We start from the raw sequence: 144,179 nt of genomic DNA on the forward strand, positions 1-144,179 counted from the left end.
CCATATGCCGGTATGGGGCTGAAAACGCCTGTTTTGAGATTCTGCACAGAAAGTGTCTGCAGACTGCTGAATCCACACACGGTTTTAACTCTGGCGGTGAGTGCACACATTGACAACCGTTCTGTTAGGTAGCTGCGTTTTGGATTTAGAAGCAGATATTTCCCTGTGCTTAGTGCTGTTTCTTCCATATGCCGGTATTGGGCTGAAAACGCCTGTATTGAGACTCTGCACAGAAAGTGTATGCAGACTGCTGAATCCAAACACGGGTTTAACTCTGGAAGTTGAGTGCACACATTGACAACCGTTCTGTTAGGTAGCTGCGTTTTGGATTTAGAAGCAGATATTTCCCTGTGCTTACTGCTGTTTCTTCCCTATGCCGGTATGGGGCTGAAGACGCCTGTGTTGAGACTCTGCACAGAAAGTGTCTGCAGACTGCTGAATCCACACACGGTTTTAACTGTGGAGGTGAGTGCACCCATTGACAACCGTTCTGTTAGGTAGCTGCGTTTTGGATTTAGAAGCAGATATTTCCCTGTGCTTACTGCTGTTTCTTCCGTATGCCGGCATTGGGCTGAAAACGCCTGTTTTCAGACTCTGCACAGAAAGTGTCTGCAGACTGCTGAATCCACACACGGGTTTAACTCTGGAAGTTGAGTGCACACATTGACAACCGTTCTGTTAGGTAGCTGCGTTTTGGATTTAGAAGCAGATATTCACCTGTGCTTACTGCTGTTTATTCCATATGCCGGTATTGGGCTGAAAACGCCTGTTTTGCGACTCTGCACAGAAAGTGTCTGCAGACTGCTGAATGCACACACGGGTTTAACTCTGGAAGTTGAGTGCACACATTGAAAACCGTTCCGTTAGGTAGCTGCGTTTTGGATTTAGAAGCAGATATTTCCCTGTGCTTACGGCTGTTTCTTCCATATGCCGGTATGGGGCTGAAAACGCCTGTTTTGAGACTCTGCAGAGAAAGTGTCTGCAGACTGCTGAATGCACACACGGGTTTAACTCTGGAAGTTGAGTGCACACATTGACAACCGTTCCGTTAGGCAGCTGCGTTTTGGATTTAGAAGCAGATATTTCCCTGTGCTTACGGCTGTTTCTTCTATATGCCGGTATTGGGCCAAAAACCCCTGTTTTGAGACTCTGCACAGAAAGTGTCTGCAGACTGCTGAATCCACACACGGGTTTAACTCTGGAAGTTGAGTGCACACATTGACCACCGTTCTGTTAGGTAGCTGCGTTTTGGATTTAGAAGCAGATATTTCCCTGTGCTTACTGCTGTTTCTTCCTTATGCCGGTATGGGGCTGAAAACGCCTGTGTTGAGGCTCTGCACAGAAAGTGTCTGCAGACTGCTGAATCCACACACGGTTTTAACTCTGAAGTTGAGTGCACACATTGACAACCGTTCTGTTAGGTAGCTGCGTTTTGTATTTAGAAGCAGATATTTACCTGTGCTTACTGCTGTTTCTTCCATATGCCAGTATTGGTCTGAAAACGACTGTTTTGAGACTCTGCACAGAAAGTGTCTGCAGACTGCTGAATACACACACGGGTTTAAGTCTGGAAGTTCAGTGCACACATTGACTACCGTTCTGTTAGGTAGCTGCGTTTTGGATTTAGAAGCAGATATTTCCCTGTGCTTACTGCTGTTTCTTCCATATGCCGGTTTGGGGCTGAAGACGCCTTCGTTGAGACTCTGCACAGAAAGTGTCTGCAGACTGCTGAATCCACACATGGTTTTAACTGTGGAGGTGAGTGCACACATTGACACCCGTTCTGTTTGGTATCTGCGTTTTGGATTTAGAAGCAGATATTTCCCTGTGCTTACTGCTCTTTCTACCATATGCCGGTATTAGGCTGAAAACACCTGTTTTGAGACTGTGCACAAAAAGTGTCTGCAGACTGCTGAATCCACACACGGGTTTAACTCTGAAGTTGAGTGCACACATTGACAACCGTTCTGTTAGGTAGCTGCGTTTTGGATTTAGAAGCAGATATTTACCTGTGCTTACTGCTGTTTCTTCCATATGACGGTATTGGGCTGAAAACACCTGTGTTGAGACTCTGCACAGAAAGTGTCTGCAGACTGCTGAATACAAACACGGGTTTAACTCTGGAAGTTGAGTGCACACATTGACTACCGTTCTGTTAGGTAGCTGCGTTTTGGATTTAGAAGCAGATATTTCCCTGTGCTTACTGCTGTTTCTTCCATATGCCGGCATTGGGCTGAAAACGCCTGTTTTCAGACTCTGCACATAAAGTGTCTGCAGACTGCTGAATCCACACAAGGGTTTAACTCTGGAAGTTGAGTGCACACATTGACAACCGTTCTGTTAGGTAGCTGCGTTTTGGATTTAGAAGCAGATATTTCCCTGTGCTTACTGCTGTTTCTTCCATATGCCGGCATTGGGCTGAAAACGCCTGTTTTCAGACTCTGCACAGAAAGTGTCTGCAGACTGCTGAATCCACACACGGGTTTAACTCTGGAAGTTGAGTGCACACATTGACAACCGTTCTGTTAGGTAGCTGCGTTTTGGATTTAGAAGCAGATATTCACCTGTGCTTACTGCTGTTTCTTCCATATGCCGGTATTGGGCTGAAAACGCCTGTTTTGAGACTCTGCACAGAAAGTGCCTGAAGACTGCTGAATACACAAACGGGTTTAACTCCGGAAGTTGAGTGCTCACATTGAAAACAGTTCCGTTAGGTAGCTGCGTTTTGGATTTAGAAGCAGATATTTCCCTGTGCTTACTGCTGTTTCTTCCATATGCCGGTATGGGCCTGAAAACGCCTGTTTTGAGACTCTGCACAGAAAGTGTCTGCAGACTGCTGAATGCACACACGGGTTTAACTCTGGAAGTTGAGTGCACACATTCACAACCGTTCTGTTAGGTAGCTGCGTTTTGGATTTAGAAGCAGATATTTACCTGTGCTTACTGCTGTTTCTTCCATATGCCGGTATTGGCCTGAAAACGCCTGCTCTGAGATTCTGCACAGAAAGTATTTGCAGACTGCTGAATCCACACTCGAGTTCAACTCTGGAGGTGAGTGCACACATTGACAACCGTACTGTTAGGTAGCTGGGTTTTGGATTTAGAAGCAGATATTTCCCTGTGCTTACGGCTGTTTTTCCATATGCCGGTATTGGGCTGAAAACGCCTGTTTTGAGACTCTGCACAGAAAGTGTCTGCAGAGTGCTGAATACACACACGGGTTTAAGTCTGGAAGTTGAGTGCACACATTGACTACCGTTCTGTTAGGTAGCTGCGTTTTGGATTTAGAAGCAGATATTTCCCCGTGCTTACTGCTGTTTCTTCCATATGCCGGTATGGGGCTGAAGACGCCTGTGTTGAGACTCTGCACAGAAAGTGTCTGCAGACTGCTGAATCCACACACGGGTTTAACTGTGGAGGTGAGTGCACACATTGACACCCGTTCTGTTTGGTATCTGCGTTTTGGATTTAGAAGCAGATATTTCCCTGTGCTTACTGCTGTTTCTTCCGTATGCCGGTATTGGGCTGAAAACGCCTGTTTTGAGACTCTGCACAGAATGTGTCTGCAGACAGCTGAATCCACACACAGGTTTAACTCTGGAAGTTGAGTGCACACATTGACTACCGTTCTGTTAGGTAGCTGCGTTTTGGATTTAGAAGCAGATATTTCCCTGTGCTTACTGCTCTTTCTACCATATGCCGGTATTAGGCTGAAAACACCTGTTTTGAGACTCTGCACAAAAAGTGTCTGCAGACTGCTGAATCCACACACGGGTTTAACTCTGAAGTTGAGTGCACACATTGACAACCGTTCTGTTAGGTAGCTGTGTTTTGGATTTAGAAGCAGATATTTACCTGTGCTTACTGCTGTTTCTTCCATATGACGGTATTGGGCTGAAAACACCTGTGTTGAGACTCTGCACAGAAAGTGTCTGCAGACTGCTGAATCCAAACACGGGTTTAACTCTGGAAGTTGAGTGCACACATTGACTACCGTTCTGTTAGGTAGCTGCGTTTTGGATTTAGAAGCAGATATTTCCCTGTGCTTACTGCTGTTTCTTCCATATGCCGGCATTGGGCTGAAAACGCCTGTTTTCAGACTCTGCACAGAAAGTGTCTGCAGACTGCTGAATCCACACAAGGGTTTATCTCTGGAAGTTGAGTGTACACATTGACAACCGTTCTGTTAGGTAGCTGTGTTTTGGATTTAGAAGCAGATATTTCCCTGTGCTTACTGCTGTTTCTTCCATATGCCGGCATTGGGCTGAAAACGCCTGTTTTCAGACTCTGCACAGAAAGTGTCTGCAGATTGCTGAATCCACACACGGGTTTAACTCTGGAAGTTGAGTGCACACATTGACAACCGTTCTGTTAGGTAGCTGCGTTTTGGATTTAGAAGCAGATATTTCTCTGTGCTTACTGCTGTTTCTTCCATATACCGGTATTGGGCTGAAAACACCTGTTTTGAGACTCTGCACAGAAAGGGTTTTCTGACTGCTGAATCCACACAAGAGTTTGTCTCTTCAAGCTTAGTGCACACATTGACAACCGTTATGTTAGAGTGCTGCGTTTTGGATTTAGAAGCAGATATTTCTCTGTGCTTACTGCTGTTTCTTGGCCAAGGCCAGTGGAAAACTTGTAGTCAGGAGTCTGAGACCAATCTGGCCAACATAGCAAAACCCTATCTCTGCTTAAAAAAAAAAATTAGCCAGGCATGTTGATGCATTCCTGTAATCCCAACTACTTGGGAGGCTGAGGCACAAGAATCACTTGAACACAGGAGCAGAGGTTGCAGTGAGCTGAGATTCCACCACTGCACTGCAACCTCTGTGACAGAGCAAAACTCTGTCTCAAAAAAATAAATAAATAAATAAAAATAAATAAAACTGAATAATTTTAAAAATAATTACTCTGGGTGGAGAAAAATATCCATGTCATACTCTGTTGAATTATAAATTAATATAAACTTTCGTAAGAACATCTTAAAAATATTCATCAAAATCTTTTTTAAAAGCTCCTATACTCTAACCAGATTGCTCTATTTTGACACATTTTTCCAAAGTAAATAAGTAGAAATGTAGAAAATTATGGATATGTAGGATGTTCCTTACAGCATTAATACAATAAATTAAGACCCCCAATTTCAATTTATTAAATAATGAGATTTCCATAGAGTAGAAATCCCTATAATCATTTAAACAATGGTTTAAAGGAATATGCAGTTAATTATTAGAGAAATATTCACAATTAAGAGCTTGTGATATTATATCCATGAATTTCACATGCCACGATTTTAAGAAGTTTTTTTCTCTATTAAACCCTAGAAGGTAAGTCAACTATTACAAAAATTATCCTACATATCTTTAGTATAAACAGTTCAAATATTTCTTTAAAACTAGAATGTTTTACCTTAAATTATGGAGCTCTTCTTTCCATTCAAGTTTCTGATGCTCTAACTGTGATTTGGTTTTGTCTGTTTCAGATAGTTCCTTTTGTAGTGTACTAATCTTATTTTTCATTTTTTGAAATTTCACTGTAAGTTGTTCACAGTAATATATTTTATGTTCTACTAATCTTTCATGTGCAGATGCTGCATTCTTGATTTTCAATAGGCTAACAAAATCTGTAACCAAGGGAAAACAAAATAGAGATAAAATACATGAGTAGGGTTTTAGATATAAAGGACTGTGGATATCAACATGACAATCATTCTTACACTGTATATATTAACTGCCTGCAATGTGGAAATTATAGAAAGAGCTTCAGATAAAACAGACAACACGTCCGACCTTGTTTAGCTCAAAGCATAGTGAAGAACAAAGACAAAGGTGACAAATCTAAATTCAGATAGCTGCTTTAAGAATACATAGTTTTATAATCACATAAGAGAATTTGACCTATAATTGCCCAAGGGAAGATTTCCCTGAGGAAGAGAAGGTTACACTGAGAAATGAAAAATGAGAAGGAAGCACTTGAGCAAAGGAGGAAGCAGAGCACTCTGGCTAGTCTGATGCATGTTCTGGAACTCGGCTGCAATCTGCTTCCAGTCAAGAGGGAGCAACGGGTGCTGATTTTCTTTCTTACCTGAAGCCAAAAACAACCAGGCAAAATAATGAAACAATGCCTTTCAACACAGTGGACTTCGGTAATGAGGATGGTAATCACTGAAAGACAAGAAACAAATGTAGGCCTTACAAAAGTCCCAGCTTTTTGTGTGGACAGAGCTCCCAGGCCATGACAAAGGGAGAAAATCTGACACAAGATTCCCTGAGCTGTGGTGGTGATGCTAAGAGTCTGGTAAAATGAAAGCAGAGAGAAATCACAGGACAGAACACTTGAGAGGAGAAAGCAGCAGAGGAAACAAACCCTGGACATCTGCAGAAGTCCACTCTAAAGTATTTAATAGAATAATGAAAAAAATCCACATTTGCTAGGAAACTTCCTAAGATCAAGGCGGCAGGGAAAACAATAGAACAAGATTGGAAGAAACAATGTCTGCTGTTCTCGAAGTGCCCAGAAGAGGGTCCATTCCCAGGAGCCGGGCCCAAAAACTCATACTTCACAGGACAAGAAATAATCAGGAAACTCTTGCCTCTGGAGTGGCAAATTACCCAAAATCTAAAAGCAAGAAAAAAAAAAAAAAGAATTCTGTTTATAAGTAAATGACTGTACCCCCAAAAAACTTGCGACAATAAGTGGAGGCATGTAAGATATTTCTTTAAAAATCAAACCATACTTGCAGAAATGCCAATTGCACTGTCAGAGGTAAAAACGACAGAGGATGAAAATAAACACAGATTAAACATCACAATCATAAATTTGACATGATGAACTATGAGAAACCTTCAAGCAACTAATATATGTCCCCAAATAGGAAGAAAGACAGAAAAGAAAACTGAAAAAAAAATGGCCAAAAACATTCTAAACTTGGCAAAATCCATAATCCCACAGATTCAGGAAGGAACTGTCTGGGAAAAAAAGTAAAAGGGTACCATTGTCATTTTCTTATGCCATCTATGATGTGGTATAACATCACTTGAAGGCAGACTGTGATAGGTTAAAATTATATACCATAAATCTGAAATAAGCCACTAAGATAGCAAACAAAGAGTTACATATAATCAACCAAAAAAGAAATGTGAAATTAAACCACAGAAAATAGCTGACTAATCTAAAGGAACGCAGAAAAAGAAGAAAAGAGGAACAAATAACAGCGAGACTAACAGCAATCGAACAGCATAATGACAAAAAAAGTAACTATATTGATAATCACAATATAAATGAAACTGGTTTATACGCCTCAATTAAAAAGCAGACTGACAGACTCAATAAGGAAGCAATACCTAACTACATGCTGTCTATACGAAGTGCACTTTAATTGTAAAGACATAAATTGGCTACAAGAATAGGAAAAAAATACATGCTAACACTTATCAGAAGACTACTGAGAAGAAATGGTTGTATTAATATTAAAGTCGATTTCACAGCAAAAACATTTCCAGCAATAAATAAGGTCATGTCATAATGATAAAAGTTTCATTTAATCAAGAACACATAATAATCCAAAATGTTTATGCCCCTAATGTCATAAGAAATTCAAAATGCAGGAGGCCAAAGTGGATAGAACTACAAAAAGAAATAGTCAATTTCTAAGTAATCTGAGGTTTCAATACCTTTTACTCAAGAAGTGATAGAACAAGGAGACAGAAAATTAGGAAGAACAGAGCAGACTTATCACCATGCTTTTCAAGTACCTATGGAACACTTATTAAAACAGACAATATTTTAGGCCATATAATAAATCTCATTAAAAAGATTTCAGTAGAAGAAGGCCAAATAGGAACAGCTCTGGATTGCAGTTCCCAGTGAAAATGCAGAGGGTGAGTGATCACTGCATTTCCAAATGAATTTTGAATGCCCACAGACCTGGAGATTCCTGGGCCAAAAAGCACCATGAGTGTCTAGCGCAGTTGTTTCAGCTGGTGCAGTGGGTTGCTGCACAGAAACTCAAAGAAATTCGGGTGCTATTTCAACTGGTGACTGGAATGCCTGAGACACAGTCACCCGTTCAACTGAAAAAAAAGGGGGCTGAAACAGAGAGCCAGTTGATCTGGCTCAGCTGGTCCCATGCCCATGAAGACCAACAATCTGAAATGCTCTGGACTCAGTGTTTCACAGCAAGCACAGCTGGACTGGGGATGGTCCAGCTCTGCGGGGGGAAGGGCGTCCGCCATTACCGAGAAAATCCTACATTACCAAGAATTAAATCCACTAAATCCGCCATTACAGAGACAGTCTGCCATTACTGAGGCAGATCACCATTACCGAGGCAGTTCTAACTATACCCCAATAAAAAAAACTGCAAGAAAGTTCACACAGCAGCTGGGCAGGGCCATGGCAGCTCAGCAACGCTGATGCCGGCAGAGTGTGACTAGGCTACCTCCTCGCTGGGCAGGGCATCTCTGAAAAAAGGCAGCAGAATGTCAGGAACTTATAAATAAAGCCCCACCTTCCTGGGACAGAGCACCTGGGAAAAAAGGTGGTTATGAGTTCTGCTGCAGCAGACTTAAATGTACCTACCTAGCAACTCTAAACAGAACAACAGAGCTCACAGCTCAGCACTTGAGCTCCTATAAGGGATAGACTGTCTCCTCAAGCAGCTCCCCGATCCCTGTATAACCAAAGAGACACCTCATAAAGGAGAGCTCAGGCTGATATCTGGCAGGTATCCTTCTGGGACAAAGATAAAAGAAGAATAAACTAGCAGCAACCCTCACTGTTCTGAAGCCACTGCAGGTGGTCCCCAAGCAAGTAGGGTCTGGAGTGGACCTCCAATAGTCCTACAGCAGGGGAGCCTGACTGTTAGAAGGAAAACTAAGAAACAGAAAGAAACAACTTCATCAGCAACAAAAATGACATCCACTCAGAGACCCCATCTGAAAGTCAACAACCACAAAGACCACAGGTAGATAAACACACAAAGATGGGAAGAAACCAGTGCAAAAAGGATGAAAATACCCCAAACAAGAATGCCACTCCTCCTCCAAGAGATCAAAACTTCTCACCATCAAGGGAACAAGTCTGGATGGAGAATGAGTCTGATGAATTGACAGAAAGAGGCTTCAGAAGGTGGGTAATAACAAACATATCTGAGCTAAAAAGTCATGTTCTAACCCAAAGCAAAGAAACTAAGAAAGTTGAAAAAAGGTTTGAAGAAATGCTAATGAGAATAAACAGCTTAGAGAAGAATATAAACAACTTAATGGAGCTGAAAAACACAGCATGAGAACTTCACGAAGCATACACAAGTTTCAATAGTCGAATCGACCAAGCAGAAGAAAGGATATCAGAGATTGAAGATCAACTCAATGAAATAAAACAAGGAAAGATTAGAGAAAAAAAGAGTAAAAAGAAATGAACAAAGCCTCCAAGAAATATGGAATTATGTGAAAAGACCTAATCTATGTTTGACAGGTGTACCTGAATGTTATGGGGAGAATGAATCCAAACTGGAAAACACTTCAGGATATTATCCAGGAGAACTTCCCCAACCTAGCAAGGCAGGCCAACATTCAAGTCCAGGAAATACAGAGAACACCACAAAGATATTCCTCAAGAAGAGCAACCCCAAGGCACATAATCATCAGATTCACCAGGGCTGAAATGAAGGAAAAAGTGCTAAGGGCAGCCAGAGATAAAGGATGGGTTACACACAAAGGGAAGCCCATTAGACTCACAGTAGATGTCTCCATAGAAACCCTACAAGCCAGAAGAGAGTGGGGGCCAATATTCAACATCCTTAAAGAAAAGAACATTCAACTTAGAATTTCACATCAGCCAAACTAAGCTTCATAAGTAAAGGAGAAAGAAAATCCTTTATGAACAAGCAATTACTCAGAGATTTCATCAGCACCAGGCCTGCTTTACAAGAGCTCCTGAAAGAAGCACTAAACTTAGAAAGGAACAACCAGTACCAGCCACTCCAAAAACATACCAAATGGAAGGAGCATTGACACAATGAAGAAACTGCATCAACTAATGGACAAAACAACCAGCTAGCATCAAAATGGCAGGATCAAATTCAAACATAACAATGTTAACCTTAAATGTAAATGGTTAAATGCCCGAATCAAAAGACACAGACTGGCAAATTGGACAAAACGTCAAAACCTATCAGTGTGCTGTATCCAGGAAACCCATCTCACATGCAAGGATACACATAGGCTCAAAATAAAGGGATGGAGGAAGATCTACTGAGAAAATGGAGAGCAAAAAAAAGCAGGAGTTCCAATCCTAGTCTCTAATAAAATAGACTTTAAACCAGCAAAGATCAAAAGAGACAAAGAAGGGCATTACATAATGGTAAAAGGATCAATAAAACAAGAATAGCTAACGATCCTAAATATATAAGCGCCCAATACAGGAGCACCCAGATACATAAAGCAAGTTCTTAATGACCTACAAAGACACTTAGACTCCCACACAATAATAGTAGGAGACTTAAACACTCCACTGTCAATATTAAACAGATCGACGAGACAGAAAATTAACAAGGATATCCAGGACTTGAACTCAGACCTGGACCAAGCAAACCTAATAGACATTTACAGAACTCTCCACCCCAAATTCAAAGAATATACATTCTTCTCAGCACCACATCACACATAAAACTGACCACATAATTGGAAGTAAATCACTCCTCAGCAAATGCAAAAGAATGGAAATCATAACAAACAGTCTCTCAGACCACAGCACAATCAAATTAGAAGTCAGAATTCAGATACTAACTCAGAACCGCACAACTTCATGGAAACTGAACAACTGGCTCTTGAATGCTGACTGGATAAATAATGAAATGAAGGCAGAAATAAAGATGTTTTTTGAAACCAAATGAGAATGAAGACACAATGTACCAGAATCTCTGGGGCACATTTAAAGCAGTGTCTAGAGGAAAGTTTGTACCAATAAATGTCCACAAGGAAAGCAAGGAAAGATATAAAATCGACACCCTATCATCAAAACTGAAAGACCTCAAGGAGCAGTATCAAAAAAACTCAAAAGCTAGTGGAAGACAAGAAATAACTAAGATCAGAGCAAAACTGAAGGACACAGAGACACAAAAAACCCTTCAAAAAATCAATAAATCCAGAGGCTGTTTTTTTGAAAAGATCAACAAAATAGACAGACCACTAGTCAGATTAATAAAAAAGAAGAGAGAATAATCAAATAGATGCAATAAAAATGATAAAGGGGATATCACCAAAGATTAAACAGAAATACAAACCACCATCAGAGATTACTATAAACAACTCTATGCACATAAACCAGTAACCTGGAAGAAATGGATAAATTCCTGGACACTTACACCCTTTGAAGCCTAAACCAGGAAGAAGTTGAAACCCTGAATAGACCAATAACAAGGCCTGAAGTTGAGGCAGCAATTAATAGCCTACCAACCAAAAAAAGCCCAAGTACAGATGGGTTCACAGCCAAATTCTACCAGACATGAAAAGAGGAACTGGTACCACTCCTTCTGAAGCTAATCTAAAAAATCCAAAAAATCCAAAACAGGGAATCCTCCCCAAATCTTTTTACGTCACCAATATCCTGATACCAAAATCTGGCAGAGACTCGACAGGAAAAGAAAACTTCAGGCCACTATCCATGATGAACATAGATGCAAAAATCTTCAATAAAATACTGGCAAACTGATTGCAACAGCATATCCAAAACCTTATCCATCACGATCGAGTAGGCTTCATTCTGGGGATGCAAGCCTGGTTCAACATATACAAGTCTATAAACATAATTCACTACATAAACAGAACCAAAGACAAAAACCACATGATTATTGTAATAGATGCAGAGAAGGCTTTCGACAAAATTCAACAGCCCTTTATGCTAAAAACTCTCAATAAACTAGGTATGGACGGAACGTACCTCAAAATAATAGAAGCTGATTATGACAAACCCACAGCCAATATCATACTGAATGGGCAAAACTAGAAGCATTCCCTTTGAAATCTGGCACTAGACAAGGATGCCTTCTCTCTCCACTCCTATGCAATATAATATTGGAAGTTCTAGCCAGAATGAACAGGCAAGAAAAAGAAAGTGTATTCAATTAGGAAAGGAGGAAATCAAACTGACTCTATTTGCAGATGATATGATTGTATATTTAGAAGACCCTATCATCTCAGCCCAAAATCTCCTGAAACTGATAAGCAACTTCAGTAAAGTCTCAGGATACAAAATCAATGTGCAAAAATCACAAGCATTCCTATACACCAATAACAGACTTAAAGAGAGTCAAATCAAGAGCAAACTGCCATTCACAATTGCTACAATCTCCTTGAAGGACCTCTTCAAGGAGAAATACAAACCACTGCTCAACGAAATAAGAGAGGACACAGATGGAGAAACATTCCATGCTCATGGTTAGGAAAAATCAATATCATGAAAATGGCCATACTGCCCAAAGTAATTTATAGATTCAATACTATCTCCATCAAGCTACCAATGACCTTCTTTACAGAACTGAAAAAAACCACCTTAACCTTCATATGGAACCAAAAGAGAGCCCGCATAGCCAAGTCAATTCTAAGCAAAAAGAACAAAGCCAGAGGCATCACGCTACCTGACTTGAAACTATACTAAAAGGCTACAGTAATCAAAACAGCATGGTACTGGTATCAAAACAGAGATATAGACCAATGGAAGAGAACAGAGGCCTCAGTGGCAACGCCACACATCTACAACCATCCAATCTTTCACAGACCTGAGAAAAACAAGCAATGGAGAAAGGATTCCCTGTTTAATAAATGGTATTGGGAAAACTGGGTAGCTACATGCAGAAGGCAGAAACTGGACCCCTTCCTGACACCTTATACTAAAATTAACTCCAGATGGATTAAAGACTTAAACATAAGACCTAACACCATAAAAACGCTAGAAGAAAACCTAGGCAAAACCATTCAGGACATAGACATAGGCAAGGACGACATGACTAAAACACCAAACGCATTGGCAACAAAAGCCAAAAATAGACAAATGGATCTAATTAAACTCCAGAGCTTCTGCACAGTAAAAGAAACAATCATTAGAGTGAACTGGCAACCAACGGAATGGGAAAAAATTTTTGCAATCTACCCATCTGACAAAGGACTTATATCCAAAATCTACAAAGAACTAAAACAGATTTACAAGAAAACAAACAAGCCTATTCAATAATGGGAAAAGGATATGAACAGACACTGTTCAAAAGAAGACATATATGAGGCCAACAATCATATGAAAACATGCTCATCATCACTGGTCATTAGAGAAATGCAAATCAAAACTACATTGAGATACCATCTCACGCCAGTTAGAATGGCAATCATTTAAAAATCTGGAGACAGATGCTGGAGAGGATGTGGAGAAAAAGGAACACTTTTACACTGTTGGTGGAAGTGTAAATTAGTTCAACCATTGTGGAAGACAATGTGGCAATTCCTCAAGGACCTAGAAATAGAAATTCCATTTTACCCAGCAATCCCATTACTGAGTATATATCCAAACAATTATAAATCATTCTATTATAAGGACACATGCACACAAATGTTCATTGCAGCACTGTTTACAATAGCAAAGACTTGGAACCAACCCAAATGCCCATCGATGATAGACTGGACAGGGAAAATGTCCAGGACCATGGAATACTATGGAATACACGATGGAATACTATGCAGCCATAAAAAATGATGAGTTCATGTCCTTTGACGGGACATGGATGAATCTGATTTTTTAAATAGGAAAAACTCTCAGGAAAGTAAGAATCAAGGGACCTTCATCAGCACGATAAAGAGCATCTATCATGAACCCACAGCTAACATGCGTCATGGTGAAAAACTGAATATGTTCCCCAGAAGATGAAGAACACAACAATGTTTGCTTTCACTGCTTTTATGTCGTATTGTTCTGAAGATTCTGGCTAGTTTAGTTAGGCAAGAAAAAGAAAAGTCATCCCAGTTGAAAAAATAAATAAATCTGTCTTTATACACAACCATGATCACACAATAGGTTTGGGTAAATTCTAACCTATGGGCCAGCTTCTTGTCTTTGTCAATGATCACAGCTGTGTTCACGAATGTACAGGTTGTCTATGGCTGCTCTCATACTACAATGGCAGAGTCAAACAACTAAAACAGAGACCCCTTTTTCCACAAGTCTTTAATAAGAAACTACTTTAAGAAAAAGTTTGACAGTCTATGGTCTATATAGAAAATCTGATCAAATCTTCCAAGAATGTACCAGAACCAATAAGTGAGTTCAGTAAGATTGGACTATGTAAAATCAACATAGAAAAGCCAATTGTATTTCTATATATTAGTGAAAAACAATCAGAGTAAAAATTTTTAAATATCATTTATGACTATATCAAAATGTGAAATACATAAACATCTGATAAAACACAAGAAGAACTATATACTAAAAACTACAAAATATTACTGAGAAAATTAACTATGACCTATATAAATGCAGACATACACTTCTTCAGGAGTAGAAAGATTCATTATTGTTAAGATGTTCATTTTCCATAAATTAATCTATAAATACAACACAATCCCAACCTAATGTCCAACAATCCAGGAGGCTTTTTTTAAGTTGACAAGTCAGTTCTAAAGTTCTTGTGGAAATGCAAAGGTTCTAGTACAGCCAAAACAGAACAAATAACAAAATTGGAAAACTGATTTTGAGAATTATTATAAATCAATAGTAATCAAAACAATGTGCCACTGGTACAGGATGAACATCCCTTATTGAAAATGCTTGGGACCAGAAGTATTGCAGATTTTGGATTTTGGAATATTTGCAAATATATAAAATGATACCTCTAGGAGATAGGACCCAGGTCTAAACATAAAATACACTTATTTTTCATACACACCTTATACACAAAGCCTGAAGGTAATTTTATTTTATTTTATTTTTTGAGATAGTCTTGCTCTGTCACCCAAGCTGGAGTGCAGTGGTGAGATCACAGCTCATTGCAACTTTCACTTCCCAAGTTCAAGCGATTTCTTGCCTCAGCTACCTGAGTAGCTGGGATCATAGGTGTGCATCAACACGCTTAACTAATTTTTGTATTTTTAGTAGAGATGCGGTTTTGCCATGTTGGCCAGAATGATCTCAAGCTCCAGACACAAAGTAATCCTCCCGCCTCGGCCTCCCAAAGTTCTGGGATTATATGCATGAGCCACCGTGCCTAGCCTCTGAAGGTAATTTTAAATATTTTATAATTTTTTGCATGAAACAAAGTTTGTGTACATGAGCTGCTCAGATATGGGACTTTCCACTTGTGAGATCAGGTTGACAATAAAAACACTGGATTTTACAGCATTTCAGATTTGGGATTTTTGAATTAGGGATGCTCAACCTATATAAAGAAAGTCAAATACAGACAGCTTCAAACTTAAGGTGGTTTAACTTAGTAACTTTACAATGGGTTTACGGAAGTACCACTTAGCTTTTGACTGAAATCAGAAGTAACCCTACCATAATTTGAGGAGCATCTGTAAATTAATAGAATTCAATAGAGTCCACAGGCAAATAGATGACATACAGGCAACCAGTTTGTTTCTGACAAAGGCAGGACGGCAATGTAGTAGAGAAAGGATAGCCATTTCCATACATGGTGCTCAAACAACTGGCTGTTCATATCCAAAAAGTTAACTTGAATCCATATACCTCATTCTATATATAAAAATGAACTCAAAATGAAGCGTACATTTAAATGTAAGACCTAGAACTATAAAACTTCTAGAATGAAGCATAGAATAAAATTTTTGTAAAAATTTTGAGAAAATTACTTGTGCTAGGCAAAGATTTCTTAGATATGACATAAAATGCAAACTCTGTAACTAAACAGAGTTCATCAAAAGTAAAAACTTCTGCTCTTTAGAAAAGACACTATTAAGAAAATGAAGTGAAGCCACAAACTGGAAAAAATGTTCTTGTAAAGTAATAGTGTCCAGAACTCTTAAAATTCAACAAGCATGAAAACATCCACCTAATATTGTAAATGGAAAAAGATAGGAAAACACAGTTCACCAAAGAGGATGTACAGATGGCAAATAAAACATGGAAAGATGTTCAACATGTTTAGTCATTAGGATCATGCACAAAATCCATACCCATGAGAATGCTACAAATAAATACTGCAATACTTAGTGTGACAACACAGCAACTGAAACTGTCCTATTCTGTTGATGGCAAGGGAAAATCGTACACGTTTCGGAAAACAATTTAGCAGTTTTTCTAAAGAGGGAACATAAAGCAGCACAGGACACTTTCACGGGTGATGGATAAGATAACTATGTTCATTATGGTGACAGTTTCACAGGTGTATACACCTATCAAAAAACTTATTAAGTTGTACATCTTACATATGTGCACTTTAACATATATCAACTATACCCCACTAAAGCTAAGGATTGTACGAGCAAACACCTGGGGCACTGGCTGTGACATGGAGAGAAAAAAGGACATGAAATGATGCAGTACAAAGCTAGAGTGCTGACATGTCTACCTTATAGCAATGACAAGTGGCAGTTGGGTGTTAAGCAAGCAGGTAACATGATCAGATGTAAATTTTTAAAATGTATATAATTATGGTTGCAGAATAGACCATGGTTTTGGAAGGTGGAACAGTAGGGAAAAGAATTGAAAAAGAGTTATCACATTATTCAACATACGAGATAATGACCTGCCCCTGGGTAAAGGCACAGGAGAGAAACAGAGTCAGCAAAAAGATTCGAAGTGTCATTCACACTGAGAAAAGTACAGTGGAACGATCACAGCTCTTTGGTTAAGAGCATACAAGATAGAGCAGTTCTCATTCCATATTCACAAAAAACATGTTTCTGAGATGAACATCCCTATAACACATCAGTGATCTATGGTACAGTGCCAAGCAATGTGTGCAAACATTACTGTAGGCTAGGGAAAAAGCCTTATATTTATGCATTGGTCCTACCTTTACACTCTATTCTATGTTGTTCAATGAGTAACATAAAATTTTTATCATCAGAGTAAGGCAACTCATCATCCTCTGAGGTTGTTTCAGATGGCTGAATTATGTCATCGAGGTCATCCTTGAAATATAGATGTCTTTTAACCTATAAAATAAATAACACTGTTTCAAAATGTCCCCCAAATATTTATAGCATATATTAAATGTACACCAGTGGGAATTATTCATCTTTTTTTATGAGCAAAACCAAAGTACTTATTAAAATAGTTAATAGACTGTGGTTAAAAGGGTAGCTTTATGAATGGTTACTGCTGCCTTTTCAAAGCCAATATCTTTACTACAAAAGATTTTCTGTTTTTTTAAGTGACCTTTAATAAGGGATTTTCAACAACATTCTTGACAATTTACTTTTACAATACCTTGTTCTTTTTAGTAGATGTTTTCTTTGCAAGCCTAAAAGAAAAAATTACAATCAGACAAATAGTAAATATGTAAAATACAAAGACTATAACTATTTTATATATAAAAGCTCTATATTTATCATTTCTCTCTCCTATTCATAAAGTTTACAGGAAATATTTCACAGGTGATGTAAAATACAATCATTTTCTACAAGGGGATAAAGTAAATGGAAAGGGTAGCATTAGTTTTCTGACAGCCAAAAAAAAAGAAAAAACATATTACTTGCATTATTTGATAGGAAAAATATATATATATATATACACACACACACTAGGTTTTTCTCTTGTTGCCCCTATTTACTTATTTATTTATTTATTATTTATTTTTTGAGAGAGTCTTGCTCTGTTGCGTGGGCAGAGTGCAATGGCATGATATCGGTTCACTGCAACTTCTACTTCTAGGGTCCTGGTGATTCTCCTACCTCAGCCTCCTGAGTAGCTGGGATTACAAGTGCCTGCCACCACACCTACTTATTTTTCATTTTTTATTTTTTTGTATTTTTAGTAGAGATGGGGTTTCACCATGTTGGCCAGGCTGGTCTTGAACTCCTGAACTGAGGTGATCCACCTGCCTTGGCCTCCCAAAGTGTTAGAATTATAGGTGTGAGCCACCGCACCTGACCTTATTGTCGTTTTCTATACAAACAAGATTTAATTTGTGCTAAGACTTATTTGATAAATATTACTTATGTAACAGAAATGCTTTATAAATTATGACATTAGTGAGCTTTTCAGGACATACTGTGCAGATACTATGTACTATTCTAAACACTATACAAGTGTTTAAGTCACTTGAATCCTCCCAATAATTCTGTGAGGTAGATAACATACTAGGCATTTTATAAAGTAAGAAAGTAGGCATGGAAAGGCCATATAACTTGCCCAACCTCATAAAACTTGTTAGTAGCAGATTAAGCATTCAAACCCATGAACTCTGGCTCCAAAATATGTGTTCCAGAATACTCTATAATACACTATAAAAGTAATATTTATTTTCAAGTGTTTACAAGTAATATAATAGCAGATGAATTCATATTATCTTTCCATTTCTTTCTATGATAACAAATAATAATCTCTGAATCTTGAAATTTTTAAAAAATTAGATTTTATACCTATGCAGCTTTGGAAACCTGCTTTTAATAAACTGAAAATTTGGTTTCTCTAAAGAAATTCACAAAAAAATTCATTCATCCATTCAACTATTTATTCATGCATTCAACCAAAACTTGCTGAGTGTACAAGACATGTCAAAGACACTGTTGGTGCACAGAAACATTTAATTTTTACATTTGAACTATACAGTCCAAAAGTAACAGTCTGCAATTATTTTTTCAGTAGTTTGCTTTTCTATTATTAATTAGAAAGCGGAGATCGATCCAAGATGGCTGCTTAGGAAGAAGTCGGGATTGCAGCTCCGAGAGAAGGTGCAGAGGGTGAGTGGACGCCGCATTTCCAGACGGACTTTTACTGCCCACAGACCAGGAGATTCACAGGAGGAAATGCCCCACGGGTCGCCAGCACTGCTGGTTTGAGCGGAGTGGCCGCTCAGCCTACACCCTGGAGTGGGGGGCAGTGGCTTCTTATGCCGAGCGAGAGAGACAGAGTTCCCTCTGAGCCAGAAAGGGGAGCTGAAGCAGGGAGCCAAGCCAGGAGACCCCCGGGCAAGGGAGCACCAGGAATCTCAGAGCCGCTGCTTCGGCTGACGCAGCGGCACACAGGGCAGCGGATTTTAACTGCCCACAGACCAGGAGATTCACAGGCGGTGAAGCTCCCCGGGTTCCCAGCGCCGCTGGTTGGACCGGAGCAGCCGCTCGGCCTGCACGGGGGGCGGGGAGCAGCGGCTCCTTGAACAAAGTGAACGAGACTGTGTCCCCTCTGGGCCAGCAAGGGGAGCTGTGGCAAGGAGGCAAGCCAAGAGATTACCGGACAAAGAGGGCCCCTCTGGAAACACGGCTGAACCCGGGATGGTCCAGCTCTGTGGGGGAGGGGCGTCCTCCATTGGGAAACACCCTGCAGTTCCGGAGCAATTTTCTGTAAGCAAGACAACTTGCCACTACAGAGACTCCGTCACTACAGGGCGGGCCAGCATAGCGGAAGCAGTTCTAACTACACCCACAGGACAGCAGGGAAGCTCACACGGAAGCTGGGCGGAGCCCACAGCAGCTCAGCGAAGCCTCTGCAGGCTGAGTGTGACTAGACTGCCACCTTGTGGGCAGGGAAAATGGTAGCAACACAGCTGAAAAACATAAAGTGCTAAACCCCTGGGCCAGAACACCTGGGGAGAAGAAAAGGGGGTTTATGAGTTCAGCTGCTGCAGACTTAAAACTACCAAAATCAGAAAGACAGCAACTACAAAGTCAATAGGCGGATAAATCCACAAAGATGGGAAGAAACCAGCGCAAAAAGGATGAAAACACCCAAAACCAGAACACCTCTCCCCCTACAAGGCAGCATAACTCCTCACCAGCATGGGAACAAGACTGGACGGAGAATGAGTGTGATGAAATGACAGAATCAGCTTTCAGAAAATGGATAATAAGAAACTTCTGTGAGCTAAAAGAACATGTTCTAACCCAATGCAAAGAAACTAAGAACCTTGAAAAAAGACTTGATGAAATGCTAACGAGAATGGACAACTTAGAGAAGAATATGAGTGAATTGATGGAGCTGAAAAACACAACACGAGAACTTCGCGAAGCATGTACAAGTTTCAACAGCAAAATTGACCAAGCAGAAGAAAGGATATCAGAAGTTGAAGATCAACTCAATGAAATAAAACGAGAAGGGAAGATTAGAGAAAACAAGGTAAAAAGGAATGAACAGAGTCAACAAGAAATATGGGACTACATGAAAAGACCTAATCTACGTTTGATAGGTGTACCTGAATGTGATGAAGAGAATGCATCCAAGCTGGAAAATACTCTTCAGGATATTATCCAGGAAAACTTCCCCAACCTAGCAAGGCAGGCCAATATTCAAGTACAGGAAATACAGAGAACACCACAAAGATATTCCTCTAGAAGAGCAACCCTGAGGCACATAATCATCAGATTCACCAGGGTTGAAATGAAGGAGAAAATACTAAGGGCAGCCAGAGAGAAAGGTCGGGTTACCCACAAAGGGAAACCCATCAGACTCACAGCAGATCTCTCAGCAGAAACCCTACAGGCCAGAAGAGAGTGGGGGCCGATATTCAACATCCTTAAAGAAAAGAACTTTCAACCCAGAATTTCATATCCAGCCAAACTAAGCTTCATAAGTGAAGGAAAAATAAAATCCTTTGTGAACAAGCAAGTACTCACAGATTTCATCACCACCAGACCAGCTTTACAAGAGCTCCTGAAGGAGACACTACACATAGAAAAAAACAACCAGCAGCAGCCACTCCAAAAACGCACGAAATGTTAAACAGCAGCAACACAATGAAGAATCTGCATCAACCAATGGGCAAAACAGCCAGCTAGCATCAAAATGACAGGACTAAACTCACACATAACAATATTAACCCTAAATGTAAATGGACTAAATGCCCCAATCAAAAGACACAGAATGGCAAATTGGATAAAAAGCCAAAACCCATCAGTGTGCTGTATCCAGGAAACCCACCTCACAAGCAAGGATACACAAAGGCTCAAAATAAAGGGATGGAGGAAGATTTACCAAGCAAATGGAGAGGAAAAAAAAGCAGGAGTTGCAATCCTCATCTCTGATAAAATAGACTTTAAAGAAACAAAGATCAAAAGAGACAAAGAAGGACATTACATAATGGTAAAAGGATCAATACAACAAGAAGAGCTAACGATCCTAAATATATATGCACCTAATACAGGAGCACCCAGATACATAAGGCAAGTTCTTAAAGACTTACAAAGAGACATAGACTCCCACACATTAATACTGGGAGACTTCAACACACCATTGTCAATATTAGACAGATCAACGAGACAGAAAATTAATAAGGATATCCAGGACTTGAACTCAGACCTGGAACAAGCAAACCTAATAGACATTTACAGAACTCTCCAGCCCAAATCCACGGAATATACATTCTTCTCAGCACCACATCACACCTACTCTAAAATTGACCACATAATTGGAAGTAAATCACTCCTCAGCAAATGCAAAAGAACAGAAACCATAACAAACAATCTCTCAGACCACAGTGCAATCAAGTTAGAACTCAGAATTCAGAAGCCAACCCAGAACCGCACATCCTCATGGAAATTGAACAACTTTCTCCTGAATGTTGACTGGATAAACACTGAAATGAAGGCAGAAATAAAGATGTTCTTCGAAACCAACGAGAACGAAGACACCACATACCAGAATCTCTGGGACACATTTAAAGCAGTCTCTAGAGGAAAATATATAGCAATAAGGGCCCACATGAGAAGAAAGGAGAGAACTAAAATTGACACCCTATCATCAAAATTGAAAGAGCTAGAGGAGCAAGATCAAAAAAACTCAAAACCTAGCAGAAGACAAGAAATAACTAAGATCAAAGCAGAAATGAAGGAGATAGAGACACGAAAAACCCTACAAAAAAATCAATAAATCCAGGAGCTGGTTTTTTGAAAAGATCAACAAAATAGACAGACCACTAGCCAGATTAATAAAAAAGAAAAGAGAGAATAAGCAAATAGATGCAATAAAAAATGATAAAGGGGATATCACCACAGATGCCACAGAAATTCAAACCATCATCAGAGATTATTACAAACAACTCTATGCACATAAATTAGAAAACCTGGAAGATATGGATAAATTCCTGGACAGTAGCCTCCTCCCAAGCCTAAACCAGGAAGAAGTCGAAACCCTGAATAGACCAATAACAAGGTCTGAAGTCGAGGCAGCAATTAAGAGCCTACCACCCAAAAAAAGCCCAGGTCCAGATGGGTTCACAGCAGAATTCTACCAGACATACAAAGAGGAACTGGTACCATTCCTACTGAAACTATTCCAAATAATCCAAAAAGAGGGAATCCTTCCCAAATCATTTTATGAGACCAACATCATCCTAATACCAAAACCTGGCAGAGAGTCAACAAGAAAAGAAAACTACAGGCCAATATCCATGATGAACATAGATGCAAAAATCTTCAATAAAATACTGGCAAGCCGATTACAACAGCACATCAAAAAGCTTATCCACCATGATCAAGTAGGATTCATCCCGGGGATGCAAGGCTGGTTCAATATACGCAAGTCTATATATGTAATTCACCACATAAACAGAACCAAAAACAAAAACCACATGATTATCTCAATTGATGCAGAGAAGGCCTTCGACAAAATTCAACAGCCCTTTATGCTAAAAACCCTCAATAAACTAGGTATCGATGGAACGTATCTCAAAATAATAAAAGCTATTTATGACAAACCGACAGCCAATATCATACTGAATGGGCAAAAACTGGAAGCATTCCCTTTGAAATCTGGCACTAGACAAGGATGCCCTCTCTCACCACTCCTATTCAATATAGTACTGGAGGTTCTGGCCAGAGTAATCAGGCAAGAAAAAGAAATAAAGGGTATTCGATTAGGAAAGGAGGAAGTCAAATTGTCTCTATTTGCAGATGACATGATTGTATATCTAGAAGACCCTATCGCCTCAGCCCAAAATCTCCTGAAACTGATAAGCAACTTCAGCAAAGTCTCAGGATACAAAATCAATGTGCAAAAATCACAAGCATTCCTATACACCAATAACAGACTTAAAGAGAGCCAAATCAAGAACGAACTGCCATTCACAATTGCTACAAAGAGAATAAAATACCTAGGAATACAACTAACAAGGAACGTAAAGGACCTCTTCAAGGAGAACTACAAACCACTACTCAACGAAATAAGAGAGGACACAAACAGATGGAGAAACATTCCATGTTCATGGTTAGAAAGAATTAATATCGTGAAAATGGCCATACTGCCCAAAGTAATATACAGATTCAACGCTATCCCCATCAAGCTACCAATGACCTTCCTCACAGAACTGGAAAAAACCACCTTAAACTTCATATGGAACCAAAAGAGAGCCCGCATAGCCAAGTCAATTCTAAGCAAAAAGAACAAAGTGGGAGGCATCACACTACCGGACATCAAACTCTACTACAAGGCTACAGTAATCAAAACAGCATGGTACTGGTACCAAAACAGAGATATAGACCAATGGAACAGAACAGAGGCCTTGGAGGCAACACAACATATCTACAGCCATCTGATCTTTGACAAACCTGAAAAAAATAAGCAATGGGGAAAGGATTGCCTGTTCAATAAGTGGTGGTGTGAAAACTGGCTAGCCATATGCAGAAAGCAGAAACTGGACCCCTTCCTGACACCTTACACTAAAATTGACTCCAGATGGATTAAAGACTTAAACATAAGACGTAACACAATAAAAACACTAGAAGGAAACCTAGGCAAAACCATTCAGGACATAGGCGTAGGCAAGGACTTTATGACCAAAACACCAAAAGCATTGGCAACAAAAGCCAAAATAGACAAATGGGACCTAATCAAACTCCACAGCTTTTGCACGGCAAAAGAAAGTCAATAGAGTGAATCGGCAACCAACAGAATGGGAAAAAATTTTTGCAGCCTACCCGTCTGACAAAGGGCTGATATCCAGAATTTACAAGGAACTAAAAAAGATTTACAAGAAAAAAACAAACAAGCCCATTCAAAAATGGGCGAAGGATATGAACAGACACTTTACAAAAGAAGACATACATGAGGCCAACAAACATATGAAAAAATGCTCATCATCACTGGTCATTAGAGAAATGCAAATCAAAACTACATTGAGATACCATCTCACGCCAGTTAGAATGGCGATCATTAAAAAATCTGGAGAAAACAGATGCTGGAGAGGATGTGGAGAAATAGGAACACTTTTACACTGTTGGTGGGAGTGTAAATTAGTTCAACCACTGTGGAAAACAGTGTGGCGATTCCTCAAGGACCTAGAAATAGAAATTCCATTTGACCCAGCAATTCCATTACTGGGCATATATCCAAAGGATTATAAATCGTTCTACTATAAGGACACATGCACACAAATGTTCATTGCAGCACAGTTTACAATAGCAAAGACCTGGAACCAGCTCAAATGCCCATCGATGATAGACTGGACAGGAAAAATGTGGCACATATACACCATGGAATATTATGCAGCCATTAAAAAGGAGGAGTTCACATCCTTCGTAGGGACATGGATGAACCTGGAAAACATCATTCTCAGCAAACTGACACAAGAACACAAAATCAAACACCACATGTTCTCACTCATAGGCGGGTGTTGAGCAAGGAGAACACATGGACACAGAGAGGGGAGCACTATACACGGGGGTCTGTTGGCAGGGAGGGGGGATAGTGGGGGGCTGGGGAGTTGGGGAGGGATAGCATGGGGAGAAATGCCAGATATAGGTGAAGGGGAGGGAGGCAGCAAATCATACTGCCACGTGTGCACCTGTGCAACAACCTTGCATGTTATTCACATGTACCCCAAAACCTAAAATGCAATAAAAAAAAAAAGAAAAAAGAAATAAATCTAACCTTTTCTAAAAAAAAAAAAAAAGAAAGAAAGCTTCCCCTTCCCAGCATCAGAACAAACGTAAAGGAAACATACCTGTTATTTTAGACTACCTTGGCACAGCGATTTGTGATGCTACTTTCAAAGGTACTGTGATACATACATCATCAAGGCAAATTTAAATTCTATCCAATATGACCTAGTGTTTGTATGTTTATTATTATAGAATTTCTAAAAATATATGCATGTGAGTTTAAGTCATGATTTTCATGTACCATTACATTAAAATATTCCATTCCTGAACCAATTCTGAAAAAAGACCACTTCCGATAAAACTAAACATGAATAGAAATTGTATGAATAATTGATTTACTATAGATATTTAAAAGATAGCTTTCCAATCTTCAGACATGCAAACAAAACCAAATTCCAAAAACACATTTCTTCTCTACCGGCTCATTCTGAACAGCAAACAAGAATACTCTAACAGCTTCCATTTTAAAATTGAAAAAGAAACAAGAGTCACTTGAATCTCGTATTCTTCTTTTACTTGTTACCCATTTCTCTACTCCCTTTTGCAGTCAAAGTTCTCTCAAGATTTGTCTGTGCTTAGCCACTACAGTAAGGGTTCCATGGCAACCAGTTGAAACACATCATTTTAATCAGTCTTCCAGCAGCATTGACACAGTCGAGTAGTCTCTAGATTAGTATGTCTACACTATTTTCTTTCTGGAGAAAGTAATCACTGCTAATATTCCTTACAAGGAGGTAAGAAAATTAGAGATTTTATCCTCCTTCATCCTTAACCATTTCACTAAAACTGATATCATTATTTTTCTGGAAGACTACCAGAAAAAATTATATATGAACATGAGAAAGACATTATGGAAGAGGCAAAAGACAAGAGGAGCTCACCAGGCCAAAACAAAAACAAAAACAGTAGGAGAAATCCATTTTATATACAGAACAGAATGTGAGCACAGGGATTAGGCACATGGCATCCAGTTGTTTCCTGGGAAGTTGAAAGGTAAAAAAAGTACATGAAAGCAAACACTGAAAAAAGAATGCTACACTAAACTTGAATGCTATGCTAAAAGGCTGGAGCTCGCTGCCTGCAAGGCAATGACTCTTAGACATGGGGTCATAGTTGGATTTGTGCCATAGTTATTGTTTTAACATGTTTCATTTAAATTAAGTTTTCAGAATACTATGAGGCACATATAGCCTGAAAGAAACTGTAAAATTACCTTAAAGGGAAAAAACACTTGCTTTTAAAATACCTATGTGTCTTTATATGTAGTTCAAAAATAGCACTATTCTGATTTGTTCGAATTTTGTTTGAAATGATTTAGAAACTTTTGTATACTTACGGTGTGGTATCTATTCCTAATATGAAAAGCTGGATTTATCAGCAGAAAATTGTAAATGTGAATAAGAATATCACTATCATGTACCTACATAAATTTACAAAAAGGCTGAAATTTCCCATTGGAGATTATTATGTAGGAGTTCAGCCTGAGCCCCTAAAAACACAAAAAACAAAAATAAATCCAGCAATTTTACCAAAAATATATGTAGATGAGTCTTCTGTTTAAGACTAAGCTTCTAAAAACTATCTTTCTCAGATAACAAACAATTTCTCTTGACTCAAACTTAAAAAATAAGTATATAATTCTGGAATATAAAATAGTGTTCATTTGAGCATAGTTGATAGAAGGCAACTTTCAAACAGAAAACATATGATTAACATTGCCACAAACTAAGGAAAACTGACCTGTAGCCATGGTAACAGGTAGCCACCCAGAACCAATTTTTAATCTAGTCAATCAATGACCACTGGCCTCACTAACACCAACCAACGAATGTCAGCCACTTGCCTCTGAAGACATCCAGAGACAAACTCATTCCAATCAGCATGCCTGGAAGTGCCAAGTAATCCACAACAGTCTTACACAGATAACCACATTACTCCAGATGATGTCAACCCAGTTATGCCTATGAGAGTCAGCCAAGCCTTCAACTTCACTATTCCACAAACCTTTTATAAGGCTTAGTAGCTGCTCCATTACAAGAGACTGTGCCTATATACACCATGGAATATTATGCAGCCATCAAAAATGATGAGTTCCCGTGCTTTGTAGGGACATGGATGAATCTGGAAACCATCATTCTCAGCAAACTGACACAAGAACACAAAATCAAACACCGCATGTTCTCACTCATAGGCGGGTGTTGAACAATGAGAACACATGGACACAGGGAGGGGAGCACTACACACTGGGGTCTGTTGGGGGGAAACAGGGGAGGGACAGTGGGGGGTGGGGAGATGGGGAGAGATAGCATGGGGAGAAATGCCAGACATAGGTGAAGGGGAGGAAGCCAGCAAATCACACTGCCATGTGTGTACCTATGCAAGAATCTTGCATGTTCTTCACATGTACCCCAAAACCTAAAATGCAATAAAAAATAAAAAAAATTTTAAAAATTAAAAAAAAAGAGACTGTGCCTGACCAGCACAGACTTACTAGAGAAAGCAATAAATCAAACTTTTTTTTTTTTGAGACAGGGTCTCGCTCTGCTGCCCAGACTGGAGTGTGGTGGCAAGATCTCGTCTCACTGCAAACTCTGCCTTCCAGGCTCAAGCAATTCTTCTGCCTCAGCCTCCCAAGAAGCTGGGATTACAGGCGCACCACTACTGACAGCTAATTTTTGTATTTTTGGTATAGATGAGATTTCACCATGTTGGCCAGACTGGTCTTGAACTTCTGACCTCAAATGATCCACCTGCCCTGGCCTCCCAAAATGCTAGGATTACAGGAGTGAGCCACCGCACCTGGCCAAATCCAACTTTTATCTGTTTATTTCAGAAGCTAAAGGCTCATAATCCTTTGAAAAGAATTTTTACATCCATTGCATTCACCACACAAATATTTTATTATTCCTGATAAAATACCAGCGAAGTTTGCAACTCCTATGATTCCTTGTACCATGATTGAAATGATCATAATTACCAGTAATAGAATGGTGAATGACCACAATATTAGGCTTTTCTCCCTAATTAGAAAACTATTAATATAGAGAGTATAGCTCATTAAAAAGAGCCAAAAGAGTCCATAAAGAGCATAAAGAGCATATAATTGCCAGGTAAAATTGCCAGAGTGAACCCATATCAAACTGTACTTTAAGTGAGTATTAAAGTTTAAAACTGTACACCAGGATAAACCAGACTAGAAAGGCAAAAGCTTAAATCAGGAAAATAAGAGGTCAGATCCTGTGCTGGCTTTTGAGTATTAGGAGAAAATTCGGCATGTATTTTGAGTGAAATGAGAAGCAATTAGAAGTTTTTAACCAAAAGAGTGACATAATCTGACATGTTTTAATAGGTTCACTGGTTAAGAATTGATGAAAACAGGATTAAACATGGAGAAACAGAAGACCAATTAGCAGTCTATTATGCTAATCTAGATGGTCGATCAGATGATAGTGGAGTTGCTTAGACATGAAAGATGTGACTGGTTTTTGGATATATTGTGAAGTTAGACCTGATGAGATCTGCTAACATCTTAGCTGTGGAGTGTCAGAGGTGGGGGTTGGGGGAGGGAGACAGAGAAAGCATGTGTGAGTCAAGGATGACAGCAGGGTTTTGGGCAGAGCATTTACAAGAGTTATGATTAATGGAACAACAAAAGACTACATGAGGGGCAGGCAGGAGGAAGATCATCGGTAGATAGATTTTGGACCTGATAAATTTGCTGTACCCAATAGTTAATCAAGGAGAGATGTCAAGTAGACAGGTTGATAAATAGGCCTGAAATGGGCTGGAGGTATAAATTTAAAAATCATTAGCATATACAAGCTAGTAAAAGTCACAAGAAAAAACCTCAAGAACTGAGCCCTGGGTCACTTCAATCTGTAAAAGGTAGAAGATGAGGAGACGTAAGCAAAACAGGCTAAGATGGATGGACTAGAAAGTCAGGAGGAAAATCTAGGTGAGTGAGTGAGATTCTGAGGGCCAGTGAAGAAAGTGTTAGAGAGGAGAGAGTTTTCCATTGGGTCAAGTATTGCTGATAAGTTACATAAAGCGAGATCTAAAAAAATTATGTCTAGATGTATTACAGTGAAAAATCAGTGACAACCTTGAGAATAACAATTTTGGAGGAGTGGTGAGAGTGAAAATTATGGCAGTGAGTTAAAGAGTGAATGGAAAGGAAATTTGAGTCCATGAGTACAGACAGGTTAATTTTAAGGATATTTTCAATCATTTCATAATGATTAATAATGATTAATGATTAGTTACATAGTATGTTTTAATATCTTAAAAGCTTTTAAAAATTACACACACACACACATGCACACACATACACACACGTATATATATGTCAAGCCAGACATATATGGCAAGTCAGACCAATGTACTAAATAACATCATAAAATTATAGAACTAAAACACCCCTTGAACATTTCTAGATTATAAAGCTGGTTATCATTTTGGTCATGCTTATAAAGACCACAGAAAGACTAAAGGGCAGTATTTCTTACTTGAGAAAAATCACTCAACTCTGAGATATTTTATCATCAAATATACAAAATCGTTAGTCATATTAAAATAATAAATTCTATAAGATGAAAAAAGGTAAAAATTCAAATCTTATTTTGTCTACTGAATTTTATAAATTATATAATAGGAAGTCATTGTTGTAAAATACGGTGTTGTGCATACTGAAATATCTTTTGAAAGGATAATGGGATGCATTCAAAGTGCCTCAAAAGAGGAGGTTCACTGCATTAGCAGCACCTTGGTTTTGGCATAGGAGTCAGCAAATCAGTACTTGTGGGCCAAATTCAGCCCACTGCCTGTTTTTGTAAGTTTTCTTGGAACACAGTGCTACCTATTTATCTATCGTCTATGAAAGATGTCAGAGACCTTCTGGTTCACAAAGCCTAAAGTAGTTACTCTTTACAGGAAAAAATTGGGTGAACTACTGACTTGGTAAATCAAAGATCCTTTGATATATTTTAACAAGTTTTACTAATACACTGAATATTTACATGGAATATAGATCCCCATGTGAAATCCCTTGACAATATTCAGATTATCGTGAGAATCAATATTTGAGCACTCATGCATTGAGAACAAGAAACAAATGTCATAACTGGCAATTTTGTTGGTAATGCAAAGTGCCAAGGTAGCATGTAGTTTCCTTTTGCAACTCAGTAGATATTACAAGCATCAAGATATTGCAATATCATATTCTGACAAAATTTACTTAAGATGTGTTATCAAACTAAATGTTTTAAATATACATTACTGATGAAGTAATCAGTATACTATAGATCCAATCTAATTTTAAAAACAGGGTTGCATACTACGTTATTTAATGGGTATGACGATTTACCTATTTCCTTATTAATGGGATTTTAGACTATCTCCAGCTTTGTGATATGATGATGCTATAATGAAAATTCTTAACATATATAAGCATGTAACATATATAAAATCCTTAACACAGATTTATTATACTTAAGATGTTTTATATTATTAAATATTGCTACTATTAAATATTGCTATAGGTTTATCTATTATACTCTTCACTCTTCTGCCTGGGAAATTGATGATTATCAGGTTTTCTGCTCCTTCTTTCTTGGATTAATTCATCATCATCACTGTCACTGTAATCGGCATGTAGGTTTCTTGACACTTCCATTTTCTTATTTCTGCATGTTTTCATTTTTTCTGCAAACTTCAATGAAAGTTTAACACTGATAACAATTGCTATTATTTTATCTAATAGAAAGAACTTTTTCGTTTTCATTCATTTTATCACTTGACTCTGTCATGATAATGGTCATTAAAATATTTTGTATTTAATTTTATCACTATGTAATTATTAGCATAAATTACATTATGATTTTTTCATCAATATTCATATAAAGTCTGAATCATTTCTGTCTGAGTCAATAAAACAAAAATTTCCACACTTTCAAAAAGGGCTCATTTGAAATTTGTGCTTTTATTCCCTCCACTCTTTGCTGTCTAATATAAATTTTCACCCCCTTGTGATGAGCAGAAATAGAGAAAGAAAAGGACAAAGCCATGAAATCTGTCCCCTTCTATCTTTACCTCCTGCAGTTTACACTTAATGGCCAGATTTAGAGAATGTGGCATTGTGGGGCTTCAGGAACAGAAAGGAAAATTTCCCCTTTCTGCAATAAGCTTTCCCCACTGTCTTTCATTTTTCTTTTTTCATTTGGATCCTAGGATATCAAAAATGTGAAGGTGCTTGCTGAAAACAGGAACCAAAATTTGAAACCACAGAAGAAGCAGAGTGAAACCGCTGAGATGCTAGGATAGAGCTCTGGAAAATGAGATGCTTGCTGCTGTGCAGAGAGAAGGCGAGTCGTGAAAAGAAAATACTGAAGAACAGGATCTCAAGATGAGTAAAAAGCCCCCAAATCACCCTGGAATCACTTTTGAGATTGGTGCTCATTTGGAGGCACTGCACTACTTAGCAAAAATGGTTTTCATCTGTTAAATGCACACTATGTCTTCTATACCTTTGACGATTACCAAAATCAAATGAGAAAACATAGAGAAAAACAGTCAGCACTCAGTATCCATCACGAATTGAAAAAATTGACTATGAGGAGGGCAAGATGTTGGTCTATTTTCAGCGCTGGAGTCATCGTTATGATGAGTGGATTTACTGGGATAGCAATAGATTACGACCCCTTGAGAGACCGGCACTAAGAAAAGAAGGACTAAAAGATGAGGAAAATTTCTTTGATTTTAAAGCAGGAGAAGTTCTGACTCGTTGGACAGACTGTCACTATTACCCTGCCAAGATCGAAGCAATTAACAAAGAAGGAACATTTACAGTTCAGTTTTATGATGAAGTAATTCGTTGTTTAAAAAGAATGCACATTAAAGTCATGCCCGAGGATGCTAAGGGGCAGGTGAAATCCCAGCATCCACTAAGCTGGTGTTGTCCTATCGACCCAGCTGGATCGTGTAACCAGTCTATGGGAAGTGAGGATTGGATAGCTTTAGTTAAAGCAGCTGCTGCAGCTGCAGCTGCAGCCAAGAACAAAACAGGGAGTAAACCTCGAACCAGCGCCAACAGCAATAAAGATAAGGATAAAGATGAGAGAAAGTGGTTTAAAGTACCTTCAAAGAAGGAAGAAACTTCAACTTATATAGCCACACCAGACGTAGAGAAGAAGGAAGATCTGCCTACATCTAGTGAAACATTTGTAGGACTTCATGTAGAGAACGTTCCAAAGATGATCTTTCCACAGGCAGAGAGTACATTATCAAACAAGAGGAAAAATAATCAAGGCAACTCATTTCAGGCAAAGAGAGCTCACCTGAACAAAATTACTGGTTTGTTGGCATCCACAGCTGTTGGGGTGGATGGTGCTGAAAAAAGGGAAGATTACAATGAAACAGCTCCAATGCTGGAGCAGGTATGAAATGGTAGCATTTGATTTTTTTCAAGGTTCCCACTGGAATGATGACGGAGCTTTAGTATCTACGTCATTGAAATTCCCCTTTTGATCAGATATGGGAATAGGAAGCTAATTAATTGATGATATATTTTTCACTCTGCCTTCTCCAAGATATACAGATAACTATAGACTTCATTAGTGTTTAATTTCAGTAGACTGGCATTAAAGCCTTTGTCTCCAAAATTTGAAGGCCTGGAGACAGGCATCCCAGGGTATAAGCTTCCAGCTGGATCACCTTTAACTAGTTTACAAAAAGACCCTTACACAAATACTTTTCATTTCTGAGTTAAAACAGGGTTTTTTGACATCTAATAAAGCTTCTTTTGTAAGAAGTTTCTTTTATATTGTAACAATTGGTGTTGTTAGATTGACTATGTGTTTTATGAATTGATCAATGAGCCATACATTTTTGCTAGGATGTATATTTTAATAACTACAAAAAAAGAGAGTTTTAAAAAACTATTAAGGGTCTGTCTTTAAACCACCTAATAGAGGAATTTAAAAGTGAAGGTTGCAGTTACTAGATTTTGCATTGGCTACCTTCAGATTCCCACAATACTTGTACTTAATGAATGGTGCATGCTTTTACATTCTCTAAGGGCTTAACTTCTTAGGCACTGTAAGACTATAAGAACACAGTAATAGCCATAACTGGATTTCCTTGGTTCTCCTGTTTTAAAATCTGAGCCTTAACGTAGTTTTAATATATCCTTTTTGTATTACTTTTCTTTATTAATAATCTAATAAAGACGACTTTAGAATGAGTATCTTTTGCTCTACTCTAGATGCATTTAAAAAAAATTCCAAATTTAATTGATATTGTATTGAGTTTTTCAGGGTTATTTTAGGCCTGATTTGATAACAGTGCGTTGTTTTGGTGCCTCCATTAATGTTGTATGAAATCAATGGGTCTTTTAAATTGATTAATATGTCACTGAATCATATCTTCTGATTTTCTGTGATCATCAAATGGTTAAGTCTTTGCTGCTATTGTCAATATATCAACCAAATTTTAAATAACTTTACTGTGTATTACTATATTCGACATCCCAGTTATACAATATTTTGTATTTTCATCACTGTTTATGGTATTCTCAGAGTGCAATAAATCAGGGACTTGGGTAATAAAATGTTTCTGGAAAATTAAAAAAAAAATAGTTGCATTAGCCTAAAATAGGGGAAAATATAAACCATCAGTCTCAACTTTGTAACTGTGTGTTTGGACTAAGATTAATTCATGAAATGTTTAATTTACCAAAAATGAATTAAAAGATGATTTGCAGTATTATAAAGGCATCTTAAGATTTTATCTCACTGTACCTGAAATAGTGATACTGAACAGTGCACACCTGAGTGCTTTTTTTTTCCAAACATTACTACCTGGTGAGTAGGCAAACTTTAAATTAATAGAAATCAAAATCAACACTAATCAGAAACAAAGCCAAATTCTTACAATTTAAATTCAAATTATATACTGTAATATGATAGTGTTATGTAGCTATTCTATACAGGTTATAGTGTTAAGTTTCAATATATTCTAAGGTCCACTAATGACAGTGCATTAAAAAATATTTAACCATAGTTACAAATTTCCTATATTGAAATAAGTTAGAAAGTTACTCTTTGTGCCCTAACACCAAAGCTTCCATTCTGCAGTCTGGTTCTCTTGATAGGCAGTTGGGTTGACTTTATGACCCTATTCTCTCCTTGAACATAGATGCTGCAGTCAATTAAAAATCACAATGGAGAATACATTTTTAATCATGGTATTAGTGACTAGTAATATAAAGTTGCAAATTTTGAACCATCAGCAAAGATTACTCATTTAACATGAACCCAAGTTGGCAGCCATCCCTATTGAATTGTTCATAATTTTGATAGTTTGAAATCATAATTCAATATTTAATGTTTCTTTATTAATTAGAAGGTTATAAAAAAGGAAAAGTAAGCAATATTCAGGAACTTTGGGCTTTACTTTGAAGGGAAAAGATTAGCTGTAAATCACTATGCATTCTGAGAATATTTTAAGATTTATAACCAGGTAAAATGGTTTAAAATTAAATATTATAATCAACTGATTCTAAAAGGACAGTTCAAAGGTAATTTCATTTGAAATATGCTATGTTATGAAAGCAAAGAAAACCAGAAATTTGAAATTAAAGTTTTACATACCTGTTGCTGGTTATTTTCACATCCTTGAAGCTTTTCTTGTTCTCCCTCTGATGTCATTTTTAAGTCTTGTTCTGGTCAAAAAAAAATCCATGTATTTCATTAAAATGAACTACTTAGAATAGTTAGATAAAAGCTATAGTCTTTATAAACATAAACTTAAACATTTATTTTTCATTTATAAAATCAGAGTTTAAATAAAGCTTAATCTGTGGTGGAATATTTGCTTCTTTTTTTATTTATTATACTATAAGTTGTGGGGTACGTGTGCAGAACCTGCAGGTTTGTTACATAGGTGTACATGTGCCATGGTGGTTTGCTGCATCCATCACCCTGTCATCTACAGTTATTTCTCCCAATGCTATTCCTCCCCAATCTCTCCACCCCCTGCTATCCCTCCCCTAGCCCACAACCCCCCAACAGGCCCCAGTGTGTGATGTTCCCCTCCCTGTGTCCATGTGTTCTCATTGTTCAACAGTCACTTATGAGAACATGCAGTGTTGTTTAGTTCTTGTGTAAGTTTGCTAAGAATGATAGTTTCCAGCTTCATCCATGTCTCTGCAAAGGACATGAACTCATCATTTTTTATGGCTGCATAGTATTTCATGGTGTATATGTGCCACATTTTCTTTACTCAGTCTATCATAGATGGGCATTTGGGTTGGTTCCAAGTCGTTGCTATTGTAAACAGTGCTGCAATGAATATAGCATGCATTTGTCTTTATAATACTATGATTTATAATCCTTTGGGTATGTACCCAGTAATGGGATTGCTGGGTCAAATGGAATTTCTATTTCTAGATCCTTGAGGAATCACCACACTGTCTTCCACAATGGTTGAACTAATTTACACTCCCACCAGCAGTGTAAAAGCATTCCTATTTCTTCACATCCTCTCCAGCATCTGTTGTCTCCTGACTTTTTAATGATTGCCATTCTAACTGGTGTGAGATGGTATCTCATTATGGTTTTGATTTGTATTTCTCTACTGACCAGTGATGATGAGACTTTTTTCATGTTTGTTGGCCGCATAAATGTCTTCTTTTGAAAACTGTCTGTTCATATCCTTTGCCCACTTTTTGATTTTTTTTTTTTCCTTGTAAATTGGTTTAAGTTCTTTGTAGATTCTGGATATTAGCCCTTTGTCAGATTGGTAGATTGCAAAAATTTTTTCCCATTCTGTTGGTTGCCAGTTCACGCTAATCATAGTTTTTTTTGGTTGTTGTTGTTGTTTTGCTGTGCAGAAGCTCTTAAGTTTAATTAGATCCCATTTGTCAATTTTGGCTTTAGTTGCCCTTGCTTTTGGTGTTTTAGTAATGAAGCCCTTGCCCATGCCTATGTCCTGAATGGTATTGCTTAGGTTTTTTTGAGGGATTTTATGGTGTTAGGTCCTATGTTTACATTTTTAACCCATCTGGACCTAATTTTTGTATAAGTTGTATGGAACAGATCTACTTTCAGCTCTCTGTCTATGGGTAGTCAGTTTTCCCAACACCATTTATTAAATGGGGAATCGTTTCCCCATTGTTTTTGTCAGGCTTGTCAAAAATCAGATGGCTATAGATGTGTGGCTTTATTTCTGAGGCCTCTGTTCTGTTCCATTGGTCTACATCTCTGTCCTGGTACCAGTACCATGCTGCTTTGATTTAAGGTGTTTTTTTTCCAATTCAGTGAAAAAAGTCAGTGGTAGCTTGTTGGGGATAGCATTGAATTTATAAATTACTTTGGGCAGTATGGTCATTTTCACAATATTGATTCTTCCTAACCATGGGCATGGAATGTTTTTCCATCTGGTCCTCTCTTATTTCCTTGAGCAGCGGTTTGTAGTTTTCTTTGAAAAGGTCCTTCACATACCTTGTTAGTTGTATTCCTAGGTATTTTATTCTCTTTGTAGCAATTGTGAATGGGAATTCACTCATGATTTGGTTCTCTGTTTGTCTGTTATTGGTGTATAGGAATGCTTGTGATTTTTGCACATCGATTTTGTATCTGGAGACTTTGCTGAAGTTGCTTAGCAGCTTAAGGAGATTTTGGGCTGAGATTATGCGGTCTTCTAAACATACAATAATGTCATCTGCAAATAAGAGACAAGTTGATTTCCTCTTTTCCTCATTGAATACCCTTTATTTCTTTTTCTTGCCTGATTGCCTTGGCCAGAACTTTTAATACTATGTTGAATAGGAGTGTTGAGAGAGGGCATCCTTGTCTTGTGCCAGTTCTCAAGGTAATGCTTCCAGTTTTTGCCCATTCAGTATGATATTGGCTGTGGGTTGCTTCTTTAAGAAATACTTATTCTCTAAAACTTCAACAAACCACTTGGAAAGACACTAGATGCCACCAGATTCAAGCCATATAATCATCTCATAGATTCACTGACAATTTCATCCACTCAACATCAATGAACAAAACTGTCAGAAACAAAAAAGTTAAAAATCCAAAAGAAACAGATAAAGTAACACTGTACATTTTCCTTTTCTTTACAGCCTACTATTTAGTACTGATAATTTCCAATGTGACTTTCTTTTTACCCCTTCATCAGTTTACACTTTGTTCTTTATATCTGAAATGTTTTCCTCTACTATTCTGACAAACATTTTTTAAAATTATACTTTCAGTTCTGAGGTACATGTGCAGATTGTGCAGGTTTGTGACATAGATATTCATGTGCCATGGTGGTTTACTGCACCCATCAACCCATCATCTACATTAGGAATTTCTCCTAATGCTATCCCTCCCCCAATCTCCCCAACTCCTGTTATCCCTACCCTATACCCCAACACCACAACAGGCCCCAGTGTGTGATGTTCCCCTCCTTGTGTACATGTGTTCTCATTGTTCAACACCCACTTACGAGTGAGAACATACAGTGTGTGGTTTTCTGTTCTTGCTTGTATCCTGTAGTTTGGCCTTGTCTTAAAGATTCTTGACCCATTCATGCAAGACGGTATATTAAACACATCACAAAATAATGTATAAGGAGCTTTCAATGTGTAAATATTGCAAAAATAAAATTTTCACATTCATTATAATAATTTTTTATATTTCAAAATCAGTACAATGTTTATTGAAAACATTAGTTTTGTTATTCAAGGAATAAATCCTATACTTTTTGTTTCTGAAATTACTGTGATTGGGTATACCATACTAGTCTTTAAAGTACGTTTATGGAATAGGCATCTAATCAAAACAGCTTTCTTAACAGAAACAGTGAAAGTTCTTCAGTTCAAATGAATTCCATTTGATTACCTAATATAAATTTAACCTATATCTTTGATGTGTGATATAAAGTAGAGCAATGAGTTGCTGTGGTTTACTCCAATTCTTGCACTCCCTCCTCCTTCCAGTAATTTCAAGGGCAGTGATAATCTAATGTCCTGAGTGCAAACATACTGAAGCCATCTGAATTGACTTCTCTCAAGTGTCCTCATCACTAACTCTAAAACTACTGTGATAGCTTATTTCTTTCCTCTCGCATTCCCCTTTCACAATCCCCTTGTCTTTGGAAAAGCCTCTCAATTTGTGGTCTTCCTTTTCCTTGCATATACATCTCCTGGATTATGCCCACTACTTCTTTCCTCTTCAAGCAATGATTATGCCCACCACTTCTTTCCTCTTCAAGCAGTGGGGAAAGGACTCCATGTTAATAAATGGTGTTGGGAAAACTGGCTAGCAATGTGCAGAAAACAGAAACTGGACCCCTACCTGTCACCTTACACTAAAATTAACTCCAGATGGATCAAAGATTTAAACATAAAACCTAACACCATAAAAACACTAGAAGAAAAAGTAGGCAAAACCATCTAGGACATAGGCATAGGCAAGGACTTCATGACTAAAACACCAAAAGCAATGGCAATAAAAGTCAGGATAGACAAACAGGATCTAATTAAACTCAAGAGCTTCTGTACAGCAAAAGAAACTATGATTAGAGTGAATTGGCAACCAACAGAATGGGAAAAAAATTTTGTAATCCACCCATCTGACAAAGGACTAATATCCAGAATCTACAGAGAACTAAAACAGATATACAAGAAAAAAGCAAACAACCCCATTCAAAAGTGGATGAAGGATATGAACAGACACTTTTCAAAAGAGGACATATATGAGGCCAAAAAACATTTGAAAAAATGCTCATCATCACTGGTCATTAGAGAAATGCAAATCAAAGCCACACTGAGGTATCAACTCACACCAGTTAGAATGGCAATCATTAAAAAATCTGGAGACAACAGATACTGGAGAGGATGTGGAGAAAAAGGAAGACTCTTACACAGTTGGTGGGAGTGTAAATTAGTTCAACCATTGTGGAAGACAGTGTGGCGATTCCTGAAGGATCTAGAAATAGAAATTCCATTTGACCCAGCAATCCCACTACTGGGTATATACCCAAAGAACTATAAATCATTCTACTATAAAGACACAGGCACACGTATGTTCATTGCAGCCCTGTGTACAATAGCAAAGACCTGGAACCCACTGAAATGCCCATCAATGATAGACTGGATAAAGAAAATGTGGTACACATACACCATGGAATACTATGCAGTCATAAAACACGATGAGTTCATGTCCTTGTAGGGACATGGATGAATCTGGAAATCATCATTCTCAGCAAACTGACACAAGAACAGAAAGCCAAACACCATACGTTCTCACTCATAGGTGGGTGTTGAACAATGAGAACACATGGACTCAGGGAGAGGAGCATTACACACTGGGGACAATTGGGGGGGTAGGGGAGAGATGGGGGTGGGGGGGGAGGGGAGGGTGGGGAGGGATAACATGGGGAGATGTGCCAGATATAGTATGAACCTAAGGTAAAAAAAAAAAGAAAAAAAACCTATACTTTTGTGCATGCTTCAGATGTTGCTGGAAGAAAAAGCATAAGACTCAGATGCTTTGTTGCAAAGATTCAGATGATTTGTCACAAAACATTCCTTTGGGAACATACCTGGAGCCTACACTAGAATCACTATTAATTATATCAATTGTAGGCAATTGGTATCTCCTACTTCCCCTCCTTATATGCTCTATGTGTATTTATCAAATGCAAAGGAGAATAGAATTTATCAAAATTTGATTCCTTAAAAGTGAACCACAGTATACAATAGTCATAATCCTAACAGCTGTATCAGGCTGACAGAAAATGGCATTATTGACAGAATCAGTATCATAAGTAGACAGTGTGAAACTTACAGAGCATGATTTCTTGACAAGGGAACCAGGAGCAGTAAACTAGAGTACACAGTAGTCCCTTATCTGCTCTATGTGTAGGAACTCAACATACGCCTTCACCCCACAACAGTCATCAACACCAAAGACTTCCATGACCAAATATGTGGAGTTTGCAGTCAGTTCACCAGATGGGTGTCCTCTAATTAAATTCTGACACTTTATACCTGGAGATAGTGTCAGATCTCACAGGTTGAGGGGTCAGCTGACAAGGCTGCTCCCCCACACCAGCCACAAACTCTGGGCCTGCAGAACTGACCAACTGGCTTCAATTTGGGGTTCCCATGACCCCGCTTTTGGTCCAATTTATGAAAGTATCCCAGAGAACTTAGGGAAACACAGTTATCAGTTTGTTATAAAGGATATTACAAAGGATGCAGATGCAGAGATGCACAGGGTGCTCCCATGGCTTACTACCCACCGGGAGCATCCATGTATTCACCTATCTGGAAGCTCTCCTTACCCAGTCCATGCGACATTTTATGAAAACTTCATTACATAGGCAGGGCTGATTGCATCAGTGGCCATTGGTGGTCAACTTAATCCAGCTCATCACACCTCCCAGGAGGTTGGCAGGGTAGGACTGGAAGTCCCAATCCTCTACTTACGCCTTGGTCTTTCTGGTAATTAGCCCCATTCTGAAACTACCTAGAAGCTGCCAGCTATCACACAAAAATATATCATGTTGGAGATTCTATGCCAGAAAATGGGGTTGAAGACCAAACATATATTTCACAACATCACATTGGTGGTTTTGCTTTATGTGGATTTAGTTATCCATGGTCAACCACTGTCCAAAAATATTAAATGAAAAATTCCAGAAACATACATATCAGAGTTTTAAACTGTATACCATTCTGAGTAGTCTGATGAGATCTCAAGCCATCCAGCTGCAGTCTGCCCAGGATGTAAATCATCCCTTTGTCCAGTGTATCCATACTGTGTATGCTATCTTCTCATTAGTCACCAACACGGCCTGTTCCTAACATCCAACCATCAATACCATCATGGCTCAAGGACTCAGGACATGCAACACAGACGATCCTTTCTGACACACAGTCAGTCAGAAGGCCAACAATAGCCTAAGACTACAAGATGATGCCAACCTCATTTGTTTCACTTCATCTCATCACACAGGCATTGTCATCTCACATTGACACAAGAAAGGTGAGTACAGTACAAAAATGTTTTCAAAGACCATATTTATATAACTTTTATTATAGTATGTTATCATTGTTCTATTTTATCATTAGCCATTGTTATTAATGTCTTATTATGCCTAATGTATAAATTAAACTTTATCATAGATATATCTGTATAGAAAAAAATTGTATATATAGGGTGTGACACTATTTCAAGTTTCAGGAATTCACTGGGGGTCTTGGAACATATCCTCCAGAAGGGACAATTACTGTACTTATTTTGTTGAGACACAACACAGATTCTTCAGCTCTTCGGTTTAAACTGCTTGGTTTAAGATAAACACCTTATCATAAAGTTTACGGTCTATGGGCATGGTCCTATGTTTTATAGCAAAACATAGAAAAGAGACCAGGGACAAATATCCTTGCAAAGACTTTCCAGATACCAGTGGAGCAAAGCCTAAGAAAGACCAATGGACTTACACTAATCCTCTCCAGGTGAAGATGTCGGCAAAGTTACTTAGTTCTAGCTATTTTCTCACCCTATGTATGGTACAAACAAGCTTCAAACCCACCTGGTATTTTACCTCCCATGGAAAGAGCCACATGAAAGATAATTGCCTCATGAGCTTATTCACTTTGAACCAGCCTACTCAAAGAGAACCTTACCTCCTAGTCAGAGAGAAGCTTAAGAACTCTGAGGTGGTATGGCAAGTGACCAAGGAGTACTATGTGATATGAAAAATCTACACAAACAAATTAGCCACTCACTTGAGCTACCAGGATGTGCTGATGACTGTCTCTCTCCCTAGTGGGAGGAAAAAGTCTTTGTCACTTATTCATGTAAAGCAAAGTAATATGACTTTTTTGGCATTCCTCATGAGAGAATCTAGTTGTAGGTGAGCCACATTACAATAATATAGACTGTTTTCAAATGCATCCCTCAAAGGAAGAGGGCTAGTAAGGAACATATTTATTTACCTATAGTATTCACTGTCTGGTCTTATTTCTGATTGCAAGGTGTTAAAGACTTTGTGATTCCAGTTTTATAAAGTACAGCTTCTTGAGATTGTCTCCTTCCACTGCTGGAGAATCTACCTGAACCCACCTCATAGACTAGGATGGTCCAGTTAGTGCTTGGTAGTATATAGCACGATGTCATTTTCTTCTACCCTTCCTACTATGTGACAAATGTCTATAGAAATCATGCTTTCTCAGCATGTAAAGCATATATCATCAGATCCTACATTAATAAGAAAAAAGAAAAAAAGCAAAAGCAAAAACAGAGGACATCTTAAATGACTACATTCAATTGCCTTGAAATATTAATTCAAATATTCAGAAGAATATCCATTGTATTATTTCCACTATATGAATATGCAGGAAAAAGCAAAACTATAGCGACAGCAGAAAGATCAGTGGTTGCCAGGGGTTAGTGGGGAGGAAGGATTGAAAAGGCAGAGTACAGAGGATTTTTAGAGCAGTGAAAATATTCTGTCTGTGATACTACAATGGTGGGTTCATTCCTTATACATTTGTCTAGCCCCTCAGAACGTGCAACACCAAGCATGAACCTGCATATAAACTATGGACTTCGGGTGACTATGATGTGTTAATTTAGGATCATCAGTCATTGCAAATGTACCATTGTGGTAGGAGATAGTGATCACTGGGGAAGCTATATCTGTGGAGGGTGGGGTATATGGGAAATCTGTACTTTCAATTTCACTGTGAAACTAAAACTGCTCTTAAAAAGAATGTTACTCATTTTTAAAAAGACCTTTACTGAATCTGCTATTCCCATTTATTATTGCAAAACATAGTTGCCTTGAAAATTTGAGATCATTAAAGACCAAAGTAACAGAATATGGTTATCTCCCAAACTTTAGTATATAAAGTAACTTTATGTAAGTAAATTTAAGCAAGTAATTTTAATTACATAGGCAAGAAAATATTTGATAAAAATGATTGAATATTCTCTTATTTCATAACCATAAACAGGGATTTATCACAATATGAAACAGAAGTGGACCATTTATATAATTCAAATAAAACAGATGGGATCGTCATGGCAGATGGGAGGGCAGGACTACATTGCAGCTCCAGACAGAGCAGCAGGCAGGGGCTCACAGTGTGAATTTTAGCTCCAGATTGACTGCAAGAATCACTCACCAATCCCAGGAGGACTCACAAGTCCTCTGAAGGAAGTGGACTGCTTCTGCAGGACCCAGGAGATCCCCCCAAAACTGTGAGTGCCCCAACTGCAGAATTGAGAAAGGGAGACTCTCCTCTCCTGAACACATACTCCCATTGGAGAAGTTGAAGGTCTGTAGGAAAAGTTTCTAGCTTTACCTGGAGCTGAGTCAATTTGGAGAGATGGCAAAATACAGGGGTAGAGGAAGCAGCAGAAAGGCCCTGGGAGCTTGCTGGGTCCCCTAGCAGACCATTCCTGCCTGGCACCACAGGAATCCAACAGGAGAGGAGCAGGAGATAAACTCCACAGGGAGAAGTAAATCTCTAGCTGAACTTTGTAACAATTTCAACAGGGTGAAAAGACTCTTGGCTAGAACCTGTGGAAGGGCACAAATCCAGTGTGTAGAATTCTCCAAGGGGGAAGACTGAAGCCCTTTTCTTTCACAGCTGGAAGGTGGGTAGCCTAGGGCAGGTTTTCAAGCCGATATGGCTCTCTGCTAAACTGGGGGCTGTTAGGGAGGGCACAGTGGGAGTGAGACTGGCCCTTTGGGTTGCGTGGGAGTTGGGTGACTACTGGCTTTCCCCCACTTCCCTGACAACCTGTAGGACTCAGCAGGGGCAGCCATAATCCTCCTAGGTGCACAACTCCAGGGACCTGGGAATCTCACCCCCATCTCCCACAGCAGTGGCAGCAAGACCCACATAAGGACGGTCTAAGCTCAGAAACATCTAGTCCCACCCCCACTTGATGGTCCTTCCCTACCCACCCTTGTAGTGGAAGACAAAAGGCAAAAATTCTTAGGAGTTCTAGGGCCCAGTCCACCACTAGTTCCTCCCAGTACTACCACAGATGAGGCTCTCTGGGAAGCACCACCTTTTGGCAGGAGGCCAGCCAGCACAAAAATAAAGCATTAAACTACTGAAACTAAAAACCCTCGTGGAATCCACTGCACCCCCTGCCACCTCCACTGCAACAGGCTGGTATCCATGGCTGAGAGACCCATAGACAGTTCACATCATAAGACTCTGTGCAGACAATCCCCAGTACCAGCCCGGAGCCAGGCAGACTTCTGGGTGCCTAGACCCAGAAGACAGAAAACAATCATTGCAGTTTGGCTCAAAGGAAGCCACAAACATAGGAAAATGGGGAGAGTGCTATATCAAGGGAACACCCCATGCATGGGACAAGAGAATCTGAAAAAAGGATCTTCACCTTGGCACATTGTCATCAGGTTATCCAAAGTTAAGACAAATGAAAAAATCTTAAGAGCTGTGAGACAGAAGCATTAGGTAACCTATAAAAGGAACACCTATCAGATTAACAGGAGATTTCTCAGCAGAAACCCTATAAGCTAAAAGGAACTGGGGCCCTATCTTCAGCCTCCTCAAACAAAACAATTATCAGCCAAGAATTTTGTAGCCAGTGAAACTAAGCATCACATATGAAGGAAAGCTACAGTCTTTTTCAGACAAACAAATGCTGACAGAATTGCCATTACCAAGCCACCACTGCAACAAGTGCCACCTCTTGAAACAAATCCAGAAAATGCATCAAAACAAAACCTCTTAGATCCCATTTGTCTAATTAAACTTAAGAGCTTCTGCACAACAAAAGAAACTATCATTAGCGTGAACTGGCAACCAACAGAATGGGAAAAAAATTTTGCAAGCTACCCATCTGACAAAGGGCTAAGAACTAGAATCCACAAATAACTTAAACAAATTTACAAGAAAAAAACAACCCTATCAAAAAGTGGGCAAAGGATATGAACAAAAACTTTTTAAAAGAAGACATTTATGTAGCAAACAAACATATGAAAAAAAAGCTTATTGTCAGTGGTCATTAGAGATAAATGCAAATCAAAACTGCATTGAAATACCATCTCACGCCAGTTAGAATGGCGATCATTAAAATATCAGGAGACAACAGATGCCGGAGAGGATGTGGAGAAATAGGAACGCTTTTACACTGTTCATGGCAGTGTAAATTAGTTCAACCATTGTGGAAGACAGTGTAGCGATTCAACAAGGATCTAGAAATAGAAACAGCATTTGACCCAGCAATTCCATTACTGGGTATATGCCCAAAGGATTATAAAACATTCTATTATAAAGACACATGTACACATATGTTTATTGTGGCACTGTTCATAATAGTAAAGACTTGGAACCGGATCGATCCAAGATGGCCGCTTAGGAGGAACTCGGGAATACAGCTCCGAGAGAAAGCACAGAGGGTGAGTGGACCCCGTATTTCCAGACTGATTTTTACTGCCCACAGACCAGGAGATTCACAGGCAGAGGAGCCACATGGGTCGCCAGCGCCGCTGGTTTGAACAGCGCAGCCGCTGGGCCAGCACCCTGAGGCAACGGCTCGCTGTACAGAGTGAGAGAGTCTGAGTCCCCTATAAGCCAGCAAGGGGAGCTGAAACGGGGAGCCAGGCCAGCACCACGAATCTCAGAGCCACGGCTTTAGCCAACGCAGTGGCTCTGGAGGCAGAGCAGATGAGACGGTGTCCCCTCTTAGCCAGCAAGAGGACCTGAAACAGGGAGTGAAGACAGGAGATTCCCGAGCACAAAAAAAGCGCCACTGCAAACACAACTGAACCCGGGACGGTCCAGCTCTGTGGAGGAGGGGCGTTCTCCATAGGCACCCTGCTGTTCCCAGGGCAATCTACCAAGGCAACCTGCCACTACAGAGACTCCGTCACTACAGGGGCGGGCCAACATAACAGAAGCAGTTCTAATTACACCCAGAAGTTCACACGGAAGCTGGGTGGAGCCCACAGCAGCTTAGCGAAGCCTATGCAGGCTGAGTGTGACTAGGCTGCCACCTTGTGGGCAGGGAAAACAGCAACCGCACAGGGGAACATCATAAAACCCTAACTCCCTGGGACAGAACACCTGGGGGGAAGAACAGGGGGTTTATGAGTTCTGCCACTGCAGACTTAAAATTACCAAAATCAGAAAGACAACAACTTCAAAGTCAACAGGTGGATAAATCCACAAAGATGGGAAGAAACCAGCGCAAAAAGGATGAAAACACCCAAAACCAGAACACTTCTCCTCCTACAAGCCATCACAACTCCTCACCAGCAAGGGAACAAGACTGGATGGAGAATGAGTGTGATGAAATGACAGAACCAGCTTTCAGAAAGTGGATAATAAGAAACTTCCGTGAGCTAAAAGAACATGTTCTAACCCAATGCAAAGAAACTAAGAACCTTGAAAAAAGACTTGACGAAATGCTAACAAGAATGGACAACTTAGAGAGGAATATGAGCGAATTGATGGAGCTGAAAAACACAACACGAGAACTTCGTGACGCATGCACAAGTTTCAACAGCCGAATTGACCAAGCAGAAGAAAGGATATCAGAGGTCGAAGATCAACTCAATGAAATAAAACGAGAAGGCAAGATTAGAGAAAACAGGGTAAAAAGGAATGAACAAAGTCAACAAGAAATATGGGACTATGTGAAAAGACCTAATCTACGTTTGATAGGTGTACCTGAATGTGGCGAAGAGAATGAATCCAAGCTGGAAAATACTCTTCAGGATATTATCCAGGAAAACTTCCCCAACCTAACAAGGCAGGCCAAGTTTCAAGTCCAGGAAATACAGAGAACACCACAAAGATATTCCTCTAGAAGAGCAACCCCAAGACACATAATCATCAGATTCACCAGGGTTGAAATGAAGGAGAAACTACTAAGGGCAGCCAGAGAGAAAGGTCGGGTTACCCACAAAGGGAAGCCCATCGGACTCACTGCAGATCTCTCAGCAGAAACCCTACAGGCCAGAAGAGAGTGGGGGCTGATATTCAACATCCTTAAGGAAAAGAACTTTCAACCCAGAATTTCATATCCAGCCAAACTAAGCTTCATAAGTGAAGGAAAAATAAAATCCTTTGTGAACAAGCAAGAACTCAGAGAGTTCATCACCACCAGACCAGCTCTACAAGAGCTCCTGAAGGAGGCACTACACATAGAAAAGAACAACCAGTACCAGCCACTCCAAAAACACATGAAAAGGTAAAGAGCATCAACACAATGAAGAAGAATCTGCATCAACCAAAGGGCAAAACAGCCACCTAGCATCAAAATGACAGGATCGGAGAGAGATCCAAGATGGCTGATCACTAGCAGCTTGGGCACGTAGCTCCCAGTGAAAGCGCAGAGAACGAGAGGACGCCACACGTTCAGACGAATATTTGTAGCTCACGGACCAGGAGATTCCTAGCGGAGGAACTCCATGGGTCACCAGAGCAACTCTTGTGGCCGGCACGGCGGTTTTGCTGGCACCTTAAAGCGGCAGTTCTTGGTGCAGAGTCCGGAGATTCCTGGGCAGAAAGGCACCATCAACCTTAACACCGTTGTCTTGGCCGGCGCAGTGGGTTGCTCAGATTTCAGCGCTGGGAATCAAAAAGTTGGATGTACGCTCAGAGACCTAGTTAGAAAGTCGGTAATTACAAAGACGACAGATGGATAAATATATAATCAAGGGAAGAAAGCAGCCTAAAAAGGCAGAGAATACTCAAAATCAGAATGCCTCTCCCTCTACAGGGGATCACAATTCCTCATCAGTAATGGAACAAGGCTTAATGGAGAACGAGTGTGTTCCAATAACAGAAGCAGGTTTCAAAATGTGGGTGATGAGAAACTTCTGTGAATTAAAAGAGCTTGTTCTAACCCAATGCAAAGAAACTAAGAACCTTAAAAAAAGGTTTGACGAAATGCTAACGAGAATGGACAATTTAGAGAGGAATATAAGTGAATTGATGGAGCTGAAAAGCACAACACGAGAACTTCGCGAAGCATGCACAAGCTTAAACAGTCGAATTAATCAAGCAGAAGAAAGGATATCAGAAGTCGAGGACCAGCTCAGTGAAATGAAACAAGAAGACAAGATTGGAGAAAAAAGGATAAAAAGGAATGAGCAAAGTCTCCAGGAAATATGGGCCTATGTGAAAAGACCTAATCTACGTTTGATAGGTGTACCTGAATGTGATGAAGAGAATGAATCCAAGTTGGAAAATACTCTTCAGGATATCATTCAGGAAAACTTTCCCAACCTAGCAAGGCAAGGTAATATTCAACTCCAGGTAATACAGAGAACACCACAAAGGTATTCTTCAAGAAGACCAACCCCAAGGCACATAATTGCCAGATTTATTAGGGTTGAAATGAAGGAGAAAATACTAAGGGCAGCCAGAGAGAAAGGTCAGGTTACCCACAAAGGGAAATCTATCAGACTCACAGCAGATCTCTCAGCAGAAATCCTACAAGCCAGAAAAGAGTGGGGACCAATATTTAACATCCTTAAAGAAAAGAACTTTCAACCCAGAATTTCCTATCCAGCCAAACTAAGCTTTATGAGCGAAGGAAAAATTAAATCTTTTGCGAACAAACAAGTACTTAGAGAGTTCACCACCACCAGGCCTGCTTTACAAGAGCTTCTGAAAGAAGCACTATACATATAAAGGAACAACCAATATCAGCCTTTCCAAAAATATATCAAAAAGCAAAGAACATTAATACAATGAAAAATTTACATCAACTAATGGGCGAAACAGCCAACTAGCATCAAACACCAGTATTAAACTTATATATATTTCAATTGGATAAAAAGCCAAAACCCATCGGTATGCTGCATCCAGACCCATCTTACATGCAACAATACACAAAGACTCAAAGAGAAGGAGGAAGATTTACCAACCAGAGAGTAAAAATAAACAAATAAACAAAAAGCAGGAGATGCAATTCTCGCCTCTGATAAAGTAGACTTTAAAGCAACAAAGATCAAAAGAGGCAAAGAAGGACATTACATAATGGTAAAAGGATCAATGTAACAAGAAGAGCTAACGATTCTATAGATTGAGATAGAAAATTAACAAGGATATTCAGGACTTGAACTCAGACCCGGAACAAGTAAACTTAATAAACATTTATAGAACTCTCCACTTCAAATACACAAAACATACATTACCACCTCACACCTATCCCAAAAGTGACTATATAATTGAAAGTAAATCACTCCTTAGTAATCGCATAGCATTTCATAGGTTTAAATGAAATATTGGTTGGCTGTTTGTTTGTTATCTTCTTCCCTTATTCCTTTCTGACTACATCATTAAGTATAATTATCAGTATACAAGAGGTTTTCAATACCCATTACTAAGTTGCATTCTAGCCTGGGCAAGAAAGCAATACTCCCATTCTCTCTCCCTCTTTCTTTTCCTTTTTCCTCCTCCCCATTCTCTCTCTCTCTTTCTCTTCCTTTTTCCTCTTCCCCATTCTATCTCTCTCTTTCTCTTTAAAAAAAAAAAAAAAAGGTACCCAGGCATAGTGACCCACACCTATAGTCCCAGATGCTTGGGAAGCTGAGGTGAGAGGATTGCTCGAGCCAGGGAAGTTAAGGCCGCAGTAAGCCATGATTATACCACAGTACTCCAGCCTGGGAGACAGAGTGAGACCTTGCGTCAAAAAAAGAAAAAGATCTCCATTCTGAACATGGTAATGGTTTTGAAAAAGAAATAGTTTATTTTTAAATTTTTAAAAAGTTTAAAATTAAAGGAACTAAAGACACAAATAAGAACTTCATTTATTTAAAAAAAAAAAAATGACAGGATCAAATTCACACATAACAATATTAACCCTAAATGTAAATGGACTAAATGCCCGAATCAAAAGACACAGACTGGCAAATTGGATAAGAAGCCAAAACCCATTAGTGTGCTGTATCCAGGAAACCCATCTCGCATGCAAGGATACACAAAGGCTCAAAATAAAGGGATGGAGGAAGATTTACCAAGCAAATGGAGAGCAAAAAAAAGCAGGAGTTGCAATTCTCATCTCTGATAAAATAGACTTTAAAGCAACAAAGATCAAAAGAGACAAAGAAGGACATTACATAATGGTAAAAGGATCAATGCAGCAAGAAGAGCTAACGATCCTAAATATATATGCACCTAATACAGGAGCACCCAGATACATAAGGCAAGTTCTTAAAGACTTACAAAGAGACTTAGACTCCCACACAATAATAGTGGGAGACTTCAACACACCATTGTCAATATTAGACAGATCAACGAGACAGAAAATTAACAAGGATATCCAGGACTTGAACTCAGACCTGGAACAAGCAAACCTAATAGACATTTACAGAACTCTCCACCCCAAATCCACAGAATATACATTCTTCTCAGCACCACATCACACCTACTCTAAAATTGACCACATAATTGGAAGTAAATCACTCCTCAGCAAATGCAAAAGAACGGAAACCATAACAAACAGTCTCTCAGACCACAGTGCAATCAAGTTAGAACTCAGAATTCAGAAACCAACCCAGAACCGCACAGCTACATGGAAAATGACCAACTTTCTCCTGAATGTTGACTGGATAAACAATGAAATGAAGGCAGAAATAAAGACGTTCTTCGAAACCAACGAGAATGAAGACACCACATACCAGAATCTCTGGGACACATTTAAAGCAGTCTCTAGAGGAAAATATATAGCAATAAGTGCCCACATGAGAAGAAAGGAGAGAACTAAAATTGACACCCTATCATCAAAATTGAAAGAGCTAGAGGAGCAAGATCAAAAAAACTCAAAACCTAATAGAAGACAAGAAATAACTAAGATCAAAGCAGAATTGAAGGAGATAGAGACACAAAAAACCCTTCAAATAATCAATAAATCCGGGAGCTGGTTTTTTGAAAAGATCAACAAAATAGACAGACCACTAGCCAGATTAATAAAAAAGAAAAGAGAGAATAACCAAATAGATGCAATAAAAAATGACAAAGGGGATATTACCACAGATTCCACAGAAATTCAATCCATCATCAGAGATTATTACAAACAACTCTATGCACATAAACTAGAAAACCTGGAGGAAATGGACAAATTCCTGGACAGCTGCCTCCTCCCAAGCCTAAACCAGGAAGAAGTCGAAACCCTGAATAGACCAATAACAAGGTCTGAAGTCGAGGCAGCAATTAAGAGCCTACCACCCAAAAAAAGCCCAGGTCCAGATGGGTTCACAGCCGAATTCTACCAGACATACAAAGAGGAACTGATATCATTCCTACTGAAACTATTCCAAATAATCCAAAAAGAGGGAATCCTTCCCAAATCATTTTATGAGACCAACATCATCCTGATACCAAAACCTGGCAGAGAGTCAACAAGAAAAGAAAACTACAGGCCAATATCCATGATGAACATAGATGCAAAAATCTTCAATAAAATACTGGCAAGCCGATTGCAACAGCACATCAAAAAGCTTATCCACCATGATCAAGTAGGATTCATCCCGGAGATGCAAGGCTGGTTCAATATATGCAAGTCTATAAATGTAATTCACCACATAAACAGAACCAAAGACAAAAACCGCATGATTATCTCAATTGATGCAGAGAAGGCCTTCGACAAAATTCAACAGCCCTTTATGCTAAGAACCCTCAATAAACTAGGTATCGACGGAATGTATCTCAAAATAATAAAAGCTATTTATGACAAACCGACAGCCAATATCATACTGAATGGGCAAAAACTGGAAGCATTCCCTTTGAAATCTGGCACTAGACAAGGATGCCCTCTCTCACCACTCCTATTCAATATAGTACTGGAAGTTCTAGCCAGAGCAATCAGGCAAGAAAAAGAAATAAAGGGTATTCAATTAGGAAAGGAGGAAGTCAAATTGTCTCTATTTGCAGATGACATGATTGTATATCTAGAAGATCCCATCATCTCAGCCCAAAATCTCCTGAAACTTATAAGCAACTTCAGCAAAGTCTCAGGATACAAAATCAATGTGCAAAAATCACAAGCATTCCTATACACCAATAACAGACTTAAAGAGAGCCAAATCAAGAACGAACTGCCATTCACAATTGCTACAAAGAGAATAAAATACCTAGGAATACAACTAACAAGGAATGTAAAGGACCTCTTCAAGGAGAACTACAAACCACTACTCAACGAAATAAGAGAGGACACAAACAGATGGAGAAACATTCCATGTTCATGGTTAGAAAGAATTAATATCGTGAAAATGGCCATACTGCCCAAAGTAATATACAGATTCAACGATATCCCCATCAAACTACCAATGACCTTCTTCACAGAACTGGAAAAAACCACCTTAAACTTCATATGGAACCAAAAGAGAGCCCGCATAGCCAAGTCAATTCTAAGCAAAAAGAACAAAGTGGGAGGCATCACACTACCGGACATCAAACTCTACTACAAGGCTACAGTAATCAAAACAGCATGGTACTGGTACCAAAACAGAGATATAGACCAATGGAACAGAACAGAGGCGTCGGAGGCAACACAACATATCTACAACCACCTGATCTTTGACAAACCTGATAAAAACAAGCAATGGGGAAAGGATTCCCTGTTCAATAAGTGGTGTTGGGAAAATTGGCTAGCCATATGCAGAAAGCAGAAACTCGACCCCTTCCTGACACCTTACACTAAAATTGACTCCAGATGGATTAAAGACTTAAACATAAGATGTAACACCATAAAAACACTAGAAGGAAACCTAGGCAAAACCATTCAGGACATAGGCGTAGGCAAGGACTCCATGACCAAAACACCAAAAGCATTGGCAACAAAAGCCAAAATAGACAAATGGGACCTAATCAAACTCCACAGCTTCTGCACAGCAAAAGAAACAGTCAATAGAGTGAATCGGCAACCAACAGAATGGGAAAAAATTTTTGCAGCCGACCATCTGACAAAGGGCTGATATCCAGAATTTACAATGAGCTAAAAAAGATTTACAAGAAAAAAACAAACAAGTCCATTCAAAAGTGGGCGAAGGATATGAACAGATACTTTACAAAAGAAGACATACATGAGGCCAACAAGCATATGAAAAAATGCTCATCATCACTGGTCATTAGAGAAATGCAAATCAAAACTACATTGAGATACCATCTCACGCCAGTTAGAATGGCGATCATTAAAAAATCTGGAGACAACAGATGCTGGAGAGGATGTGGAGAAATAGGAACACTTTTACACTGTTGGTGGGAGTGTAAATTAGTTCAACCATTGTGGAAGACAGTGTGGCAATTCCTCAAGGACCTAGGAATAGAAATTCCATTTGACCCAGCAATCCCATTACTGGGCATATATCCAAAGGATTATAAATCGTTCTACTATAAGGACACATGCACACGAATGTTCATAGCAGCACAGTTTACAATAGCAAAGACCTGGAACCAACTCAAATGCCCATCGATGATAGACTGGACAGGAAAAATGTGGCACATATACACCATGGAATATTATGCAGCCATTAAAAATGAGGAGTTCACGTCCTTTGTAGGGACATGGATGAACCTAGAAACCATCATTCTCAGCAAACTGACACAAGAACACAAAATCAAACACCACATGTTCTCACTCATAGGTGGGTGTTGAACAAGGAGAACACATGGACACAGGGAGGGGAGCACTATACACGGTGGTCTGTTGTGGGGGAGTGGGGGTACAGCGGGGGGGTGGGGAGTTGGGGAGGGATAGCATGGGGAGAAATGCCAGATATGGGTGAAGGGGAGGAAGGCAGCAAATCACACTGCCACATATGCACCTATGCAACAACCTTGCATGCTTTTCACATGTACCCCAAAACCTAAAATGCAATTAAAAAAAAAAAAAAGACTTAGAACCAACCCAAATGCCCATCAATGATAGACTGAATAAAGAAAATGTGGCACACAAAGTAATCTATAGATTCAATGCTATCCCCATCAAGCTACCTATGACCCTCTTCACAGAACTGGAAAAAACCACCTTAAACTTCATATGGAACCAAAAGAGAGCCCACATAGCCAAAACAATCCTAAGCAAAAAGAACAAAGCTGGAGGCATCACACTACCTGACTTCAAACTATACTACAAGGCTACAGTAATCAAAACAGCATGTTACTGGTATCAAAACAGATATATAGACCAATGGAACAGAACAGAGGCCTCGGAGACAATGCCACACATCTACAACCATCCGATCTTTGACGAACCAGAGAAAAACAAGCAATGGGGAAAGGATTCTCTATTTAATAAATGGTGTTTGGAAAACTGGCTAGCCATGTGCAGAAAGCAGAAACTGGACCCCTTTCTGACACCTTACACTAAAATTAACTCCAGATGGATTAAAGACTTAAACATAAGACCTAACACCATAAAAACCTTAGAAGAAAACCTAGGCAAAACCATTCAGGACATAGGCATAGGCAAGGACTTCATGACTAAAACACCAAAATCATTGGCAACAAAAGCCAAAATCGACAAATGCTATCTAAGTAAACTCCAGAGCTTCTGTACAGCAAAAGCAACAATCATTAGAGTGAACCAGTAACCAACAGAATGGGAAAAAATTTTTGCAATCTACCCATCTGACAAAGGACTTATATCCAAAATCCACAGAGAACTAAAACAGATTTAGAAGTAAAAAACAAACAAACCCATTCAAAAGTGGGCAAAGGATATAAACAAACACTTTTCAAAAGAATACATATATGAGGCCAACAAACACATGAAAAAATGCTCATCATCAATGGTCACTAGAAATGTATTCTAAAAGTGTTTTCTTTACGGATGAAATTCAAAAGGAAGCAGTAGAAGTGCAGATACCAGAAGACACAAATGAAGAGGGAATTGCACTAAGAAAAAGAATCAAGTACTGGCTTTTTTACTGATGATGTCACCAGAATGCTGAGAAATAGTATATTCAGCATATCACCTTATATTTTTCTCCATGATATTATACAAAAGATGTCAGTTTCTCCAAATTTCTGGTCTGCAAACTACACTTGTGTTCAAAACTTGGAACTGTCAACACATGGCTGTGTTACAATTCCACGACAAAGAGAGGGTATGTGTCTGACAGCAGGTTTTAGTTGCTGCTACTATATTTAAGCTTCAAAACATATCCAGAGGAACTTATCAAGGACTTGAATATAAATCAAGTTTTTCCACAAGAAGCAGATAAGAAAGACAATACTTTTCCTCACACATGATCTTTAGGTTTTGACAACTGTGGAAAAATGTTGGCACGTGTACTCATCAGTCTAGATTATTTTCCCTGACCCCTTGTACATAGCTGCTGTAGTTACCAAAAAGTTAGGTAGGATCTTGGTAGATTTATTCTTTCATATTTGAACACCAGAAGTATGAATCACATCAATAATAAACTTTACAACTCTAAAATGATTCTTTTGGAAAGGGTACCACCAAAGAGCTTTTCAAAGTTACATCCATTTTATTTTTTAGTAATCTTAATTGTTATAATTGATATTACCTTCTTGAAATTCTCACGTTTTAAATTTCTGCAACACCACTTCCTCTGACTCCTCTCCTACATTTCTCTAGCTACTGCTCATTCTCCCTTACCCATGCCCTTTTCCTTTGGAAAATGTTGCTATGCCTAGGGTCCTGTCACTGACTTTCTTGTCATTATACAACTTCAGCTCATTGAGATCTATGAGTTTGCTTAATAATTATAACAGGATCATTCTATGTTGGCAACTCCATCTCAGAATTTCATCTCCAGCTAGAAATACCTATTATCCAATTACCTACAAAAAGTATCCTCTATGATTGTTCCATTAAACTCACATTTGTCTTCCTTCTTCCCTACACTTCTCTATTTACCTGAAATTCCCTGTTCCTCTAGTATAGTATAAATGTTAGTGCACAACTTCAAAACTTATAATCTAAGATTTCTCTCTGCCATCTAACATTTTACTTTCAACAATCACTAAACCATATTAACTCCGCCTCTTTTCTGCCTTGAATTTGTATTTTCACTGCCACAACAGAAATGTTTATATTTTCTAGTTAAACATGGCCTCTAAATTGATGTCTTTCACAAGGGAAAAAAAAACCCTACCAATTATTAATATTTTCTAAATAAAAACTAAGAAAAAAATGAAAAGAGAATAAGGGCAAGAAAAAATAGATATTTTAAAGTGAATAAAGTGAGCTTCTTATAATTATTTCACCTTGGGTGGGTGAAAACCTCATAGTAGATTAAGACTAGTGCAACAACTGGTGATAAGGAAACTATAGTTTTGACCATGGCCAAAGTTTTCTTTGTCTCCCAGTCTATGTGGTTACCTTTCATCTACCTTCTAAGTGAGGGGTCAGCAAACTACAGGTCATAGGCCAAATCCAGCCTGCCATATGCTTTTGTACATAAACGTTTTTTGGAGCACAGTCTATCTATGCCTGCTTTCACACTTCAGTGGCAGTGTTTAGTAGCTATGACAGAGACTAAACGGCCTAAAATATTACCTATCTGGCCCTTTACAGAAAAAGCTTACCAATCCTTGCTTTATACAATAACCAGAATGCCCTAATCCTCAAATCTTGTGACTTCCCTTTTGAAAAATTTCTAGTGAATCCCTGCAGCAAACATTGCTGGTTCCCTATCAAGTAGTCATTCCTTATTCTTTCTTGCTGGAGAAATTCAAGTTTACCTGGATATTCATTATCCAATATCCCTCCAAGCTCCAAAAAGAGAAATAATTATTCTAAGCGAATCACAGTAATTACATTTGCTTTTCCAGTGCCAGGTTTAGGAATGAGCAGCTGGTGTAATCAAGCCGATAAGATGTCACAGGAAGTCCAGTGCAAGCTTCTGACTTTTCTTCCTTTTCTAAAAGGAACACTTGAAAAAAAGTAAACCTTCCAGCCTTTAGATACTCTCGTGAGAACGTGATGTTTGAAGCTGTTGCTAAGTAGCCAACCGTGAAAGGAGATATCAACAAAACACTGCCAACAGCACAGCTGAAAGAGGGACAAGTGAGATAGGATGGTATTGCTGAACCACCAAAACAGCTTTGGCTCCCATTGTTTTAGCTATTGTTAGTTAGATCATCTAATGTTTGCAGTCACAAGCACTCTAAGAATTTTTCCATGGCCTACGGATAAGATCTATTCATTTCAATATGTTTAAAAAGTCTTTCCTAAGCTTAACTTAGCTAGATATTCAAATCAATCCCAACCACTCTCATATTATACTTTTTTTTGCACTAGCAAAACTGTACTAACTGCTCATAAACTCTGTGAAGTTCCCTCAAGCATCTTACCTTTTGCATTTGCTTTTCCTTTTGGGAAATGTGCGATCTTGTTAGCTGTTCCTTCTGCCAAAAATACAATCTTGTTAGATATTCCTTTTGTCAACCATCATTCTTCGGCTTCTTTACCTGGCAAATGTCTACTCACTCTGCATGCTTACCTTAATCCTACCCATGTTTTATTATAATAACATTTTAGCTAATGGTAACAGAGTGTCTTCTTCTAACAAAATTGATGTTATGACAATTAACTAGCAGATGGAACAAATCTCATTCTAACAAAGTATATATATCTCACTTGATTTCCACTTGGGGGGAATTAAGTCAATACTAGCGAGACATTGTTGGTATAAGAATATGTAACATGACTTGTGCTTCTCAATAAGGAATTTATTTTCTGACTTCACATAGTAGGTATCTTTAAAAAATAATATCCTATTGGTATTGGTACAGTTCTTATGGATGTTTCTTCATGGTACCAGAAAAGTCTCATTGAAATTCTGGTTTTGAAGAGAGTTACCTTTTCAGTGACACAAATCACTCTGTCAGAGTTGACCTCTGAACAACAAAGGTTTGAACTGCAGGGGCCAATTATCTGCAGATTTCCTTCTGCCTCTGCCACTTAAGACAGCCCAAGATCAATCTCCATCTACTTCCTCCTCCTCCTCAGTCTAGCCAACTTGAAGACTCTCAGGATGAAAAGCTTTATGATGATCCACTTTCCACTGAATGAAAATATATTCTTTCTTCATTATGATTTTCTTTGTTTCTTTTTCTCTAGTTTATTGTATTAACAATAGAGCATATAACACATATAACAATAATTAAGATACAACAAATATGTCTTAATTGACTTTATAATCAATAAGGCTTCCAGTCAACGATAAGCCATAAGTAGTTAAGTTACGGGAGAGTTTAAAGTTATACACAGATTTCAAAGTGAATAGGTGACTGACACCCCTAAATCCCACACTGCTCAAAGATCAGCTGTAATATGTATTTACTAAATACAAAGCATTTATTTTACAGATTAGAATATCCAATTTTACAAGTCCAATTCATCAAAGTGACTATAAAGAAAACATACTACATACTAACTTAAAAATCTTTTTTCTTATTTACACAAAAATATCATCTAGAATTTTAGAAAATAAGATAATGAATTGTTTTTTCAGATAATATGGCTTGAGATTATAAAATTGACTACAAGTAACCTTTTAAATAATTCTGAAATCTAGATTACCAAGAAAGTAATTTAAAAATATACATTCAATTTACACAGTGGTTTTTTTTAAACTGCTGTTCTGTGATCACTTCCTTCCTCTTACATTTTTATCTATGATAGGACTATCAAGAGGACTGCACTGTCAGAAGTCTTATCTGGATTGCTATTTTGAAGACTTTTACATTTCTTGTTTGCTTTATATTCAGAAATTAGTCTGCGAATGCTATGTATAAAAATGTAGTAAATACAATTAGTATTTTAATGCTGATATGAAAAACATTTACCAAATACATTAAATTCTTAGAGTATATCAAACAATATCAGAACTTTATCCCACATACTTTTAGTTTTTAAGCTCTACAAAATTCTTATTAAGTTTCTAATTAACGAAGAAAAAAGTAAAGTACTCATGAAGTGAGGACAGTAAAACTCAGAAAATTAACATGTAAGGTTGACATAATGGAAAACAATCTGACTCGTAAGTCCTAGCTCTGTAACCAACATGTATTTGTTCTTGGACAAGTTCCTTCTCTTAGGCTCAATGTCTTCTTCTAAAGAATGAAGGTTTTGCTACCTTTTTCACTAGGTTGTTATAAATGTTTAATAAGATAACATTTTAATGTGCTCAGAGAAATAGTAAAGCAATGGAATAATTTATTCTTGAACTTTATTGTTGAAATTATTTTGGAATTACAAATGAAACCCAATGTGTAGTTTCCCATATGTCTTAATATTAAAATGTTGTGATCTTCTGAAAATGTTGTTAAGCCTTAATTTTGCTTATTAGTTTTCTATTATTTGTGGCTTATGATTCAGGACATCTCAATTATTTCATAGTTTGTGTTTGTAACTAAATTTATTAATAAATAGATTGTCTCATTAGAATAGATAACATGACTTTAACTCTGAGCCAGCAGATCTTTGTTAGGATGATGCTTTCCCTCCATGGTCATCTAAAACTGACATGGAAGACAAAAACTCTAATTTTTTCAAGTTTCATGAAGGAAATGTAAGTGAGTATTTTCTCATTTCTGAGATACATACTACCAATATATTTTCACACAACACACCACGGGTTACTCAGCTCCATTCTCATTTCATAAATTACCTTATACCAATGTTTTTGTAATGAAAATGCATAATTTCACTATTGGCTAGCACCTGTTTTGCTCTGACTCACACTGTTTTCTGGGAACTTGCCAGAAAACTAGTCAGATTACCTTTTTTGTAACTGTGTGAAATATGGAATGTTTCACAGATTAGTGTGACATGCTTATGTAGGGGCCATGCTAACTTTCTCTGTATGGTTCCAGATTTAGTATATGTGCTGCTGAAGCAAGCACAAAGCCCTACTTTTATAAATGGATGCTGATGAATCATGGATGAAGCTTGGCTCTGTTCAGTCCAACTCACCTACCTAAGACTCAAGTCATTCTGATAATGGCTTCCTATGAGGTAGAATTTGAAGATATTTTAAAAACTTGAGGTAGAGAAGCAAGTAGCTTGGGAGATTTTTATTATCAAAAACAGATTCTTTGAGGGGCCAGCCACAAGTTGGTGCCCACTGCTCCAGGAAAGGATAACATGGGACCTTCCGCTATCTAAGAAAAGCTGCTACATAAGATATAAAGGGGCTTGGGGTAAAAATCTGGTAGCAAAGAAGAAAAAACTTTGATATCTTTCTGAAACACTATCTGAACATCTCTAATAGCTTAGAACTATCCCGACTAATATTTGCTGGAAAGAAGACAAACAAGGGACTCAAAGAATAACTTACCATCAATATCTAGGATTCCAGGCTAAGATGTGGGCTCCACATGAGGTTTTGAGTATGGGAGGAAGGGTCAATTTGCTCACTATGTGTGTGGGTAAAGCTAGGATGTCTAGAAGCCAGAGCAGGGTACTGGTGCTTTGGAAACAATGGCCAAGCATATAATCATATTTATGTGAACTACAAGTTGTGACTTGGAAGCCTATGTATAGATTACTATAAAGAATGAGGGATCTAAATCAGAAGGGGCATTCTTGTGGCAAAGGTCAATCTTTACTGGACTGCAGGAGTAGTTTCAATGACAAAAACCAGTTAACAGAATCCATGGAAACAACAGAATAATTAGAATATCCTCCCCTTTCCACTCCTACTGACTTGTAAAACATGATTGTCTTCTTTGAACTTAGGGGACCTCTTAGGTTCTTGAAAAATTCAAGGTAGAGTGTATAGAAGACAGCTCCCAGGAGATAGTCCAACATTTTCTGATAAACTGGACATTTCAAGACTCAAATAACTAATTACAAAAATCCAAGATGTGAAACTATTTTATCCCATGCACAGGGGTTATACTTGGAATGAAATGGAAAACATTAGGATCCTTAAGCATAAAAGTCCTTAAGAGCCTTGAGTTAAAGAATCCTGCACTCATTGCTACTTCTAACTAGTCTAGTCTTATGCTTGATTTCTGGCTGATGAAGTGGACTAACTCACAGCCACTCCAAACCTATCTGAACCAAACTATGAAATCTCACCTGATGTATAAGATGTAATGGTTACAATTATTTTAAGCCTCAATTTACTGTTCAGTGGCCTTTTAAACACTTACTCTTGAAAGTTATAAGCAATAGCATAGTCTTCCGCTACCCATCCAGATATATCTTGGAAAATGACATCAATATTGTGCTGAAGAAGCTGGTCGACTATACTTGTTGATCCATTACGAGCAGCAAGTATGAGGGTGGTTATAAAATAACAGAGAGATAATTTCATGTTTAGGAACTTTAGCAAAGTTACATTAAAAACTATATTTATATAATTTACCAATTTAATATCTTGTCTGACCATGTAGAATTAACCAATTATATATACTAATAAACACAAGCATCTTGGGTGCTCAAGGGTTCATGTTTGTAAATTGCAACCAAAGCCAAAAGGAAGGGACAAGAAAGCCTCTTGTCCCACTGGGATATGACACAGAAGAAGTTGCTAAAATAAAGTCCTTTGATGAGCAGGATACTATGCTCAGGTCACTTATCTAAAGTAGCTAAACATTTAAGTGATGAATTATCCATTTTTTCCCTAGTCTGATATATAGTAATTCAAAATCAGCTTGGGGTAAGTAAGAGCTATCTGTAGGTTTAAAACAATAAAAATAATGCTAATAATAGCCACAATAGTTTCAGTTAATAATACTCATAATCATGTGCAAGGCACTAAATTAAATGCCATATATATATATACACATTACTCATAAACAACCACCATTGAAAGAGATATTATTTTCCCTTTTTCACATAGAAAAACATACTTAGTGATGAGCAATGTTCCCAAGGTCACACATCTAGCAAGTAGAAAAGTGACAAATTAAACCCAGTCTTGGGTGAATCTAAAGCTTATCCTTTTTTTTCTCATTGTCAGACACCTATGGCTTGTATTCATGAAAATAAAAGTTTATCCATTTAAAGCTATCTTTTTTCCCTCTGCCCATACTAATTAAAAATAACATAAAAATACACTAGAAGTAAAAAGAAGAAAAAAACCCAATGAACCCACAGTATCTTGCAACAGCAATTAACAGTCACTCAGGAATAACCTAACATTAAGATTCTTGAGAGAAAGCAAGCTAAAACGAAGTCATGCAAAAGACAAAATGATTTTCAACTCTAATTTATCTTTAACATAGTATTTTTAAAGGAAAAGTATGTAAGAAGCAGAGGTTAAAACTACTATAAGAGAGTTAAGAAATTTCAATATTGAGTCAAAGTAAGCTACAAGTTGAAGTCCACACTTTTAAAACAAATAAAACCAATATGAAATCCCTTTAGTTAATGTAAGATCATATGACTCAAAATATCACCTCATCTGTCAACAGTCAACATAATAAGAGAAGATGAATCCTACAATATAGACTTTTTATGTTGCCCAGTGTAAATAATTGTTTACCTGATGATTTGTGTTGCTATTTCTCTCTCTATCCCAATAATAATAAGTTAATCTTATCAATTTAATATTTCTGATGAGTGACTGTTACCACTCTAGAACAACACTCAGGTTTAAAAATGAACAATAAAAAAAACTATCGTACCTTTGAAAATTATCTATTGCAGTTAAATCTGGTTTTTTCTTCAACAAAAATGCCACCATTCGCTCTTTTTTCCTATTTATGGCAAGTAAAAGTGACGTAAGTTCACCCTGTAAAGCAGAAAAACAATTTATAATTCACAAAATTACATATTTCTCAACTGAACTGAAAACCTTATGCAAGATCCTATGAACTTAAATGTATGAAGTAGAAAGTAAATAAAAAGCAATCACTTCCTTCTCACTCCACTGTGCTTCCCCACATGCTGTTCCTTCCCTTTCAGATACCCCTCCTAGGGTGCCTGGAAGGCACAGTAGCAGACTGGAGCACATATGCCTCACATAAAGGGGTAACCTCTGCACAGCATACTGAACAGTGATATGAGCTCAAGGGAATTCAGATGTGATCCTTTAAGAGAAGCCTGAAATCCAGATCTGTGTATGAGTCGTCTGAATTTTACATGCTGACACATCTTATGGAGGTAAACTAAACTAAATCTATGCGGCACATTTAGACTACAGACCTTGTGTTTTCATCTTTGCTATGAATGTATTTTTAAATAGTTGTATGTAAAGCAAATACTTGCATGTAAAATATTTCCTTTTAGTTTCAGATGTTTTACCAAAAACCTCAAGCCCAAAAATGCAATAAAAATTGCCATTAAGATTCATAATTGCCACTTCAAGAACTTTTCCAACATTCATTCATTTACATTCTATTTGTATTTAACTTTCCCAGCTCATTTAAAAAATAGATAATTAGTTCACAGGACTGCTATAACTAAGTTACTGAAAGAATACCTATCTGTATTCTTACTAACTACATGGTTTTCAGTGTTTAAAACTGCCATCCTAACCATGCCAAAACTCTACAAATCTAATTACATACTGAGATAGTCCATAATACAGCTTCAACTTTTAAAAAAGGTGAAAAATTTGCTACTATTCTAATGGGAGAACCTGCTTATAACAATGATTTCTTGACCTACTCACCTGAATGACAACTAAGAGACAAAAAACCCTGAAAGGGTCAGCCTGTGCTTATTAAAAACTATCTCAAAGCAATTTCTAAAGACCTTCTGAATGGCAGTGAACATTCAATGGTGTCAAGGAAAAGGTATTATTCCGTAAGCTATTAAGATGTTGCAAATAATATTCGTTTGAACTTCCCACCCACAGAGGTAGAGAAAGATAAAAGTCAAGCTAATATTCAAAGAAGGAATTTAAAGGAAGTATTTATAGTGCCTATGAAACTCCAAACTCTTTAGAAATTTCTTCGGTTTTTGAGATAGGGAAATTTCTATTACACTTATCTGTTCAGTTGGTTCTTACCCAGAAGTGTATCAGAACATCAAGGAATTTTGTGGTAGTAGCTGCTGATGATGCTGTTGCTAAAGACAGAGTCTCACTCTATTAACCTGGCTAGACTCCAACTTCTGGGCTTAAGCAATCTTCCCACTTCAGCCTCCCAAGTAGGTGAGACTACAGCCATGCACCACAAGGCCTGGCTTCAAGGAAATATTCTTAAACATCCATTTCCAGGCTTTAATAGATTTACTATATCAAAATCTTCAGGAGAGAGCTGAGACTTATAGATTTCGTTTTACTGTCCCCAGGTTACAGTGATGCACAATTCTAGCTGAGAACCAATGCAGTAGACAATCACTTCAGTCTCATCTCTCACCCAAATGACTAATTCCCTTTATCATTTAGGGATTTGGCCAAAAAGGAGAAAGAGTAAGAGACAGAGTCATTCACTGCACACACCATTCAATTTTCCTGTCTAGGGTGAAACGGACTAGTAAACTCAAAATCCAACTTGATTTTGCTATTTGTATCTCCTCATCTCCCATCTTCCATCAAGATATTCTAGACTTGAGAGGGCAATTTAGATGCTTATCTAAGTGACTCTTTCTGCCAGAATAGAATAATGTCCATTAATTACGTGTTCTTCCCTCTGCTGAACTGCTTCCTACTTCATCAGCACCCATTCATGCCAATCTGGTTTCCTCAGAGTCCTACCAAAATTGATCTTGAGGCAATTTTACAACTCACTCTCCCAAACTAAGACTTATTATTCCCCAAATTGAAGAGAACCTTGTCTAGACATATACACTGGAAACAAACAAAAAAGACAAAACCCTCTTCTCAGTATTTGTCCTCATTGCCTGATGTCCAAATCAGGATGCATATTTCTGATGGCTGTTCTTTACCCTGTCCAACCTTTCCCTCTTGTGCCCTTGACCAAGAGTAATCAATTGCTCTCACATAAATTATTTTTTTGGGGAAAAACTGTCAACAGTAGCAAGGATTATATTGATTGTAAAATAGTTTAATTTTCTTTGAGATTTAAGGGCAAATTTTGCTTTTCTGGGTCACCTTATGCTAATCAGAGGGGAAAAAAAACTTGGGTGGAAAAATGTTTTAAAGTATTACCTTTCACAAATTCTGTTTTCACAAATATTTATAAGTGCATATGCTGCATCCTCTAGTGCTTTAAAAGCTTCCATATTTATAGGAAAATCTTAGATAATTACATTATTTAAAAATATCTTCACTTAGGGAGTACTTGAGCTTCCAAATATAGAAAACTGACCCTTACAGACGTCAATGGTAAAACAAATACACTTGAAATACTTTGAAAAGAACACCGGTTGATCTATACCTAGCTTCTTGCTTTGATATCTGCATCATATGCAAGCAGTTTTCCTGCCATTGATATATTCTCATTGTCAATGGCATAGTGCAGGGCAGTGTTGCTGTACACATCTGTAATATTTGGTTTGGCGCCATGTTCCAGGAGGATGGATGCACAAACCTCTTTCTGACATTGTACAGCCTGTCAGTATTAGACCAAGAAATAGATTGTAAATTCTAGGAAATCTTCCACATGATTCAACAACTAGTTATATTCCAATGAGATTAATTCATTTTATTCTGTGATTTTAAATTAAATCCATTCCATGCTGAAAAAGTTGACACCATATACCTTGATCAGAGCTGTCTTGTTTTCACTGTCAGTGAGGTCAAGCTGGCATTTTCTGGCCACCAAGTGAGTTACCACTCCTGGATGGCCATGGGCACATGCCCAATGTAGAGCAGTCCTATTAGAGTGAGAGGACATTTTAGGCAATTGTAGTGCACTATCCCAAAACAAACAATGATGCATTTAATTGTAAACATCAAATAGTATGTTATCCCTCTGCCTTAAAAACTAATAGTTACTTTGCTGTGAAGAAAGTTCAATCTTTGTTAGCACTTATTACCCACCACATTAATGAAAGAGCAGGTTGCTTAATAGAAAGGGCTTAGCCTTTGGATTCAGTTCAATTTGGGCTTGATTCCTACTTTAAGCTCTGTCACTCATTCACTGCTAGTGAGCCCTTATGAGCCTCAATTTCCTCATTAGTAAAATACAGATGAGAATAGTAGCTATCTCCCAGTGTGATGCTTACATGAGAACCTATACAAAGCATTTACAACAGTTCTCAGCACAAATAACCGCTCAATAATTGTAAAGCATTACTATTTACAAAAACATTTTAATTAAGTAAAATATTACAATTATACCTACTTTGCAGTATGTTTTAAGGATTAGAGGTATCATTGTATTTCAACTAAGAAGCTCATTTTGTCGCATTTTAACATTTCTGACCTTGGAATCCTGCTTATAATTCATGATTTATTAAGACTATCATTGGCAGCATTTCATTTCATTTATTTATTTTTGAGACGGAGTTTTGCTCTTGTTGCCCAAGCTGGAGTGCAATGGTGCGATCTTGGCTCACTGCAACCTCTCACTGCAACTCTGACTCCTGGGTTCAAGTGATTCTCCTGCCTCAGCCTCCCGAGTAGCTGGGATTACAGGGGCATGCCACCATGCCCGGGTAATTTTTTGTATTTTCAGTAGAGATGGGGTTTCACCATGTTAGCCAGGCTGGTCTCGAACTCCTGACCTCTGGTGATCCTCCTTCGTTGGCCCCCCAAAGTGCTAGGATTACAGGTGTGAGCCACCATGCCCAGCCTATTGTCAGTATTTTAAACATTTTCTTACTGATACATAAAATAATGCGGCATCCCATAATTCACAGTGCCTTACACTGAGATATGGTATATAGAACAGGCAGCTCTACTCATATGATTGGTATCGAAATACATTTTCATTCTTAGAAGTACCACAGAAAAAGAGGACTGAAATGAAAATAACAACACATTTTTAAAACAAAGTAATTCTTACTTTTTTGGAAAACTTAGAGCCAAAGAAAACTCAGGATTCAAATGAATAGGAATATCTATTTTGCTAATACTTAGATTTATAGAATGTATTGAATCAAGTATTTCCAAAAATTAATAGTAGGATTTAACACTGTCGGTATTTAAACTTCTGTGAGCTAAATTTAAATTTTCAGAAGGGTATTTAAAGGTTATCTTTTACAAATATTTTCTAGCTTCAGAAATACTTTCATTTGAAAAAAGGGAATAAAAGCTTCAATTGAGATTTAACCCCAATAGTCCAATTTTAAATCTCTCAGCTTGCTCAGGCTGGGCAGGTAAATGAAATTTTTAAGGATGGAAGGGGGTCCTGAAAGATGGAAGAATGTGTCTGCTACATGAAAGGTATTTGGCTTACGTTGAAAAAATAAATGGAGTGAAAGAATGAATACACAGAGCTGAGGAGTTCATTATTATTGTTTGCATATATGTAATAAACCTGTATATAATAAAAATTATATATACAATAAAATGTATGCAGAAAAACCTACAAGCACACATAATAATGTCCACTTTACAAGGAACGGATCCAGGATGGCCGATTAGGAGCAGCTCAGGATTGCAGCTTCCAGGGAAAGCACGGAGGGTGAGTGGATGCTGCATTTCCAGATGGATTTTTATTGCCCACAGACCAGGAGATTCCCAAGCGGAGGAGCCCCATGAGTCACCAGCATGGCTGTTTTGGCTGGCGCTGTGGTTCTCCACACAAAATACATGGATCTGGGTGCCATTTTAGCTGGTGATTGGAGCTCCTGGGAGATAGAGTCACCCATTCAACTGATAAAAAAAGGGGGCTGAAACAGGGAGCCAGGCCAGGAGATTCCCGGGCAAAAAAGCACCATGAATCTCAGAGTGGCTGTTTCAGCCGGCGCAGTGGGTCACCGCGCGGAAAATCACACAGATCCCGGAGCCTTTTAAACAGGCGACTGGAACACCTGTGAGACAGAGTCGCCCATTCAACTGAAAGAAAAAGAAAGAAAAAAAGGGCTCTGAGGCAGGGAGCCAGGTGATCACCCCACCCCCAAGAAAAAACAGCAATCTGAAACGCTCTGTACTGAGAATTTCACAGCAAGCACAGCTGAACCTGGGATGGTCCAACTCAGTTGGGGAGGGGCGTCCACCATTACCGAGGCAGTCCACCACTATGGAGGTGGTCCACCATTGCTGAGGCAGCCCACGATTACAGAGAGAGTCTGCCATTATAGAGGTGGCCAAACATCGACGAGGCAGTTCTAACTATACCCGTATAAACAGGACTGCAGGGAAGTTCACATGGCAGCTGGGCAGAGCCCACAGCAGCTCAGCAAAACCTCTGCAGCAGACAGTGACTAGGCTGCCTCCTCACTGGGCAGGGCAGCCCTGAAAAAAGGCAGCAGCACAACAGAAACTCATAAATAAAGCCCTAACTCCCTGGGACAGAGCACCTGGGGAAGAAAAAAAGGGAGTTTATGAGTTCTGCTGCAGCAGACTTAAACGTACCTGCCCAGCAGCTCTGAATGAACAATGAAGCTCACAGATCAGCACTTGAGTTCTGATAAAGGAGAGACTGTCTCCTTAAGCAACTCCCTGACCCCCATATATCCAAAGAGTCACCTCATAAAGGAGAGCTCAGACTGACATCTGGTGGGTATCCTTCTGGGACAAAGATAGCAGAAGAAGAAAGTGGCAGCAACCCTTACTGTTCTGCAGCCACTGCAGGTGATCCCCAGGCAAGCAGGGCCTGGAGTGGACCTCGGCAGTCCTAAAGCAGAGGGGCCAGACTGTTAGAAGGCAAACTAAGAAATAGAAAGAAATAATTTCATCATCAACAAACTGGATGTCCACTCAGAGACCCAATCTGAAACTCAACAACTACAAAGATGACAGGTGGATAAATCCAGAAAGATGGGAAGAAACCAGAGCAAAAAGGATGAAAACACCCAAAACCAGAACGCCTCTCCTCCTACAAGGGATCACGACTCCTCACCAGCAAGGGAACAAGGCTGGATGGAGAATGAGTGTGATGAATTGACAGAATCAGGCTTCAGAAGGTGGGTAATAAGAAACTTCTGTGAGCTAAAAGAACATGTTCTAACCCAATGCAAAGAAACTAAGAACCTTGAAAAAAGATTTGACGAAATGCTAACGAGAATAAACAACTTAGAGAGGAATACAAGTGAATTGATGGAGCTGAAACACACAACACGAGAACTTGGTGAAGCATACATAAGTTTCAACAGCTGAATTGACCAAGCAGAAGAAAGGATATCAGAGGTCGAAGATCAACTCAATGAAATAAAACGAGAAGGCAAGATTAGAGAAAAAAGGATAAAAAGGAATAAACAAAGTCAACAAGAAATATGGGACTATGTGAAAAGACCTAATCTACATTTGATAGGTGTACCTGAATATGACGGAAAGAATGAATCCAAGCTGGAAAATACTCTTCAGGATATTATCCAGGAGAACTTCCCCAACCTAGCAAGGCAGGCCAATATTCAAGTCCAGGAAATACAGAGACCACCACAAAGATATTCCTCTAGAAGAGCAACCCCAAGGCACATAATCGTCAGATTCACCAGGGTTGAAATGAAGGAGAAAAATGCTAAGGGCAGCCAGAGAGAAAGGTCGGGTCACCCACAAAGGGAAGCCCATCAGACTTACAGCACATCTCTCAGCAGAAACCCTACAAGCCAGAAGAGAGTGGAGGCCAATATTCAACATCCTTAAAGAAAAGAACTTTCAACCTACAATATCATATCTGGCCAAACTAAGCTTCATAAGTGATGGAAAAATAAAATCATTTACGAACAAGCAAGTACTCAGAGATTTCATCACCACCAGGCCTGCTTTACAAGAGCTCCTGAAAGAGGCACTACACATAGAAAGGAACAACCAGTACCAGCCACTCCAGAAACATACCAAATCTTAAAAAGCATCAACACAATGAAGAAACTACATCAACTAATGGGCAAAACAGCCAGCTAGCCTCAAAATGGAAGGATCAAATTCACACATAACAATATATTAACCCTAAATGTAAATGGGCTAAATGCCCCAATCAAAAGATACAGACTGGCAAATTGGATAAAAAGCCAAAACTCATTGGTGTGCTGTATCCAGGAAACCCATCTCACATGCAAGGATACACAAAGACTCAAAAGAAAGGGATGGAGGAAGATCTACCAAGCAAATGGAGAGCAAAAAAAAGCAGGAGATGCAATTCTCATCTCTGATAAAATAGACTTTAAACCAACAAAGATCAAAAGAGACAAAGAAGGACATTACATAATGGTAAAAGAATCAATGAAACAAGAAGAGCTAACGATCCTAAATATATACGCACCCAACACAGGAGCACCCAGACACATAAAGCAAGTTTTTAATGACTTACAAAGAGACTTAGACTCCCACACAGTAATAGCAGGAGACTTTAACACCTCATTGTCAATATTAGATCGACGAGACAGAAAATTAACAAGGATATCCAGGACTTGCACTCAGATCTGGACCAAGCAAACCTAATAGACATTTACAGAACTCTCCACCCCAAATTCACAGAATATACATTCTTCTCAGCACCACATCACACCTACCCTAAAATTGACCACATAATTGGAAGTAAATCACACCTCAGCAAATGAAAAAGAATGGAAATCAAAAGAAACAGTCTCTCAGACTACAGTGCAATCAAGTTAGAACTCAGAACTGAGAAACGAACTCAGAACTGCACAGCTTCATGGAAACTGAACAACTGGCTCTTAAATGTTGACTGGATAAACAATGAAATGAAGGCAGAAATAAAGATGTTCTTTGAAACCAAAGGAATGAAGACACAACATACCAGAATCTCTGGGACACACTTAAAGCAGTGTCTAGAGGAAAATATATAGCAATAAATGCCCACATGACAAGCAAAGAAAGATAAAAAATCGACACCCTATCATCAAAATTGAAAGAGCTAGAGGAGCAAGATCAAAAAAACTCAAAACCTAGCAGAAGACAAGAAATAACTAAGATCAGAGCAGAACTGAAGGAGATAGAGACACAAAAAAACCTTCAAAAAAATCAATAAATCCAGGAGCTGGGTTTTTGAAAAGATCAACAAAATAGACAGACCACTAGCCAGATTTAAAAAAAAGAAGAGAATAATCAAATAGATGCAATAAAAAACGATAAAAGTGATATCACCACAGATTCCACAGAAATACAAACCATCATCAGAGATTATTACAAACAACTCTATGCAAATAAACTAGTAAAACTGGAAGAAATGGATAAATTCCTGGACACTTGCATCCTCCCAAGCCTAAACCAGGAAGAAGTCGAAACCCTGAACAGACCAATAATAAGGTCTGAAGTTGAGGCAGCAACTAATAGCCTACCAACCAAAAAAAAGCCCAGGTCCAAATGGGTTCACAGCCGAATTCTACCAGACATACAAAGAGGAGCTGGTACCACTCCTTATGAAACTATTCCAAACAATCCAAAAACAGGGAATCTTTCCCAAATCATTTTATAAGACCAACATCATCCTGATACCAAAACCTGGCAGAGACTCAACAAGAAAAGAAAACTTCAGGCCAATATCCATGATGAACATAGATGTAGAAATCTTCAATAAAATACTGGCAAACTGACTGCAACAGCACATCCAAAAGCTTATCCACCATGATCAAGTAGGCTTCATCCCAGGGACGCAAGGCCGGTTCAACATACAGAAGACTATAGACGTAATTCACCACATAAACAGAACCAAAGACAAAAACCACATGATTATATCAATAGATGCAGAGAAGGCATTTGACAAAATGCAACAGCCCTTTATGCTAAAAACCCTCAATAAACTAGGTATTGATGGAACGTATCTCAAAATAATAAAAGCTACTTACGACAAACCAACAGCCAATATCATAATGAATGGGCAAAAACTGGAAGCATTCCCTTTGAAATCTGGCACTAGACAAGGATGCCCTCTCTCACCACTCCTATTCAATACAGTATTGGAAGTTCTAGCAAGAGCAATCGGGCAAGAAAAAGAAATAAAGTGTATTCAAATAGGATAGGAGGAAGTCAAATTGTCTCTATTTGCAGACGACATGATTGTATGTCTAGAAGACCCCACTGTCTCAGCCAAAAATCTCCTGAAACTGATAAGCAACTTCAGCAAAGTCTCAGGATACAAAATCAATGTGCAAAAATCACAAGCATTCCTATACACCAATAACAGACTTAAAGAGAGCCAAATCAAGAATGAACTGTCATTTACAATTGTTACAAAGAAAATAAAATATCTAGGAATACAACAAAGGATGTAAAGGACCTCTTCCAGGAGAACTACAAACCACTGCTCAACGAAATAAGAGAGGACACAAACAGATGGAGAAACAGTCCATGTTCATGGTTAGGAAGAATCAATATTGTGGAAATGGCTATACTGCCCAAAGTAATTTACAGATTCCATGCTACCCCCATCAAGCTACCAATGACCTTCTTCACAGAACTGGAAAAAACCACCTTAAACCTCATATGGAACCAAAAGAGAGCCCGCATATCGAAGTCAATTCTCAGCAAAAAAAAAAAAAAAAAAAAAAAAAAAAAAAGGCAGGAGGCATCACACTACCAGACTTCAAACTTTACTACAAGGCTACAGTAATCAAAACAGCATGGTACTGGTACCAAAACAGAAATATAGACGAATGGAACAGAACAGAGGCCTCTGAGGCAACACCACACATTTACAACCATCCAATCTTTGACAAACCTGACAAAAACAAGCAATGGGAAAAGAAGTCCCTGTTTAATAAATGGTGTTGGGAAAACTGGCTAGCCATGTGCAGAAAGCAGAAACTCGACCCCTTCCTGATGCTTTATACTAAAATTAACTCCAGATAGATTAAAGACTTAAACGTAAGACCCAACACCATAAAAACTCTACAAGAAAACCTAGGCAAACCATTCAGGACATAGGTGTAAGCAAGGACTTCATGACCAAAACAACAAAATCATTGGCAACAAAAGCCAAAATAGACAAATGGGACCTAATCAAACTCCACAGCTTCTGCATAGCAAAAGAAACAGCCATTAGAGTGAACTGGCAACCAACAGAAAGGGAAAAAATTTTTGCAATCTACCCATCTGATAAAGGGCTGATATCCAGAATCTACAAAGAACTAAAACAGATTTACAAGAAAAAAACAAACAAGCCCATTCAAAAGTGGGCAAAGGATATGAACAGACACTTTACAAAAGAAGACATACATGAGGTCAACATATGAAAAAATGCTCATCACTGGTCATTAGGGAAATGCAAATCAAAACTACACTGAGATACCATCTCACGCCAGTTAGAATGGTGATCATTAAAAAATCTGGAGACAACAGATGCTGGAGAGGATGTGGAGAAATGGGAACACTTTTACACTGTTGGTGGGAGTGTAAAATAGTTCAACCATTGTGGAAGACAGTGTGGCGATTCCTCAAGGACCTAGAAATAGAAATTCCATTTGATCCAGCAATCCCATTACTGGGTATATATCCAAAGGATTATAAATCATTCTACTATAAGGACACATGCACACGACTGTTCAATGCAGCACAGTTTACAATAGCAAAGCCCTGGAACCAACCCAAATGCCCATCGATGATAGACTGGACAGGGAAAATGTGGCACATATACACCATGGAATGCTATGCAGCCATCAAAGACGATCAGTTTGTGTCCTTTGTAGGGACATGGATGAACCTTGAAACCATCATTCTCAGCAAACTGACACAAGAACAGAAAATCAAACACTGCATGTTCTCACTCATAGGTGGGTGTTAAACAATGAGAACACATGGACACATGAAGGGGAACATCACCCACTGGGGTCTGACAGGGGGAAATGGGGGAGGGACAGTGGCGGGTGGGGAGTTGTTGGGGTCCGTGAGATCGGCACGTCTGCCAGGGATCTCTTGACCAGCAAGAGGGTCCTAATACCTGGAAGAGAGAGTGCGCGGAAGAAAAGAGAGATAGAGAAATAAATGGGTCTGGAGGTCTGATAAAAGCTATGCTCAGATCAGCGATTTATTCTTTGTGCACAGTTGCTTATATACGTTTTTTCATACAGTGTCTGACGTAGGTCCCATTACAAAAGTTTTATCAGGAGGGAACAGAAAATTACAAAGTAAGTATGGGAGGGGGTAGCATACAGGTTAAGCTAAAGATCACTGAACCCAAAACAAACAAAAGATTCTAATCCTATTAAGATTCTTATCCTCTTATCAATGACTACAGTTACAGTAAATAACATCAAGGCGAGCAATAATTTGAGGGGTAGCATTTTTCTAGTAACATGTGAGCGGTCACGGGATTTAGTGAATGCAGGTAGACAGAGTCATAAAACCAGCCCAGAATGGGAACTTCAAGAGACAATAGTCTCATAGATAGTCACGCAGGCCTCACCCAGACATGCCATTAGCTCAGTGGATCAAGAATAGGCTTCTGCAAACTCAGGCCTCTATCACTTCCTTCTTTTTTCCTCAGCTCGACTGCCCTCAGCGTGGGGAGAATATGTCCGGGCTCTAACTCCGTCATGGCGGAGACACGGAGGGGTCTCTACGCTGGTGGAGCGATCTCCATAGGGAGTTAGGGAGAGATAGCATGGGAAGCAATGCCAGATAAAGGTGATGGGGAGGAAGGCAGCACATCACACTGCCATGTGTGTACCTATGCAACAATCTTGCACGTTCTTCACACGTACCCCAAAACCTAAAATGCAATAAAAAAGAACATAAAAACAGAAAAATAAAGTGATGTATATACTTAATTTTGTTAAATCACTTTAAAATGGTTTATAAAGTGCTCTATAAGGGGAATGATGAGTAGATCAGAAACCAGCTAAGCGTTGTTTTTGTTTTGCTGCTGAGAAAGATGGCTTAGGTGCTCCACCCCCATGGCAAAGTTTCCACATCCCAAGTGCTACCTAACCTGCCAGGGTAGAGAGCCCAGTGCCCTTTATGACAGCACTCACCTCACCCCCACCTTGCATTCCACCCACATTCTACCCAACTCTATCCATCACCAGTACCCCCACTCCATCCAACCCTATCCCATTCAACCCCCCACACCACCCCACACCCCATCCAAGCTTCACTCCACTCCACTCCTGACCAGTCCCCATCACATCCAATGCCCTCACCCACCCTCCACCACAGTTCCTCATCCCATTCAACCCTCACTCCACTCCACTCCCCACCAGTCCGTCACCAACGCTACACTCACCATAGTCCCCCACCACATCCAACGCCACCCAACTCCACTTCCTACCACAGTCCCTCACCCAACTCTACCCCCACCACAGTACCCCATCCGCCCACCCAACTCCACCTCCAGCCTGACTTCCACCCCACCCATGCCTTCACCCCGCACCATATCTCCTCTACCCCAAAACCAGGAATGGGGGCTTCTCCCCTCTCCCCAGGCCTCCCTTAGCAGCCCCCGACCCCGGCCATTACCTCTTCTTCTTGTCTCCGTCATTTATTTCATTCACCCGGAGTAAGAGGATCTGGTCCACCTTGTTGACATCACCTGCGATGGCAGCTTTGTGGATCATGCCTAGATCCTTCTGCTGGATTCGGTACCGGCTGTTCGAGATACCATCGCCATCCTTGTGATGATTCCTCCTCCAGCTAGCCACGCATCTCCTCCAGGCCCTCAGGAACCACTCCCTGACCCCCATCCTGAAGCCAAAGATCTCCCAGGCTAAGGGACTGGCTTCAAGACAATTCAATTCCTACTGGCTTTCCGCTGCTCTGGAGCAAAGCACCCGCAGGTAATCTGGTCCAGCCACAACCGCCGCCAGGGACACTCGAGTCTCCAGCCTCTGAAAGCAGCGCCTAGCCGAGCACAACCGTTAGGCACCAGCGCGCATGCGCCCGTTAACAGCCAGCGGCCGGGCGCATGCGCGCGTTAACAGCCAGCGGCCAGGCGCATGCGCGCACTGACAGTCAACGACGGAGAGACCCCCCTCCCCCCACCGTACCCCTACCCGCAGCGAGCAGATACGGCTCTGAGCCCCGCTCTTGCGGGCGCCGCCTGCAGGCCGGCAAGGCCCTCCGGCTGGTAAGCAGGCTCCCTGGAGCCCGCTGCCGCCCTGCCCCAGGTTTCCACTGACTGCTCTGCTGGTGCCGGGATCCAGTGTCTCTGGACAGGGTAGGTGCGGGGGGCCTGGGACTCTGGACAGGGTAGGTGCCGGGGGCCTGGGTCTCTGGACAGGGTAGGTGCCGGGGACCTGGGTCTCTGGACAGGGGTAGATGCCGGGGGCGGGTGTCTCTGGGCAGGTGTAGGTGCTGGGGGTCCTGAGTCTCTGGACAGGGGAGGTGCAGGGGCCCGGGTCTCTGGACAGTGGTAGGTGCCAGGGGGCCTGGGTCTCTGGACAGGGGTAGGTTCCAGGGGGCCTGGGTCTCTGGACAGGGGCAGGTGCCGGGGTCCTGGGTCTCTGAATGGGGGTAGATAGCGGGGTGCCTGGGTCTCTGGACAGGGATAGGTGCCGGGGTCCATGGCCTCTGGATAGGGGTAGGTGCCGGGGACCTGGGTGTCTGGACAGGTGTAGGTGCCAGGGGTCCTGGGTCTCTGGATGGGGTAGGTGTCAGGGGGCCTCGGCATGGGTAATTGCCGGGGTCCAGGGTGTCTGGACAGGGACAGCTGTTGGGGGCCTGGGTCTCTGAACGGGGGTAGCTGCCAGGGTCCAGGGCCTCTGGACAGGGGTAGGTGCCAGGGGCCTGGGTCTCTGGACAGTGTAGGCGCCGGTGTCCTGGGTTTCTGGAAAGGGTAGGTGCCAGGGGGCTGGGTCTCTGGACAGGGGTAGGTGCAGGGGGTCCTGGGTCTCTGGACACGGGTAGGTGCCTGGGAGCCTGGGTCTCTGGAGAGGGGTAGGTGCAGGGTGCTGGACAGGGGTAGGTGTTGGGGGACCTCGGCCTCTGGACAGGGGTAGGTGTTGGGGGTCCCTGGTCTCTGGACAGCGGTAGGTGCGGGGTCCTGGGCCTCTGGACAGAGGCAGGTGCTGGGGGTTTGGGTCTCTGGACAGGGGCAGATGCCGAGGGGCCTGGGCCTGGGTAGGTGCTGGGGTCCAGGGCCTCTGAACAGGGTCAGGTGCTGGGGGTTTAGGTCTCTGGAGAGGGGCAGCTGCCAGGGGGCCTAAGTCTCTGGACAGGGATAGGTTCCGAGGGGCCTGGGTCTCTGGACAGGTGCAGGGACCGGGGAGCCTGGGCATCTGGACAGGGGCAGGTGTCGGGGTCCAGGGCATTTGGACATGTTCAGGTGCCGGGGGCATGGTTCTCTTGACAGAGGCAGATGAGGGGGCGCCTATGTCTCTGGACAGAGGTAGGTGCCAGAGGGCCTGGGTCTCTGGACTGGGGTAGATGCCAGGGGGGCCTGGGTCTCTAGACAGGGGTAGCAGCCGGGGGCCTGGGTCTCTGGACAGGGGTAGGTGCCAGGGGTCCTGAGTCTCTGGACAAGGGTAGGTGCCAGGGGGCCTGGATCTCTGGACAGGGGTAGGTGCCGGGGGGCCTGGGTATCTGGAAAGGGGTAGATGCCGGAGGGCCTGGATCTCTGGACAAGGGTTGGTGCCGGGATCCAGGGCCCCTGGACAGGGCTAAGTGCCGGGGGTCCTGGGTCTCTGGACGGGGGTAGGTGCCAGGGGGACTGGGCCTGGGTAGGTGCCTGGGTCCAGGGCCTCTGGACAGGCACAGATGCGGGGGAGGCTGGGTCTCTGGACAGGGGTAGGTGCCGGGGTCCTGGGTCTCTGGACAGGTGTAGGTGCCGGAGTCCTGGGTCTCTGGACAGGGGTAGGTGCCGGGGGGCCTGCGTCTCTGGACAAGGATTGGTGCCAAGGGGCTGAGCCTGGGTAGGTGCTGGGGTCCAGGGCCTGCGGACAGGGGCAGGTGCCGGGGGGCCTGAGACTCCGGACAGGGGTAGGTGCCGGGGGGCCTGGGTCTCTGGACAGGGTAGGTGCCGGGGGGCCGGGGTCTCTCGACAGGGCATGTGCCGGGGAGCCTGGGTCTCTGGACAGGAGCAGGTGCCGGGGGGCCTTGGTCTCTGGACAGGGGAAGGTGCCGGGGTCCAGGGCCTCTTCACAGGGGCAGGTGCTGGAGGGCCTGGGTCTCTGGACAGGGATAGGTGCTGGGGTCCCGGGCCTTTGGACAGGGAAAGGTGCTGGGGGCCTGTGTCTCTGGACAAGGGTAGGTGCCAGGGCCCTGGGTCTCTGGACAGGGGTAGGTGCCGGGGGGCCTGCGTCTCTGGACAGGGATAGGTGCCGGGGGGCTGAGCCTGGGTAGGTGCTGGAGTCCAGGGCCTCCAGACAGGGGCAGGTGCCCAGAGGCCTGGGTCTCTGGACAGGGGTAGGTGCCGGGGGGCCTGGGTCTCTGGACAGGGTAGGTGTGGGGGGGCCTGGGTCGCTCGACAGGGGCAGGTGCTGGGGGGCCTGGGTCTCTGGACAGGGTCAGGTGCAGGGGGGCCTTGGTCTCTGGACAGGGGAAGGTTCCGGGGTCCAGGGCCTCTTCACAGGGGCAGGTGCTGGAGGGCCTGGGTCTCTGGACAGGGATAGGTGCCGGGGGGCCTGTGTCTCTGGACAAGGGTCGGTGCCGGGGGGCCTGGATCTCTGGACAGGGTCAGGTTCCAGGGCGCCTGGGTCTCTGGACAGGGTTAGGTGTCGGGGGGCCTCGGTCTCTGGACAGAGGTAGGTGCCGGTCTCCAGGGCGCATGTACGGAGTAGGTGCCAGGGGCCTGGGTCTCTGGACAGGGGTAGGTGACGGGGGGCCTGGGTCTGTGGACAGGGGTAGGTGCAGGGATCCTGGGTCTCTGGACAGGAGTAGGTGCCGGGGGTCCTGAGTCTGTGGACAGGGGTAGGTCCCGGGGTCCTGGGTCTCTGGACAGGGGTAGGTGCCAGGGGACCTGGGCCTGCGTAGGTGCTGGGATCCAGGGCCTCTGGACAGGGACAGGTGCCGAGGGTCCTGGGTCTCTGGACAGGGGTAGGTACAGGGGGCCTGGGTCTCTAGATAGGGGTAGGTGCCTGGGGGCCTGGGCCTGGATATGTGCCAGGGTCCAGGGCTTCTGGACAGCGGCAGGTGCCTGGGGGCCTGTGTCTCTGGAAAGAGGTAGGTGCCGGGGGGCCTGGGTCTCTGGACAAGGATAGGTGCTGGAGGGCCTGGGCCTGGGTAGGTGCCGGTGTCTAGGGCCTCTGGTCAGGGGCAGGTGCCGGGGGGCCTGGTTCTCTGGACAGGGGCAGGTGTCTGGGGCCTGGATATCTGAACGGGGGAAGGTGCCAGGGGGCCTGGGTCTCTGGAGAGTGATACATGCCGGGGTCCAGGGCCTCTGGACAGGGGTAGATGCCTGGGACCTGGGTCTCTGGACAGGGACAGGTGCAAGGAGTCCTGGGTCTCTGGACGGGGTAAGTGCCGGGGGCCTGTGTCTCTGGACGGGGTAGGTGTCAGGGGGCCTGGGTCTGTGGACAGGGGTAGGTACCGGGGTCCAGGGTTTCAGGACAGGGCTAGTTGCCGGGGGGCCTGGGTCTCTGGACAGGGGTAGGTCCCGGGGAGATTGTGCCTGGGTAGGTGCTGGGGTCCAGGGCCTCTGGACAGAGGCATGTGGCGGGGCACCTAGGTCTCTGGACAGGGGTAGGTGCCCGGGGGCCTGGATCTCTGGACAACGGTAAGTGACTGGGGGCCTGGGCCTCTGGACAGGGGTAGGTGCCGGGGGCCTGGGCCTGGATAGGTGCCGGGGTCCAGGGCATCTGGACAGGGGCAGGTGCCAGGGGGCCTCGGTCTCGGGACAGGGGCAGGTGCCGGGAGCCTGGGTCTCTGAACGGGAGTAGGTACCGGGGTGCCTGGGTCTCTGCACAGGGATAGGTGCCGGGGTCCATGGCCTCTGGACAGGGGTAGGTGCCGGGGGGCCTGGGCCTGCATAGGTGCTGGAGTCCAGGGCCTCTGGACAGGGGCAGGAGCCGGGAGGCCTGGGTCTCGGGACAGGGGCAGGTGCCAGGGGCCTGGGTCTCTGTAAGAGACAGGTGCCGGGGGCCTGTGTCTCTGAACGGGGGTAGGTTCTGAGGGGCCTGGGTCTCTGGACGCGAGTAGGTGCCGGGTTCCAGGGCCTCTGGACAGGGTAGGTGGCGAAGGCCTGAATCTCTGGGCAGAGGTAGGTGCCGGGGGCATGGGTCTCTGGCCAGGGGTAGGTGCCAGGGTGCCTGGGTCTCTGGACAGGAGTATGTGCCGGGTGGCCTGGGTCTCTGGAAGTGTCAGGTGCTGTGGGCCTGGGTCTCTGAACGGGGGTAGGTGCCAGGGGGCCTGGGTCTGTGAACAGGGGTACGTGCCGGGGTTCCTGGGTCTCTGGATGGGAGTAGGTCCTGGGGGGCCTGGGCCTGGGTAGGTGCCAGAGTCCAGGGCCTCTGGACAGGGGCAGGTACCGGGTGGCCTGTGTCTCTGGACAGGGGCAGGTGTGTGGGGGCCTGGCTCTCTCAACAGGGATAGGTGCTGGGGGCCTGAGTCTCTGGACACAGCCAGGTGCCGGGGTCCAGGGTCTGTGGACAGGGGTATGTGCCAGGGGTCCTGGGTCTCTGGACTGGATAGGTGCCGGGGTCCTGGGTCTCTGGACAGGGGTAGGTGCTGGGGTCCTGGGTCTCTGGACAGGGGTAGGTGCTGGGGGCCCTAGATCTCTTGTCAGGGTACGTGCCGGAGTCCAGGGACCCTGGACAGGAGTAGGTGCCGGGGTCCAGGGCCCCTGGACAGGGCTAGGTGCTGGGGGGCCTGGCTCTCTGGACAGGGGCAGGTTCAGAGGGGCCTTGGTCTCTGAACAGGGGAAGGTTCCGGGGTCCAGGGCCTCTTCACAGGGGCAGGTGCCGGGGGGCCTGGGTCTCTGGACAGGGATAGGTGCCGGGGGGCCTGTGTCTCTGGACAAGGGTAGGTGCCGGGGGGCCTGGGTCTCTGTACAGGGTCAGGTTCCGGGGTGCCTGGGTCTCTGGACAGGGATAGGTGTCGGGGGGCCTGGGTCTCTGGACAGGGTAGGTGCTGGTCTCCAGGGCGCATGTATGGGGTAGGTTCCGGGGGCTTGGGTCTCTGGACAGGGTTAGGTACCGGGGGGCCTTGGTCTCCGGACAGGAGCAGGTGCCGGGGTCCAGAATCTGTGGACAGGGGTATGTGCCAGCGGTCCTGGGTCTCTGGACGGGAAAGTAGCCGGGGTCCCAGGTCTCTGGGCAGGGGTAGGTGCCAGGGGGCCTGAGTCTGTTGACAGGGGTAGGTGCAGGGATCCTGGGTCTCTGGACAGGAGTAGATGCCGGGGGTCCTGAGTCTGTGGACAGGGGTAGGTGGTGGGGTCCTGGGTCTCTGGACAGGGATAGGTGCTGGTGGGCCTGGGCCTGGCTAGGTGCCGGGGTCCAGGGCCTCTGGACAGGGGCAGGTGCCGAAGGGTCTGGGTCTCTGGACAGGGGCAGGTGCCAAGGAGCCTGGGCCTGGGTAGGTGCTGGGGTCCAGGGCTTCTGAACAGGGGCAGGTGCCAGGGTCCTGGGTCTCCGGACAGGGGTAGGTGCTGGGGGCCTGGGTCTCTACACAGGGGTAGGTGCCGGGGGCCTGGGTCTCTGGACAGGGGAAGGTGCAGGGGGGGCTGGGTGTCTGGACAGGACTAGGTGCCGGGGGGCCTGGGTCTCTGGACAGGGGTAGGTGCCGAGGGGCCTGGGTCTCTGGACAGGTGCAGGGACTGGGGGGCCTGGGTATCTGGACAGGGGCAGGTGCCAGGGTCCAGGGCATTTGGACATGTTCAGGTGCCGGGGGCATGGGTCCCTTGACAGGGGCAAATGCGGGGGTGCCTATGTCTCTGGACAGAGGTAGGTGCCAGAGGGCCTGGGTCTCTGGACTGGGGTAGATGACGGGGGGGCCTGGGTCTGTGGACATGGGAGATGCCAGGGGGCCTGGGTCTGTGGACAGGGGTAGGTGCCGGGGGGCCTGGGTCTCTGGACAGGGGTTGGTTCTGGGGGGCCTGGGCCTGGGTAGGTGCTGGGGTCTAGGGCCTCTGCACAGGGCTAGGTGCCGGGGTGCCTGGGTCTCTGGACAGGGGTAGATGCTGGGGGGCTTGGGTCTCTGGACAGCGGTAGGTGCCGGGGGACCTGGGCCTGGTTAGGTGCCGGGGTCCGGGGCCTCTGGACAGGGGCAGGAGCCGAAGGGCCTGGGTCTGTGGACAGCGGTAGGTGCCGGGGGGCCTGGGCCTGGTTAGGTGCCGGGGTCCAGGGCCTCTGGACAGGGGCAGGAGCCGGGAGGCCTGGGTCTCTGGACAGGGGTAGGTACCGGGGTTGGGTGTCTCTGGGCAGGTGTATGTGCCAGGGGTCCTGAGTCTCTGGACAGGGGCAGGTGCTGGGGGCCTGGGTCTCTGGACAGGAGTAGGTGCCGGAGTCCAGGGCCTCTGGACGGAGGTAGGTGCCAGGGGTCCTGGGTCTCAGGATGGGGGTAAGTGCCAGTGGCCTGGGTCTCTGAACAGGGGTACGTGTCGGGGTCCAGGGCCTCTGGACAGGGGTATGTGCATGGGTCCTGGGTCTCCGGATGGGATTGATGCCAGGGGCCTGGGTCTCTGGACAGGGGTAGGTGCCGGGGGCCCTAGATCTCTTGCCAGGGTAGGTGCCGGGGTCCAGGGCCCCTGGACAGGGCTAGGTGCCGGGAGGCCTGGCTCTCTGGACGGGGGCAGGTGCAGGGGGCCTTGGTCTCTGAACAGGGGAAGGTTCCAGGGTCCAGGGCCTCTTCACAGGGGCAGGTGCCGGGGGGCCTGTGTCTCTGGACAGGGATAGGTGCCGGGGTCCAGGGCCTCTGGACAGGGTAAGGTGCCGGGGGGCCTGTGTCTCTCGACAAGGGTAGGTGCCGGGGGGCCTGGGTCTCTGTACAGGGTCAGGTTCCGGGGCACCTGGGTCTCTGGACAGGGGCAGGTGTCGGGGGGCCTGGGTCTCTGGACAGGGTAGGTGCTGATCTCCAGGGCGCATGTACGGGGTAGGTTCCGGGGGCTTGGGTCTCTGGACAGGGTTAGGTGCCGGGGGGCCTGGGTCTCCGGACAGGGGCAGGTGCCGGGGTCCAGGGTCTGTGGACAGCGGTATGTGCCAGCGGTCCTGGGTCTCTGGACGGGATAGTAGCCGGGGTCCCAGGTCTCTGGGCAGGGGTAGGTGCCGGGGGGCCTGAGTCTGTTGACAGGGGTAGGTGCCGAGGGGCCTGGGCCTGGGTAGGTGCCGGGGTCCAGGGCCTCTGAACAGGGTCAGGTGCCGGGGGTTTAGGTCTCTGGAGAGGGGCAGGTGCCAGGGGCCTGGGTCTCCGGACAGGGGTAGGTGCTGGGGGGCCTGGGTCTCTGGACAGGTGCAGGAACCGGGGGGCCTGGGTATCTGGACAGGGGCAGGTGCCGGGATCCAGGGCATCTGGACATGTTCAGGTGCCGGGGGCATGAGTCTCTTGACAGGGGCAGATGCGGGGACACCTATGTCTCTGGATAGATGTAGGTGCCTTGGGCCTGGGTCTCTGGACCGCTGTAGGTGCCGGGGGGCCTTGGTCTCTGGACAGGGGTAGGTGCCGGAGGGCATGAGTCTCTGGACAGGGGTAGGTGCCGGGGGGCCTGGGTCTCTGGACAGGTGCAAATGCAGGGGCACCTGGGTCTCTGGACGGGGGTAGGTGCCAGCTGGCCTGGGTCTCTTGACAGGGGTAGTTGCCGGGGGGCCTGGGTCTCTGAACAGGGGTAGGTGCCAGGGTCCAGGGCCTCTGCACAGGGCTAGGTGCCGGGGGCCCTGGGTCTCTGGACAGGTGTAGGTGCCCGGGAGCCTGGGTCTCTGTACAGGGGTTGGTGCCGGGGTCCAGGGCCTCTGCACAGGGCTAGGTGCCAGGGGCCCTGGGTCTCTGAACAGGGGTAGGTGCCCGGGAGACTGCGTCTCTGGACAGGGGTTGGTGCCGGGGTCCAGGGCCTCTGGATAGGGTAGGTGCCGGGGGCCTGGGTCTCTGGCCAGGCGTAGGTGTCAAGGTTCCTGGGTCTCTGGACAGGCGTAGGTGTCAAGGGTCCTGGGTCTCTGGACGGGGGTAGGTACCGGTGGGCCTGTGCCTGGGTAGATGCTGGGGTCCAGGGTGTCTGGACAGGGTCAGGTGCCGGGGACCTGGATCTCTGGACAGGGCCAGGTGCTGGGGGTTGGGTCTCTGAACAGGGGTAGCTGCCGGGGTCCAGGGCCTCTGGACAGGGTAGGTCCCAGAGGCCTGGGTTTCTGGACAGGGGTAGGTGCCAGGGGTCCTGGGCCTCTGGACGGGGTAGGTGCTGGGGGCCTGTGTCTCTGGACAGGGGTAGATGCCCGGGGGCCTGGATCTCTGGACAAGGGTAAATGCCTGGGGGCCTGGGCCTCTGGACAGGGGTAGGTGCTGGGGGGCCTGGGCCTGGGTAGGTGCCAGGGTCCAGGGCCTATGAACAGGGGCAGGTGCCGGGGGGTTAGGTCTCTGGAGAGGGGCAGGTGCCAGGGGCCTGGGTCTCCGGACAGGGCTAGGTGCTGGGGGGCCTGGGTCTCTACACAGGGGTAGGTGCCGGGGGCCTGGGTCTCTGGACAGGGGAAGGTGCCGGGGTCCAGAGCATCTGGACATGTTCAGGTGCCGGGGGCATGGGTTTCTTGACAGGGGCAGATGCGGGGGCGCCTATGTCTCTGGACAGATGTAGGTACCTTGGGCCTGGGTCTCTGGACCGCTGTAGGTGCCGGGGGGCCTTGGTCTCTGGACAGGGGTAGGTGCCGGGGCTCCTGAGTCTCTGGACAGGGGTAGGTGCCGGGGGGCCTGGGTCTCTGGACAGGGGTAGGTTCTGGCATCCAGGGCCTGTGGACAGGGCTAGGTGCCTGGGGCCCTGGATCTCTGGACAGAGGTAGGTGCCGGGGGACCTGTGCCTGGGTAGGTGCTAGGGTCCAGGGCCTCTTGACAGGGGCAGGTGCCAGGTGGCCTGGATCTCTGGACAGGGATAGGTGCCGGGGGGCCTGGGTCTCTGAATAGGGGTAGGTGCCGGGGTCCAGTGTCTCTGGACAGGGTAGGTGCCAGGGGCCTGGGTCTCTGGACAGGTGTAGGTGCCAAGGGTCCTGGGTCTCTGAACGGGGGTAGGTGCCGGGGAGCCTGGGCCTGAGTATGTGCCCGGGTCCAGGGCATCTGGACAGAGGCAGGAGCCTAGGGGCCTCGACCTCTTCACATGGCCATGTGCCAGGGGCCTGGGTCTCTGAACGTTGGTAGGTGCCAGGGTATAGAGCCTGTAAACAGGGGTAGGTGCCGGGGGCCTGGGTCTCTGGACAGGGTAGGTGCCAGGGGCCTGGGTCTCTGGAGAGGGGTAGGTGCCGGGGGGCCTGAGTCTCTGGACAGGGGTAGGTGCCGGGGCACCTGGGTCTCTTGACAGGGGTTGGTGCCGGGATGCCTGGGCCTGGGGAGGTGGTGGGGTCCAGGGCCTCTGGACAGGGGCAAGTGCTGGGGGGCCTGGGTCTCTGGACAGGGGCAGGTGTTGGGGTCCAGGGCCTCTGGACAGGGATAGTTGTCGGGGAGCCTGGGTCTCTTCACAGGGTCAGGTGCCAGGGGGCCTGGGTCTCTTGACAGGGGCAAATGCGGGGGTGCCTGGGTCTCTGGACAGGGTTAGGTGCCGGCTGGCCTGGGTCTCTGGACAGGGGTAGCTGCCGGGGGTGGGTGTCTCTGGGCAGATGTAGGTGCCAGGGGTCTTGAGTCTGTGTACAGAGGCAGGTGCCGGGGGCCTGGGTCTCAGGACAGTGGCAGCTGCCAGGGGCCTGGGTCTCTGGACGGTGGTAGTTGCTGGAGTCCAGGGCCTCTGGACGGGGGTAGGTGCCAGGGGTCCTGGGTCTCAGGATGTGGGTAAGTGCCAGTGGCCTGGGTCTCTGGACAGGGGTAGGTGTCGGCGTCCAGGGCCTCTGGACAGGGGTATGTGCATGAGTCCTGGGTCTCCGGATGGGATAGATGCCGGGGGCCTGGGTCTCTGGACGGGGATCAGTGCTGGGGGGCCTGAGTCTCTTTTCAGGGGTGGGTGCCGGGGTCCAGGGACCCTGGTCAGGGGTAGGTGCCGGGGTCCAGGGTGCCTGGACAGGGCTAGATGCCGGGGGGCCTGGGTCTCTGGACAAGGGTAGATGCTGGGGGGCCTAGGTCTCTGGACAGGGGTAGGTTCTGGGGGGCCTGGGCTTGGGTAGGTGCCGGGGTCCAGGGCCTCTGGACAGGGGCAGGTGCGAGGGCGCCTGGGTCTCTGGACAGGGGTAGGTGCCGGGGGCCTGGGTCTCTAGACAGCGGTAGGTGCCGGGGGGCCTGGGCCTGGTTAGGTGCCCAGGTCCAGGGCCTCTGGACAGGGCTAGGTGCCGGGGTGCCGGGGTGCCTGGGTCACTGGACAGGGGTAGGTGCTGGGGGGCCTGGGTCTCTGGACAGGGGTAGGTGCCGGGGGGCCTGGGCCTGCATAGGTGCTGGAGTCCAGGGCCTCTGGACAGGGGCAGGAGCCGGGAGGCCTGGGTCTCGGGACAGGGGCAGGTGCCAGGGGCCTGGGTCTCTGTAAGAGACAGGTGCCGGGGGCCTGTGTCTCTGAACGGGGGTAGGTTCTGAGGGGCCTGGGTCTCTGGACACGAGTAGGTGCCGGGTTCCAGGGCCTCTGGACAGGGTAGGTGGCGAAGGCCTGAATCTCTGGGCAGAGGTAGGTGCCGGGGGCATGGGTCTCTGGCCAGGGGTAGGTGCCAGGGTGCCTGGGTCTCTGGACAGGAGTATGTGCCGGGTGGCCTGGGTCTCTGGAAGTGTCAGGTGCTGTGGGCCTGGGTCTCTGAACGGGGGTAGGTGCCAGGGGGCCTGGGTCTGTGAACAGGGGTACGTGCCGGGGTTCCTGGGTCTCTGGATGGGAGTAGGTCCTGGGGGGCCTGGGCCTGGGTAGGTGCCAGAGTCCAGGGCCTCTGGACAGGGGCAGGTACCGGGTGGCCTGTGTCTCTGGACAGGGGCAGGTGTGTGGGGGCCTGGCTCTCTCAACAGGGATAGGTGCTGGGGGCCTGAGTCTCTGGACACAGCCAGGTGCCGGGGTCCAGGGTCTGTGGACAGGGGTATGTGCCAGGGGTCCTGGGTCTCTGGACGGGATAGGTGCCGGGGTCCTGGGTCTCTGGACAGGGGTAGGTGCTGGGGTCCTGGGTCTCTGGACAGGGGTAGGTGACGGGGTCCTGGGTCTCTTGACAGGGGTACATGCCGGGGGGCCTGGGTCTCTGGACAGGGGTAGGTGTCGGGGGCCTTGGTCTCTGGACAGGGGTAGGTGCCGGAGGTCCAGGGTCTCTGGATGGGAGTAGGTGCCAGGGACCTGGGCCTGGGTAGGTGCCGGGGCCCAGGGCCTCTGGACAGGGGCAGGTGCCGGGGGGCCTGGGTCTGTGGACAGGGGCAGGTGCTGGAGGCCTAGGTCTCTGAACAGGTTTAGGTGCCGGAGGGCCTGGGTCTATTGACAGGGGTCAGGTACCGGGGGCCTGGGTCTATTGACAGGGGAAGATGCGGCGGCGCCTGTGTCTCTAGATAGGGGTAGGTGTCCGGGGCCTGGGTCTCTGGACAGGCATAGGTGCCAAAGTTCCTGGGTCTCTGGACGGGGGTAGGTGCCGGGGGGCTTGGGCGTGGGTAGGTGCCAGGGTCCAGGGTGTCCGGACAGGCGCAGTTGCTGGGGGGCCTGGATCTCTGGACAGGGTCACGTGCCGGGGGCCTGGGTCTCTGAACGGTGGTAGCTGCCGGTGTCCAGGGCCTCTGGACAGGGGTAGGTGCCGGGGGCCTGGGTATTTGGACAGGGTAGATGCCGGTGAACTGGGTCTCTGGATAGGGTAGATGCCGGGGACCTGGGTCTCTGGACAGGGGTAGGTGCCGGGGGGCCTGTGCTTGGGTATGTGCTAGGGTCCAGGGCCTCTCGACAGGGGCAGGTGCCAGGAGGCCTGGGTCTCTAGAGAGGGGCAGGTGATGGGGGCCTGGGTCTCTGGACAGGGGTAGGTGCCGGGGTGCCTGGGTCTCTGGACAGGGATTGGTGCCGGGGGCCTGGGTCTCTGGCAGGGACAGGTGTCGGGGGCCTGGGTCTCTGTACATGGTAGGTGCCGGGGGGCCTGGGTCTCTCGAAATGGGTAGGTGCCAGAGGGCCTGGGTCTCTGGACGGCTGTAGGTGCCGGGGGGCCTTTGTCTGTGGACAGGCGTAGGTGCCGTGTGGCCTGGGCCTTGGTAGGTGCCGGTTTCCCGGTCCTCTGGACAGGGGCAGTTGCCAGGGTGCCTGGGTCTCTGGACAGGGGCAGGTGCCCGGGGGGCCTGGGTCTGTGTACAGGGGTAGGTGCTGGGGGGCCTGGGTCTCTGGACAGGGGTAGTTGCCGGGGGGCGTGGGTCTCTGGACAGGGGTAGGTGCCAGGGAGCCTGGGTTTCTGGACAGGCGTAGGTGCCCGGGGGCCTGGGTCTCTGGACAGGAGTAGGTGCCGGTGAGCCTGGGTCTCTGGGCAGGAGTAGGTGCCTGGGGGCCTGGGTCCCTGGACGGGGTAGGTGCCAGGGGCCTGAGTCTCTGGACAGGGGCATGTGCCAGGGGCCCTGGGTCTCTGGACAGGGGTAGGTGCCAGGGTCCAGGGCCTCTGGACAGGGGCAGTTGCCGGGGGGCCTGGGACTCTGGACAGGGGCAGGTGCCGGGGTCCTGGTCTCTGGACAGGGGCAGGTGCCGGGGTCAAGGGCCTCTGGACAGGGGTATGTGCCAGGGGTCCTGGGTCTCTGGAAGAGATGGTTGCCAGGGGCTGGGGTCTCTGGACAGGGGTAGGTGCTGGGGGGCCTGGGTCTCTGGACAGGTGTAGGTGCCGGGGTTCTGGGTCTTTGGACAGGGGTAGGTGCCGGGGTCCAGGGCCCCTGGACCAGGGCTAGGTTCCCGGGGGCCTGGGTCTCAGGAAAGGGGTAGGTGCCGGGGGGCCTGGGTCTCTGGAAGGGGCAGGTGCTGGGGGCCTGGGTCTCTGAATGGGGGTAGGTTCTGGGGGTCTTGGGTCTCTGAACAGGGGTAGGTGCCGGGGGTCCTCGGTCTCTGGATGGGGGTAGGTTCTGGGGGGCCTGGGCCTGGGTAGCTGTCATGGTCTAGGGCCTCTGGATAGGGGCAGGTCCCGGGGGGCCTTGGTCTCTGGACAGGGGTAGGTGCCGGGGGCCTGGGTCTATGAACGGGGGTAGGAGCCGGGGGACCTGGGTCTCTGGATGGGGGTAGGTGCCGGGGGTCCTGTGTCTCTGGACAGGGGTAGGTGCCGGGGGACCTGGCTCTCTGGACAGGGGTTGGTTCCGGGGTCCAGGGCCTCTGGTCAGTGGCAGGTGCCGGGGGGCCTGGGTCTCTGGACAAGGATAGGTGCCAGGGGCCCTGGGTCTCTGGGAGGGGCAGGTGCTGGGGTCCTGGGTCTCTAAACGGGGGTAGGTGCCGGGGAGCCTGGGTCTCTGGATAGGGGTAGGTACCGGGGGCCAGTGCCTCTGGACAGGGTAGGTGTCAGGGTTCTTGGGTCTGTGGACAGGGGTAGGTGCTGGGGGGCCGATGCCTGGGTAGGTGCCAGGGTCCAGGGCCTCTGGTCAGCGACAGGTGCTGGTCGGCCTGGGTGTCTAGATAGGGGTAGGTGCTCTGGTCAAGGGCCTCTGGACAGGGGCAGGTGCCGGGGGCCCTGGGTCTCTGGACAGCGGCAGGTGCCGGGGTGCCTGGGTCTCTGGACAGGGTTAGGAGCCAGGAGTCCTGTGTCTCTGGACAGGGGTAGGTGCCGGGGTCCTGCGTCTCTGGACAGGGTTAGATGCCAGGGGCCTGGGTCTCTGGACAGGGTTAGATGTGAGGGATCCTGAGCCACTGGAGAGGGTTAGGTTCCAGGGTCCTGGGTCTCTGGACAGGGCTAGATGCCGTGGGACCTGGGTCTCTGGACAGGGGTAGGTGCCGTGGGACCTGGGTCTCTGGACAGGGGTAGGTGCCAGGGGTCTTGGGCCTCTGGATGGAATAGGTGCCGGGAGCCTGGGTCTCTGGGCAGGGGTAGGTGCCGGGGGGCCTGGGTCTCTGGACAGGGGTAGGTGCTGGGACGCCTGGGCCTGGGTAGGTGGCTGGGTCCAGGGCCTCTGGACAGGGGCAGGTGCCCGGGGTCTGGGTCTCTGGACATTGGCAGGTGCCGGGGAACTGGGTCTCTGGACGGGGGTAGGTACTGGGGGGCCTGGCTGTCTGGACAGGGGTAGGTGCCGGGGTCCTCAGTCTCTGGAAAGGGGTAGGTGCGGGGTCCTGGACAGGGGTAGGTGTTGGGGTTCTGGGCCTCTCAACAGGGGTAGGTGTTGGGTGACCCGGGACTCTGGACAGGGGTAGGTGCGGGGTCCTGGGTCTCTGGATAGAGGTAGATGCCTGGGGGCCTGGGTCTCTGGACAGGGGTAGGTGCCGGAGGGCCTGGGACAGGGGTAGGTGCTGGAGGTCCTGGGACTGGGTAGGTGCCGGGGGCCTGGGCCTCTCGACAGGGGCAGGTGCTGGCATTTTGGGTCTCTGGACAGGGGCAGAGATGGCTGAGCAGAAGCTCTTTCGTTAGAGCCCATTTATCAATTTTGACTTTTGTTGCAATTGGTTTTGCTGTTTTAGTCATGAAGTCTTTGCCCTTGCTTATGTCCTGCATGATATTGCTTAGGTTTTCTTCTAGGGTATTTATAGTTTTAGTTTTTATGTTTGAGTCTTTAATCCATCTTAATTTTTGTATAAGATGTAAGGAATGGGTCTAGTTTCTGTTTTCTGCTTATGGCTAGCCAGTTTTCCCAGCACCATTTATTAAATTGGGAACCCTTTCCCCATTGCTTGTTCTTGACAGGTTTGTGGAAGATCAGATGGTTGTGGACACGTAGTGTTATTTCTGAGGTCTCTCTTCTGTTCCTTTGGTCTACATATTTAGTTCGTACCAGTACCATACTGTTTTGGTTACTGTATCTCTTTAGAACAGTCTGAAGTCAGGTAGTGTGATCCCTCCAGCTTTGTTCTTTTCACTTAGGATTGTGTTGCCTATACGGGCTCTTTTTTGGTTTCATATGAAATTTAAAGTAGTTGTTTCTGGTTTTGTGAAGAAAATCAGTGGTAGCTTGAGGGGAATAGCACTGAATTTATAAATTACTTTGGACAGTATGGCCATTTTCACGATAATGATTCTTTCTACCCACGAGCATGGAATGTTTTTCCGTTTGTTTGTGTCCTCTCTTATTTCTTTGAGCGGTGGTTTGTAGTTCTCCTTGAAGAGATCCTTCACTTCCCTTGTAAGTTGTATTCCTAGGTATTTTATTTTCTTTGTAACAATTGGGAATGGGAGGAGTTCACTCAAGGTTTGGCTCTCTGCTTGCCTGAGATGATGGGGTTTTGTAAATATACACTCATGTTGTCTGCAAACAGAGACAATTTGATGTCCTCTCTTCCTGTTTGAATACACTTTGTTTCTTTTTTTTTGCTTGATTTCTCTGGCCAGAACTTCCAATACTATGTTGAATAGGAGTGGTGAAAGACGGCATCCTTGTCTTGTGCTGGATTTCAAAGGGAATGATTCCAGGTTTTGCCCATTCATTATGGTACTGGCTATGGGTTTGTCATTAATAGCTCTTACTATTTAGAGATAGTTCTGTCAACACCTAGTTTATTGAGAGTTTTTAGCATGAAAGGGTGTTGAATTTTATCAAAGACCTTTTCTGCATCTATTGAGATAATCATGTGTGGTTTTTTTTGGTCATTGGCCAGGGATATGTGCCGGGGGCCTGGGTCTCTGCACAGGTTAAGTGCCGGGGTCCAGGGCATCTGGACAGGGCTAGGTGCCGGGAGCCCTGGGTCTCTGGACAGAGGTAGGTGCCGGGGCCCTGGGCCTGGGTAGGTGCTAGGGTCCAGGGCCTCCGGACAGGGGCAGGTGCCGGAAGGCCTGGGTCGGTCTCTGGACAGGGATAGGTACCGGGGGGCCTGGGTTTCTGGACAGGGGTAGGTGCCGGAGTCCAGGGCCTCTGGACAGGGTAGGTGCCAGGAGCCTGGGTCTGTGGACAGGCATAGGTTCCAGGGGTCCTGGGTCTCTGGATGGGGGTAGGTCCTGGGGATCTTGGGCCTGGGTAGGTGCCGGGGTCCAGGGCGTCTGGACAGGGGCAGGTGCCTGGAGGCCTGGATCTCTGGACATAGCCATGTGCCGGGGGCCTGGGTCTCTGAACGGCTGTAGGTGCCGGGGTCCTGTGTCTCTGGACAGGGTTAGGTGCCAGGGGGCCTGGGTCTCTGGACAGTGTAGGTGCTGGGGGCCTGGGTATCTGGACAGGGTTAGGTGCCAGGGGGCCTGGGTCTCTGGACAGGGTCAGGTGCCAGCGTGCCTGGGTCTCTGGACAGGGTCAGGTGCCTGGATGCCTGGGTCTCTGGACAGGGGCAGGTCCTGGGGGGCCTGGGACTCTGGACAGGGGTAGGTGCCGGGAGCCTGAGTCTCTGGACAGGGGTAGGTGCCGGGTGGCCTGTGTATCTGGACAGGTGTAGGTGCCGGGAGACCTGAGTCTCTGGATAGGAGTAGGTGCCGGGGGCCTGGGTATCTGAACAGGGATAGGTGCCGGGGGGCCTGGGTCTCTGGACAGGCGTAGGTGCTGGTGGACCTGGGTCTCTGGACAGGGGCAGGTGTCGGGGGGCCTGGGTCTCTGGACAGGGGTAGGTGCCGTGGTCCTCGGTCTCTGGACAGGGGTAGGTGACGTGGTCCTCGGTCTCTGGACAGGGGTAGGCCCCAGGGACCTCGGTGTCTCGATGGGGAAGGTGCCGGGAGACTGGGTCTCTGGACGGGGGTAGATGCCAGGGGCCTGGGTCTCTGGATAGGGGTAGGTGCCGGGGGTCCTGGGTCTCTGGATAGGGGTAGGTGCCCGGGGGTCCTTGGTCTCTGGACAGGGGTAGGTGCCGGAGGCCTGGGTATCTGGACAGGGATAAGTGCCGGGGGGCATGGGTCTCTGGACAGGGGTAGTTACCGGGGACTAGGGCCTCTGGACAGGGTTAGGCACCAGGGGCCTGGGTCTCTGCACAGGGGTAGGTGCCGGGGTTCTGGGTCTCTGGACAGGGGTAGGTGCCAGGGATCTTGGGCCTCTGGATGGGATAGGTGCCAGGAGCCTGGGTCTCTTGTCAGGGGTAGGTGCCCGGAGGCCTGGGTATCTGGACAGGGGTAGGTGCCGGGACGCCTGGGCCTGGGTAGGTGGCTGGGTCCAGGGCCTCTGGACAGGGGGAGGTGACGGGGTTCTGGGTCTCTGGACAGTGGCAGGTTACGGGGAACTGGGTCTCTGGACGGGGGTAGGTACCGGGGGGCCTGGCTGTCTGGACAGGGGTAGGTGCCGGGGTCCTTGGTCTCTGGACAGGGGTAGGTGTTGGGGTTCCGGGCCTCTCAACAGGGGTAGGTGTGGGGTGACCTGGGAATCTGGACAGGGGTAGGTGCGGGGTCCTGGGCCTCTGGACAGGGTTATATGCCGGCTTGCCTGGGTCTCTGGACAGGGGCAGGTGCCAGAAGGCCTGTGTCTCTTGACAGGGTTAGGTGCCGGGGGACCTGGTTCTCTGGACAGGGGTAGGTGCCGGGGTCCAGGGCCTCTGTACATGGGTAGGTGTCGGGGGCCTGGTTCTCTGGACAGGTGTACGTGCCGGGGTCCTGGGTCTCTGGACAGGGGTAGGTGCCCGGTGGCCTGGGTCTCTGGACAGGGGTAGATGCAGGGTCCTGGACAGGGGTAGGTGTTGGGGGATCTGGGCCTCTGGACAGGGGTAGGTGTTGGGGGACCTGGGCCTCTGGACGGGGGTAGGTGCCAGGGGCCTGGGTCTCTGGACAGCAGTAGGTGCCGGGGGGCCTGGTTCTCTGGACAGGGGTAGGTGCCAGGGTCCAGGGCTTCTGGACAGGGGTAGGTGCTGGGGAGCCTGGGTCTCTGGACAGGGGTATGTGCCAGGGTGCCTGGGTCTCTGGTCAGGGGTAGGTGCCGGGGGCCTGGGTCTCTGGGCAGGGTAGGTGCTGGGGGCCTGGACCTGGGTTGGTGCCGGGTTCCAGGGCCTCTGGACAGGGGCAGGTGACATGGGCCTGGGTCTCTGAATGGCGGTAGGTGCCGGAGGGCCTGGGTTTCTGGACACTGGTAGGTGTGGGGTCCTGGACCGGGATAAGGGTTGAGGTCCTGGGCCTCCCAACAGGGGTAGGTGTTGGGGGACCTGGGACTCTGGACAGGGGTAGGTGCAGAGTCCTGGGCCTCTCGACTGTGGTAGGTGCCGGTCGGCCTGGGTCTCTGGACTGGAGTAGGTGCCAGGGGGCCTGGGTCTCTGGACAGGTGTAGGTGCCGGGGGTCTGGGTCTCTGGAAGGGGCAGATGCCGGGAGCCTGGGTAACTGTACATGGTAGGTGCAGGGGGCCTCGGTCTCTCGAAAGGGGTAGGTGCCGGGGGGCCTGGGTCTCTGGACGGTGGTCAGTGCGGGGGGCCTGCATCTCTGGACAGGCGTAGGTGCCCGGTGGCCTGGGCCTGGGTAGGTGCCGGGTTCCAGAGCCCCTGGACAGGGGCAGGTGCCGGGGGGCCTGGGTTTCTGGACAGGGGTAGATGCCTGGGGGGCCTGTGTCTCTGGACAGTGGTAGGTTCCGGGGGGCCTGGGTCTCTGGACAGGGGTAGTTGCCGAGGGGCCTGGGTCTTGGAACAGGGGTAGGTGCCGGTGTGCCTGCATCTCTGGACAGGGGTAGGTGCCGGGGGGCCTGGGCCTGGGTAGGTGCCGGGGTCCAGGGCCTCTGGACAGGGCCAGGTGCCAGGGGTCTGGTTCTCTGGACAGTGGCAGGTGCCGGGGGCCTGGATGTCTGAAACGGGGTAGGTGCCGGGGGGCCTAGGTCTCTGGACAGGGATAGGTGCCAGGGTCCAGGGCCTCTGGACAGGAGTAGCTGTTGGGGGCTGGTGTCTCTGGACAGGGGTACATGCCAGGGGTCCTGGGTCTCTGGACAGGAGTAGGTGCCAGGGAGCCTGGGTCTCTGAAAGGGACAGGTGCCGGGGGCCTGGGTCTCTGTACATGGTAGGTGCCGGGGGGCCTGGGTCTCTGGATGGTGGTAGGTGCCGCGGTGCCTGCATCTCTGGACAGGCACAGGTGCCATGTCACCTGGGCCTTGGTAGGTGCTGGTTTCCCGATCCTCTGGACAGGGGAAGTTGCCGGGGGGCCTCGGTCTCTGTACAGGGGTAGGTGCCGGGGGGCCTGGGTCTCTGGACAGGGGTAGTTGCCGGGGTGCCTGGGTCTCTGGACTGGAGTAGGTGCCAGGGGGCCTGGGTCTCTGGACAGGTGTAGGGGCCAGTGTCCAGGGCCTCTGGACAGGGCTAGGTGCCTGGGGGCCTGGTTCTCTGGACAGGGGTAGGTGCCGGGGGTCTGGGTCTCTGGAAGGGGCAGATGCCGGGAGCCTGGGTAACTGTACATGGTAGGTGCAGGGGGCCTCGGTCTCTCGAAAGGGGTAGGTGCCGGGGGTCTGGTTCTCTGGACAGTGGCAGGTGCCGGGGACCTGGATGTCTGAAACGGGGTAGGTGCCGGGGGGCCTGGGTCTCTGCACAGGGATAGGTGCCAGGGTCCAGGGCCTCTGGACAGGAGTAGCTGTTGGGGGCTGGTGTCTCTGGACAGGGGTACATGCCAGGGGTCCTGGGTCTCTGGACAGGAGTAGGTACCAGGGAGCCTGGGTCTCTGAAAGGGACAGGTGCCGGGGGCCTGGGTCTCTGTACATGGTAGGGGCCGGGGGGCCTGGGTCTCTGGACGGTGGTAGGTGCCACGGTGCCTGGGTCTCTGGACAGGGGTATGTGCACCCCTGGACAGGGGTATGTGCTGAGGTCCAGGGCCTCTGGGGAGGGGTAGGTGCCTGGGGGATGGGTCCCTGGACGGAGTAGGTGCCAGGGGCCTGGGTCTCTGGACAGGGGTAGATGCTGGGGGGCCTGGGTCTCTGGACAGGGATAGGTGCGAGGTCCTGCAAAGGAGTAGATGTTAGGTGTCCTAGGCCTCTGGACAGGGGCAGGTGCAGGGGTCCAGGGCCTCTGGAAAGGGCTAGGTGCTGGAGGCCCTGGGTCTCTGGACCGGGGTAGGGGCCGAGGGGCCTGGGACTTAGTAGGTGCTGGGCTCTAGGGCCTCTGGACAGAGGCAGGTGCTGGGGGGCCTGGGTCTCTAGACAGGGGTAGGTGCCGGGGGGCCTGGGTCTCCGGACAGGGGTAGGTGCTGGGGGGCCTAGGCCTGGGTAGGTGCTGGGTCTAGGGCCTCTGGACAGGGGCAGGTGCTGGGGGGACTGGGTCTCTGGACAGGGGTAGGTGCCAGGAGACCTGGTTCTCTGGACAGGGGTAGCTGCTGGGGGGCCTGGCCCTGAGTAGGTGCCGGGGTCCAGGACCTCTGCACAGGGGTAGGTGCCAGGGGGCCTGGATCTCTGAACAGGGGTATGTGCCGGGTTCCTGGGTCTCTGGACAGGGGTAGGTGCCAGGGGTCCTGAGTCTGTGGATAGGGGTAGGTGCTGGAGTCCTGGGTCTCTGGACAGGTGTAGATGCCGGGGGGCCTGGGTCTCTCGACATGGGTAGGTACCGGGGGCCTGGGTGTCAGGAGCGGGGTATGTGCCGGGGTCCTGGGTCTCTGGACGGGATAGGTGCTGGGGGCCTGTGTCTGTGGACAGGGTTAGGTGCTGGGGGGCCTGGATCTCTTGACAGGAGTAGGTCCCGGTGGGCCTGCGTCTTGGGACAGGGGTATGTGCGGGGGGCCTGTGTTTCTGGACAGGGGTAGGTGCCGGGATCCTGGGTCTCTGGAAAGGAGTAGATGCCGGGGGTCCTGAGTCTATGGACAGGGGTAGGTGGCGGGGGGCCTGGATGTCTGGATAGGAGTCTGTGCCGAGAGGCCTGGGACTGAGTAGGTGCCTTCTCCATCAGCAGTGCTGAGAAGCGGGGATCCCTGGACTTGGAGACCAAGGCAGGTCCCCTTGGAGGGTGGCCCATATTGAAGGGGCGCAGTGAGCACTCGAAGCAGGGGAGTGTTCTGCTGACACCCTCTTCCAGGGCCTCAGGACCATGTTTCTGGTGTCCGCCGAATCCCGCCACACATCATCGGACTGAATCTCCAACCAGATGGGAGCTGACCCCGGCCCAGGCCTTCCAAGCCATACGGGATGCAATGGGGAGGGCAGTCCCGCGTGCCCAACTCATGATCTGAAGCACCCTCCCCCTGCCACCAAACCAATAAGGAAAGCGGGCTGGAACAGGTACGGAGGTCAGAACTGTCGGTCTCCTGCGCTGCTTGTGGCAGGCAGGCTCTTTCCCAGGCACACGCCCGGGCACCGCCTTCAGCCTGGTCCTGTGCAGCTGCGGCAGGACAGCACGGACACTGCAGCCGGCCATCCCGGAACGGCAATGCGCATGCGCAAGCAGTCGATCACGATCGCGAGCGCTCAGCCGGTGCTCGCGTCACAGTGAGGGCCACCGTATCCTGGGGAACCGTCTCAGCGGCTGGGCAAAGGAGGGGCCCTCAGCGGTAATAATGCCTTCTCCATCAGCAGTGCTGAGAAGCAGGGTTTGCTGGACTTGGAGACCAAGACAGGGCCCCTTGGAGGGTGGCCTATATCGAAGGTGGTCAGTGAGCACACGGAGCAGGGCAGTGTTCTGCTGACAACCTCCTCGAGGGCCTCAGGCCCATGTTTCTGGGGTCCGCCGACCTCCACCACACCTCATCGGACTGAATCTCCAGCCCGATGGGAGCCGTCCTCGGCCCATGCCTTCCAAGCCATCCGGGATGCAATGGGGAGGGCAGTCCCGCGTGCCCAACTCACGATCTGAAGCGTCCTCCCTCTCCAGCCGATCCGATCAGTAAAGCCGGCTGGAAGAGGTACGGAAGTCAGAACTGTCGTCCTGCGCTGCTTGTGGCAGGCAGGCTCTTTCCGGGGCACCGCCCCTGGCACCGCCTCCAGCCTTGTACTGTGCGGCTATGGCGGGACAGCTCGGACACTGCAGCCGGCCATCCCGGAACGCCGATGTGCATGCGCAAGCGGCCGATCACGATCGTCAGCGCTGAGCCGGAGCTCGCGTCACAGTGAGGATCAACGTGTCCTGGGGAACAGTCTCAGCCGCTCGGCAAAGCAGGGGCCCTCAGCGGTAATAATGCCTTCTCCATCAGCAGTGCTGAGAAGTCAGGGTCCCTGGACTTGGAGACCAAGGCAGGGCCCCTTGGTGGGTGGCCCATATTGAAGGGGCACAGTGAGCACTCGAAGCAGGGGAGTGTTCTGCTGACACCCTCTTCGTGGGCCTCAGGCCCATGTTTCTGGGGTCCACCGACCCCTGCCACACCTCATCGGACTGAATCTCGAGCCCGATGGGAGCCAACCTCGGTCCAGGCCTTCCAAGCCATACGGGATGCAATGGGGTGGGCAGTCCCACGTGCCAACCTCACGATCTCAAGCACCCTCCCCCTGCCACCAAACCCATCAGGAAAGCTGGCTGGAAGAGGTACAGAGATCAGAACTGTCAGTCTCCTGCGCTGATTGTGGCAGGCAGGCTGTTTCCCGGGCACCGCCCCGGGCACCGCCTCCAGCCTGGTCCTGTGTGGCTGCGGAGGGACAATGCAGACACTGCAGCCGGCCATCGTGGAACGCCGATGTGCATGTGCAAGCTGCGGATCACAATCGCGAGTGCTGAGCCAGTGCTTGCGTCACAGTGAGGGCCACGGTATCCTGGGGAACCATCTCAGCGGCTGGGAAAAGGAGGGGTCCTCAGCGGTAATAATGCCTTCGCCATCCGCAGTGCTGAGAAGCAGGGTTTCCTGCACTTGGAGACCAAGGCAGGGCCCCTTGGTGGGTGGCCTATATCAAAGGTGGTTTGTGAGCACATGAAGCAGGGCAGTGTTCTGCTGACAACCTCCTCGAGGGCCTCAGGCCCATATATCTCCGGTCCGCCGACCCCATCCACACCTCATCTGACTGAATCTCCAGCCCAATGGAAGCTGACCTTGGCCCACGCCTTCCAAGCCATCCGGGATGCAATGGGGAGGGCAGTCCCGCGTGCCCACCTCACGATCTGAAGCACCCTCCCCATCCTGACCATCCGATCAGGAAAGCCGGCTCGAAGAGGTACGGACTTCAGAACTGTCGGACTCCTGCACTGCTTATGGCAGGCAGGCTCTTTCCCGGGCACCGCCCTGGGCACCACGTCCAGCCTTGTCCTGTGCGGCTGCGGCGGGACAGCACGGACACTGCAGCCGGCCATCCCGGAGCGCCAGTGCGCATGTGCAAGCGGCAGATCATGATCGCGAGCGCTGAGCCGGTGCTCGCATCACAGTGAGGGCCACCATGTCCTGGGGAACCATCTCAGTGGCTGGGCAAATCAGGGGCCCTCAGCGGTAATAACGCCTTCTCCATCAGCAGGTCTGAGAAGCGGGGATCCCTGGACTTGGAGACCAAGGCAGGGCCCCTTGGTGGGTGGCCCATATCGAAGGGGGGCAGTGAGCACATGGAGCAGGGGAGTGTTCTGCTGACACCCTCTTCGACGGCCTCAGGCCCATGTTTCTGGGGTCCACCGACCCCATCCACACCTCATCTGACTGAATCTCCAGCCCGATGTGAGCCGACCTTGGCCCACGCCTTCCAAGCCATCCGGGATTCAATAGGGACGGCAGTCCAGCGTGCCCAACTCACGATCTGAAGCGCCCTCCCCCTCCAGCCGATCTGATCAGGAAAGCCGGCTTGAAGAGGTACTGAGGTCAGAACTGTCGGTCTCCTGCGCTGCTTGTGGCAGACAGGCTCTTTCTCGGGCACCGCCACGGGCACTGCCTCCAGCCTTGTACTGTTCAGCTGCGGCGGAACAGTGCGGACAGTGCAGCCGGCCATCCTGACATGCCAATGCGCATGCGCAAGCGGCTGATCACGATCGCGAGCGCTGAGCTGTTGCTCGCGTCACAGTGAGGGCAACCATGTCCTGGGGATCCGTCTCAGCGGATGGGCAAAGCAGGGTCCCTCAGCGGTAATAATGCCTTCTCCATCAGCAGTGCTGAGAAGCAGGGTTTGCTGGACTTGGAGACCAAGACAGGGCCCCTTGGAGGGTGGCCTATATCGAAGGTGGTCAGTGAGCACACGGAGCAGGGCAGTGTTCTGCTGACAACCTCCTCGAGGGCCTCAGGCCCATGTTTCTGGGGTCCGCCGACCTCCACCACACCTCATCGGACTGAATCTCCAGCCCGATGGGAGCCGTCCTCGGCCCATGCCTTCCAAGCCATCCGGGATGCAATGGGGAGGGCAGTCCCGCGTGCCCAACTCACGATCTGAAGCGTCCTCCCTCTCCAGCCGATCCGATCAGTAAAGCCGGCTGGAAGAGGTACGGAAGTCAGAACTGTCGTCCTGCGCTGCTTGTGGCAGGCAGGCTCTTTCCGGGGCACCGCCCCTGGCACCGCCTCCAGCCTTGTACTGTGCGGCTATGGCGGGACAGCTCGGACACTGCAGCCGGCCATCCCGGAACGCCGATGTGCATGCGCAAACGGCCGATCACGATCGTCAGCGCTGAGCCGGAGCTCGCGTCACAGTGAGGATCAACGTGTCCTGGGGAACAGTCTCAGCCGCTCGGCAAAGCAGGGGCCCTCAGCGGTAATAATGCCTTCTCCATCAGCAGTGCTGAGAAGTCAGGGTCCCTGGACTTGGAGACCAAGGCAGGGCCCCTTGGTGGGTGACCCATATTGAAGGGGCACAGTGAGCACTCGAAGCAGGGGAGTGTTCTGCTGACACCCTCTTCGTGGGCCTCAGGCCCATGTTTCTGGGGTCCACCGACCCCTGCCACACCTCATCGGACTGAATCTCGAGCCCGATGGGAGCCAACCTCGGTCCAGGCCTTCCAAGCCATACGGGATGCAATGGGGTGGGCAGTCCCACGTGCCAACCTCACGATCTCAAGCACCCTCCCCCTGCCACCAAACCCATCAGGAAAGCTGGCTGGAAGAGGTACAGAGATCAGAACTGTCAGTCTCCTGCGCTGATTGTGGCAGGCAGGCTGTTTCCCGGGCACCGCCCCGGGCACCGCCTCCAGCCTGGTCCTGTGTGGCTGCGGAGGGACAATGCAGACACTGCAGCCGGCCATCGTGGAACGCCGATGTGCATGTGCAAGCTGCGGATCACAATCGCGAGTGCTGAGCCAGTGCTTGCGTCACAGTGAGGGCCACGGTATCCTGGGGAACCATCTCAGCGGCTGGGAAAAGGAGGGGTCCTCAGCGGTAATAATGCCTTCGCCATCCGCAGTGCTGAGAAGCAGGGTTTCCTGCACTTGGAGACCAAGGCAGGGCCCCTTGGTGGGTGGCCTATATCAAAGGTGGTTTGTGAGCACATGAAGCAGGGCAGTGTTCTGCTGACAACCTCCTCGAGGGCCTCAGGCCCATATATCTCCGGTCCGCCGACCCCATCCACACCTCATCTGACTGAATCTCCAGCCCAATGGAAGCTGACCTTGGCCCACGCCTTCCAAGCCATCCGGGATGCAATGGGGAGGGCAGTCCCGCGTGCCCACCTCACGATCTGAAGCACCCTCCCCATCCTGACCATCCGATCAGGAAAGCCGGCTCGAAGAGGTACGGACTTCAGAACTGTCGGACTCCTGCACTGCTTATGGCAGGCAGGCTCTTTCCCGGGCACCGCCCTGGGCACCACGTCCAGCCTTGTCCTGTGCGGCTGCGGCGGGACAGCACGGACACTGCAGCCGGCCATCCCGGAGCGCCAGTGCGCATGTGCAAGCGGCAGATCATGATCGCGAGCGCTGAGCCGGTGCTCGCATCACAGTGAGGGCCACCATGTCCTGGGGAACCATCTCAGTGGCTGGGCAAATCAGGGGCCCTCAGCGGTAATAACGCCTTCTCCATCAGCAGGTCTGAGAAGCGGGGATCCCTGGACTTGGAGACCAAGGCAGGGCCCCTTGGTGGGTGGCCCATATCGAAGGGGGGCAGTGAGCACATGGAGCAGGGGAGTGTTCTGCTGACACCCTCTTCGACGGCCTCAGGCCCATGTTTCTGGGGTCCACCGACCCCATCCACACCTCATCTGACTGAATCTCCAGCCCGATGTGAGCCGACCTTGGCCCACGCCTTCCAAGCCATCCGGGATTCAATAGGGACGGCAGTCCAGCGTGCCCAACTCACGATCTGAAGCGCCCTCCCCCTCCAGCCGATCTGATCAGGAAAGCCGGCTTGAAGAGGTACTGAGGTCAGAACTGTCGGTCTCCTGCGCTGCTTGTGGCAGACAGGCTCTTTCTCGGGCACCGCCACGGGCACTGCCTCCAGCCTTGTACTGTTCAGCTGCGGCGGAACAGTGCGGACAGTGCAGCCGGCCATCCTGACATGCCAATGCGCATGCGCAAGCGGCTGATCACGATCGCGAGCGCTGAGCTGTTGCTCGCGTCACAGTGAGGGCAACCATGTCCTGGGGATCCGTCTCAGCGGATGGGCAAAGCAGGGTCCCTCAGCGGTAATAATGCCTTCTCCATCAGCAGTGCTGAGAAGCAGGGTTTGCTGGACTTGGAGACCAAGTCACGGTCCCCTGGTTGGTGGCCCATCTCGAAGGGGGGCAGTGAGCACATGGAGCAGGGGACTGTTATGCTGACACCCTCCTCGAGGGCCTCAGGCCCATGATTCTGGGGTCCACCGACCCCGGCCACACCGCATCGGACTCAATCTCCAGCCTGATGGAAGCCAACCTCAGCCCACGCCTTCCAAGCCATCCGGGATGCAATGGGGAGGGCAGTCCCACGTGCCCACCTCACGATCTGAAGCGCCCTCCCCCTCCAGCCGATGCGATCAGTAAAGCCGGCTGGAAGAGGTACGGAGGTCAGAACTGTCAGACTCCTGCGCTGCTTGTGACAGGCAGGCTCTTTCCCAGGCACCGCCTACAGCCTTGTCCTGTGCGGCTGCGGTGGGACAGCATGGACACTGCAGCCGGCCATCCCGGAACGCCGATGCGCATGCGCAAGCGTCCGATCACGATCGCGAGTGCTGAGCCAGAACTCGCATCACAGTGAGGATCAAGGTGTCCTGGGGAACCGTCTCAGTGGCTGGGCAAAGCAGGGGCCCTCAGCGGTAATAATGCCTTCTCCATCAGCAGGTCTGAGAAGCGGGGATCCCTGGACTTGGAGACCAAGGCAGGGCCCCTTGGTGGGTGGCCCATATCGAAGGGGGGAAGTGAGCACACGGAGCAGGGGAGTGTTCTGCTGACATCCTCTTCGAGGGCCTCAGGCCCATGTTTCTGGGGTCCGCCGACCAACGCCACACCTCATCGGACTGAATCTCCAGCCCGACGGGAGCCGACCTCGGCCCACGCCTTCCTAGCCATCCGGGATTCAATAGGGAGCGCAGTCCAGCGTGTCCAACTCACGATCTGAAGCGCCCTCCCCCTCCAGCCGATCCGATCAGGAAAGCCGGCTGGAAGAGTTAGGGAGATCAGAACTGTCAGTCTCCTGCGCTGATTGTGGCAGGCAGGCTCTTTCCCGGGCACCGCCCCAGGCACCGCGTCCAGCCTGGTCCTGTGCGGCTGCGGAGGGACAATGCAGACACTGTAGCCGGCCATCGCGGAAAGCCGATGCACATTTTCAAGCTGCCGATCACGATCGCGAGTGCTCAGCCGGTGCTCGCGTCACAGTGAGGGCCACCGTATCCTGGGGAACCGCCTCAGCAGCTGGGAAAAGGAGGGGCCCTCAGCGGTAATAATGCCTTCTCCATCAGCAGTGCTGAGAAGCAGGGTTTCCTGCACTTGGAGACCAAGGCAGGGCCCCTTGGTGGGTGGCCTATATCGAAGGTGCTCAGTGAGCACACGGAGCATGGCAGTGTTCTGCTGACAACCTCCTCGAGGGTCTCAGGCCCATGTTTCTGGGGTCCACCGACCTCCGCCACACCTCATCGGACTGAATCTCCAGCCAGATGGGAGCCGTCCTCGGCCCACGCCTTCCAAGCTATCCGGGAAGCAATGGGGCGGGCAGTCCCGCATACCCACCTCAGGATCTGAAGCACCCTCCCCCTCCAACCGATCCGATCAGTAAAGCCGACTGGAAGAGGTACGGACTTCAGAACTGTCGGACTCCTGTGCTGCTTGTGGCAGGCAGGCTCTGTCCCGGGTACCGCCCCGGGCACCGCGACCAGTCTTGTCCTGTGCGGCTGCGGCGGGACAGCGCGGACCCTGCAGCCGACCATCCCGGGGCGCCGATGCGCTTTTGCAAGTGGCAGATCAAGATCGGGAGCGCTGAGCCGGTGCTCGCGTCACAGTGAGGATCACTGTGTCCTGGGGAACCGTCTCAGTGGCTGGGCAAAGCAGGGGCCCTCAGCGGTAATAATGCCTTCTCCATCAGCAGTGCTGAGAAGCGGGGATCCCTGGACTTAGAGACAAAGGCAGGTCCCCTTGGAGCATGGCCCATATTGAAGGGGCACAGTGAGCACTCGAAGCAGGGGAGTGTTCTGCTGACACCCTCTTGCAGGGCCTCAGGCCCATGTTTCTGGGGTCCGCTGACCCTCGCCTCACCTCATCGGACTGAGTCTCCAGCCCGATGGGAGCCGATCTCGGCCCACGCCTTCCAAGCCATCCGGGATGCAATGGGGAGGGTAGTCCCGCGTACCCAAGTCAAGATCTGAAGCGCCCTCCCCCTCCAGGCAATCCGATCAGGAAAGCCGGCTGGAAGAGGTACAGAGATCAGAACTGTCATTCTCCTGTGCTGCTTTTGGCAGGCAGGCTCTTTCCCGGGCACCGCCCCGGGCACGGACTCCAGCCTTGTACGGTGCGGCCACGGCGGGACAGCGCGGACACTGCAGCCAGCCATCCCGGCACGCCAATGCGCATGCGCAAGCGGCCGTTCACGATCGGGAAAGCTCAGCCGGTGCTCGCGTCACAGTGAGGGCCACCGTGTCTCAGCGGCTGGGCAAAGGAGGGGCCCTCAGTGGTAATAATGCCTTCTCTATCAGCAGTGCTGAGAAGCGGGGATCCTTGGACTTGGAAACCAAGGCAGGGCCCCTTGGTGGGTAGCCGATATCGAAGGTGGTCATGAGCACACGGAGCAGGGGAGTGTTCTGCTGACAACCTCCTCGAGGGCCTCAGGCCCATGTTTCTGGGGTCCGCCGACCCCAGCCACACCTTATCGGACTGAATCTGCAGCCCGATGGGAGCCCACCTCGGCCCACGCCTTCCAAGCCATCCGGATTGCAATGGGGAGGGCCGTCCCGCGTGCCCACCTCACGATCTGAAGCGCCCTCCCCCTCCAGCTGATCCGATCAGGAAAGCCGGCTGGAAAAGGTACGGAGGTTAGAGCTGTCGGTCTTCTGCGATGCTTGTGGCAGGCAGGCTCCTTCCCGGGCACTGCCCCGGGTACCGCCTCCAGCCTTCTCCTGTGCGGCTGCGGCGGGACAGCACGGACACTGCGGCGGGCCATTCCGGCATGCCAATGCACATGCGCAAGCGGCTGTTCACAAGCGCTAGCGCTGAGCCGGTGCTGGTGTCACAGTGAGGGCCACGGTGTCCTGGGAAACCGTCTCAGTGGCTTGGCAACCAGGGTCCACTGAGGCAGTGCCTCTGGGTGGGGCGATGGCCCCCCACTCGTGTTGATCCTTGCCATGGTCCCGCTATTTCCGGAATGCGGCTTGGCGGTACGCGGCTGAGAAAAGGTCCAGCGGAGCTTCTGGGATGCCCAGGACGATGGATCCCCAAGGATCCCCTAGATGCTTCAGGCCTGCCTAGAGGGTGTTTGGGTGCGCCTCCTTGCAAGGTGTCCCTGCTGGGATTTCCAGCTAAGATCAGAATGTGTGTTGCGGGGCTGCTCTATCCCGGAGGGGCTTTCCAGCAGAGAGCAGAACCCCACAGCCTCAGGAGGTTCCTGTGAACTGTTGGATTTCTCCGAGTGGCTTAGTGTCTGCGCGTGTCAGTGTTTGTGTGTGTTCGTTCGTTCTCTTTCTTCCTTTCTTTCTTTCTTTCTTTCTCTTTCTTTCTTTTCTTTCCTTTCTTTTCTTTCCTTTCTTCCTTCCTTTCTTTCTTTTTCTTTCTCTCTCTCTTTCTTTCTTTCTTTCTTTTCTTTTCTTTTCTTTTCTGTTTTTTTTTTTTTTTTGAGACGGAGTTTCGCTCTTTTTACCCAGGCTGGAGTTCAATGGCTCGATCTCGGCTCACTGCAACCTCCGCCTCCTGGGTTCAGGCAATTCTCCTGCCTCAGCCTCCTGAGTAGCTGGGATTACAGGCACGCGCCACCATGCCCAGCTAATTTTTTTTTTTTTTTTTTTTTTGAGGCTGAGTTACACTCTTCTTACCCAGTCTGGAGTGCTATGGCACGATCTCCACTCACCGCAACCTCCGCCTCCTGGGTTCAGGCAATTCTCCTGCCTCAGCCTCCTGAGTAGCTGGGATTACAGGCACGTACCCCCATGCCCAGCTAATTGTTTATATTTTTAGTAAAGACAGGGTTTCACCATGTTGACCAGGATGGTCTGGATCTCTTGACCTCGTGATCCACCCGCCTCGGCCTCCCAAAGGGCTGGGATTACAGGCGTGAGCCACCGCGCCAGGCCATTTTTTTGTATTTTTACCAGAGATGGGGTTTCACCATGTTGGCCGGGCTGGTCTCCAACTGTTGAACTCAGGTGATCAACCTGTCTGGGCCTCCCAAAGTGCTAGGCTTACAGACATGAGCCACTATGCCTGGCCACTCATTTCTATTTAATACTTATTTATTAAAAGTTTCTCGGGCCGGGTGCGGTGGCTCTCCCCTGTAATCCCAGCACTTTCGGATGTCAAGGCGGGTGGATCACGAGGTCAAGTGTTCGAGACCATCCTGGTCAACATGGTGAAACCCTCTCTCTACTAAAAATACAGAAATTAGCTGGGCGTGGTGGCATGCGCCTGTAGTCCCAGCTACTCAGGAGGCTGAGGCAGGAGAATTGCCTTAACTCAGAAGGCGGAGATTGCGGTGAGCCGACATCGTGCCATTGCACTCCATCCTGGGTAACAAGAGCGAATCTCCGTCTCAAAAAAAAAAAAAAAAAAGTTTCTCATCAGAATATTTTAAGTATACTGCATACTCTCTCAAATTTTATTGCCACATAGTGCATGCCAGTGATTCAAAATACCTGCCTTTCATGTGTACACAGTTACAGTCAAATACTGTAGTTAGATTGTTTAATGGTACATTAATGTTACATACCAAATATTGTAAGTAAATATGTCTTTTATTGCTATGCAGTTTTATGTTAGTGGTTTTTTTAGTGTAGTTTTCTTAACGTCAGCTTATTGTGTTTTTTGTTTTTTCTTACATATTTTAATTTTAGTCAATTTACAGTTCTCTTTCTACACTTTAAGTCAATGTGAGGTTTAAATAAAAGATAAATCAGCCATATGTCTATCACAGTCAGATTGTATATGTGTGTTTATCTATAATTATAATCGGAATATTGGTTATGGCTTACCTTGTATATATTCTTTCTTAGCTGATTTTCAGTGGTTGTTTTATCTTGTCTAAGCGAGTAGTCATGAAAATATTTTCACCATTTCTTATTTTCATGATGTGTTTAATGATGAATATATATTTCCTTTGTGTGAGATAAACACTTCTGTGATTTGAAGGTAATATTTGAAAAGATTTATAATTCTGTTTTTTTCCAGTTTTTCTTTTAGAAATTAATTGTTGTAAAATCACATAACATAAAATTTCACATCTTGAATCTATTTAAGTGTACATTTCAGGTCCAGAGATGTGAGTGGCTCACATCTGTAGTTTCATAAATTTGGGAGGCCAAGACAGAAAGATCACTTGAGCACAAAAGTTTAAGACTAGCCTGGGCAACATATGAAAATTTCCTCTTTACAAAAAAATTTTTAAAAATAGACAGCCATTGTGGCATGCCCCTGTGGTTCCAGATACTTGGGAGATTGAGAGGGGAGGGTTACTTGAGCCTGGAAGTTTGAGGCTGAAGTGAGCCTTAATTGTGCCACTTCACTTCAGCTTGAGTGACAGAGACCCTCTCTCAAAAAGGTTTACATTTCAGGTGTGTTAAATATATTCACATTGTTATGCAAAAGCCTTCTAAAAGTTTTACATCTTGTGAAACTAAAACTCAGTACCCATTAAGCAATAACAATCCATTTGCCCTCTCCCCAGCTCTTGACAAACACACTTCCAATTTCTGTGTTTGTAAGTGTGACTACTTAAGACAGCTTGTCTAAGTGGAATCATACAGTATCCATCACTTTGTTGTTGGCTTATATAAGTGACACAATATTTGAATAATTTATCTTAAAGTGTGATAAGATTTTCTGTTTTTATACTGAATAATATTCCCTTATATATATATGTTACATTTTTTATGTGTTTATAAATCAAGAGGCATCTGAGTGGCTTCAGCCTTTTGGCTGTTGTGAATAAGATATGGATGTTCAAATATGTCTTCCAGGTCTTGTATTGAATATTTGGACTATAGATTAATAAATGAAATTGCTGTATTTGATGATAACTCCATCTTAATTATTTGAGAAACATTTTAATATAATGACTGCATCTTTGTTTTCTACTAACAGTCAACATAGGTTTTATTTTTATTGCATCATGAACAGATTTGTTGTTTTTAAACATTTTATAGTGGCCACTGTAATGGGTGTGAGGCAATTTTGTTTTCCATTGTTATTTTTATGTGTTTCTCTACAAATTATTAATTTTATGTTTCATTTCAAATACTTTATTCCATTCGTGTATTTTTTTTTTTTTTTAAGATGGAGTCTCGCCAGGCGCTGTGGCTCTCGCCTGTAATCCCAGCTCTTAGGGAGGCAGAGGTGGGAGGATAGCTTGAGCCCAGGAGTTCGAGACCTGCCTGGGCAATATAGCAAGACCCCGTTCTCCACAAAAAGGAAAAAAAAAACAAAAAGGCAAAAAAGAAAATAAGCATAACTTCCCTCAAAGCAACAACCTCCACACCCCCTTTAAAAAAAAAAAAAAGATGGAGTCTCACTCTGCGGCCTGGCAGGAATGCAGTGGTGCGATCTTAGCTCACTGCAATCTCTGCCTCCCAGGTTTAAGCAATTATTTGGTCTCAGCCACCGGAGTAGCTGGGACTACAGGTGGGCACCTCCACACCTGGCTAATTTTTGTATTTTTAAGTAGAGGCTAGATTTCACCATGTTGGACAGGCTGGTCTCAAACTCCTGACCTTGTGATCTGCCTGTCTTGGCCTCTCAAAGTGCTGGGATTACAGGTGTGAGACACCATACCCAGCCTATTTGTATGATTTTGATAAAATATTGTTCAATGCATTGCTCATTTCTAAATCAATTTGTTTAGCTTTATTGTTTAGTTTTTAAAGTTTATATATTGTAAATATTAACTAATATCACATGTGATTTGCAAATATTTTCATCTATTTCCTAGAAAGCATTTTTACTCAATTGAATATAGTTTTTTTATGTCCAGAAATTTTAAGTATAGTGTAGTTATGTGTGTGTGTGTGTGTGTGTGTATATATATATATATATATATATATATATATATATATATATATATACATTTGTTCTTAATGCACTGAATGTCATATCTAAGAAAATGGTGCCTAGAGACTGGGCTCACGCCTGTAATCTCAGAACTTTGGGAGGCCGAGGCAGGTGGATCACCTGAGGTCAGGAGTTTGAGACCAGCCTGGCCAACATGGCAAAACCTCATCTTTATAAGAAATACAAAAATTAGACTGGCGTGGTAGTGGGTACCTGTAAGCCCAGCTACTCAGGAGGCTGAGGCAGGGGAATGACTTAAACCTGGGAGGTGGAGGTTGCAATAAGCAAAGATCACGACACTGGACTCCAGCCTGGGTGACAGAGGAAACCCCTGTTTCAAAAAAAGAAAAGAAAATGGTGCCTAGACTCATATCATGTCTTTTTTATAGAGATTATTTTTAATGTCTAAGTATTTTTTAAATTATTTATATGTGGTTGAAGGAAGTGATCCAACTTTATTTTATTCATGTTGATTACAGTTTTTAACATTTTTTGAGAAAATTATCTTTTCTGTATTGTGTGCTCATGGCAACTTTAGGAAAGATGTAATGATTTACGGAAGGCTTCATTTCTGAGCTATTCTGTTCTTTTATCCTTTTATCCTAGTTTGTATCAGTATCACACTGTTTTGGTTACTATAGCTTTTAGTATGTTTTAAAATCAGAAATTATAATGCATCTTCATTCTTTTTCATGGATGTTTTGCTATGTATAGCTTAAAATCAAATTTTAAAAGGTTAAACAATATTTCTGTATTAAAACTGTGTTTTTTTGTTTTTGTCTTTGTTTTTTTCTTGAGATGGAGTTTTGTTCTTTTTTCCAGGTTGGAGTGCAGTGGTGCGATTTCGGCTCACTGCAACCTTCACCTTCCAGTTTCAAGTGATTCTCCTTTCTCAGTCTCCAAAGTAGCTGGGATTACAGGCTCCTGCCACCACACCCAGCTAAGTTTTGTATTAGTAAAGACAGGGTTTCAAGATCTTAACCAGGCTAGTCTCAAACTTCTGACCTCATGATCTGCCTGCCTTAGCCTCCCAACATTCTGGGATTACAAGCAGGAGCCACTGCCTTTCATGCTATTGTGATTTTTATAGATGATGTTTAAGTTGTTCACCACTGTAGGTTGTACTGACATTTTAACACAGTTAAATTTTTTGACCCCTGACCAAGAATATGATGAAGTGATGAAAAGTGTGTTTCAGTTTTCTTTCTTTCTCTTTGTTTTCTTTTCCTTCCTTCCTTTCTTTTTCTTTTTCTTTCCCTCCTCTCCTCCTTCCCTCTTCCTTCCCTCCCTCCCTCCCTCTCTCCCTTCCTCCCTTCCTTCCTTCCTCCTCTTCTCTTTTCTTCTTTTCTTTTCTTTCAACATAGCATTTTTTTATTGTGTTGCCCAGGCTAATTTCAAACTCCTGGGCTCAAGCAGTCCTCCTGCCTCAGCCTCCCAAAATGCCAGTATTACAAGTGTGAGCTACCACATTCAGGCTGTGTGTTTTATTTATTTTTGGATTTACCACTTTTATTTTTTTATTTTAATTCTTAGTTTTATTCAGTTTTGGTAAGAAAACACACAGTGTATGATTTTGGTACTAAATGTGTTTGCTGTTTTTGTTTTGAGACAGGATCGAACTTGTCACTCAGGGTGGTGTGTAGTGGCATCATTTTGTCTCACTGCAACCTCAGCCTCCTTGATTCAAATGATCTTTTTACCTAAGCCTCCCAGGTAGCTGAGATTACAGACATGGGCCAACCATGCCTGGTTAATTTTTCAATTATTTGTAGGAACAGGGTCTCACTATCTTATCCAGGTTGGACTCAAACAACTGGTGCCAAGTGATTCCCTCACTTTCATCTTCCAAATTGTTATGATTATAGGTATTAGCCACTACCCCCAGCTGGTATTCTTTAATAAGACTTGCTATATTTCCTAACGGAATACATCAGGTGCAACTAAGAATATTGAGTATTCTTTGGCTTTTGAGTGGAAAGTTTTGTACATGTCTGTTAAGCCTAGTTGGTCTATGGTAGGGTTTGGATGTCCATGTTCTGCAAACCTGATGCTGCAATGTAATCTTAAGTGTTGGATGTGGAACCTGGTGGGAAGTGTTTAGGTCATGGAGGCAAGTTCCTCATAAATGCCTTGGCACCATCTTTTTGATAATCGGAAAGTCTTCACTCCATTAATTCAAATGAGAGCTGGTTCATTAAAAGAACCTGGCTTCTTCACCTCACACTTGCTGTAATCCCTGCACTTTAGGAGGCCAAAGTGGGTGGATCATGATGTCAGGAGTTTGAGACTAGCCTAGCCAACATGGTGAAGCCCCGTCTCTCCTAAAGATACAAAAAATAAGCCGGCGTGGGGGCATGCACCTGTGTAATTCCACTTGCTCCAGAGGCTGAGGCAGGACAATTGCTTGAACCCAGGAGGCAGAGGTTGCCGTTACTCGAGATTGCACTATTGCACTCTAGCCTGGGTGACAGGGTGAGAAGGATTATAAATCATTCTACTATAAGGACACATGCACACGAATGTTCATTGCAGCACAGTTTACAATAGCAAAGACCTGGAACCAACCCAAATGCCCATCGATGATAGACTGGACAGGAAAAATGTGGCACATATACACCATGGGATATTATGCAGCCATCAAAAATGATGAGTTTGCGTCCTTTGTAGGGACATGTATGAACCTGGAAACCATCATTCTCAGCAAACTGACACAAGAACACAAAATCAAGCACCGCATGTTCTCACTCATAGGAGGGTGTTGAACAATGAGAACACATGGACACAGGGAGGGGAGCGCTATACACTGGGGTCTGTTGGGGGGAGTGGGGTGACAGTGGGGGTGGTGGGGAGTTGGGGAGGGATAGCATGGGGAGAAATGCCAGATATAGGTGAAGGGGAGGAAGGCAGCAAATCACACTGCCACGTATGCACCTATGCAACAACCTTGCATGTTTTTCACATGTACCCCAAAACCTAAAATGCAATTAAAAAAAAAAGAAAAGAAAAAAATAAAAAAGACGTCACTGTGTCAACCAGGCTGGTTTGCAGTGGAATGATCACAGCTCACTGCAGCCTCAACCTCCTAAACTCACATGATCTAATTTCAGCTTCTTGAGTGTCTAGGTTGCAAATATGTGTCATCGGGCTGGGTGCAGTGGCTCAGGCCTGTAACCCCAGCAGTTTGGGAGGCTACGGTGGGCATATCACCCTGAGGTCAGATGTTCAAGCCTAGATGGCCAAATGATGAGACCTCATCTCTACTAAGAATACAAAAATTAGCCAGGCATAGTGCATGTGCCTGTATTACCAGATACTTGGGAGGATGAGGCAGGAAAATAACTTGAACCCAGGAGGCAGAGGTTGCAGTGAGCAGAGATCATATCGATGCACTTCAGCCTGAGTGACCAGGATGAGACTGCATCTCAAAAAAACAAAGTGCCATCACTTCCAGCAAGTTTTTGTTGTTGTTGTTGTTGTTGATGTTTTGGTAGAGACAGGGTTTTACCATGTTGTTCAGTCTGGTCTTAAACTCCTGAGTTAAAGTGTTCAGTACCCCCCTGAGCTCTCAAAGTCCTGAGCTTACATTTTTTTTATTAAGTAGTTTAATTAACATTTTAAAAATGGTTGCTTAAAGAGATGAAGTTACTATTACCAGTATTGTAATTATTGGTTTATTCTTTATTCTATTTTATTTTAAATTCTGGGGTATATGTGCAGGACATGCAGGTTTGTTACAGGTAAACATGTGCCATGGTGGTTTACTGCACCTATCAACCCATCACCTAGGTATTAAGCCCTGCATGCATTGCCTAATTATCTCGATGCTCTCTCCCTCTTTCCCAACAGGCCCCAGTGTGTGTTGTTCCCCTTCATATGTCCATGTGTTCTTATTCAGCTTCCACTGATAAGTGAGAACATTTGGTGTTTGGTTTTCTGTTTCTGCATTAGTTTGCTAAGGATAATGATTCCCAGCTTTATCCATGTCCCTGCAAAGTACATGAGCTTTATTTATTTTTCTTATGGTTGCATAGTATTTTATCATAGATATGTTCCACATTTTCTTTATCCAGTCTATCATTGATGGGCATTTGGATTAATTCCAAGTCTTTGCTGTTGTGAATAGTGCTGCAGTGAACATACACATCCATGTATCTTTATAATGGAATAATTTACATTTTTTGGGTTTATACTTAGTAATGTGATTGCTGGGTCAAATGGTATGTCTGGTGTTAGGTCTTTGAGGAACCGCCATACTGTCTTCACATTTTTGTAAATGTGCTCAAGTTTGCTGTAGACTCTGGATATTAACCTTTGTTAGCTGGTTAGATTGCAAAAATGTTATCTCATCCTGTAGGCTGTTTGTTCACTCTGATGACAGTTTCTTTTGCTGTGCAGAAGCTCTTTAATTTAACTAGATCCCATTTATCAATGTTTACTTTTGTTGTAATTGCTTTTGAAGTTTTCATCATAAAATCTTGGCTCTTGCCTGTGTTTTAAATGATATTGCCTAGATTTTCTTCTAGGGTTCTTACACTTGGATTTCACATTTAAGTCTATAATCCATCTTAAGTTAGGTTTATCAGAGATATTGACTTTATTATTATTTTTTTTTTTGTAATATCTCTGCCAGGTTTTGTTATCAGAATGATGGTGGCCTCATAGAATGAATTAAGAAGTCCCTCCTTTTCTATCATTCTCATTGGTTTCAAAGACTTTCTTGATTTCTGATTTAACTTTTTATTTACCGAGAAGTCATTTAGGAGCAAATTGTTCAATTTCCATGTTATTGAGTGATTGTGAGTGAGGTTTTTTGTTTGTTTGTTTTCTGAGACAAATTTTTGCTCTTTCACCTGGGCTGGAGTGCAGTGGCTTGATCTAGGCTCATTGCAATCTCTGCCTTCCAGTTTCAAATGACTCTTTTGCCTCAGCCTCCCATGTAGTCGGGATTACAGGTACCCTTCCCCAGCCCAGGGTAATTTATGTATTTTTAGTAGAGATGGGATTTCATCATGTTGGCCAGGCTGGTCCTCAAACTCCTGACCTCATGATCTGCTCGCCTTGGCCTTCCAAAGTGCTGAGATTACAAGTGAGAGGCACCGTTTTTTGAGATTTTTTTGTTTTTAGTTTTTGTGATGGAGTCTCTGTCATTCAGGCTGAGTGCAGTGGTGTGATCTTGGCTCAGTGCAACCTCTGCCTCCTGGGTTCAAGTAATTCAACTGCCTCAACCTCCCAAGTAGCTGACTGCAGGCACGTGCCACCACATCTGGCTAATTTTTTGCATTTTTAGTAGAAACGGGTTTTCACTGGTTTCACCATTTTAGCCAGGATGGTCTTGATCTCCCGACCATAGGATCCACCTGTCTCAGCCTCCCAAAGTGCTAGAATTAAAGGCATGAGTCACAACACCCAGCCTCAGCCATGAGTTCTAATTTGATTGCACTGTGCTGTGAGAGATTGTTGGGATTTCAGTTCCTATGCATTTGCTGAGAAGTGTTTTGCTTCCAAGTATGTAACCGATTTAAGAATAAGTGCCATGTTAGAAGAATACGTACTGTGTTGTTTTTGGCTGAAGAGTCCCGTAGATGTCTATCAAGTCTACTTGACCCAGAGCTGAGTTGAAGTCCTTAATATCCTTGTTACTTTTATTTCTCAATAATCTTTTATTGACAGTGAGGTGCTAACATCTCTCACTGTTAGTGTGTGGGAGTCTAAGTCTTTGTAGGTTTCTAAGAATGTGTTTTTTAATTTGGATCCTCCATGATTTAATTCTTTTAGCATTATGTGATGCTCTTTTTTACTTTGTTGGTTTAAAGTCTGTTTTGTCAGTGATTACAACACTTGGTTTTTTTTCTGCTTTTATTTGCTTGGTAAATTTCCACCTATGTGTGTCTTTGCACGTGAGATGTGTCTCTTGAATACAGCACACCAATGAGTCTTGACTCTTTATTTAGCTTGCCATTCTGTGCCTTTTATTTTTTTTCTTTTTTTTTTTTTCTTTTTTTATTTTTTATTTTTTTAATTAATTTTTTTTTTTATTGCATTTTAGGTTTTGGGGTACATGTGATAAACGTGCAAGGTTGTTGCTTAGGTGCATACGTGGCAGTGTGATTTGCTGCCTTCCTCCCCTTCACCCATATCTGGCATTTCTCCCCATGCTATCCCTCCCAAATTCCCCACCCCCCCGCTGTCCCCCCCACTCCCCCACAACAGACCCCCATGTATAGTGCTCCCCTCCCTGTGTCCATGTGTTCTCCTTGTTCAACACCCGCCTATGAGTGAGAACATGTGGTGTTTGATTTTGTGTTCTTGTGTCAGTTTGCTGAGAATGATGGTTTCCAGGTTCATCCATGTCCCTACAAAGGACGCGAACTCCTCGTTTTTAATGGCTGCATAATATTCCATGGTGTATATGTGCCACATTTTTCCTGTCCAGTCTATCATCGATGGGCATTTGGGTTGGTTCCAGGTCTTTGCTATTGTAAACTGTGCTGCTATGAACATTCGTGTGCATGTGTCCTTATAGTAGAACGATTTATAATCCTTTGGATATATGCCCAGTAATGGGATTGCTGGGTCAAATGGAATTTCTATTTCTAGGTCCTTGAGGAATCGCCACACTGTTTTCCACAATGGTTGAACTAATTTACACTCCCACCAACAGTGTAAAAGTGTTCCTATTTCTCCACATCCTCTCCAGCATCTGTTGTCTCCAGATTTATTAATGATTGCCATTCTAACTGGTGTGAGATGGTATCTCAATGTAGTTTTGATTTGCATTTCTCTAATGGCCAGTGATGATGAGCATTTTTTCATATGCTTGTTGGCCTCATGTATGTCTTCTTTTGAAAAGTATCTGTTCATGTCCTTCGCCCACTTTTGAATGGGCTTGTTTGTTTTTTTCTTGTAAATCTTTTTTAGCTCGTTGTAAATTCTGGATATCAGCCCTTTGTCAGATGGGTAGGCTGCAAAAATTTTTTCCCATTCTGTTGGTTGCCGATTCACTCTATTGACTGTTTCTTTTGCTGTGCAGAAGCTGTGGAGTTTGATTAGGTCCCATTTGTCTATTTTGGCTTTTGTTGCCAATGCTTTTGGTGTTTTGGTCATGAAGTCCTTGCCTACGCCTATGTCCTGAATGGTTTTGCCTAGGTTTCCTTCTAGTGTTTTTATGGTGTTAGGTCTTATGTTTAAGTCTTTAATCCATCTGGAGTCAATTTTAGTGTAAGGTGTCAGGAAGGGGTCCAGTTTCTGCTTTCTGCATATGGCTAGCCAGTTTTCCCAACACCACTTATTGAACAGGGAATCCTTTCCCCATTGCTTGTTTTTATCAGGTTTGTCAAAGATCAGGTGGTTGTAGATATGTTGTGTTGCCTCCGACGCCTCTGTTCTGTTCCATTGGTCTATATCTCTGTTTTGGTACCAGTACCATGCTGTTTTGATTACTGTAGCCTTGTAGTAGAGTTTGATGTCTGGTAGTGTGATGCCTCCTGCTTTGTTCTTTTTGCTTAGAATTGACTTGGCTATGCGGGCTCTCTTTTGGTTCCATATGAAGTTTAAGGTGGTTTTTTCCAGTTCTGTGAAGAAGGTCATTGGTAGCTTGATGGGGATAGCATTGAATCTGTATATTACTTTGGGCAGTATGGCCATTTTCACGATATTAATTCTTCCTAACCATGAACATGGTATGTTTCTCCATCTGTTTGTGTCCTCTCTTATTTCGTTGAGCAGTGATTTGTAGTTCTCCTTGAAGAGGTCCTTTACATTCCTTGTTAGTTGTATTCCTAGGTATTTTATTCTCTTTGTAGTAATTGTGAATGGCAGTTCGTTCTCGATTTGGCTCTCTTTAAGTCTGTTATTGGTGTATTCGAACGCTTGTGATTTTTGCACATTGATTTTGTATCCTGATACTTTGCTGAAGTTGCTTATCAGTTTCAGGAGCTTTTGGGCTGAGATGAGGGGGTCTTCTAGATATACAATCATGTCATCTGCAAATAGAGACAATTTGACTTCCTCCTTTCCTAATTGAATACCCTTTATTTCTTTTTCTTGCCTGATTGCTCTGGTTACAACTTCCAGTACTATATTGAATAGGAGTGGTGAGAGAGGGCATCCTTGTCTAGTGCCAGATTTCAAAGGGAATGCTTCCAGTTTTTGCCCGTTCAGTATGATATTGGCTGTCGGTTTGTCGTAAATAGCTTTTATTATTTTGAGATACGTTCCATCGATACCTAGTTTATTGAGGGTTTTTAGCATAAAGGGCTGTTGAATTTTGTCGAAGGCCTTCTCTGCATCAATTGAGATAATCATGTGGTTTTTGTTTTTGGTTCTGTTTATGTGGTGAATTACATATATAGACTTGCGTATATTGAACCAGCCTTGCATCCCCGGGATGAATCCTACTTGATCATGGTGGATAAGCTTTTTGATGTGCTGTTGTAATCGGCTTGCCATTATTTTATTGAAGATTTTTGCATCTATGTTCATCATGGATATTGGCCTGTAGTTTTCTTTTCTTGTTGAGTCTCTGCCAGGTTTTGGTATTAGGATGATGTTGGTCTCATAAAATGATTTGGGAAGGATTCCCTCTTTTTGGATTATTTGGAATAGTTTCAGTAGGAATGGTATCAGTTCCTCTTTGTATGTCTGGTAGAATTCGGCTGTGAACCCATCTGGACCTGGGCTTTTTTTGGGTGGTAGGCTCTTAATTGCTGCCTCGACTTCAGACTTTGTTATTGGTCTATTCAGGGTTTCGACTTCTTCCTGGTTTAGGCTTGGCAGGAGGCAGCTGTCCAGGAATTTATCCATTTCCTCCAGGTTTTCTAATTTATGTGCATAGAGTTGTTTGTAATAATCTCTGATGATGGTTTGAATTTCTGTGGAATCTGTGGTGATATCCCCTTTGTCATTTTTTATTGCATCTATTTGATTATTCTCTCTTTTCTTTTTTATTAGTCTGGCTAGTGGTCTGTCTATTTTGTTGATCTTTTCAAAAAACCAGCTCCTGGATTTATTGATTTTTTGAAGGGTTTTTCGTGTCTCTATCTCCTTCAATTCTGCTTTGATCTTAGTTATTTCTTTTCTTCTGCTAGGTTTTGAGTTTTTTTGATCTTGCTCCTCTAGCTCTTTCAATTTTGACGATAGGGTGTCAATTTTAGATCTCTCCTTTCTTCTCATGTGGGCACTTATTGCTATATATTTTCCTCTAGAGACTGCTTTAAATGTGTCCCAGAGATTCTGGTATGTGGTGTCTTCATTCTCGTTGGTTTCGAAGAACGTCTTTATTTCTGCCTTCATTTCATTGTTTATCCAGTCAACATTCAGGAGAAAGTTGTTCATTTTCCATGAGGCTGTGCGGTTCTGGGTTGGTTTCTGAATTCTGAGTTCTAACTTGATTGCACTGTGGTCTGAGAGACTGTTTGTTATGGTTTCCGTTCTTTTGCATTTGCTGAGGAGTGATTTACTTCCAATTATGTGGTCAATTTTAGAGTAGGTGTGATGTGGTGCTGAGAAGAATGTATATTCTGTGGATTTGGGGTGGAGAGTTCTGTAAATGTCTATTAGGTTTGCTTGTTCCAGGTCTGAGTTCAAGTCCTGGATATCCTTGTTAATTTTCTGTCTCGTTGATCTGTCTAATATTGACAATGGTGTGTTGAAGTCTCCCACTATTATTGTGTGGGAGTCTAAGTCTCTTTGTAAGTCTTTAAGAACTTGCCTTATGTATCTGGGTGCTCCTGTATTAGGTGCATATATATTTAGGATCGTTAGCTCTTCTTGCTGCATTGATCCTTTTACCATTATGTAATGTCCTTCTTTGTCTCTTTTGATCTTTGTTGCTTTAAAGTCTATTTTATCAGAGATGAGAATTGCAACTCCTGCTTTTTTTTGCTCTCCATTTGCTTGGTAAATCTTCCTCCATCCCTTTATTTTGAGCCTTTGTGTATCCTTGCATGCGAGATGGGTTTCCTGGATACAGCACACTGATGGGTTTTGGCTTTTTATCCAATTTGCCAGTCTGTGTCTTTTGATTGGGGCATTTAGTCCGTTTACATTTAGGGTTAATATTGTTATGTGTGAATTCAATCCTGTCATTTTGGTGCTAGGTGGCGGTTTTGCCCTTTGGTTGATGCAGATTCTTCATTGTGTTGATGCTCTTTACCTTTTCGTGTGTTTTTGGAGTGGCTGGTACTGGTTGTTCTTTTCTATGTGTAGTGCCTCCTTCAGGAGCTCTTGTAGAGCTGGTCTGGTGGTGATGAACTCTCTGAGTTCTTGCTTGTTCACAAAGGATTTTATTTTTCCTTCACTTATGAAGCTTAGTTTGGCTGGATACGAAATTCTGGGTTGAAAGTTCTTTTCCTTAAGGATGTTGAATATCGGCCCCCACTCTCTTCTGGCCTGTAGGGTTTCTGCTGAGAGATCTGCAGTGAGTCTGATGGGCTTCCCTTTGTGGGTAACCCGACCTTTCTCTCTGGCTGCCCTTAGTATTTTCTCCTTCATTTCAACCCTGGTGAATCTGATGATTATGTGTCTTGGGGTTGCTCTTCTAGAGGAGTATCTTTGTGGTGTTCTCTGTATTTCCTGGACTTGAATCTCGGCCTGCCTTGTTAGGTTGGGGAAGTTTTCCTGGATAATATCCTGAAGAGTATTTTCCAGCTTGGATGCATTCTCTTCATCACATTCAGGTACACCTATCAAACGTAGATTAGGTCTTTTCACATAGTCCCATATTTCTTGTTGACTTTGTTCATTCCTTTTTACCCTGTTTTCTCTAATCTTGCCTTCTCGTTTTATTTCATTGAGTTGATCTTCGACCTCTGATATCCTTTCTTCTGCTTGGTCAATTCGGCTGTTGAAACTTGTGCATGCTTCACGAAGTTCTCGTGTTGTGTTTTTCAGCTCCATCAATTCGCTCATATTCCTCTCTAAGTTGTCCATTCTTGTTAGCATTTCGTCAAGTCTTTTTTCAAGGTTCTTAGTTTCCTTGCATTGGGTTAGAACATGTTCTTTTAGCTCACGGAAGTTTCTTATTATCCACTTTCTGAAAGCTGATTCTGTCATTTCATCGCACTCATTCTCCATCCAGTCTTGTTCCCTTGCTGGTGAGGAGTTGTGATCCCTTGTAGGAGGAGAAGTGTTTTGGTTTTGGGTGTTTTCATTCTTTTTGCGCTGGTTTCTTCCCATCTTTGTGGATTTATCCACCTGTTGACTTTGTAGTTGTTGTCTTTCTGATTTTGGTAATTTTAAGTCTGCTGTGGCAGAACTCATAAACCCCCTGCTCTTCCCCCCAGGTGTTCTGTCCCAGGGAGTTACGGTTTTTGATGTTCCCCTGTGCGGTTGCTGTTTTCCCTGCCCACAAGGTGGCAGCCTAGTCACACTCAGGTTGCAGAGGCTTCGCTAAGCTGCTGTGGGCTCCACCCCGCTTCCGTGTGAACTTCTGGGTGTAGTTAGAACTGCTTCCGATATGTTGGCCCGCCCCTGTAGTGACGGAGTCTCTGTAGTGGCGGATTGCCTTGGTAGAGAACAGCAGGGTGCCTATGGAGAACGCCCCTCCTCCACAGAGCTGGACCGTCCCGGTTTCAGTTGTGTTTCAGGTCTTCTTGCTGGGTAAGAGGGGACACCGTCTCATCTGATCTGCCTCCGGAGCCGCTGCGTTGGCTAAAGCCGCGGCTCTGAGATTCGTGGCGCTGGCCTGGCTCCCCGTTTCAGCTCCCCTTGCTGGCTTATAGGGGACTCAGACTCTCTCACTTTGTACAGTGAGCCGTTGCCTCAGGGTGCCGGCCCAGCGGCTGCGCCGTTCAAGCCAGCAGCGCCAGCGGCGCTGGCGACCCGTGTGGCTTCTCTGCGTGTGAATCTCCTGGTCTGTGGGCAGTAAAAATCAGTCTGGAAATACGGCGTCCACTCACCCTCTGTGCTTTCTCTCGGAGCTGCATTCCCGAGTTCCTCCTAAGCGGCCATCTTGGATCTCCCCTCTGTGCCTTTTAATTTGGCATTTAGCCCATTTACATTTAAGGTTAATATTGTTTTGTGTGAATTTGATCCTGTCCTCATGATGCTAGCTGGTTATTTTGCAGACTAGATGTTGTTGTTTCATAGTGTCATTAGTCTTTGTACTTTAAGGGTTTTGTGCACTGCCATTATGAACTAAAACATTCTTTGTGTGGCTGTATATTCATATTTAATAGAGAGCTAAATATATGGTTTGATGATGCTGTCTAGCACCACTTGTTTCTCAACATAATGGACTATTTTAGTATTTCTCTGTTTAATATGGAGACTCTATGACTGTTCTAGTTTTAATAAATATGCTGAGCTTTTATTTTGGAAGGTCTTTATTTTTATCTTCTTTTTGAAGTAAAATAATTTTGAATTAGGTATGATTGGTTAGAATTTTTTTATTACATAAAAATTTGGGAAGTTCTCAGTCTTTTTTTCTTCATGTTACCTGTGCATTACTATTTCTCTATATTCTGCTTCTAAGAATAGTTCATGAATATATTGACTTATTTGATGGTGTCCAGTAAGTTTTACATTCCATGCTTTAATTTTGTGCTGCAATATTTTATTTTTGTGTTATATATTTCAGGGTATATTACCTCAAACCAGTTAATTGTGTTTTCTTATTTTGGTTTGTATTATAATTGTGTATGACAATGTTTAGCTCTGTACATAAGACAGTGTTGAGCAAAATCAACTACGAATTAGCTATATGTCTACTGCCCCCAAATTGTTTTAATTCTGTAGCTTTGAAATGTGTTTTTCTTATTTATTTGTTTATTTATTTTTTAAGATAGAGTCTTGCTCTATTGCCCAAACTGGAGTGCAGTGGTGTGAACTTGGCTTATGGCAATCTCTGTCTCCCAGGTTCAAGAGATTTTAGCACCTCAGCCTCTTGAGTAGCTGTGATTCCCAGTGCCCACCACTATGCCCAACTAATTTTTTTGTATTTTTAGTAGAGATGGGGTTTCACCGTGTTCACCAGGCTCATCTGGAACTTCTGACCTCAGGTGATCCACCCACCTCAGCCTCAAAAGTGCTGGGATTACAGGCATGCACCACTGTGCCTGGCCTGTAATGTGTTTTCAAATCAGAAGCTGTAATGCCTTTATCATTGTTTCTTGTTTTGAAGACTGTTGGGTACTTCATTGTCTCTTGAGATTTCATATGCTTTTGAGGTTTCAAATACTATTTGTATTTCCTCAAAAATGGAATGAGAAATTTCAAAAAACATTGCATTAAATCTATACATTACATGGGGCATTATGAACATCTTCAAAATATTATTTCAACTTTCGAATGGGAGCATGCTGATGAGTGTCTTGCTTTCTTTCTATGTATCTGTACTTTTTCTGTTATTTTTTTATTTTTATTTTTTTGGAAGGGGGTAGGGTTTCACTCTTTTTGCCCAGGCTGAAGTGCAATGTAACTATTTTGGCTCACTGCAACCTCTACATCTTGGGTTCAAGCTTTTTTCCTGCCTCAGCCTCCTGAGTTGCAAGATTACAGTGTTACATCACCACGTCTAATTGTTTGTATTTTTAGTAGGTACAGAGTTTCTCCATGTTGGTTAGGCAGATCTTGAACTACTGACCTCAGGTGATTTTCCACCTAGGCCTCCCATTGTGCTGGGTTTACATGCATGAGGTGCATGCCCAGCCAGCACATCACTTTTATCTTGCAGCCCCTAAGATTCTCTTTTCTGTGACTTTTAAAGTTGTGCTTACATATCTGTTTGATATAAATATTTTTGTCTGTATCCTAGTTTGTTTGTTGAGCTTCTTAATTTTTGCATCATTTTAAAAAGATTTTTCATCCTAGCTACTCGGGAGGCTGAGGCAGGAGAATTGCCTGAACCCAGGAGGCAGAGGTTGCCGTGAGCCGAGATTGTGCCATTGCACTCCAGCCTGGGTAACAAGAGTGAAACTCCGTCTCAAAAAAAAAAAAGATTTTTCAGTTATTCATTTTTATATTTTTAACTCTATAATTTCTGTTTTTATTTTTCATTTATTTATTTATTTAGAAGAAGTCTCGCTCTGACACCAGGGTGGAGTGCAGTGGCATGATCTTGACTCACTGCAGTCTTTTTGCCTCTCCAGTTTAAGCAATTTTCCTGCCTCAGCCTCCTAAGTAGCTGAGATTACAGCCACAATACTTGACTAATTATTGTATTTTTAGTAGAGATGGGGTTTCACCATTTTGGCCAAAATAATGTGTCTCCTGACCTCGTGATCTGCCCACCTCGACCTCCCAAAGTGCTGGTATTACAATTGTGAGACACCACACAAGGCCTGTTTTTCTAATATTTTAAATATTTTTGTTATTTCCAGTTTTCTGATTTTTTATGGTTCTCTGTATTCACAGTTCACTCATTGAGTATTATTCAATTTATTTTCCATTTTTAAAGTCAACATGTACATCAATTTTCATTTCTTTCTGAAAATGTTATATTTTTCTTGAAACCACATTGCCCTATTTTATATAAATTTTAATCTTTTATTAAAATTAGAACATTAGGCTGGGCGTGGTGGCTCACACCTGTAATCTCAGCCTGACCAACATGGTGAAACCCCGTCTTTAAAAAAAAAAAAAATTAGAACATTAAAGTGACCTGTCCCAATCTTTATAATATGACTTTCTCTTGGCATACTTTGAACAATTGTCTGGGTCAGAGATTCAGTAAGTCCCTCAAATATGTTCTTAGAATGTGTCTTGTCTGAAATTTTGTGTTTATTTTTTACTTAAAGAAAATTAAAGAGCTGTGCTGGGTAAATGTAATAAACATTATTTTTTCTTCTATGTTCCTTTTTGCATCATGGGGCACTTGGGGCACTTCACTTAACTCATTTATAATTTCTTCTCAGATGTATTTTGGTTAGTATGTTTCTGTAACATATATATGTCTTAAAAATTAGGGCCTTTAGTATTTTGCTGTGCTATCTTGCACATGTAGTTTGTATAATGTTACAGGTTAGATTTATAATGTATATTTATCTGAATCTAGTAACTGGAATAATTTGTTATTTTTATTTCTTTCTGTTCTATATTCTCATTTTGGCCAAGACCTTTGGCCAAGACCAGGAACAAAAGATTCTTTTCAAAAAGTGATACTGAGAGAATATGGAAAATGTGGACATAAGGATTTACAGTTAAGAAAAGGCTGTAAAAGTGTTAATAAGTTTAATGTGCACAAAGCAGGTTATAATGAACTAAACCAGTGTTTCACAACTAACAGAAGCCAAATATTTCAATGTGACAAACATGTGAAAGTCTTTCATACATTCTTAAATTCAAATGGACAGAAGACAAGATATACTGGAAAGAAATCTTTCAAATGTAAAAAATGTAGTACATCATTTTGTATGCTTTTACATCTAAGTCAACATAAACCAATTCATTTTAGAGAAAATTCTTACCAATGTGAAGAATGTGGAAAAGCTTTTAAGGATTCCTCAGCTCTTAGGAGACATATGGTAATTCATACTGGAGAGAAACTCTACAAATGTTAAGAACGTGGCAAAGCTTTAAATCAGTCCTCAGACCTTACTAAGCATAAGATAATGCATACTGGAGACAAACCCTACAAATGTGAAGAATGTGGTAGAGCTTTTAAACAGTCTTCAAACCTTACTAATCATAAGAAATTTCATATTGGAGAGAAACCCTACAAATGTAAAGAATGTGGCAGAGTCTTTACCCTATCCTCATAGCTTACTTGACATAAGAGAATTCATAGAGGAGAGAAACACTACAGATGTGAAGATTGTGGCAAAGCCTTTTCCTGGGTCTCAGCCCTTCATACACACAGGAGAGTTCATACTGCAGAGAAATATTACAAATGTAAAGAATGTGGAAAAGGTTTTAAGCATTCATCAACTCTTATTAGACCTAAAAAAAATCATACTGAAGAGAAACCCTACAAATGTGAAGAATGTGAAACAGCTTTTAACCGGTCCTCATACTTTACTAAACATAAGATAATTCATATTGAAGAGAAACCTTACAAATGTGAAGAATGTGGTAAAGCTTTTAAATAGTCCTTTAACCTTACTAATCATAAAAGAATTCATACTGGAGAGAAACCTTACAAATGTGAAGAATGTGGCAAAGCCTTTACCCTTTCTTCATACCTTATTACACATAAGGGAATTCATACTGGAGAGAAACCCTACAAATGTGAAGAATGTGGCAAAGTCTTTACCATATTCTTACAATTTACTATACATAAGAAAATTTGTACTTGGGAAAAACCCTACAAATGTGAAGAATGTGTTGAAGCCTTTAATGTATTCTCCACCCTTAGTAAACATAAGATGATTTATACTGGACAGAGACTCTACAAATATGAAGAATGTGGCAAAGATTTTAAATACTCCTCACGTGTTACTAATCATAAAATAATTCATACTGGAGAGAAATCCTACAAATATGAAGAATGTGGCAAAAGCTTTATCCTATCCTCATACCTTACTAGACATAAGAGTATTCATACAGGAGAGAAACTCTACAAATGTGAAGAATGTGACAAAGCCTTTAACCAATACTCATATCCTACTAAACATAAAAAAATTCACACTGTAGAGAAATCCTGAGTGTGAAAAATATGGCAAAGTCTTTAACTAGTCTTCAGTTCTTAAAAGACATGAGATAGTTTATACTGGAGAGAAACTCTACAAAACAGAAAGATGTGACTATGCTTTTGACAACACCTCAAATTTCTCTAACTTTTCTAACCATAAAAGAAGTCATGTTGGTGAGATTTCATATTGGTTATAACAACAATACATTCTACTCTAAAGGACATGATAGGACTTAAGTAATATGTAATAAAATAATATTACTCATTCATGAACTGGCATTATTAATAATTAAATGTTTGTATCACACAAAATGATCTACAGATATAATGCAACATCTATGATATTACCAGTGACATGCTTCATAGAAATTTTTTAAAGTATGTCAAAATTAAAATACATTTAAATAATTAAAAATAGAATACAAATTTAACCTACAGAAACAATATTCTTTAACTTATTTGCAGTTGAAAGCCACTGGCACAAAAAGTCACTAGAGATGTTAATCCACTATGTTACTAAATAGCATATTGTTACCATCTTTTCCCTATACATTTGAGTAAGGTGAAAGATGTTAAAGTTTGTGGCGTAATAACACTTCACTGAACGTACAATAGTATCTAACATGTTACAAATGTTGAATTAAACTATTAACCTCACAATTTAAAATTTAAAACATGTTCTGTATTTTATTAAATAAAAGTACAATTAGTACAAAAATACACTACAAATTTAATTTCTAAAAAAAATCAAATGTTTTCTTCTCATAATGCAGAAAATTAGTTTGAACACCTACCTCATGCATCACTCAATATTATAACTGAACCCCAAAGAGCCTCTCAACTTAGATTTTCATTATGCACTTTACATTTTAATGTCTTTAGTTTTCTATAGAAAATATCATAAATAATGCCCACCTAATAAAAAAAATCTCTTGCCGGGAGCACTGGCTCACACCTGTAATCCCAACCCTTTGGGAAGCTGAGGCAGTTTTCCCAAGGGGCTATTAGTGGTTCCATAAATCAAGTGTGATATTTAAAAAAAAACAACACCATGCCAGTCATACCCTTGGTAAAATAACCAGTTTCTCCAATTGTGCCCTGTTACTTATAAAAAACAGATTCGTGGCCAAGTGCAGTGCCTCACACCTGTAATCCCTACACTTTGGGAGGCTAAGGTGGGTGGATCATGAGTTCAATAGATTGAGATAATCCTGGCCAACATGCTGAAACCCTGTTTCTACCAAAAATTCATAAAATTAGCTGGGCATGGTGGCAATCACCTGTTGTCCCAGGTACTTGGCAGGCCAAAGCAGGAGAATTGCTTGAACCTGGAAGGCAGAGGTTGCAGTGAGCTGACATCATACCACTGCACTCCAGCCTGTTGACAGAGCAAGACTGTCTCAAAAAAAAAAAAAAAAAAAGAAAAGAAAAAGATTACTTCATTCTTCTATTAGTTCAGTACATGTAGTTAATCCTTGTTCCGCTTGATACTCATGAACTTTTCAGCTCTCCATGAGTCCTGAAGTTTTTTTTCTGTGATGTCACAATCTCCAAAGTTATCAGAAATTTGCATTCAAGAGCACCTTTAGAATTTTATAGCTGATTGTAAACCCACCTTCTAAAGGAGATCAAAACAATTCAACAATTGTTTGTGAATGACAAAAAGTTTTAGGACAGCCATAGTCAAAGACACAATTGACACAGAAATTTGTTACCACTGTGGCACACAATAATTTAACATAATTTTAATTATTGTTTATAATGTACACGAGTCATATAAGGGTTTTGAGTTCCTCCAAATGTGGAACACTTATTTATACAAACACAGCCCAAAGAAAACCAAACACCATTTCATATTTGACAATGTGTTCTGTGTAAGTTTTTCATAAGAAATAAGCAAAATTATGTAATTTTTAAACTTTATGAAACATTTTAAAGGACTAATTAGAAAAATACATAACATAGAATTTGATTTTGGAAAGTTTGATGAAACTTCATTTCACAGACAATCTCAGTCAAATATTAAAAATTGAAAACACTTGATATCACAGGTCATTTTAAAATAAGTTATTTAGCCAAATTGATAACTTAAAGACTTGAAAATAAAAAGAAATAAAAAAGACCCCTTCATTCTTTGAGAGAGAAGACTTAATTTGCCAAACATAATGTCTAATAAAACTGCATAAAGCTGATTAAATTTGATTTTCAAAATGTTATAAACAATCTATAAAATTCTACTCGACCATAAAATATAACTTCTATAGTCCTTTTAGAACTTTTATTAAGGACTCAATGCTTCAAGAAGACTTTGTTAATCTAACATAGGAGTCCCCATTCCGGTCTTGCATCAGTGTGCCTTTGACATTAATGATGAATTTATAGAAAAACTGAAATTATTTTATCTAAAAATCAATTCTTTTTTTTTTTTTTTTTTTTTTTTTTTGAGATGGAGTTTTGCTCTTATTACCCAGGCTGGAGTGCAATGACACAATCTCGACTCACTGCAACCTCCACCTCCTGGGTTCAGGCAATTCTCCTGCCTCAGCCTCCCGAGTAGCTGAGATTACAGGCACGTGCCATCATACCCAGTTAATTTTTTTGTATTAGTAGAGACGGGGTTTCACCATGTTGACCAGGATGGTCTCGATCTCTTGACCTCGTGATCCACCCGCCTCGGCCTCCCAAAGTGCTGGGATTACAGGTGTGAGCCACCGCACCCGGCCCCAAATCGATTCTTACAGTCTTGCATGCCCGCCTCTTTAGTGATAGTCACTGGGCCTTGAGGAGTTGAGTATCTTTAATTTCATCTCATCTGCTGAGAAGGCTCATGGTTGGGCTATTTTCATCTAGGAGTGTACTACGGCCAGATCCCACTTAACCTAAAATAATAAAAAAGGTCAGAATCTAATTGGAAAAGAATTGATATAAGGTCAGATTTTGAGGAATGTCACCAAATAATAGATTGAAGTTACCCTGAATATATATTCCAATTAGTAGCCATCACAGGCTGGTCTTTGAAACAATACAAAGGCAGTTTCTAATTTGTTTACCAAGAATTGACATTAAAATTCTTGGTAAATTGATTGGGTATTAATTGGCTACATATATTTCTTTGTTTTACGTATTTTAGAACAAAAGAAATAATAGGTGAGACAACTAGTTAGAAACAAAATGTCTTTAAACAATTGCCCCTGGGCATAGATATGGCATGAGATTGAAGTCTCATATTCATCTCTCTGGGCTTGATAAATTCATCAGACTGCTCTGAGCTACTTTTCTCACAGCCTTGCTCAAAACACATAAACCATTAACAAGAAACAAATTCAAATAAAAATTTGGGGCTGAGTGTGGTGGATGACAACTGTAATCCCAGCAATTTTGGAGGCTGAGGCTGGCAGATCACAAGGTGAGGAGATCAAGACCATCCTGGCCAACATGGTGAAACCCTGTCTCTACTAAAACTACAAAAATTAGCTGGATATGGTTGTGCGTGTCTTTAGTCTAACTACTGGTGAGGGGGAGGTTGCAGTGAACCAAGATTGTGCCACCATACTCCAGCCTGGTGACAGAGTGAGACCTCATCTCAAAAAAATAAAAAAAATGCCAAGCAAAAGGAATAATGCTGGAGGTGCCCTCCACAGCCCTGGCTTCTACCTCCTTTTCCACGCTGTGCTCAACTGCCCTTAGAGACATTCATACTGTATCACAGGACCAATATAACCACTCCACCAGCCACTGAAAGAGGAGCCACAGAAAAAACCAGAACCACAGCATGGCCACTTTGTATTACCATAGAATGTACTAACAGCCATTGTTAGCATTCAGGAGCTGTTTGTTCCTATCTTCACAATACTCTAAAGAATTTTGAACATGCCTAGTACAGTGGCTCATGCTTGTAATCTCAGCACTTTGGAAGGCCAAGGCAGGCAGATCACTTGAGGCCAGGGGTTCAAGACTAGCCTGGCCAACATGGTGAAACCTCGTCTCTAATAAAAATAGAAAAAAAATAGCCAGGCCTGATTGTGGGCACCTGTAATCCCAACTACTGAGAAGGCTAAGGCAGGAGAATCACTTGAACCTTGAAGACGGAGGTTGCAGTGAGTGGAGATTGTGCCACTGCACTCCAGTCTGGGTGACAAGAATGAAACTCCATCTCAGGGGAAAAAAAAAAGAATTTTAAATAGTCACAGTCTAGACTGGCTGGAAGCTGTTTCTCGTTACATCTCACAACTCCCAAGAGCTTTGTGCTACTGTCTCAGGTACACACCGGCCCACCTGACACTCAAATAAAACAGTTGTCATTTTTTTGTTTTAAAAAGAGTCTTGGCTGTGTGTGGTGGCACTTTGGGAGGAAAAAGCAGGTAGATCACCTGAGGTCAGGAGTTCAAGACCAGCATAGAGACCCATTTCTACTAAAAATACAAAATTGGCCGGGCTTGGTGGTGCATACCTGTAATTCCCGCTACTTGGGAGGCTGAGGCAGGAGAATCACTTGAACCAGGGAGGCGGAGGTTGCAGTGCATGCCATTGCACTCCAACCTGGGCAACAAAAGCAAAATCCATCTCAAAAAAACAAAAATGAGAGTCCCTGTAATGGTGGTGCTTCAATCAGGGATGCACTAGCTAGCAGGGCCTTGACTGTGTAACCCAAAAGGTATCTGAGATAGGTCTTCGTTAATACAGAAAGTTTATTCTGTCAATGTAAAGGATAGGCCTGTGATACAGTCCCAGGAGGTCCTGAAGACATGTGCCCAAGTTGCTTTTATACATCTTAGGCAGACATGAGACATCAATCAATATGCGTAAGATGAATGTTGGTTTGATCCAGTAAGGCAGGACAACTAGAGGTGGGGTCTTTCAGGTCATAAGTACATAAGAGCCAAAAGGTTATATTCTTTTGAGTCTTTGATTAGCCTTTTACTGAATACACAATTTAGTTTGGCCCAGTGAATCTGTATTCTTACATTAGTAATAGGTTAAAAAAAGCTACCAGTGCTATGACAACTAAATCTACATATCAAAAACTAAAAGAAAAAAAAAAAAAAGCTATCACATCCGCATTTATTTCAGGTGAGCCTCAGAGTGATGACTTTGAGTTTTGTCTGTTTTTGTTCACAAAGAATTTCTTTGCAAGCAAATTGTGAGAAAGGTATATAGAATTTTTTTTTTCCATTTTATTATGTTTTTGAGATGAAGTATTTGTCACTCAGGCTGGAGTGCAGTGGAGTAATCTCAGTTCGCTGCAACCTCCACCAAGCGATTCCTGAGTATACAAGTATATTCAAGAATCAAGAGATTCTCCTGGGCTGGGCGCGGTGGCTCATGCCTGTAATCCCAGCACTTTGGGAGGCCGAGGTGGGTGGATCACGAGGTCAAGAGATCGAGACCATCCTGGTCAACACGGTGAAACCCTGTCTCTACTAAAAATACAAAAAAATTAGCTGGGCACGGTGGTGTGTGCCTGTAATCCCAACTACTCAGGAGGCTGAGGCAGGAGAATTGCCTGAACCCAGGAGGTGGAGGTTGTGGTGAGCCGAGATCATGCCATTGCACTCCCGCCTGGGTAACAAGAGCGAAACTCCGTCTCAAAAAAAAGAGATTCTCCTATGTCAGCCTTCTGAGTAGCTGGGACTGAAGGCATGTGCCACCATGCCCAGCTATTTTTTTAGTATTTTTAGTAGAGATGGGGTTTCACTGTGTTGGTCAAGCTGGTCTTGAATTCCAGAACTCAAATAATCCACCCACCACAGCCTCCCAAAGTGTTGTGATTACAGGTGTGAGCCACTATGCCTGGGGGTATGTATTGTTTTATATTTGCAGCTATCTTATTTAGGAATAAAATGGAAGGCAGGCTTGCCTGAGAGTTCCCAGCTTGACTTTTCCATTGGCTTAGTGATTTTGGAATCGTGAGATTTCTTTTTCTTTCACAGATAAAGTATTCATAAAACAAATATAGGTTAGGGCGGGCACGGTGATTCACATGTATATTCCCAGTGCTTTGGGAGGCCGAGGTGGTTAAATCACTTAAGATGAGGAGTTACAAAAATTAGCCCGGTGTGTTGGTGTGGGCCTGTAATCCCAGCTACTCAGGAGGCTGAAGCAGGAGAATTGCTTGAATGGGAGGCGAAGATTGTGAAAACCTGTCTCCACTAAAAATACAAAAATTGGCCAGGCATTGTTGTACACACCTGTAATCCCAGTTCCTTGGGAGTCTGAGGCAGGAGAATCGCTTGAATTTGTGAGGCAGAGATTGTGGTGAGCCAAGATTGGGCCACTGCACTCCAGCCTGGGCAACAGAGCATGGCTACATTTCAAAAATAAATAAAAAAATTCAAATGGCTGGAGTGCAGGCCAGGTGGAGGAGAGATGTTAGACTGTGGGGCTAGGCCCTGGGCATGCTGGCCTGTTAGGTCACTCAACATCTACCTGCCGGGGCACTTTCCGTTGTCAGGTCAGTTGAAGTGAGGGAATTAGGCAGCCCTCTCCAGAAGTCCCACTGTGCTGGGAGAATAAAGGAGGGTCTAAAACTTGCCATTCTAGGATAGGTGTTGTTGTACTGGCCCTAGCAAAGACAGTCAACACCGAGACAAAAGGATGTCAAATTGCAGGGTCTTTATTGCCGGTGGCCACAGAGGACTGGAGTCTCTCCAACCCGTGGCCCTGAAAGTAGGGTGTCAAGACCTTTTATATGCATAAAACCACCTCGGGCATGAGGGTGAGGGGCGGGGATGGGGGTGAGGGGCTTCAGATGTTCCGAGGGCTAGTAGATTCTGTAAATCACCTCCTGGGTGAAGATGAGGGTGAGGGGCTCCGAACATCCAAGTGGATTCCTGGGCAAAGATGAGGGTGAAGGGCTCCAGACCCTCTGAGGGTGAGGGGACTTTTTGACATTCTGATTGTTACTTAAGTGGTTCACAAAAGTCAAGATTAGCATTTGTTTACACATTGTCTGGGTAGGGTGTAAATTACAGTCCTTAATTTCTTATTCACATTTGGGTTGTAGAGAGAGTTTCAACAGAAAGCCGAGATATGGTTGAGGTATGCAGTTTTATGGGGCTTTTTACCATGTCACAGTGTTAGAGCAAGTTGTATTCTCTTGAAGAGCCAATGAGATGGGAGGAAGGCAATACCCCAGCTAGACCTCAGGGACAGAGCCTGAGAAGTAAGAGAGCTTGTGTGGAGGTGGCCTGACCCTATGTGAGGGGACTTCACAGCTCTTACAGCTGGCAGCTGCTGCTCAGCCATCCCTCTCCAGAGCAACCAGGTCCTCAGCCTCATGTATAGCTAAATGCCCTTTGGAGTGTTTGGAGAATCCTTCATGTCTTAGAAATTCTGTAAAATAAAAAAAACAACAAATTCTAATTCTAATATCTGTTAGTTTCCCTGAGCCAACTGGGAAAAGATGCCCTTCACGTTGAAGTTTTTTTTTTTTTGAGACGGAGTTTCGCTCTTGTTACCCAGGCTAGAGTGCAATGGTGCAATCTCGGCTCACCGCAACCTCCACCTCCTGGGTTCAGGCAATTCTCCTGCCTCAGCCTCCTGAGTAGCTGGGATTACAGGCATGCACCACCATGCCCAGCTAATTTTTTGTATTTTTAGTAGAGACAGGGTTTCACCATGTTGATCAGGATGGTCTCGATCTCTTGACCTCGTGATCCACCTGCCTCGGCCTCCCAAAGTGCTGGAATTACAGGTGTGAGCCACCGTGCCTGGCCATGTTGAGATTTAAGTGGCACCAAAGGACAGCCAGCAGTGTCTTGGCCATAGAAACTCCTGTGTGCTTCCTGCCCCCAGTTTGATTTGCAGCCTCATGGTTGTGTTGTCCTAAACATGCTTTCCTCTGGCCTTGTCCAGTGAATGAGGTTCACACGGTTAACACCACTTCTTGAGGAGTCACCATGTAAAGCTGAGAATGAATTGGGTTTAGGTACCATTGTTACTCCTTGTCACCTGAGAGACCCATTTTTCCTGATGGATTCATCAAGTGTATTGGTGCCTGTCAGACACCTTTGGACAAATAAACTGACAAGGGGCTGTGGTTTTAGAAAGAAAACAATGACTTTAGATGTAAAATTCTCTTTTTCTCCTTTTTTTTTTTTTGTAGGTGAAATATTTCCTTTTTTTTTTTGACACAGATATTTGCTCTTGTTTTTCAGACTGGAGTGCAATGGCATGATCTCTGCTCACTGCAACCTCTGCCTACCTGATTCAAGTGATTCTCCTGCCTCAGCCTCCTGAGTAGCTGGGACTATAGGCACGTGCCACTCTGCCCATCTAATTTTGTATTTTTAGTAGAGAGGGGGTTTGACCATGTTGGCCAGTCTGGTCTCTAACTCCTGACCTCAAGTGATAAGCCTGCCTCAGCCTCCCAAAGTGCTGAGATTACAGCCATGAGACACTGCCCCTGGCCTCAATTTTTTTTTTTTTAAAGTAAATAGTGGTATCTTAGTAGGCTTAGTGTGAGAATTTGCATGTGGCTGGGAGCGGTGGCTCTCTCCTGTAATCCCAGCACTTTGAGAAGCTGAGGCAGGCAGATAACTTGAGCTCAGGAGTTTAAGACCAGAATGGCCAACATGGTGAAACCCCATCTCTACCACAAAATACAAAAATGAGTCAGGCCTGGTGACAGGTGCCTGTAGTCCCAGATACTCCAGAGGCTGAGGCAGGAGGATCATTTGAACCCAGGAGGCAGAGGTTGCAAAGAGCTGAGACTGCACCACTTCACCCAGCCTGGGATACAGAGTGTGACCGTGTCTCAAAACAGAGACAGAGAGAGAGATTGAGAGAGAGAGAGAGAGAGAGAGATTGATTTCTCATTGGCTCAATCTTGCCTGTAATTCCAGGCAAGAGCAACTGTTCCCAGCCACATCCCAATTCTCACAGGTTGTTCCTGTGTGGATGGGCAGTTTTCCAAAATAGAAAACCAAGTCTTACTGAGTTGCAGAAGCCACACTCACCTTTCATTTTTTTTTTTTTTGTTGTTGCTGTTGTTTTGAGATGGAGTTTCACTCTTGTTGCCCAGGCTGGAGTGTGGTGGCACAATTTCAGCTCACTGTAACCTCTGCCTCCCTGGTTTAAGTGATTCTCCTGCCTCAGCCTCCTGAATAGCTGAGATTACAGGCACACACCACCACACACAGCTAGCTGTTGTATTTTTAGTAGAGACAGGGTTTCACCATGTGGACCAGGCTTGTCTGGAACTCCTGATCTTGTGATCTGCCCACCTCCACCTCCCAAAATGCTGGGATTACAAGTGTGAGCCACCATGTCCAGCCTCAAAAAAAAAAAAAAATATATATATATATATATTTTTTATATTTTATTATATACTCTCAAATATATATATATTTGAGACAGAGTTTCACTCTTGTTACCCAGACATGGAGCCACCATGTCCAGCCTCAAAAAAAAAAAAATATATATATATATATATTTTATATTTTATTATATACTCTCAAATATATATATATTTGAGACAGAGTTTCACTCTTGTTACCCAGGCTGGAGTGCAATGGCATGATCTCGGCTCACCGCAACCTCCACCTCCTGGGTTCAGGCAATTCTCCTGCCTCAGCCTCCTGAGTAGCTGGGATTACACAAAAATATTTTTCTTTTTTATTTTGAGCCGGAGTTTCGCTCTTGTTACCCAGTCTGGAGTGCAATGGCGTGATCTCGGCTCACCGCAACCTCCGTCTCCTGGGTTCAAGCAATTCTCCTGCCTCAGCCTCCCGAGTAGCTGGGATTACAGGCATGCACCACCATGCCCAGCTAATTTTTTGTATTTTTAGTAGAGACGGGGTTTCACTATGTTGACCAGGATGGTCTCGATTTCTTGACCTCGTGATCCACCCACCTTGGCCTCCCAAAGTGCTGGGATTACAGGCGTGAGCCACCACACCCGGCCTACACAAAAATATTTTTTAAAGAACTCTTACAACCAAATTATGAGCCATGATTGTTCCACTGCACTCCAGCCTGGGCATCAGAGTGAGATCTTGTCTCCAAAACAAAACAAAACACAAAAACTTATAACAAAATTGTGAACTTCTAAGATTGTGTCATCTGTGTCCCCTCCCTTCCCTCCAAGCTATCACTGTTAAATCTAATGGGTACTGAGAAAAGTGTTAGGTATTATTAAAGAATTCCTGTATATCCTCCAGTTGAAAAAAAGATGTCTGATGTGGCTAAACTGTTTTCTCACTTCTACCTCCAGGGTTTAAACTAGTAAATCGAATCAGGACAACCTACAGAGGACAGTTGGCCATTTTCAAATAGAAAAGGAAACATCTCCATCAACGAAAGAAATCCAGTGATTTCCTTTTTTTGATTTGTTTTTAGATGGATTCCTGTTGCCTAGGCTGGAGTGCAATGTCACAATCTCGGCTCACCCCAACCTCTGCCTCCTGGGTTCAAGTGATTCTCCTGTCTCAGACTCCCGAGTAGCTGGGATTACAGACATATGTCAACATGTCCAGCTAGTTCTGTATTTTTAGTAGAGACAGGGTTTCTCTATGTTGGTCAGGCTGGTCTCAAACTCCTGACCTGAGGTGATACCCCTCCTTGGCTTTCTCAAAGTGCTAGGATTAGAAATGTGAACTACCGTGCCCATCCATAAAAAAAATTTTTCTATTGTCCTTTTAATATTTATTCATTAAATTTTCTCTTCTCCTTAGAGCCTATTATTAATGATTGTGATGCATTTTTCTGTGAAATTTTGCTGCCATTCATTAAATACCAGTGATTCAGAATGTCTGCTCTGCATGAGTACACATAGCTAAATACTGCAGATATCTAAATAATTATTTTTAATAGTACACCTATGTTGTAGTTAGCATTTTATGCATTAAAATCTCTTTTGGCCAGGTGTGGTGGCTCACACCTGTAATCCCAGAACTTAGTGTGGTCAAGGCAAGTGGGTCACATAAAGTCAGGAGTTTGACACCAGCCTGGCCAACATGGTGAAATCTTGTCTGTACTAAAACAAAAACAAAAATTAGCCAGGCATGGTGGTGGGCTCCTGTTATCCCAGCTACTTTGGAGTCTGAGGCAGGAGAATAGCTTGACTCAGTAGGCAGAGGTTTCAGTGAGCCAAGATTGTGCCACTGCACTCCAGCCTGGGTGACAAGAGCAATACTCCATCTCAAAAAAAAAAAAAAAATCAGTAAAATAAAATAAAATCCCTCTTATTTTAAATTCTATATTAGTGTTCCTTTTTGAGGGGATATGTTTTTTCAGATCAGTTAATTGTATGTTTGCTTTTAAAGCTTTATATAAATTGAATAAATTCAATCTTAAACTTTAGACAATATAATGCTTAATTTATATATGAATTAGCCAAACGCCTGTTGTCTATAGAAATATCTATGTGTTGTTTTTCATCTATGTTGCCAGTACTTCGTTTATGACATACTGTTTTCATGGTTTCTTTCTCTCTCTCTCTTTCTTTCCGTTCTTTCTTTTCTTTCTTTCTTTTTGAGATGTAGTTTTGCTCTTGTTGCTTGGCCAGGCTGGAATACAATGGTGCAATCTTGGGTCACCACAATCTTCACCTCCTGGGTTCAAGCAATTATCATGCCTCAGTCTCCCTAGTAGCTGGGATTATAGGCATGCACCAGTATGCCAGGCTAATTTTTTGTATTTATATATATTTATTTATTTATTTATTTATTTATTTGAGATGGAGTCTTGCTCTGTTGCCAGGCTGGAGCACAGTGGTGCAGTCTCGGCTCACTGCAACCTCCGCCTCCCGGGTTCAAGCAATTCTTCTGCCTTAGCCTCCTGAGTAGTGGGACTACAGGTGCGTGCCAAACATCTGGCTAATTTTTTTTATTTTTAGTAAAGACGGGGTTTCACCATGTTGGCTGGTATGGTCTCGATCTCTTGACCTGGTGATCCACCCGCCTCGGCCTCCCAAAGTGCTGGGATTACAGGCGTGAGCCACCGTGCCTGGCCAATTTTTTTTTTTTTTTTTTAGTAGAGAAAGGGTTTCTCCATGTTAGTCAGGCTGCTCTCGAACTCCCGACCTCAGGTGATCTGCCTACCAACAGTACCATGCTGTTTTGGTTACCATAGCCCTGTGGTATAGCTGGAAGTTGAGTAGCATGAGGCCTCCACTTTGTTATTTTTGCTTAGGATTGCCTTGACTATTCAGGCAGTTTTCTGGTTTCATATAAATTTTAAAATAATTCTTCTTTATTTTGAAGTTTTTAAAATACCAATTTATTGAGAATTTTTAACATAAATAGATGTTGAATTTTAATGAAAGTCGTTTCTGCAACTATTGAAATAATCATGTGTTTTTTGTCCCTAGTTCAGTTTCTGTAATGGATCATATTTATTAATTTGGGAATGTTGAACCAAACTTTCATCCCAGAGATGAAACCCACCTGAGCATGGTGGATAAGTTTTCTGATTTGCTGCTGAATTAGCTGTGCTAGTATTTTGTTGAAGATGTTTGCATCAAAGGTCATCAAGGATATTGACATGAAAATTTCATTGTTGTTATATCTTTTTCGGGTTTTCATGTCAAGATGGTTCTGGCCTCACAGAATCAGTTTGGGGAGGAGTCTCTTCTCTTCACTTTTTTGGAATAATTTTAGTAGGAACGGTACCAGCTATTCTTTGTACATCCGGGAGAATTCAGCTGTGAATTCATCTATTCCAGGACTTTTATTGATTGGCAGGCTATTTATTACTGCCTCAATTTCAGAACTCATTATTGTTCTGTTCAGGGATTCAGTTCTTCCTGGTTCAGTCTTGACAGTGTGAATGCTTCCAGGAATTTATTCATTTCTTCTAGATTTCCTAGTTTCTGTGCATCGAGTTGTTTATAATATTTTCTGATGGTTGTCTGTATTTCTCTGGGTTCAGTGGTAATATCCCCCTTATTGTTTCTGATTGTGTTTATTTGGATGGATCTTCTTCCATTTCTTCTTTTTCTTTTTCTTTTTTTTTTTTTTTTTTTTTTTTTGAGATGGAGTTTCGCTCTTGTTACCCAGACTGGAGTGCAATGGCGCGATCTCGGCTCACTGCAACCTCCGCCTCCTGGGTTCAGGCAATTCTCCTGCCTCAGCCTCCTGAGTAGCTGGGATTAGAGGCACGCGCCACCATGCCCAGCTAATTTTTTGGATTTTTAGTAGAGATGGGGTTTCACCATGTTGACCAGGATGGTCTCGATCTCTTGACCTCGTGATCCACCCACCTTGGCCTCCCAAAGTGCTGGGATTACAGGTGAAAGCCACCGCGTCCGGCCACTTTCTTCTTTATTAGTCTAGCTAGTGGTCTATTTTTCCCATAAACCGCTGACAATTGCGTTGGTGCTCCTTGAGCGCCACCTACCGGCCATTTAGCCATACAGGCTTCTTTCTCTAGAGGCTGCTTGGGCTGACCGCAAAGCCTGTGGCCCGCCTGGGCGGTCGCATTTGAAGAGTTCTGTTGTCTTCCTCCACTCCAGCGGAAGCTGCTGAAGTAGAGACAGTCTTCTCTGTGAGGTGGGCAGAGCTCAGGAGTCCTGCAGCCCTCAGCAGAGCTGAACCGATGGTGCCAGAGATCAGTCTCCTTCCTTGTGAGTCAGAGCTCAGGCGTGCAGGTCTGTGGAAGGGAGGCTGTCAGCGCGTTCCCCGCACTAGCTGAGTGTGGGACTGTCCAGGCTGGTCAGCAGATCACCGCAGCTGCAGAGGTCCCTTCCACGGGACCCACCAGGCACGACGAAGGGGGCCGGGGACACCCTGCAGTCCCGGTCACGAGCCCACCTGGGTCCTGGCCATCTGAGGCTCAAGCTGATATTTTTCCCAAGTCCCCAATATCTAAAATTCAGGAGAAACGTTTCCTACAAACTGCTCTGCTGTGCGTTCGTTCACTTAAGAGAGTTGAATCTATTTTTTAGATTCAGCGGGGGTAGAAACACGTTTCTTCTAGGAGCTGCGTTGGGATATTCCCGAGTGAATGGGACCATAGACAGAGAAATATCTGCTTCTAAAACCAAAACGGAGCTATCTAACTGAATGGTTGTCAATGTGTGCGTTCAACTGAAAGAGTTAAACTCATGTGTGGATTCAGCAGTTTGCAAACCCTTCCTGTGCAAAACCCCAAAACAGGCATTTCCAGCCCAATACAGGCATAGGTAAGAAGCAGCAGTAAGACTTCGTCTAAAACTCAAAAGAAACGTTTCCTTCAAACTGCTCTGCTGTGCGTTCGGTCACCTAAGAGAGTTCAATCTATGTTTAGATTCAGAGAGGTGGAAACACGTTTCTTCTACGAGCTGCATTGGGATATTCCCGAGTGAATGGGACCATACGCTATACAGACAAATATCTGCTTCTAAAACCAAAACGGAGCTATCTAACTGAATGGTTGTCAATGTGTGCATTCAACTGACAGAATTAAACTCATGTATGGATTCAGAAGTTTGAAAACCCCTTCTGTGCAGAATCCCAAACAGGCATTACCAGCCCAAGACAGGAATATGAAAGAAGCAGCAGTGAGACTTCGTCTAAAACTCAGGAGAAACGTTTCCGTGAAACTGCTCTGCTGTGCTTTCGTTCACCTAAGAGGGTTGAATCTATGTTTAGATTCAATGAGGTAGAAACACCTTTTTTCTAGGAGCTGCGTTGGGATACTCCCGAGTGAATGGGACCATAGGCTGTACAGAGAAATATCTGCTTCTAAAACCAAAACGGATCTATCTAACTGAATGGTTGTCAATGTGTGCATTCAACTGACAGTGTTAAACTCATGTGTGGATTCAGCAGTTTTCAAACCCTTTTGGTGCTGAATCAAAAACAGGCAATTCCAGCCCAGTACATCCACAAGTAATAAGCAGCAGTAAGACTTTGTCTAAAACTGAGGAGAAACATTTCCTTGAAACTACGCTCCTGTGCTTTCGGTCACCTAAGAGAGTTGAATCTATTTTTTAGATTCAGCGAGTTAGAAACAAGTTTCTTCAAGGAGCTGCATTGGAACATTCCCGAGTGAATGGGACCATAGGCTGTACAGAGAAATATCTGCTTCTAAAACCAAAACGGAGCTATCTTACTGAATGGTTGCCAATGTGTGCATTCAACTGACAGAGTTAAACTCATGTGTGCATTCAGAAGTTTGCAACCCCTTTCTGTGCAGGATCCCAAAACAGTCATTTCCAGCCCAGTACTTCCATAGGTAAGAAGCAGCAGTAAGACTTCATCTAAAACTAAGGAGAAACATTTCCTTGAAACGGCTCTGCTGTGCTTTAGTACACCTCAGAGAGTTGAATCTATGTTTAGATTAAGCGAGTTAGAAACACGCTTCTTCCCGGAGCTGCGTTGGGATATTCCCGAGTGAATGGGACCATAGGCTGTACAGAGAAATATCTGCTTCAAAAACCAAAACGGAGCAATCAAACAGAATGGTTGTCAATGTGTGTATTGAACTGACAGAGTTAAACTCATGTGTGGATTCAGGACCTTGCAAACCCTTTCTGAGAGAATCCCAAAGCAGGCATTTCCAGCCCTACACCGGCATATGACAGAAACAGCAGTAAGACATCGTCTAAAACTCAGGAGAAACGTTTCCTTGAAACTGCTCTGCTGTGCGTTTGTTCACCTAAGAGAGTTGAATCTATGTTTAGATTCAGCGAGTTAGAAACACGCTTCTTCTAGGAGCAGCGTTGGGATATTCCCGAGTGAATGGGACCATAGGCTGTACAGAGAAATATCTGCTTCTAAAACGAAAACGGAGCTATATAACTGAATGGATATCAATGTGTCAATTCAACTGACAGAGTTAAACTCATGTGTGGATTCTGCAGTGTGTAAACCCTTTATGTGCGGAATTCCAAAACTGGCATGTCTATCCCAGTACAGGCATAGGTAGGAAGCAGCAGTCAGACTGCGTCTAAAACTAAGAAGAAACGTTTCCTTGAAACTGCTCTGGTCTGCATTCGTTCACCTAAGAGAGTTGAATCTATGTTTAGATTCAGCGAGTTAGAAACACCTTTCTTCTAGGATCTGCGTTGGGATATTCCGGAGTGAATGGGACCATAGGCTGTACAGAGAAATATCAGCTTTTAAAACCAAAACGGAGCTATCTAACTGAATGGTTGTGAATGTGTGCATTCAACTGACAGAAATAAACTCATGTTTGGAATCAGAAGTTTGCAAACACTTTCTGTTCAGAATCCCAAAACAGGCATTTCCAGCCCAATAGAGGCATAGGTAAGAAGTAGCAGAAAGACTTCGTCTAAAACACAGGAGAAACGTTTTGCTGAAACTACTCTGCTGTGCGTTCGTTCATCTAAGAGAGTTGAATCTATGTTTAAATTCAGCGAGTTAGAAACACGTTTCTTCTAGGAACTGCCTTGGGATATTCCCGAGTGAATGGGAACATAGGATGTACAGAGAAATATCTGCTTCTAAAACTGAAATGGCGCTATCTAACTGAATGGTAGTGAATGTGTGCATTCAACTGACAGAGTTAAACACATGTGTGGATTCAGCAGTTTGCAAACCTATTCTGTGCAGCATCCCAAATCAGGCATTTCTAGTCCTACACTGGCATATGTTAGAAACAGCAGTAAGAATTCGTCTAAAACTCAGGAGAAACGTTTTGTTGAAACTACTGTTCTGTGCGTTCGATCACCTAAGAGAGGTGAATCTAGGTTTAGATTCAGCGAGTAAGAAATACGTTTCTTCTAGGAGCTGCGTTGGTATATTCCCGAGTGAATGGGACCATAGGATGTACAGAGAAATATCTGCTTCTAAAACCAAAACGGAGCTATCTGAATGAATGTTTGTGAATGTGTGCATTCAACTGACAGAGTTAAACTCATGTTTGGATTCAGAAGCATGCAAACCCTTTCTGTGCAGAATCCCAAAACAGGCATTTCCAGCCCAATAGAGGCATAGGGAAGAAGTAGCAGAAAGACTTCGTCTAAAACTCAGGAGAAACGTTTCGTTGAAACTACTCTGCTGTGCGTTCGTTCACCTAAGAGAGTTGAATCTATGCTCAGATTCAGCGAGTTGGAAACACGTTTCTTCTAGGACCTGCGTTGGGTTATTCCCGAGTGAATGGGACCATAGGCTGTACAGAGAAATATCTGCTTCTAAAACCAAAACGGAGCTATCTAACTGAATGGTTGCCAATGGGTGTATTCAACTGACAGAGTTAAACTCATGTGCGGATTCAGGAGTTTGCAAACCCTTTGCGTGCGGAATCACAAAACTGGCATGTCCATCCCAGTACAGGCATAGGTAGGTAGCAGCAGTAAGACTTCGTCTAGGACTCAGGAGAAACATTTCCATGAAACTGCCCTGCTGTGCATTCTTTCACCTACGAGAGTTCAATCTATGTTTCAGTTCAGCGAGTTAGAAACAGGTTTGTTCTAGGAACTGCGTTGTGATATTCCCGAGTGAATGGGATCATAGGCTGTACAGAGAAATATCTGATTCTACAACCAAAACGGAGCTATCTAACGGATTGATTGTCAATGTGTGCATTCAACTGACAGAGTTAAACTCATGTGTGGATTCAACAGTTTGAAAACCCTTTCTGCGCAGAATCCATAACTGGCATGTCCAGTACAGTACAGGCATAGATAGGTAGCAGCAGTAAGACTTCGTCTAAAACTCAGGAGAAACATTTCCATGAAACTGCCCTGCTGTGCGATCATTCACCTACGAGAGTTGAATCTATGTTTACATTCAGCGAGTTAGAAACACGTTTCTTCTAGGAACTGCGTTTGGATATACCCGAGTGAATGGGACCGTAGGATGTACAGAGAAATATCTGCTTCTAAAACCGAAATGGAGCTATCTAACTGAATGGTTGTGAATGTGTGCATTCAACTGACAGAGATAAACTCATGTGTGGATTCAGCAGTTTGCAAACCTATTCTGTGCAGCATCCCAAATCAGGCATTTCTAGCCCAACACCGGCATATGTTAGAAACAGCAGTAAGAATTCGTCTAAAACTCAGGAGAAACGTTTCCTTGAAACTACTCTGCTGTGCGTTCGTTTACCTAAGAGAGTTGAATCCATGTTTAGATTCAGCGAGTTAGAAATACGTTTCTTCTAGGAGCTGCGTGGGGATATTCCCGAGTGAATGGGACCATAGGATGTACAGAGAAATATCTGCTTCTTAAACTGAAACGGAGCGATCTAACTGAATGGTGGTGAATGTGGGCATTCAACTGACAGAGTTAAACTCATGTGTGGATCTAAAACTCATGAGAAACGTTTCCTTGAAACTGCTCTGCTGTGCGTTCTTTCACCTAAGAGAGTTGAATCCATGTTT

At 44.6% G+C, this 144,179-nt stretch overlaps 1 protein-coding gene, 1 non-coding gene and 1 pseudogene across 2 annotated transcripts; 1 reads left to right on the top strand and 2 right to left on the bottom strand.

Moving 5' to 3' along the window:
- Nucleotides 1-5,405: 5,405 nt before the first annotated feature.
- Nucleotides 5,406-75,622, bottom strand: LOC135273034 (ankyrin repeat domain-containing protein 62-like; annotated as a pseudogene).
- LOC135273035 (PHD finger protein 20-like protein 1) lies at nucleotides 31,438-32,545 on the top strand. Its single transcript, XM_064371863.1, has 3 exons — nucleotides 31,438-31,521; nucleotides 31,616-31,957; nucleotides 32,036-32,545. Exons 1-3 carry the CDS (start codon nucleotides 31,438-31,440, stop codon nucleotides 32,471-32,473), a joined length of 864 nt encoding a protein of 287 aa, XP_064227933.1. The 3' UTR covers nucleotides 32,474-32,545.
- Nucleotides 59,813-59,919, bottom strand: LOC135273036 (U6 spliceosomal RNA). Its single transcript, XR_010340927.1, has one exon. It is a non-coding gene; the product is annotated as a U6 spliceosomal RNA (small nuclear RNA).
- Nucleotides 75,623-144,179: the final 68,557 nt, after the last annotated feature.

The sequence above is a fragment of the Aotus nancymaae genome, unplaced genomic scaffold (genome assembly GCF_030222135.1).
Source record: "Aotus nancymaae isolate 86718 unplaced genomic scaffold, 86718_ANA_hifiasm-v0.15.2.pri h1tg000207l, whole genome shotgun sequence".
In the NCBI taxonomy this organism is placed as follows: Eukaryota; Metazoa; Chordata; class Mammalia; order Primates; family Aotidae; genus Aotus; species Aotus nancymaae.

Coding starts and splice junctions, on each gene's coding strand:
- LOC135273035 (XM_064371863.1), top strand. CDS start 31,438: ATGAGTAAAAAGCCCCCAAATCACCCTGGAATCACTTTTGAGATTGGT. Junction 31,522..31,615: donor TGCACTACTTAGCAAAAATG/GTTTTCATCTGT, acceptor GTCAGCACTCAG/TATCCATCACGAATTGAAAA. Junction 31,958..32,035: donor CCGAGGATGCTAAGGGGCAG/GTGAAATCCCAG, acceptor ATGGGAAGTGAG/GATTGGATAGCTTTAGTTAA.